The following is a 144,179-nucleotide window of genomic DNA, read 5'->3' on the forward strand; positions in this document are numbered from 1 at the left end:
TGGATCCCGGGACACTGGCAGTGGCGGGCTGCACAGGCTCCCCGGAAGGGGGGTGTGGATAGTGTCCTGTGCTCGCACGCAGGCTTCTTGGTGGCGGCAGCAGCAGCCTTAGCGTCTCGTGCCCGTCTCTGGGGTCCGCGCTTTTAGCCGCGGCTCGCGCCCGTCTGTGGAGTTCCTTTAAGCAGCGCTCTTAATCCGCTCTCCTCGCGCACCAGAAAACAAAGAGGCAAGAAAATGTCTCTTGCCTCTTCGGCAGCTCCAGACTTTTCCCCGGACTCCCTCCTGGCTAGCCGTGGTACACTAACCCCCTTCAGGCTGTGTTCACGCCGCCAACCCCAGTCCTCTCCCTGCGCTCCAGCTGACGGAAGCCCGAGCCTCAGCTCCCAGCCCCAACCGCCCTGGCGGGTGAGCAGACAAGCCTCTCGGGCTGGTGAGTGCCGGTCAGCCCTGATCCTCTGTGCGGAATCTCTGCGCTTTGGCTTCCACACCCCTGTGGCTGTGCTCGCCTATGCGGCTCTGAAGCTTCCCTCCACCCACCCCCCGTCTCCGCCCGCAAAGGGGCTTCTAGTGTGTGGAAACCTTTCCTCCTTCACGGCTCCCTCCCACTGGTGCAGGTCCCGTCCCTATTCTTTGGCTCTGTTTATTCTTTTCTCTTTTGCCCCACCCAGCTACGTGGGGAGTTTCTTGCCTTTTGGGAGGTCTGAGGTCTTCTGCCAGCGTTCAGTAGGTGTTCTGTAGGAGTTGTTCCACATGTAGATATATTTCTGATGTATCTGTGGGGAGGAAGGTGATCTCCGTGTCTTACTCTTCTGCCATCTTGAAGCTCCTCGCCAATGTTTCGTAAGATTATAAAACTACACATGGTGCACACACACAGAGGTTGAAACCAAGAAGGACCCACGGGGCCTTCCCTGGGACAAACCCCTGTGTCCCCTGCCTCTTGTCTGTTGAAAAGCTTTAGCCTCCTAAAGCTTTTCTTCCCTGATTTCTAAAAGTATGTTATCAGAGAAGTAAGAAAATGCGGAAACAAAGGAAAATAAGCAGGACAAAATAATAATAGTTTAGCCATAAAAAAAAAGTCAAGGGCTTCCCTGGTGGTGCAGTGGTTGAGGGTCCGCCTGCCGATGCAGGGGACACAGGTTCGTGCCCCGGTCCGGGAAGATCCCACATGCCATGGAGCGGCTGGGCCCGTGAGCCGTGGCCGCTGAGCCTGCGCGTCCGGAGCCTGTGCTCCACAACGGGAGAGGCCACAACAGCGAGAGGCCCGCGTATCGCAAAAAAAAAAAAAAAAAAAAAAAAAGTCAAGGACTTTTAGTTCCTCCTCAAGGACTATAGATAATATTCTGAGCCATGTTCTTTGAGCTGTTTGGCAGATACTGAAGCCCCCACCAGCTGGAAGAAGTTAACTGTATAGTGCCCACAAGCATGTAGACCCCAGACTGGTTTGAGCCAGAAAACTGATAATTGAGATTTGCTAAACATCACCCTGTTACCTCATACCAATCAATCAGAGGAATGTCCACAAGCTGATCAGGTGCCCTGTGACCCTCTCCCTCACACTGTGTTGAAAACTCTTCCCTGAAAGCCATCAGAGAGTTCTGCTCCTTTGAGCATAAGCTGCCCGTTCTCCTTTTGGCCCCAGTTTGGACGCCTTGCAATAAATGCTGTACTTTCCTTCATCCCAACCTGGTATCAGTAGATTGGCTTTATTGTGCATGGGCAAGTGGACCCAAGTTTGACTCGACAACAGGAAGATGCAAAATAATGTGGGGCAACATTTCCCAAAATGCACTGCAGAGAACAGTAGCTCCTGCAGAATTTTAATAAATTTTACTTGAAAAAACATTTTAATGTCAAATATATTTTGGAAATTCTGGGTTGTTTACAAGGTACGGGAATATATTTATAGACCATGATTCTGTTGTGCAAAGAAAAAAAGGTATCTCGTTCCTATAACTGAATTATTTTGCCTTTGAGCGTCTACTTCCACCAACAGGGAAAAACTAACTTGCCAATGAAAGTCCCTCAGTCTTATCAATGGTAAAAAGTCTCCTTTGGGTAAATATTTAGTTAACTCGAAGCTCAAACTCCCTATCAGAGAGTCTCTCCTCTTGAAGAGGCTCACCATCTCTCACATCCCAAATGGTTTATGGGCACATGGAAGTGCCCTTATCCTCACCACAGAGGAAGGGCAGGGAGGGCATGCTGCCCTGTGCTGGCCTCTGGGGTCCTCTCTGGCCTTTGCTGAGATGGACCCAGCTGTCCACCAGAATCAACTGGAGAGATTGTTAGAAATGCACATTCCCAGGTCCTTTCTCTGGAAGTTTTGGTTCACGGAGACTGGAGTGAAACTAAGAACCCACATTTTGAGCAAGTCTCCCAGAGGGTTCTGATGTTTTCTGACCCTTGGAAAACACTAGCATAGCCCTGTTTCCTGCCAAGTTTTGAACTTCCTGCTGTCCTGTAAAATAGGAAGGTCTCATAACCTACTGCCTCACACTAAGGTGGATGCAAATGGTTTAGTATTGTCATCATCTCTGCTATCGTGAGGCATTTTGGAGCAGAGGATATAAGGCATCCATGGTGAATCTTGGCACTGGTGGCTAATAGACTGATATTGCAATTTAAATATGGTAATCATAGAATTTTTAAAATAGAATTGAGGAAACAAAAGGAGAAAAAGAGCCTCTGGTATGAATTCCAGTTATTTCAATATCATTAAGAAGGAGGAGGTTCTAAGAAAAGCCACACAAAATCTCTGAGGAGAAAGAAGAACAGTAGCTTAAAAAAAGACAGAATTATATGAAATCTACTTTTACTAAAACCTACATTGAAACCTCTGATGATTATATCTTATTTTAAAACAGCTAGAAATAGAAATCAGCTATTTTTTGTCTATAACTGTGTAGCTTAAACATTAGATAAAATGTTTGCTCCTTCTCTGATATTTTATATAATAAAGAAGTTTAGGGGGACCTCCCTGGTGGCGCAGTGGTTAAGAATCCTTCCGCCAATGCGGGGGACACGGGTTCGAGCCCTGGTCCGGGAAGATCCCACATGCTGCGGAGCAACTAAGCCAGTGTCCCACAACTACTGAGCCCACGCTCTAGAGCCTGTGACCCACAACTACTGAGTCCACATGCCACAACTACTGAAGCCTGCACACCTAGAGCCCATGCTCTGCAACAAGAAAAGCCACCTCACTGAGAAGCCTGTGCACTGCAACAAAGAGTAGCCCTCGCTCGCTGCAACTAGAGAAAGCCCATGCGCAGCAACAAGGACCCAGCGCAGCCAAAAATAAATAAATTAGTTAATTAAAAAAAAAAAAAGTTTGGGGACTTCCCTGGTGGTCCAGTGGTAAAGAATCGCCTTCCAATGTAGGGCACGTGGGTTCGATCCCTGGTCGGGGAACTAAGATCCCACATGCTGCGGGGCAACTAAGCCCCTGCTCCACAACTATCCAGCTCATGTGCCTCAACGAGACAGCCTACACGTGCCGCAAAATACAGAGCCCACGCGCTCTGAAGCCCGTGTGCCATAACAAAAGATTCTGCATGCCTCAAAGAAGATCCCGTGTGCCTCAACTAAGACCCAACACAGCCAAAAAAATAAGGAAAATAAATAAATAAAAACTAAACAATGAAGTTTATAGCATCACTTTTGAAGCATTTTAAAATTAAATATTGTATTTTAATGAATAAATAGGACTGGTTCATACCACTTAATGTTGATATCAACAAAGTCTTCCACCCAAAGCAAGTTTAGATTTCAAACCCCATAGAGTGATGTTTAACCTTTTAAAATCTGATGCAAAATCTTATGTCAGCCTATTTTTTCAGGAAGAGCCTTTACCTGATGTAACAGTCAGAACATACTAGGTTGGACTACAGTTACAAACCACTCCGAGATTTCAGCAGCTTGACTCACCACGAGTGAACTGGAGAGTTCTGCTGATCCCAGTCTTTCAGGGGCCGGGTTGACAAGGTTCCATCTCAACATGTGCTTCCAAGTTCTCCACAGCACAGGGAAGGAAACATGGCAACTTGTGACACAATTCTGCCCACATTCCATTGGTCAAAGCAAATCAGTGATCATCCTAACTTCAAAGGGGGTGGGGAATATCATCTTACCGCCCACCTCCTAGGAGACTGGAGCGTTTGTCACCAGCCCGACTGACTATCACATCTGCTTTTGCCTTTTGCCTCCTTTGGACCTTTGTGCCACATAACAACCCACCCTATCTATCCCCCTGTTTGGGACCCATATTATCAATCCAACAAATTTATATTGTCAATCCAATGACAGCAAAGCATTTCATTCTTTTAGAACCACTGTATTCAAGCAAGGTCTCTGTCGTTTCTTGAAACCACCATCCTTAGTACAGCTCATTTTGTCAGGGCAAGGGTGCTGTGTGTAAGTTTAAAGAAAGAGAAGCTGGTAGCCCCACTGTGGCAGAGGTGACTTGTTCACCAAATACTGATGACCCTCCCTCCACCACATAGGATAGAGTTGCTGAGTTGCAACAGGGCCTGTATTTCTCAGACCCTTGCAATAGGTGGGGTTACATGACTGAGTGCTGACCAATGAAATGGAGATGGAAATGCCATTTACCACTTTCAGGTCCAACCCATAAACATGCACCATCCACTGCTCTCATCTTCTGGCTGGATGTTGATGCTTGAGGCAACCTAGAAAGCCCCATGTTGGAGATGGCAGAGCCTTCAGTCTGGTCTTCAAATGACTACACGACCCAGACCTTCCACCAATCACCCACCCTGTTGATGATACATATAAACTTTTTATTAAAAATAGTTTTCTTTTTCAAGTTTATGAAAATGAACTTTTACTATGAGAAGTAAACTCTAATAGTGATGGGGTAGTAGGATAAATGGACAAAACACTACTCCAAAAATGTGAATTTTTTGGTTGGCCTTGACAATGACAAAGTCAGCTAATATAATTCCTTAGTTTTCTACTAATCTCTCCCCAGTCACCTCTGTGTATCCTCTGGATTACTGCCCTGTCTGATTAGAAGAGAATTTCCCAGCGAGTGAAGAAGGAACTGAATTATTATAGAGGAATTTGGAGACAGCAAGAGAGAGAACTTCCAGTTTCTGGTTCCGTAAAAGCCTTTAGTTATCACTAACCACTCAACATAGAAACAAGATATAATCACAACATCAATGACTGCCTAAGGCTGATGGGTCATATCCTAAGTGTCTCATGATAGAAATAATTCATAATGCATGAAATTAGATATACGATAGCGCTTAAATTTTATCATGCTCATCAAAGCCCTGTCATCTCTAATATATTGTGGCAAACATAGTGCTATGGCTTGGCCAAACCTACTTTCTTTCCCCCCGGGGCACACGGATAGGCTGTATGTCCCAGCCACCCTTCGTGTTAGGTGGGTCACATGACAGAGTGCTGGCCCATGGAACGTGGGCACAAGAGATGCGGGCCATTCTCAGACCCAGTGGAGGACTCAAGACCCAAGGCGAGAGCACAGCCATGAGCTGGAAGGAGCTGGGTCCTGAACGAATGCTTAGAATAGCACCTGCCCCACCCAGCCAGCTTGGGGCTATGATGTGAGAAAGAAAGAAACCACTGAGATTTTCTTATAGCAACTAGCACAGTTATCATACCCACATGGATACATCAGGACCGCTGCATTTGCATCAGAGAACCATGGGAAAGGTTAAAACTGAACGTGATGCTGTGTAATCAAGTAATCCTCAATAAAGCTGTTAATCGAAAGAAGAAAGACCAGGGGCCCCTAAAGATGTACTCTAACCCTGCCCCTCCCCCGACCCTGTTAAATATGACTCTTCCCAATTGTTTTAACACCTCCTCCAGAATGTTTCTTGCCAGGGCCAGGGCAAGAATACCATGACTTGGCCACAGCTCACCCTCTCTTGGCCTCTTCTCCCATTCTGGACTACTTGAGGAAATTTCATTCTTCTGAGCTTTGACCGCCATATATTATTCCTTCTGCTGGACTGCTCTCACCCCCGACCTCTGCCTGTCAGCTCTACCCGTTCTGCCTACCACCCCGAATGAGGCCTTCCCTTTGGAAGACTTGGTTGGAAAAGACAGGCTCCTGCTGCCAACTGCTATTACCCTTTTCCTGTGCAGCTCTGAGGGTCCAGCTCATGTTCCCCGCTGCATGATGATGACAGGTGGACATCCTGTCTGCCTGCTAGGTTGCAAGCTCCTTGCAGACAGAAATCCATGTGCCAGCAATTGGTTGACATTCGATAATAAATGTTGAATGAACGCATGAACAAATGGCAATGAACGCACAAGTCAATGAATAATTAAGTGGAATTCCACACAGCAGCTTGGATCAGAGACCCCTTTCCCTCCAAATGAGTCCACGTGGGACCATGTTTCCTTTATGACATTCTGCCCCGCCCGAGGGCCCTCCACTATATAAAAAGATGGAGTGTTTGGGCAGAGGTCACTGCTTTGAGAGGCAGACACGATGGTCCAGCACCGGCCTCCAGCTGAAATATCAAGATTCAGATAGAGAGGAGTCTGCAAGAATGTGGAGAAAAAAGAAGGAAATAAACCCCCAGTAATTAAGAAAATAGGGGAAGTCACTTAAACTTTATACATTTTTAAGTAAAAATAATTTTAGGTAAGTACTAATTTTTGAACTTTTACTGATGTAAAACACACATACAGAGAAGTGACCAGCTTGGGGACAGTTCACAAATTGGTCACACCATGCATCCAGCACCTCATCAAGAAACAGACCATTATCAGCAGCGCAGAAGCCCCTCCCCCTCGAGTCAGTAAATACTATTTTAAAAGAAAAGGAAGGAAGGAAGGAGAGAGAGGAGGGGTGGCCAGGCATCCACTTTAAAAGAAAAGGAGAAATGCTGTGGCAGGCGGGCGGGGAGCCTAGGCGACGCTCCGGGGGAAACTCACTGAGATACACCTATCAGGGATTCTCCCGATCTGCTGAAAACTGTCGTGGCATTAAACAGACCCACAACATGGGTAACTGCAGCAAAAGCTGGCTGAGCTTTGGAAGGAAGAGGATTCCTCCCAGGTACAGAGCAAGGGAACGCGTGCCACTATGTCCCCAGCCAGGAAGAAGCTGGCTCGGGATCCACGCCCCCAAACCCTTCCCACCACCAGTCCGTGCCCCTGCACCCTTTCTCTAAACCTGGAGAGGCAGGGCACCGTCTGTGCTTCCTTCCAGCGGGATGTGACTCCTGCCAGACTCTATGCCAGGATCCAGGGCTTTGGAAGGAACAACATCCTGTATAATGGCCAGAGAAGCAGCTTCTATTGATAGTTTGTCACCTCTCGAGCCTCAGGACCAGGGCTTTGAGAGCAGGCTCCATCCAAGCCAGTCTACTAAGTCTTCCCCTCTCCTAGGACTCTCTGCTCTGCCCTTGAACAGGAAAAATCCCAGGAATGAAGGAACCGTCCCTGGCTTAGAAACTTCACTCCCTGTTTATTGCAAACAGCTTTGTCTCTGTCAGGATCATGGGACGTGTCTAAGAGGTAGATAGAGAAGAGGTAGGTGATTGGACAGGTGTGTAGGCAGACAGATTAAAATTATAGACAGTCTGCTGGTAATTCAGAAGGCAGGGTCCCAGGGATGGGTCTGGGTATCCATTATATGGGAGGATTTCTTGCTCACAAGGATGTGGTACAGGCAGTTTTCAGTCTTATATTTCTGTCACAATTAATAAGGGAACAACAAAGAGAACTAATAAACTGGATCAGGCAAAGGGGCTATAAAGGGAATATTTCTCAAGCATTGTATTGAACAGTTCCTTATAATTAACATTAGTCAAACTGGGGTCCTTCCCAAGTTCCATACTCTACACACCATTATCCTTGCAAGTTTTCCGTGCTGAGGTTTTAAGAGCAGGTAGATTACAGGGCTTTGGGTTAGGAGTTTCCATGGGAGGGTGGGGATGCCTGGGTTTCCAATGATCTGGGAGGCTTCAGGGGTATCATCCAATATCCCTGTTGCTTCCTGTAAATTCAAGGGAATCCACTGACTTTCCAAGAAGAGATATTCCGTGCAGATCATCTAATCCACAAATAGTTACTGAGGCCGTCACTTTGTATGTGCCAAGCACTGTGTTAGGCCTGGGGAATTCCGTGGTGAACAGAGCGCTCACAGCCCCCAAGAACTCACAGTCTCGTGGAGGAGGCAGCCTGGTAAAGAGCTGTCACCCGGAGAAGCGCTATGACAATGACCTCTTAGCAGCTGTGGGACCTGGGCCAAGCCACTGAACTCCCCTGTGCCTTACTTTCAACATCTGCCCATGCGCGTCATAGTAATGCCCTTTTCCTTGGAACGCTGTGAGAATTAAATGAACTAATATTAAAGTGCTTAGAATAATGTAAGACACGTGGAAAGAGCTACGGAAGAGTTTGCTCTTGGTAGTGTTGATGTTACTGTTACTTCTGTGGTGATCACAAATGGAGGAAAGCTTTCCTAACCCTAATCTAGAAAGCCCTCCCAGGGGAGGTTATGCAAACTGCATACAGTGGTCTGTCGGTATCCTCAGGGCACTGGTTCCAGGACCCCAGCAGGTACCACACTCCAGGGATGCTCAAGTCCCTTAGAGAAAATGGCGTGGAACAGTCGATAGACTCTAAGGGATAGATCATAACGGGTCTGATGTATCATGCCAAGGAATTTGGACTTCTAAAAATCAATTTACAGAAAAATCTTTTCTGGAAATTTGTCAAGGGCTTACTAAACTTTATCAGCCAAGTTGAGCTGAACAAGGAAACCTAGAAAAGTGTCCTCGGTGGTCAATTTCTGATAATAAGAATGGAATGTCCCCACAGGCACCGGGATCTGACTGTAGATCCTTCGGGTTGTACTGACTGTGACTGATTTCCTGTGGCTTCTTTTCTCTAAACTTTTACTATGATTTTTAATCACAGTCTCAATTTCAGTGCTTGTGATTGGTCTGTTCATATTTTCTCTTTCTTCCTGGCTCAGTCTCAGGAGGTTGTGCTTTTCTAAGAATTTGTCCATTTCTTCCAGGTTGTCCATTTTATTGGCATACAGTTGCTTGTAGTAATCTCTCAGTATCCTTTGTATTTCTGCAGTGTCAGTTGTTACTACTCCTTTTTCATTTCTAATTCTGTTGATTTGTCTTCTCCCTTTTTTTCTTGATGAGTCTGGCTAATGGTTTATCAGTTTTGTTTATCTTCTCAAAGAATCATCTTTTAGTTTTATTGATCTTTGCTATCATTTCCTTCATTTCAAACATCTGAGGCTGAACTAAAAAATATGAAAAGATGGATTCCAATGCTTTGTCAAGCTGCGAGATACCCACATGTCTGAGTCAGATAGCTACTCTACCCAGGAACAATAACCAATAACAGCTTCCCAACCAGTGTGCCTCAAAGGCACCCCAGGCCCTTGGAGATACAGGCACTGTCTCATGCTTTGAGGAACCTCTTCACTTTATCCCAGTGTCACAGTCAGTTCTGGCTGCTATAACAAAGTCCCATAGACTGAGTGGCTATAAACAACAAATTTATTTCTCACAGTTCTGAAGGCTAAGAATCTGAGATGAGGGCACCAACATGGCTGGGTTCTAGTGAGGGTCCTCTGCTGGGTTGCAGACTGCTATATTCTCCTTGTGTCCTCACAGGGCAGAAACACAGCAAGAGAGCTCTTTGGGGACCCTTTTATAAGGGCACAACCCTCATGACCTAATCACCTCCCAAAGGCCCCCCCTCCTAATAGCACCACATTGGGGGGTTAGGATTTCAGCATACAAATTGGGAGTTGGGGGGACACAAACATTTAATCCATTGCACCCAGTGTACGACACAACTGTTGTTACTATTTACATGTGCCAAGACATGAAATAAGTTTGAGAACACAGGCCTGTCTTCCTATGTCTTTCCCATATCTCCCAATGCTGTCTTTCACAAACACTCCAGTTCAGGGAACTGATCAGTTCACTGTCCCTCAAATACTTTTTGGCTTGAAGACATTCCCCACTGACTCCTCTTGCCTTAAATCCTGGACCTCCCCTTGCATATTTAAAATGCTTGAAATCCCACCCCAAGTGACCTCCTCCAGTAAACTGTTGTATTATGTAAGGACCGTTACATAATACACTTTTAAAACCACTAGGCCTATACATACTATCACATTGTACATTATTGTTTTCACCTGCATATCTTGTCTCTCTAACTAGACCACAAATACTTTCTCTGAAGGCTGTCACAAAGCAGCCTTCCTCACAGCAAATAACTCATCCTTCATCTGTTTCTAGACTGTTGTCACCTCTTACTCTGTTCTTATTTTCTGATCTGTTTGATCTCGTTGTTCCCATGATGGTTGGATGTGATAAAGATGGTCAGGCTGTTTGATTGCATTATTTTCAGTCAAAATGTTGTGTATGTCTACTACATAGAAAACATGCTGCTGGATGTATGGAGATTCCCAGAAGAGAAAAAAAGAAGAAAAGAGAAAAACATAGTAATAAAACAAGATAGTGATAAGGCTGAGGGGTTTTCTAACCTGAAAAATCTGGGGATACAAGAGGCCCCAACTAGTAAAGAATTCTTCTGCGTGGAAGAAACATCCACATACAGGAATGAGAATCTGGCCATTATTTCTCCCCTGAAACATTTACTACATATAGTCAAATTTTAGTGGCTATATTAGGATTTGGGGAAGAGCAGGGTACTTAATCTCAAACCACCAAAAAAGCATGAAGTATCTGCAAGCTTAGTCACAGAACGGACAATCTTTGCATAATTGGACTTAGCTAAGTAGTTCCTACAGATGCAAGGAGACCCAAGAGCTGGAGTCTAGCATTTCTGAAATAATTAGTGTGTGTGTGTATGTGGTGTCTGGTTGGGACTTGGCCTCCTGGGTGTGACAGAGCCAGGGCAGGGAAGGAATCTGTTGAATGATCTGTGGAACAGAGCTGGCCAAGCTCATGGTCCTGTGGTCAGCCCTACCAGCCCCAAACTCCCACCCAGCCCACCTATCCCTCCCATTCTGGGTGAAGTACAGCTTGGCAAACTTCTAAGGTGTGGCTCCCTAGTCCCTCCCTTGAATCAACCAAGAATGCCAACTTTGAGGCTTCTAAAGCCGCCAGTTTCCCAAGGGTGTATTCCTACATACTTTGGGAAACTGGTAAGATCCCTCTAAATATTGGGGAGGGAGGCAGCCTTTGAGTTAAATAGTTTGCCTGCTGATGTCAACTATTACAGCACTGTTTGTAGAAGGCTAAAATCCAAGAGGACTACTGTGAAAGGAAATAGATCAGATGAGACAATCATTTATCTTGATGTCAGAATAACTGAGAGGAGCTCTTAATTATCCATCTCCAAGAAACCAGTGAGGCCAAGGCCATTCTCCCTGTTGTCCCTGGGCCTCAGCTGGAGTTCATAAGAGCCTAGGTTGGAGGATGAACTCTAGTATAGGAAATCCTGGGATGGAGAAGAGGGGGTACTGGTTCAGGATCCAGAAGGAACAGAGGTCACCTGGGAGATACAGAGCTGCTGTAAAAGTGATGGAGGATGGCTTTTCTATGGATTCTCTACTCGCCTGGGAATCAGGATCCCATCTCCCAGTGACCCCTCTGGCTGACAGTGGGGCAGTGCTCAGCCCCCAATCACCGGGACACCAAGAAACCTCCTTCTATTTTGTCTGCAGTCAATCATTGCTCTCAGTAAGTCTCCACCCCTGGCAGACACACAAACACATGCACACTGTACTTTCAGTCTGAGCCAGTGATATTTTGGAGACCAAATGCTTTGAAAAAATAGAGAACTGTCTCACCAGCCTAAGGAAGTGAACTTCCAGACTTTGTATTTGAAAACGTTCAGCTTCATAACTCAATCCCCCGGATCACTAGGTTTCTCTTCCCTTATCCCTCCGTTACAGGGATGAATAAGGAGTCACGTGCACTCCCATGAGAGAAAATTAATTGATGGGCTTTGCAGGACTAATGGGTTTAATTTGGTTCTTTAAAAATCTTCCCACACCCTCCCCATAAGGATAACAGCTGATCTTTCAGCAAAAACTCTGCAAGCCAGAAGGGAGTGGCATGACATATTTAAACTGATGAAAGGAAAAAACCTACAACCAAGATTACCGTACCCAGCAAGGATCTCATTCAGATTCAATGGAGAAATTAAAACCTTTACAGACAAGCAAAAGTGAAGAGAATTCAGCACCACCAAACCAGTTTTACAACAAATGCTAAAGGAACTTCTCTAGGCAGGAAACACAAGAGAAGGAAAAGACCTACAAAAACAAACCTCAAACAATTAAGAGAATGGTAATAGGAACGATATATCAATAACTACCTTAAATGTAAATGGATTAAATGCTCCAACCAAAAGACATAGACTGGCTCAATGGATACAAACCAAGACCCATATATATTCTGTCTACAAGAGACCCACTTCAGACGTAGGGACACAGACTGAAAGTGAGGGGGTGGAAAAAGATAGTCCATGAAAATGGAAATCACAAGAAAGCTGGAGTAGCAATTCTCATATCAGACAAAATAGACTTTAAAACAAAGACTGTTACAAGAGACAAAGAAGGACACTACATAATGATCAAGGGATCAATCCAAGAAGAAGATATAACAATGGTAAATATTTATGCACCCAACATACGAGCACCTCAATATATAAGGCAAATGCTAACAGCCATAAAAGGGCAAATCGACAGTAACACAATAATAGTAGGGGACTTTAACACCCCACTTTCACCAATGGACAGATCATACAAAATGAAAATAAATAAGGAAACACAAGCTTTAAATGACAAATTAAACAAGATGGACTTAACTGATATTTATAGGACATTCCATCCAAAAACAACAGAATACACTTTCTTCTCAAGTGCTCAAGGAACATTCTCCAGGACAGATCATATCTTGGGTCACAAATCAAGCCTCAGTAAACTTAAGAAAACTGAAGTCGTATCAAGTATCTTTTCCAACCACAACTCTATGAGACTAGATACCAATTACAGGAAAAAAAAAACTGTAAAAAATACAAACACATGGAGGCTAAACAACACACTACTTAATAACCAAGAGATCACAGAAGAAATCAAAGAGGAAATTAAAAAATACCTAGAAACAAATGACAAAGAAAACACAATGACCCAAAACCTATGGGATGCAGCAAAAACGGTTCTAAGAGGGAAGTTTACAGCAATACAATCCTACCTCAAGAAACAAGAAAACTCTCAAGCAACCTAACCTTACCCCTAAAGCAATTAGAGAAAGAACCAAAAAAAAAAAAACCGCAATGTTAGCAGAAGGAAAGAAATCATAAAGATGAGATCAGAAATAAATGAAAACAAAATGAAGGAAACAAGAGCAAAGATCAATAAAAATAAAAGCCGATTCTCTGAGAAGATAAACAAAATTGATTTTCTTGACTCATCAAGAAAAAAAGGGAGAAGACTCAAATCACCAGAATTAGAAATGAAAAAGGAGAAGTAACAACTGACACTGCAGAAATACAAGACATCATGAGAGATTACTACAAGCAACTGTATGCCAATAAAATGGACAACCTGGAAGAAACGGACAAATTCTTAGAAAAGCACAACCTTCCAAGACTGAACGGGGAAGAAAGAGAAAATAGGAACAGACCAATCACAAGCACTGACGTTGAGACTGTGATTAAAAATCTTCCAACAAACAAAAGCCAAGGACCAGATGGCTTCACAGGTGAACTCTATCAAACATTTAGAGAAGAGCTAACGCCTATCCTTCTCAAACTCTTCCAAAATACAGCAGAAGGAGGAACACTTCCAAACTTATTCTAAGAGGTCACCATCACCCTGATACCAACACCAGACAAAGATGTCACAAAGAAAGAGAACTACAGGCCAATATCACTGATGAACATAGATGCAAAAATCCTCAACAAAACAGTAGCAAACAGAATCTAAGAGCACATTAAAAGGATCATACACCATGATCAAGTGGGGTTTATCCCAGGAATGCAAGGATTCTTCAATATACGCAAATCAATCAATGTGATAAACCATATTAACAAGCTGAAGGAGCAAAAGCATATGATCATCTCAATAGATGCAGAAAAAGCTTTTGACAAAATTCAACACCCATTTATGATAAAATCCCTCCAGAAAGTAGGCATAGAGGGAACTTTCCTCAACATAATAAAGGCCATATATGACAAACCTACAGCCAACATCGTTCTCAATGGTGAAAAACTGAAACCATTTCCTCTAAGATCAGGAACAAGACAAGGTTCTCCACTCTCAGAACTATTATTCAACATAGTTTTGGAAGTTTTAGCCACCGCAATCAGAGAAGAAAAGGAAATAAAAGGAATCCAAATCGGAAAAGAAGAAGTAAAACTGTCACTGTTTGCAGATGACATGATACTATACACAGAGAAGCCTAAAGAGGCTACCAGAAAACTACTAGAGCTAATCAATGAATTTGGTAAAGTAGCAGGATACAAAACTAATTCACAGAAATCTCTTGCATTCCTAAACACTAATGATGAAAAATCTGAAAGAGAAATTAAGGAAACACTCCCATTTACCACTGCAACTAAACGAATAAAACACCTAGGAATAAACCTACCTAAGGAGACAAACGATCTGTATGCAGAAAACTATAAGAACTGATGAAAGAAATTAAAGATGATACAAACAGATGGAGAGATATACCATGTTCTTGGATTGGAAGAATCAACATTATGAAAATGACTATACTCCCCAAAGCAATCTACAGATTCAATGCAATCCCTATCAAACTACCAATTGCATTTTTCACAGAACTAGAACAAAAAATTTCACAATTTTTATAGAAACACAAAAGACCCCAAATAGCCAAAGCAATCTTGAGAAAGAAAAACGGAGCTGGAGGAATCAGGCTCCCTGACTTCAGACTATACTACAAAGCTACAGTAATCAAGACAGTATGGTACTGGCACAAAAACAGAAATACAGTCAATGGAACAAGATAGAAAGCCAAGAGATAAACCCACGCACATGCGGTCACCTTTTTTTTTTTTTAACAAAACAAAACATTTTTATCTGGTCCATTGGAGCCTGGGTCTGGAAACACCCATGGAGAATCATCCTACAGGGATGGTACTGACAATTGATAAAATAGCCTCTGTGTCAGAAGAGCTCCCGTATGTACAGGGTTAAAAATACCCACAGCTCAGAGTAGAAGGAGGAATATAAAGGAGGCCCAAAGTGGAGTCTAGTGCTCTTGGGTGCTTCTCCAGGTGTAAACCCACCCCTCTGCAAGCCCCATGGGAAGCAAGAGGCCATAGACTTGGCCACCTGCTGCCTAGGGGCTGCAGGGCAGTGAGGCCAGGTGGCCCAGGAAGCCGGCCTCAGTCATCCTGGGGCAGACACAGAACTCAGGGCTGAGCAGCCACAGTGAGGACGCTGGGCTTCTGAGGTGGGGCGGGGCTGGGAGGGGCTACACCCTGCATGTGCCTGGACAGGGCTGGCCAAGGAGTTCTCCTGGACTCTGTTCCTCCCAGCAGAGGTCAGGTGATGCTGAGGACAAGCCCCCTCACCAAGCACAGGGCTGGGCCCGGGCTCAGGTCCACCTGACCCACTGCCACAACCCCAGCATGGGGCATGGCTTCGATCCTGGCTGGCACTCCAGGAATAGCATAGTGTCCCTCCCCACCCCTGCTTGAGCCCATGGTCACCAGGCACCTGCCTCCTGGGACACTGCTGGGCCTCCAGGAACCCCTGCTTGCCTCATGAGGGCTTGGGGGGAGATGGGACCTAGGGGCAAACTGGGGAGAAAAGGCTCCTGACCTCGTGCCCCACAAAGGGGGTGGTCCCTGTTCTCACCTGGAGTTCTGGCCTCTGACCTTCCCAAGAGGGTTGTCCTTGCTCTCATCCTGGGGTCCTGGCCTCTGACCCCCCAAAAAAGGGATTTTTTTCTCACCTGGGGTCCTGGCCTGACCCCACAAGGTGCAGGGGTGGTCCCTGCTCACCCCAGGGTCCTGGCCTCTGACCCCCCAGATTTGGTTTTGTGAATGGAGCTCTTGGCTGCCTCACCCAGGCAGGAGGCCCCAGGCCATGGGAAGGGGCAGCCTTACCTTGGCCCTGACACTCTGAGCCAGACCTCAAGGTGGGCTGGTCAGAGGAGCTGGCACACAGCTCCCTCGAGCTAGAGGCCGCTTCGAGGTATTCTGCTTGGTGGCTATGAGGCCCTGGGTAGGAGGGAGGGGCAGGAAGGAAGGCCCAGGAGAAGTTGCGCCATGCCGCTGGCACTCCCGGGGTGGGGATCCTGAGATTCTGGTTCAAGCATCCTGAGTTGGGGTCTCCTTCGTAAAGTACGTATGGGGGCAGGCAGGGTGGTCACAGCGGCCAGGGCCCATGCAGGCCAGCGACCTCGGGCGTGAATGGGGGGCTGTGGCTGCCCTTGGAGGCCGTCCAGTCACTGAGGGAGGCCTGGGCCGCCTTGCAGTGCACCAGGCGGTGGGTGATGGAGAAGCCGGCACACTGTCCTGGGTGCACAGGCTGCCACGCGTGGACACCACGTTGAAGCTGTCTGAGCAGTAGCGTTGCACGTGCAGGTAAGGCTTGGGGTGCTGGTTCTCCACCACCATGATGAGCCCCACCCAGCCATGCATCAGGTCACCTTATCTTTGATAAAGGAGGCAAGAATATACAATGGAGAAAAGACAGCCTTTTCAATAAGTGGTGTTGGGAAAACTGGACAGCTACACGTACAAGAATGAAATTAGAACACTCCCTACCACCGTACACAAAAATAAACTCAAAATGGATTAAAGACCTAAATGTAAGGCCAGACACTATAAAACTCTTAGAGGAAAACATAGGCAGAACACTCCATGACATAAATCACAGCAAGATCCTTTTTGACCCACCTCCTAGAGAAATGGAAATAAAAACAAACAAATGGGACCTAATGAAATGTAAAAGCTTTTGCACAGCAAAGGAAACCATAAAGAAGACGTAAAGACAACCCTCAAAATGGGAGAAAATAGTTGCAGACGAAGCAACTGACAAAGGATTCATCTCCAAAATATACAAGCAGCTCGTGCAGCTCAACATCAAACAAACAAACAAACAAACAAACCAATACAAATTTGGGCAGAAGACCTAAATAGACATTTCTCCAATAAGATATACAGGCTGCCAACAAACACATGAAAGGATGCTCAACATCACTAATCGTTAGAGAAATGCAAATCAAAACTACCATGAGGTATCACCTCACACCAGTCAGAATGGCCATCATTAAAAAATCTAGAAACAATAAATGCTGGAGAGGGTGTGGGGAAAAGGGAACCCTCTTGCACTGTTGGTGGGAAGGTAAATTGACACAGCCACTACGGAGAACAGTATGGAGGGTCCTTAAAAGACTAAAAATAAGACCCAGCAATCCCACTACTGGGCATATATCCTGAGAAAACCATAATTCAAAAAGAGTCATGTACCACAATGTTCATTGCAGCTCTATTTACAATAGCCAGGACATGGAAGCAACCTAAGTGTCCATCGACAGATGAATGGCTAAAGAAGATGTGGCACATATATACAATGGAATATTACTCAGCCATAAAAAGAAACGAAATTGAGTTATTTGTGGTGAGGTGGATGGACCTAGAGTCTGTCATACAGAGTGAAGTAAGTCAGAAAGAGAAAAAGAAATACCGTACACTAACACATATATGGAATGTGAAAAAAAAAAAAAAAGGTTTTGATGAACCTGGGGCAGGACAGGAATAAAGACGCAGACGTAGAGAATGGACTTGAGGTCATGGGGTGGGGAAGGGTAAGCTGGGATGAAGTGAGAGAGTGTCATGGACATATACACACTACCAAATGTAAAATAGATAGCTAGTGGGAAGCAGCTGCATCACATGGGGAATCAGCTCGGTGCTTTGTGAGCGCCTAGAGGCGTGGATTAGGGAGGGTGGGGAAGGAGATGCAAGAGGGAGGGGATATGGGGATATACGTATGCATACAGCTGATTGACTTTGTTATACAGCAGAGACTAACACAACATTGTAAAGCAACTATACTCCAATAAAGATGCTTTAAAAAAATAAAAATATAAGTAAAAATCTTCCCACCGGGCTGTTTCTCTAATATTGTGGCTATGAGGCCTTTCCTTCTACTGTGAACCAGCCAGAAAGACATTTTGTGTGTTTGAGTCTCATGAATGTATTTTTGATTTAGCTCTACATCATTTTAATTCATTTCCACTCTCACACTTTTTACAAAATTAGTTCGAAGAGTAAAAAATATATAGTCAACTTAGCTCACGTTCGTGCTGGGCTGTGTGTGCTTTAACAGGAAATGCATTTCTGACACTTTTTAAATGAGCAATCACACGTATAATCAACTTGGTTAAAACTTCCTTCCTGGTAACTGCAACACTTCCTCTGCATCTGGATATGAAGGGAGACCCAGAAAAGCGGAAGAGTTTAGAAGCACACTGGGTAGGTTTGAATTTGTTTTGTTTTCAGAAATTAAACAAATGATCCTTCAACATCATCACCTCCGCTGCTTTATCAGGTATTGCTTCCTTCTATTTTTTGCCCTTTGTTGGGTCTGACTCGGCATAGTGACACTTCCTTCTCAGCCAGAAGATTTGTATCTGGAACTGTTGTCGTTCATCTGATGATACTGCCACTGAATGTCTGTTTCATTGTCTAGTCCAACCCTTGTGTGTGGATATCCACAAGGTTCCGGCAATAGCTTTGCAGGTGCATCGGTCCTTTTTTGTTTTTGTTTGGGAGGAAGAGGGAGGGCACGGGGAGCTGTGTCAGCAGCCTTCACGTTCTTACAAGTGCACTCTTCGCGATTAGTGTACTGAACAGTGTTTCTAACATCTTCTCGTAAAAGGAGAAAGCTTCACAGCCTCAACCATGAAGGAAAGCAGTGAGTATTGAGTCAGCCAGTTTTCTTCTGCACCTCGTATCTTGTAAGTCTATTTGATGTCATGGAGGCAGAAGTGATTGCTGTGTATTTGCATGTTGCCTAAATTTGGACCTATTTTATTTCAAGTTAGTGCCAATATTCACATAACTTACAGTTCTCTTCTTTGTTATTCTGTAAAGTAGCAAAAGAGCAAATAGTGAAGGTCTTAAGCTGTAAGAGCCAGTCCTTTGGGACAGTTGATTTCATGTATTTACTAAGTGTAACTTCATAATATTTTAAGAGAGGGACTACTGACTTTAAAAGTAAGTTTAAGCCGAGTACAGAAGTTTGGATCTAATGAAACCTGCCTTTCTTACCCTTTAATCAAACTCTCCTTTCTGGTATGTGTCAAATGCTCCACTATTTCTTAAGGAAATAAGTACTTAAGAGTGTCACTAACTTTAGTCCTTTAAGAAGTAAATAATATTTTCTGAAACATTAATTTTTGTTTCACTAGTTGATTCTTATTTAGAACATCTTACAAAATATTAAAGGATACTAAATAGTGAAGTCAAAATACCTTATCCATATCTCAATTTTAAGATGTTTAGCATTTCAATCATTATTTGAAGAGTTTCTTACTGCAATAAGTCACATTTATACTTAAATGCTTTGTGAAGGTACAGTGGATAAATGGTTGAGAATAAATTGGTGAATTCTCGTTATAGAGATGAAAATGTTAGAGCAAAAAGAAGTTAAATAATCGATTGGGGCCCAAAAGCAGGTCCTTCCTTCCATCCTGTGGCTTCTCCAGAGGCAGATGGGATGAACTGGTACAAAGTTAAAATTACCTGAATGTTCATATTTGGAGAGTACAGCCCTGGGGACTCCCCTAAGATACTGCCCTAACGGAGCAGTGACAGCCACGATGCTTACACATTTCATGATTCACAGTTTTAAATACCTGCAAATGTTCTTGAGTGCAGCTTCACCAATTCTGATCTTTCTGAGTTTTATCAATGAAATGACTACCTCTCCTAACAAGAAAGAAAAAAATGAAAAGAAAACAAAAACAGGAAGTTGACTAGGGAGCAGATACCTGATCAGAAAGTTTGAAAAGGGACTGTGAGGCCAGTTGGGTAAGGTGTCTGGGTCCCCTAGGAGACAAATGAGACTAAACGAAGAGGAAATAAGTCAAAGGCCTCTTTTCAGAGGGGGGTTTTCAGCACCTCACATTGCACCTTATAAACCAGGACATGATCCTTCAACTGGATAATCTGACTCATCCATGCAATTCAGTATGCTTAACAACAATTACCACTTAGAGCTATTACAGTAGGTCAGACACAGTGCTAGATCAGTGCTTTACCTCTCTCTTTTAAAATTCAAGTTTCAAACGAAATGAAAGCAGAGAGAATGATTAATGAATCCCCATCTACCCATGGCCCATACTCAACAAGTATATTACCTTATTTAACTGTCACCTTACTTACCCCTCTGAGGTACTGCTAACCCCATTTGACAGATAGGAAACAGGCTCAGAGATTATTTAAAGGGCTCATCCCCCAGATTCTAAGCGTTGGGGGCCAGGATTCCTGGGCCCCGACTCCAAAGCCCCGGTATCCTCGTGCGCACATCCTTGTCATTCGTCTACACCTTCTCCTTCTGCCAGCTCGCAGGAAACCATAAAGGGCAAGTGCCTGCCCTGTGACCGAGCCCTCTGTTTCTCTGCTCCCAGGTCGCAGAGGGCATGGAGCTGGAGAACCATGAACAGCACGTGGTGCTGAGAGAGGACAACCGCCGCAGGCGCCGGAGGATGAAGCCGCGCAGCGCGGCGGCCAGCCTGTCCTCCATGGAGCTCATCCCCATTGAGTTTGTGCTGCCCACCAGCCAGCGCAACACCAAGACCCCCGAAACGGCGCTGCTGCACGTGGCTGGCCACGGCAACGTGGAGCAGATGAAGGCCCAGGTGTGGCTGCACGCGCTGGAGACCAGCGTGGCCGCCGACTTCTACCACCGGCTCAGCCCCGACCACTTCCTCCTGCTCTACCAGAAGAAGGGGCAGTGGTACGAGATCTACGACAAGTACCAGGTGGTGCAGACCCTGGACTGCCTGCGCTACTGGAAGGTGCTGCACCGGAGCCCCGGGCAGATCCACGTGGTGCAGAGGCTCGCGCCCTCGGAGGAGACGCTGGCCTTCCAGCGCCAGCTCACGGCCCTCATTGGCTACGACGTCACCGACGTCAGCAACGTGCACGACGACGAGCTGGAGTTCACGCGCCGCCGCCTGGTGACCCCGCGCATGGCCGAGGTGGCCGGCCGCGACACCAAGCTCTACGCCATGCACCCCTGGGTGACGTCCAAGCCCCTCCCCGAGTACCTGCTGAAGAAGATCACCAACAACTACATCTTCATTGTCATTCATCGCAGCACCACCAGCCAGACCATCAAGGTCTCAGCCGATGACACCCCGGGCACCATCCTCCAGAGCTTCTTTACCAAGATGGCCAAGAAGAAGTCCCTGATGGATATCCCTGAAAGCCAGAACGAACAGGACTTTGTGCTGCGCGTCTGTGGCCGGGATGAGTACCTGGTGGGTGAGACGCCCATCAGAAACTTCCAGTGGGTGAGGCAGTGCCTCAAGAACGGGGAAGAGATTCACCTGGTGCTTGACACTCCGCCGGACCCAGCCTTGGACGAGGTGAGGAAGGAAGAGTGGCCGCTGGTGGACGACTGCACGGGAGTCACCGGCTACCACGAGCAGCTGACCATCCATGGGAAGGACCACGAGAGCGTGTTCACCGTGTCCCTGTGGGACTGTGACCGCAAGTTCAGGGTAAAAATCAGAGGCATCGATATCCCTGTCCTGCCCCGGAACGCGGACCTCACGGTTTTTGTGGAGGCAAACATCCAGTATGGGCAGCAAGTCCTCTGCCAAAGGAGAACCAGCCCCAAACCCTTCACGGAGGAGGTGCTGTGGAATGTGTGGCTTGAGTTCAGTATCAAGATCAAAGACTTACCCAAAGGGGCTCTGCTGAACCTCCAGATCTACTGCGGCAAAGCTCCAGCTCTGTCTGGTAAGGCCTCTGCGGAGACTCCCAGTCCCGAGTCCAGGGGCAAAGCTCAGCTTCTGTATTACGTGAACCTGCTGCTCATAGACCACCGGTTCCTCCTGCGCCACGGGGAGTACGTGCTCCACATGTGGCAGTTATCCGGGAAGGCGGAAGACCATGGCAGCATCAATGCTGACAAGCTCACGTCTGCCACCAACCCGGACAAGGAGAACTCAATGTCCATCTCCATTCTTCTGGACAATTACTGTCACCCCATAGCCTTGCCTAAGCATCGGCCCACCCCTGACCCGGAAGGGGACCGGGTTCGAGCAGAAATGCCCAATCAGCTTCGGAAGCAACTAGAGGCGATCATAGCCACCGATCCACTTAACCCTCTCACAGCCGAAGACAAAGAGTTGCTCTGGCATTTCAGATATGAAAGTCTGAAGGATCCCAAAGCGTATCCTAAGCTCTTTAGCTCAGTGAAATGGGGACAGCAAGAAATTGTGGCCAAAACATATCAACTGTTAGCCAGAAGGGAGGTCTGGGATCAAAGTGCTTTGGATGTTGGATTAACAATGCAACTCCTGGACTGCAGCTTTTCGGATGAAAACGTAAGAGCCATTGCCGTTCAGAAACTGGAGAGCTTGGAAGACGATGACGTGCTACATTACCTGCTGCAGCTGGTCCAGGTAGGGGGATGCACTCATCTCAAGGGATTTATCTGCATATGCACAGGTGCCCCATTCAGCTGTCTTCCAATGCCCCTTGTCCAGAGAGTCACGATCAGTCAAAGGAGATCTAATGAAACTACCTCAAAAAGTAGTAAGCTGTTCCACTTACTTTTTTACTGTCTTTGAGGGCTTGTTGACAAGCATTTTGATGACATTAATATTTCTGCTTTTTAGGAGAACCGCTCCTGTGGGAATACTTTGTTCTCATTTACTGTATCAATGATAGACTTGACTTATCGAATGCTCCCTTGTGCCAAGGCTGCAGGTGATCTACATGCTTTTCGTGTATTATCACATTTAACACTCCCAACAACGACAATAGAGGTCAAGTTAATATTTGCATTTTATATATCAGGAAACTGAGGCAAAGAGAGGCTAAGTAATGTGCCCAAGGTCACATACTTTGAAAGTCAAATTCAAACCCAGGAGGTCTGACTCCTGGCCCTGCCCTTTTCACTGCGCCCCAATATCTGGCATCAACCCAGCAGTGTCAGGATAGTGTGTCCTAGAGGAAAAACGTCATACTCTCTGATTGTATTTGTCACAATTCATAGAGTAACATCTCATATCCGCATGGGACCTTGAAAGCCCCTCTCTTTAGATAGGTCTGGTACTGTGTGTCCACTGCTCTCCACATGCCTTTCCCTGGGGTCCAGAGAGGCTAAATCATTTGCTAAACCCTCGACTAAATCAAGGGTTTCCTTAGGACGTTAAAGAAAGGAGGAAGAGTTCTCTTGCTCACGATAGCCATTCTCAAATTATATTGTGCTGCTTGACAAGGAAGAGGAAGGAAAGGACTTGGAAGGGAATTCAATTTGAGAGAGCAGAAGTGTTCATTCATTAATTAATTCAACAGCACAGACTGAATGCTTCCTCACTTCTGGTTGCTGGATATAGAGCAGTGATCAAAGCAGGGCTGGACTCTGCCCTAGTGTAGCCTGTGGTGCACGAAGACTGGCACCAAATGAGTACCCATACAGGCAGATATTAAGCAACATGTTGTGACAGACACTTTGGGGAAAAGCTGCAGAGTGTTATGAGAAAAGAGTCAGGGGTTCTGGGGACACTTGCTTGAGACTGAGGAAGCCAGGGACAGTTCTGAGTAGGTGATGTTTGATCTGAGATGGTTTGGATTAGCCAGGCTGACTGGTGGACACCAAACTGTCTAATCATTATCTATATTTATAGGAAGTTTCTGAAGTTTTCTGATGCGAATTTTGGATACTCTCAACTTTGAATCTTCACCTTCCCATTAGGCAGATACTTGAAACATTATATTTGGCCTTTGCTTTCATCTATCAAATATAATCGATATTTTTATCTTCCATGAGTTCAGAGGCTGGCATAAACGCTACTGAAAATTTTAGAAAAATCAAAGTCTCCTCAGTTTTCTAGCTCTCCATGACAAAAAGAACATAAAACAAATTTGCATGAGATCTGTTCCAAGTCCCAAGGCGATCGTGAATTATTTTCCATTGTCATTTTCACAAGTAAACTTTGCAGAGTTGGAAAATGAATAGTGTTCTTCTTGGAAATGTTTAAATGAAAGAGGTCAATAAGTAATATTAACATTGAATCTGTGGTCCTAAATTTGAAGAAGTAGTCATTTGTAAAACTATTTGAGACACTGCAGATATGGCCAAATGACTCATTCAGTCCTAATTAAAATGGTCTCCTGGTTGAGATCTTCATCATCTTTACAGAAGTGAAACACAAAGAATGTCAGAAAGACTCACGTTTGGGTTAGAAACTTAACATTTCTGAAGTGACTGCTGGTGGCTAAATAGCCACAGTCTCAGAATTAAGATCTTAGCTGCAGCTACCGTGGCACCAATAAGAGCACACCTCACCTTTGAAAGCGTGGGGATAACTGAAATATTATCCAGTTAGTATTGCTCTGCTCATTTCCAAACTGAAAAACCAGAGTAAGGATTGGAGATCATACCCAAAAGCCCCCAGGCCCTAAAACATAAAGTGGAATGGGAATATCTCTTATTTCTTAGGAAAAAAGGATAGACCGTATCTATTTATAAAGGAGATACTCTGAGATATTTAATTTTAAACCTCTCTTTATGCTTATACATGACATCTACTCTATAATTTTATATGTGCATGTCTAATAATCAATTTTTGTTAGTCTTACTGCTTTTAAAATGATGAACTATTGCAGACTTGCAGAAAAGTAGAGAATGGGGTAACAAATATCCATGCACCCACCAGAATTTAATTATTTTTTATGTTTTATTTTTAATTGGCTAGGCTGCAGCGGGCAGGGGCAGGGGGTGGGGGGTGAGCTTGGGGTAGCCACCCACCTGGGCCCTGTTTTCGGTCCAGCCCCTATTTTTCACTCGTCATTGGTTCTTTTTCCTCAGTCACAGAGCTGCCACCTATGTGAATATCTCTGTTATTAGCCAAGTGATGTGAAAACTACTAAACACTGCTGAACCTGAGGAACCAGATAAAACAAGAGATTTTCAGACAAATAGCCCTGTATGCACTGCATCATGGCAGGGAGTAATGACCAGTTGCAGTAAGAACCTGGGAGGCAGCACAGTGACTTGCCAGTGAGAGGCCAACCACACAACTTGAGCAGAAGAGAAGCTATAGGAGTTTTAGGATCTCCACATCTAACAAACATTTCTCTCCCTGCACGTACAATATCCCCACTGTCTATTTTCTTTCCAACAACCTTTCTTCCCTTCCACCTTTATAGATGTGTTATAGCCATCTCCATCTTTCCCTTCTATCTTTCCAACAAATCAGGTAAGCCTTCATGGGAACAAAAGCCCTCACCTCTTCATCTCTGAAGTCATCAAAAGCACGTGATTGTGAGTCAGGAGTTCTGGCTTCTAATCCTGGTCCTTCCGCAAGTGGTTCACCCTGGCCCAAACTGTCCTTGAAAAGAAAGGATTGAACTTAAGTGACTGCTCAGATTCTCATCGCCCTATCCATACACACCCACTAAGGCAGAGCACCAGTTTTTCTCCCTTTCCTGTTTCCCGATTAATCAATGGAGGATGCAATCCCACAAATGCCAATGTGTTCTTCCTTTAGGCTGTGAAATTTGAACCATACCATGACAGTGCCCTTGCCAGATTTCTGCTGAAGCGTGGTTTAAGAGTAAGTACTTCCATTTTGATAAGAGCGTGACATTTAAAAAGTTACAGAGAATTGGCTGATAGATCTAGAGCGTTAGTCATAATAATGGCAACCTTCTTGTTTTCACCCTCAGAACAAAAGAATTGGTCACTTCTTATTTTGGTTCTTGAGAAGTGAGATCGCCCAGTCCAGACACTATCAGCAGAGGTTTGCAGTGATCCTGGAAGCCTACCTGAGGGGCTGTGGCACGGCCATGCTACACGACTTCACCCAGCAAGTCCAAGTAATTGACATGTTACAAAAGGTGACCATGGATATCAAATCGCTCTCTGCAGAAAAGTATGACGTCAGTTCCCAAGGTACGGTGGCTCTGTTCTCTTGATTCTCTTTCCAAATGCCTTTGTCTCCAAATGCCATCGTTCCTGTGATCCTTCTTCCTGCTGGAACGCAAGTCGCACCTTCCTCAAGGTAGCCAAGAATACATTTTTTAATCTTCTGTCTTCACGGAGTAAGCAAATTTAAAGTTCCCCCTTTACAAGTTAATATTTTTTAAAACTACATATATATTTTAATGATGAATGTATGATAATAGATGTTAAACTCTTTGAAAACTTAAAACAGCATTATGCAGATGTAAGATGTAGTTTTTAAGAGCAACTATGCACACACACAAAAAAGATTAGTTATTTCCAAATATCCTTTCTTCCCCATCTTTCAATACATGCATCTAATTTTCAAGTCCTCAGTCTTTTAAAGTAATGAATTATTGAGAAGTTATTTTAAATTTCTTGTGTATATGTATGCATATACATCATATATAGCTATATGTACATATATATATTTTTATATATGTACTTCCTATAAAAACATATATATCACCTCCTCTGTGTTCCACTGTTGTCTTCTTATCCCTAAGAAATCGTGTCCCTCAGCCCCTGCTTTAGGAAAGTTAATCACTCTTTTTCTGTATTCCCATAGGTTTTGGTTGTTACTACATTAAATTAAAGCCATTAATACATCTTTCTGGTCTATTAAACTGTATGAGCCTTGAAGCTAGGAATTATCTCTTATTCACGTTTGTATATCTCGATCCACCACTATGGCTCATAATGGACACTCACAAACATACTCAGCGAGTATTTTAAACTTCTGAATATTTTGACTTGCCATTTTTGCCTTTGAATCTTTTCCAATAAACCAATAATGGTCTCTTCTAAAAATAATAATGGTAATAATGATCTTGCTTTTATTTTTATTGTAAGAAAGAAAGAGCAACATTTGTACCAGCCTCCAGTCTGTCTGGTACCCAGGCAGTAATTTTTTTTTTAACAACTTTATTGGGAATAGGCAGTAATTTCTAATTTATGTATTTTGCCTTCACAGTTTTGAGACTATCATATTGCCTCCACACAACCTAACTTCCTCTTCTGAAAAGAATTTCCCAAACCCTAACCGAATTCCATTTAATATGGTCTTCCAATACCTGTTTCCCAAATCAGATGGCAGTTTAAAGCTTCACACGTTGGAAGGAAAACTACAGTAATTCCTTACCATTATCCATAAAGCATCCTCCTCCCTCTGAATGTCTGGGTATCCCATATATATTCAGATATTTCTGTCCCCTGTTGTAATGTGTGTACGTGGCTATGTTGCTCCCAGGAAGCCTGACTTATCCTGCCACCCTCAATGGTTAGTTCCTCAAAGACAGAAACCTACCCCCTCTTCTTCTGTTCCTCACCCTACCAAATATATAGAATGTTGTCAATACCTGAGGCCTCAGGAAATGTTAGAGATGATATTGGTGACTTCTTGAGCTCATGTAACTCTTGTGTGCGTTTGACAATTACAGTTATTTCCCAACTTAAGCAAAAGCTTGAAATCCTACAGAATTTGAATCTCCCCCAAAGCTTCAGAGTTCCGTATGACCCTGGACTGAAAGCAGGAGCCCTGGTGGTAGGTATCACGTTGATGTCTCTCCCTGGTCTTTATGTCTTGATGATGGCTCTGCCTGCTTTACTGGGCCTAGTGGATAAAAGCTGACGTTTATAGAGAGACAGGGAAGGTGGAAAGTCCCCAGATGGGCTTCCATCAAGCCCTTCCCTAATCGCTAGATACTAAAAACCTCAACACCAGGCAATCTTCCATCCATTTTGTTTTAAATCAACTTTCTTGAGAAACCATTTGTATACAATAAAATGTATTCATTGCAAGTGTACAGTTCAAGGAGTTTTGCCAAACGTATACAACCATATAACCATCACCACAATCAAGATATAGAATATTTCCATAGAAATTTATAGAAAAAATTCTTTCATATCCCTTTGCAGTTAGTCCTTTCCTCCTTCCATCCTCCATCCCGGATGACAGATCTGTCTTCTATCGTGTAATTTTGCCCTTTCTAGAATGTCATGAAGTGGAATCATACAGTATGTAGTTTTTGTATATGGATACTTTTACTTAGCATAATGCTCTGAAGATCCATCCATGTTGCTGTGTGTCTCGGTGATCTGTCCCTTTTTATGACTGAGTAATATTCCCTTATATGGTTATACCACAATTTGTTTTCCATTCACCTTTTGAGTAAATATTTAACAGTGAGATAGTTGGGTCAGATGGGACGTGTGTGTTTATAAGATACTGCCAAACTGGTTTTCCATTTTATAATGGCAACCGTGCCATTTTATATTCCCACCACCATGTGTGCAAGTTCTGATTGATCCACATCCTAGAGAACACTTGTTATCATCAGTCTTCTTAATTTTAGCCATTCAAATGGGTATGAAGTGGTACTTCACTGTTGTTTTTATTTGCGTTTCCCTAGTGATGCTGAGCATCTTTTCATGTGCTTTTGATAAGTTTCCATCTTCTTTTGAGAAGTTTCTATTCATATCTTCCATTCACTTTTAATTTAGGTTACCACCTTCTTCTTATTTATGAGTTATTTATATATTCTGGATACAAATCCTTTATCAGGTATATAGTTTACAAATATTTTCTCCCAGTCTGTGGCAGAAGGTTTTAATTCTGATTAAGTCCAATTTATCACTTTTTCTTTTATACTTCATGAATTTCGTGGCCTAAGAAATATTTGCTTCATCCAGTAACCAGGGGTGAACCTCCACCTCCTCCACCAAGGGGTATTTGGTAACGTCCAGAGACATTTTTTGTTTTTGTTTTTGTTTTTTGTGGTACGCGGGCCTCTCACCGTTGCGGCCTCTCCCGTTGCGGAGCACAGGCTCCGGACGCGCAGGCTCAGCGGCCATGGCTCACGGGCCCAGCCGCTCCGCGGCATGTGGGATCCTCCCGGACCGGGGCACGAACCTGTGTCCCCTGCATCGGCAGGCGGCCTCTCAACCACTGCGCCAACAGGGAAGCCCGAGAGATATTTTTGATTGTTACAACTAGGAGAATGCTACTAGCATCCAGTGGGTAGAGACCAGGGATGCTGCTAAATATCCTACGATACACAGGACAGTCCCCGCTGCAACAAAAAATTATCCAGCCCCAAATGTCAGCAGTGCCAAAGTTGAGAAACACTGCCTAATCCAATGTAGCAAATATTTTTTCCTAGAAGTTTTAATCTCACATTTAAGTCTCTGATCCATGTTTAATTTTATATACAATTAGCAGTAAACTCGCTCTCTAGCAAAAGCACACACTATCCACTGTCCTTTTGAAGTTAGAAATTGGTAGGAATAATGATATATTAATACAGCTTCAAATTGTGTTTGCTTTATTTTTTAAAGACCACGTCACATTTTTGATCCTTGGTGAATTCACTTTTGGCTAAAACTCCTAAGATTTTCTCTTTTTGAATGAGTGGCTGCTAAACCACCTTTCTCCCACCTTGAATTTATTTCGACGTATGGGGGTTTGGGGGAGGGGACAGGCATTGTGCCGGAGTGCTAGAGTCTCCTCTATTGCTGTTAAATTTCATCTTGTTACATTTGGCCTGGAGTTAGACTGCATCTGATTTTTGACAACCATTTTTAGACACTATGGTAGCAATAGAACTCTTTTTTTTTCAAACTAATTCTTAGAGGGAGGCCAGATATGTATAGACAAATAACAGCACAATTGCTCTTTGTTAGAGGGGACGAGAGTCCTACGGGAGGGGGGTATACAGAGGATGGGCTATGCCACACCTCTTAGGCACCTCCACAGGTGCTTAGCGTTCCTTGCAACACACTTTGAGAACCACTGGTTTCAGTGTTGTAACTTGCTCTCACTAGCATTTTTGGATTTGGTGAAAATGCCTTCTGCATTTTTACCCAAATCATTGAAAATCCTTGTCCAACTGGGACTTTGTCCTAGATGTTTACAGAGATGCTTTGCAAGAGGGTGTGCATCTCCACAATGTGTCTTCAGTTGTGTGTGGGAAACATGTGGCTGTCTTCTTACAGATTGAAAAATGTAAAGTGATGGCCTCCAAGAAAAAGCCCCTGTGGCTTGAGTTTAAATGTGCCGACCCTACAGCTCTGTCAAATGAAACAATTGGAATTATCTTTAAACACGGCGACGATCTGCGCCAGGACATGCTGATTTTACAGGTGTGCTGCTGTTAAGGAATTTTTTTTTCAGCTATCTGAAACAAGAATTCTGTACTAAATCTAAAGAAATGCCTTCTACTGACCCTGTTCCATTCTCCTATTTTGTATGATGAACAGTGATCAAAGGTGACATAATAGAGTTTTCACTAGGGGAATATAGCCGTGGACCATTAGGTATGAAATCTAGTGAGCCTCACAGTTCTGTCCATTCCTGAGGAGATGCATACCCAGCATTCCCAAATAGCCAGATACACTTCCCTCCCCTAACCTCTTTCTTATACAATGCATTCCTAGTGTGGCAACATGGAATAGAAACCTGTTTTACCCCCAAGTATCCACTTTATTCATATCCACAGACATAGCCACACACTCTCAGATGCTCTCCTTAGATACATCACCTTTGGTACACATCCACATACACAAACTGAAGTGAATGATGTGATAGGAAGGAGGGAGAAGGCGAACAGGTAGGTGCCTGGAGAATTCATGCAGTTACGTAACAAGAGTGAACAGGTTACTAGAACAGAAGATGGATGGTGAAGGTATCAGTGCTGATCATTTTCATATTATCTAACATAAACTTTAGCTTTGCAGATTTGTAAAGTAATATTCTCTATACCCTAGTTTAATACTGTAGAAGTAACACCATTTCTAATATTTCATGTGATTTATTTAAAATAGGCAAACCATGGAATCTAAAATATGATACAAATGAACTTATTTACAAAACAGAAATAGACTCACAGACATAGAGAACAAACTTACGGTTACCAAAGGGGGGATAAATGAGGAGTTTGGGATTAACAGATACACACTGCTATATATAAAATAGATTAACAACAAGGACCTACTGTACAGCACAGGGAATTCTACTCAATATCTTGTAATAACCTATAATGGAAAAGAATCTGAAAAAGAATGGGAAAAGTAATCATACCCACACTAGAGGGTTAATAAAAAGGATCAACATAAAACAGTCCTCGGTGAATGTCAGCTATCATTATCATCGCCGTTACTGTTGCCTTGGTTGTAGCCCAAGAGTGCCTTATGGATAAAAATGTGTAAAGATGTTAGAGTGGAACTTTTTCTATTGTGGTAAAATACACATAACTAGGAACATTTGAATAATAGATAAATCATGGCTAAAACCTACCCCCAGAGAAATCCAACTATTCTCTTCCCCAAGGTGCCTCTCAGGGACCGAAATTAACAGGCTCCCGAGGAAGGGAAACATTAGAGTGCCAGGTTGATAAATAAAAGTACACTTGTTACTTACATATTTTATGTTCACTTCAATATTTTGTGTTACCAGAGAAGACTGTTGTTGTTTTTAACAGAGAAGAATAATACATATTTATAATGGAAACGTTTTTGTGTTTTGATGCCCAGATTCTACGAATCATGGAGTCCATTTGGGAGACTGAATCTTTGGATCTGTGCCTCCTGCCATATGGTTGCATTTCAACTGGCGACAAAATAGGTACGTGGGGACCTCAGAAGATGAATATACTGCTCATCTCATTTTAAAAGACCGCCATCCCGTGGGACTTCCCTGGCAGTCCAGTGGTTAAGACTCTGCACTTCCACTGCAGGGGCCACAGGTTCGATCCCTGGTTGAGGAACTAAGATCCCGCATGCCAAGCGGCCATCATCCCTTCAGTGTAGGCATTTAATAACAGAAAATTTACAATCATTATCCATATTAAAAGGAAGGAGATGTTCCAAGGCTGGTGCATGTGACTCAGTTTAATACGGACATGTTGAAAATATATGAATGCATGATTCAACTCCTTGTGACTGACTGTACATGGAGGTGATTTTAGTGAGAACTTGTTCCTTCCTCTTTACTTCTCCACCGCTAAATTTTCACTCGTTTCATTGCACAGTAAACTTCTCTCTCACAAATAACATTTAAAAGTAGATGGAAAGATCTGTCACTTGTTTCACCATCCCAGACTTTACATTATCAAAGCTATTACATACTCTCCTCTTAGGTGCTTTTACAGACATTTCACATTTTAATTTCAGTCAAACAGATTTTTAGTCAAGTTTCAATTTGAGAAGTAGAGAACATCATTCCCATTTGACCCTGAAATTTAAAAACGGAAAAGGCAAAGGTTGCCAAGGGAAGAAGGATGTGTTCGGCACATTAATGCTTTTGCTTATTCAAAACCAACCTTTTCCTCTTTTCATTCAGGGATAGTGAAAGCAGGTCCCACACAACTTCCCTATCCGCCTCCTTTTCTTTCTCTTCCTCCTAAGAAAACCACCAGCGCGAACGTGGAAAATAACCCTGTGGTTAAGAAAGCTCTCTGCCCTCCACTCAACAAAGACACAGCCATTCCTCCTCTGGGTCAGGCACTCAGCCCCAGTTCACATGAGACTCTGTGCATCTTCCCGCAGGAATGATCGAGATCGTGAAAGACGCCACGACGATCGCCAAAATTCAGCAAAGCACAGTGGGCAACACGGGCGCCTTTAAAGATGAAGTGCTGAATCACTGGCTCAAAGAGAAATGCCCTATTGAAGAAAAGGTGGGCTTCTGCTTCTCCCCACTCTGAAGGCTCCTGACAAGTTATCATGATACAGCAGAATAATGACATGTTTTTAAGGGGTCTACCAGTGCCATGCCTCCTGACTCACTGGTGAAGCACCTTCCTCCTGAGCTCCTTGGGGTTTAAGCAATTTCCCCTGGTGACACAGCAGATCTGTGCAAAACAGAGGTGCTCACTCAGACCTCGCTGAGCATTTGCTTCTCCTTTGATTATCAGGCCTGCTTTGCATAAAATTTGGTTCTGTGAAATAACTTGTTAGCATTTTTTATGACCATCTATTTCTGTCGTTCAGCAGAAAAATTTAGTTACCACAGATAAACTCTTTACTACCTGGAAACACTACAGACCCTAAAAAGTAATTTGTAATTTACCACTGCACCCTAATTTAAATGGTAAATTATGGATGCTCAAAATGTCACTTCCATTCCTCGGAAGTACATCCGCTGAGTCCTTCACAAGCTGTTCAGCTGCTGGTTAAAATTCTGTTGTAGAGGATTAGCACTTCTCGTTTGCGTGGGTAGCAGTCTTTCGGGGAGGAAATATAATTAGTAGCATTTATTAGTCTGTTAAAATGTGGATTTGTGAACCCATGCGTACTTTTAAGTGGTCACAAGCAAAACATATGTTCACCAACGAAGGAGGAATCATTACAGGTTCTGTATTGGCGTTGGCAAACGATGCATGGAAAGGCAGTGAACCCTTTGATTAAAGTACTGTTGTCCTTTGACTGTCGTTTCCTCCTCATGCTACTGTGATTCATTGTATCTTCACCTAAAATGTAAGTAGAGCAATGAGAAAGTTGGCTCCTAATAGATAGAACATTAATGATATCAGGTACCACTAACTTGCTCTCTGAAAATGATTCCCAGAACAGTGTCTTTTTGGGAGTTCTTTGTAATAGATTCACGCTGCTCTTTGTAGCTGGGACACAACTAATATTTGGTCGCATTTTAACTAGTTTCAGGCAGCGGTGGAGAGATTCGTTTATTCCTGTGCTGGCTACTGTGTGGCAACCTTTGTTCTTGGAATAGGTGACAGACACAATGACAATATTATGATCTCAGAGACAGGTGAGTTTATTTTTTATAGAGTAATGTTTTTTGATTGTGGTAAAATATGCATAACATAAAATTTACCATTTTAACCAGTTTTAAGTGTGTACTCTAGTGGCATTAACTGCACTCACATTGTTGTACAACCATCACCACCATCCATCTTCAGAACTTTTTCATCTTCCCCAATGGGACCTCTGTACCCATTAAACACTAACCCCCCATCCCTGCCTTCCCCAGCACAGAGTAATTTTTAAATGGAGCTCAAGGTTGGAGCAAAGATCTAGAGGTCATTATTGTATAGGGACACAGAGGCTGTGACCACCCTACGGAGGACCCAGGAGTGAGTAACAGAAGAAGATGCAGCAAAGGAGAATTAAGAAGGACAAGCCCGACAGGAGCTAGAAAGCTAGGAAGGTGGGCGTGATCAACAGTGTCAGATGGTGCAGAGAAGCAACAAACAGAGTCACCTTTTCTTGATACCCTTCAATCTGAAATGCCGTGCCTTCCACACCTACTGCTCCTCGCTGGGTCACTGTCCATTCTGACAGTGGTCAGTATTGGCTGCATACCATGACATTTTCCTCTAAGAAATCTGGACCAATTTAAGAGTAGAGTCTGGAAAAAACACCATATCGGGGTAAATCGCTAACTCCCTGTGAGAATCAAGAGATAATGCATTTATGGATCATTCATATGATAGAGAGCTCTGTAAATGAGAAGAGAAGAAGGGAATTGTGGTGGTGATGGTGACAGTGGTAGAAATTGACCCAAAGGAGATTCAAAATGATTTATTTCTAGCCTGCTACTCAAAAATAAAAGGTGACTGCCCCTCCCCCAAACAGAGCGAAACATCAGTCTCTCCTGAGTTACAGAAAGAGCCTAAGAGAGTCTTGGGCATAATGATGACATATAAGCCAGAGAGTTTTGGTTTATATTTGTAAGAATAATTCTGAGACAAGAATTCTTTTAATGGTGTTTGGCTGTCATTGAAAGAACACCAGAAGGATATCAAAACTACGCTTGTTTCGAAGAGTGCTTTGTGGCTACTACTACACACACCTGCTAAGACAAAATACATCACAAGCAAAGAGTAAAAATAGCTCTCTCACCCAAGATAGCTCATTTTCAGGCAACTTCAAAATATTTCAAGAAATGAACAAACCAGGGTGTTGTTTGCAAGTGCTGAAGCCAGTATAATGACGTCAGACATTTTCTTCTCTTAAGGAAATCTGTTTCATATCGACTTTGGGCACATTCTTGGGAATTACAAAAGTTTCCTGGGCATTAATAAAGAGAGAGTGCCATTTGTGCTAACTCCAGACTTCCTGTTTGTGATGGGGACTTCTGGAAAGAAGACGAGTCGACACTTCCAGAAATTTCAGGTAATTGGCCTCCCTCTCGACCACCTACTGGGAACATCAACCAGATGGTGCCTGCAGCCCTCACCTCTGCCCACCTGCTTCGGGTGTGACCCACCCCCTCCCCCCAGTCACCTCTGTTCCTTCCCCAAGTGCAAAATGATGCTTCTCAGTAAGCCCCTCTCCTAAAACCAGACAGCAAATAGAAGAATTCCATAATCAGTGAGACTGGCAAATATAGAACAGCAGGATGACACAGCCCTGAAGGACAGGGCTTTAAGGAAGAGCTCCTGGCAGGCAGGTTTAGCCTTTGAATATTTACCTAATCAAGACGTTGCCTAGAAGATGCAAATTTTACATATATTTTTCAGGACTCGCCAATGATGGTGAGCTTCTCTTGATTTTTGCTCCAGGTGTGTATTTATCAATTACTAACACAGGAAATGCTTGCTTGTCTCTTTTTGTAGAGGAGGGTCCCTTCTCTCATTTGAAACCTTGTCGGCTCAACTACAGGCTGTCCTGAGAGTCCTGGCTTGTCCCACCTCACCTGTCCACCAGCTCCTCCACGGGTCTCCCAGCTCCCTGGGTGGGGGGCGTCCACATTCGGCTTTCTCTTTCTATTCCTTCCTGGTCTGCGTTCACTTTTGACTATCAAATGGTATTTCAAATACCCAAGGAGTAAAATGTTCACTGTTGCAAATTTAATAACTGTGAATGAACGTAACTCAGAAAAGTCGTCATTGCTACTGCAATATACCTATTTTAGAGCCATATGAACACAAAACAGATCAGTAGAGGCAACAAGTGATTACTTTATGTGCACATTTGTCTCAGGCTCCCTTTAAATAGCCCCCTCCCTTAGCGCCTCTGAAACATGGTTTGATTTGTACCAGCATTTCAGGACTGACTCTTCCTCCTGCGTGTCTACTTGAGGACCACGTTAACCTTGAGAGATGACATGCGCCTTGACCTTCAGTGGAACAGGAACTGGGATGTATTGTTTTGAAACCTGTCTGTGCTTGTTTGTTCTCCTGGCTGATTTTCGATGTGGCGGTTACCAGACTTCCCCTCTCACAGCTCCAGGGGTGGTTGTCAGAGAAACTGAGATCTCTGTGGCCAGATGGTCTTAGGATTTATAGTGTGTTTTTCTGCGTAAACTCAACTGGGTTTCAGACTATTTCCAGGGATTTGACACATTTCAGTCCTGTGTTTCTTTAAGGCTAAAAGTCACACATTGTGACAATTTCCTGGAAGAGAAAAATGGTTACATACACACACACACACACACACACACACACACACACAAACCTGGAAGAGTTTTACCATTTAAAGGGGAGGTGGGAAATACTAAATTCTCCTCTCATGGAGGTGGGGTTCATCTCCTTTGAACAAACACAGCAGCAATAGTGCCATTTAAACATTCAGGCAGACACGAGGTCTTTTTGGCCAGTGGTTTTCTCCAGAACGACTGCCCATCTGTCCTGTTGTTGACAACATTCCCATAGACCCTATAGTACCCACGTCACTCCTAAAATCCCAGCAGTACTTCTCCTGTAGTCTTTTTTGTTGTCATTTTAAGTTTCAAAATATTCTTTAATGAAAAGATTGGGGTTTGGGGAGGCCCCCCAGAGGTTGCCTCCCCATCTGGGCAGCTTCCGCCCAAAGCAACAACTCTTTGCAGGGAGTCTGTCCTCTCCGTCTGGGAGCATTTCTCCATCCTTTTTGTGACCAAAGCTTGTTTCTTTAGCATTTATAACCTCTTTCACTAAAGCAACATCTAGGCAGCATGTGTACTGCCAAAAACCTTGGTAAATTTTATTGTACTTATATATGTCTATGTTTTGCAGTGTTGGCATACTCTTTGACTGAATGTACGGACTTTAGCCTGAAACACAGATCAGCCCGGCACTGTAGTTGAAAGGATGGGCTTCAGAGCAGATCAGCTTGAGCTTGAATCCTGGCTCTGCTGCTTAATCGCTATGGATGTGATGCAAATTGCTTATCCTTTCAGAACCTTGGTTTCCTCATCTGTGCAGTGGGAATTCTAAGGCCCACCGCATGTGGGGTTTTTTTTAGGGATTTTTTATGTGAAATATGTAGAAAGCTTGGCCTAGTGCCTAGTCCACAGCAGGAACTCTATCAACAGAGCTGCCATTGTCATATCCATCAGAGGGGGTCCTCAAACTTTGAAAATCTTTAGGTTGAGAAGCCCTCTATGAAATGAGACCTCTAGCAAATCTGTAATACATAAAACACAGCGAAGTAGCATTGTTCCCGTTGAAGAGCAAGTGAGGGGTTCAGGCTCTTTCTCCCCCACCTGCCCCCTTACCTGCTGGTCTCCCAGCCTTTCCCACCCTCCTCAGTCACATCAGGAAAAAGGCTGAACACATATACATATATGTGTACAATGCTACATCTGCAGAATTTCTAAAGTTTCTAGCTTGACAAGGATGAGCAGCGAGTTTTTTCACCTTTTGACTCAGATCTGCTGACAGTTTTTTGTTTTTTGTGTTTTTTTTACATACTACTAAGCCTTCCAGAAGATATTCTGTTTCTTCGTCTTGTGCTCTCTTTTTGAGATGAAGTCCTTCAAGGTCAGGGAGCACGTCTCTCAACTCTCTAAATAGCATCCCAGGATCTTGTATAACAAAGCTGCCATTTCTAGGTAGGCTGGAAGATGTTGCTTGAATGAAAGGTATCCTCGTTTCCAGCAAATCGCTAATTTTGCATTGATAAGGTTCATGAATGCACGCAGCACATTTGAATCACCTGTTGGGAAGGGTGGAGAAGAGATGGCCCACTTTTTGTTGAGCATGAGGGGAGCCTTCTCCACAAAGACTTAAAAACCTACCCAGCTCATGGTAAGAGGACAGCGTCAGGGGAACTGAAACAGGAAAGTGTGACTCTGTCCTGCCTCCCTCTTCTTTCCAAGGTAGCTCGTTTAGCCTAGGACAAGATTCATGAGCTATTTCTAAAGAGGGCAGAGTTCACAAACAAGCCATAATAAGACAACAAGACATAAAAGCAAAGCCTACTATTTGAACCCAAGATTATCTGTTTGCCTTTGGAGCAGCATCCTGCACACAGGGTGCTAAACAGACATATCGCCATGATGATGGTTTTGATAAATCAATTCTCTATAGAAAAAAATCTCTCCCTTACTAAAGAGAGAAAAAAATTAAACAATGGTTTTCCCACTGGTAACGTATTTTAGAACCACTTTATTTGAAATGTCCCTGAACAATTATAGAACACACTCACATGCAAATACATTGATATCATTGGCAAATGAAATTTGGCTTCTCATTTACTTTTACGTAAGAATGTGGGGTTTTTTTCCTCAATTTTAAAAGTAGCAAATGCTTCCTTAAAAAAAAAAAAGCCAGCAAAGTATTAAAAACATCAGCATATAAAATACCCACTATCCCAACTTCCAAAAATAACACTGTCAACATTTTAGTGGTTTTCCTTCATTCTGTAAATATCTGGTCTTTTACCTAAATAAGCTCTTTCATCAGTGGTATCACTGTAGCTTTAAATGTTTCAAACTCTGTACTTCTCACTTGTTGTTTTGATTAGGAAAGGAATGTAGAGGGGACATCATAATTGGAAAAACTCTGAATTTGAGTTTGAATCTGACTTCTAATCCCATTTCAACCACTATCACCTTAAAGACCAAATTAATCAGAATTTGGTTAAAAACTGAACTTAAACAGCAGACACAATGTTACTCCCTTACTTTAAACCATTTACTGGCTTCTTATCTCGTTTTGAATCATATCTGAACATCTAAGCTCACCCTACAAGCCCCTGCCCCCTCTATCCTCTCCCCCTGGCACCAGCCTTCCTTCTCTCACTTGGTCAGGGCGGCCTTCCTCTGCACCTGCCCCCAGTCCGGGCCTCCTCCCTGGAACGCCCTTCACTGCCCTCTGCCCAAATGTCATCCCTCAGAGCCCTCTTCTAGATGAGGCCCCTCATGTTGTCCTGGCCACAGCGCGCCGCGTGTTGCCTTCGGAGCATCCATCACAGCAGGTAGTTCTCGGCACCATCTGCTGCTTGTCTCTCCCTTCCCAGAGGCAGCTCTGGGCAGCAGGGCCATGTCTGACCTGCATCCCGCACGTGGGTCCTGAGACCTAGGATGCCCTCAGTAGGCACTAGTCGGTAGAGGAGCAATTCCTGCCCCGGGGAGGAGATGAATGAGACTAGAGAGCCCCTCTGGTTTCTTCCTTCCCCACAATACATCGTATTCTGTGAGTTTATGAAGTGGTAACTCACGCACAGATTGACAAGCTGCCATTGCATGGCTGTTAGTTAATAAGCCTTCAAGATGCAGTTAAATACCACACATCCAGAGAGGAAGTAAGTCTAATTATGAAATCTAATGTTTTGGTAAATAATACAGACCTGTAAGTGTCACCTGGTGCCTAGTCATATTTGTGTGGCTATTTCCTTAGTGACATAAACATTACTTTTTTTCCCCAGTCAGAGCAGTAGTCATGCCGATGGGACACTCAGGATAAACCTATAGTGTACATTCAACATAGGACAGTTTGCAAGGAGTGTGAAACTTGGCCTTGTAGAAGCAAGCAAGCATTTTGAAGATGTTCTTTGCACACAGTAGGAACTAAGCAAATGTGTGTTGTCGGATGGAGCTGAAGAAATCAGGGGAGTCAAGTAACCTCTTCGCATGCACAGCTCTGCACAGTAGGCGGCGATGAGCGTATTTAAAAGGCACTTGCCCCTAGATGTCACTCTTTTTTTTTTTTTTTGGTAGTCTTTCAGTTTTTTGGGTTTTTTTAATTTTTTTTTTTTTACATCTTTATTGGAGTATAATTGCTTTACAATGGTGTGTTAGTTTCTGCTTCACAACAAAGTGAATCAGTTATACATATACATGTTCCCATATCTCTTCCTGCTTGCATCTCCCTCCCTCCCACCCTCCCTATCCCACCCCTCCAGGCGGTCACAAAGCAATGAGCTGATCTCCCTGTGCTATGCAGCTGCTTCCCACTAGCTATCTACCTTACGTTTGGTACTGTATATATTTCCATGCCTCTCTCTCACTTTGCCACAGCTTACCTTTCCACCTCCGCATATCCTCAAGTCCATTCTCTAGTAGGTCTGTGTCTTTATTCCTGTCTTACACCAAGGTTCTTCATGACATTTTTTTTCTTAAATTCCATATATATGTGTTAGCATATGGTATTTGTCTTTCTCCTTCTGACTTACTTCACTCTGTATGACAGACTCTAGGTCTATCCACCTCATTAAAAATAGCTCAATTTCGTTTCTTTTTATGGCTGAGTAATATTCCATTGTATATATGTGCCACATCTTCTTTATCCATTTATCCGATGATGGACACTTAGGTTGCTTCCATCTCCTGGCTATTGTAAATAGAGCTGCAATGAACATTTTGGTACATGACGCTTTTTGAATTATGGTTTTCTCAGGGTATATGCCCAGTAGTGGGATTGCTGGGTCATATGGTAGTTCTATTTGTAGTTTTTTAAGGAACCTCCATACTGTTCTCCATAGTGGCTGTACCAATTCACATTCCCACCAGCAGTGCAAGAGGGTTCCCTTTTCTCCACACCCTCTCCAGCATTTATTGTTTCTAGATTTTTTGATGATGGCCATTCTGACTGGTGTGAGATGATATCTCATTGTAGTTTTGATTTGCATTTCTCTAATGATTAATGATGTTGAGCATTTTTTCATGTGTTTGTTGGCAGTCTGTATATCTTCTTTGGAGAAATGTCTATTTAGGTTTTCTGCCCATTTTTGGATTGGGTTATTTGTTTTTTTGTTATTGAGCTGCATGAGCTGCTTGTAAATTTTGGAGATTAATCCTTTGTCAGTTGCTTCATTTGCAAATATTTTCTCCCATTCTGAGGGCTGTCTTTTGGCCTTTTGGTTTCCTTTGCTGTGCAAAAGCTTTGAAGTTTCATTATGTCCCATTTGTTTACTTTTGTTTTTATTTCCATTTCTCTAGGAGGTGGGTCAAAAAGGATCTTGCTGTGATTTATGTCATAGAGTGTTCTGCCTATGTTCTCCTCTAATAGTTTGATAGTTTCTGGCCTTACATTTAGGTCTTTAATCCATTTTGAACTTATTTTTGTGTATGGTGTTAGGGAGTGAGCTAATCTCATACTTTTAAATGTAGCTGTCCAGTTTTCCCAGCACCACTTATTGAAGAGGCTGTCCTTTCTCCACTGTACATTCCTGCCTCCTTTATCAAAGATAAGGTGGCCATATGTGCGTGGGTTTATCTCTGGGCTTTCTATCCTGTTCCATTGATCTATCTTTCTGTTTTTGTGCCAGCACCATACTGTCTTGATTACTGTAGATTTGTAGCATAGTCTGAAGTCAGGGAGCCTGATTCCTCCAGCTCCGTTTTTCGTTCTCAAGATTGCTTTGGCTATTCGGGGTCTTTTGTGTTTCCATACAAATTGTGAAATTTTTTTGTTCTACTTCTGTGAAAAATGCCAGTGGTAATTTGATAGGGATTGCATTGAATCTGTAGATTGCTTTGGGTAGTAGAGTCATTTTCACAATGTTGAGTCTTCCAATCCAAGAACATGGTATATCTCTCCATCTATTTGTATCATCTTTAATTTCTTTCATCAGTGTCTTATAATTTTCTGCATACAGGTCTTTTGTCTCATTAGGTAGGTTTATTCCTAGATATTTTATACTTTTCGTTGCAATGGTAAATGGGAGTGTTTTCTTGATTTCACTTTCAGATTTTTCATCATTAGTGTATAGGAATGCCAAGGATTTCTGTGCATTAATTTTGTATCCTGCTACTTTACCAAATTCATTGATTAGCTCTAGTAGTTTTCTGGTAGCATCTTTAGGATTCTCTATGTATAGTATCATGTCATCTGCAAACAGTGACAGCTTTACTTCTTCTTTTCCAATTTGGATTCCTTTTATTTCCTTTTCTTCTCTGATGGCTGTGGTTAAAACTTCCAAAACTATGTTGAATAAGAGTGGTGAGAGTGGGCAACCTTGTCTTGTTCCTGATCTTAGTGGAAATGCTTTCAGTTTTTCACCATTGAGGACAATGTTGGCTGTGGGTTTGTCATATATGGCCTTTATTATGTTGAGGAAAGTTCCCTCTATGCCTACTTTTGCAGGGTTTTTATCATAAATGGGTGTTGAATTTTGTCAAAAGCTTTCTCTGCATCTATTGAGATGATCACATGGTTTTTCTCCTTCAATTTGTTAATATGGTTTATCACACTGATTGATTTGCGTATATTGAAGAATCCTTGCATTCCTGGAATGAACCCCACTTGATCATGGTACATGATCCTTTCAATGTGCTATTGGATTCTGTTTGCTAGTATTTTGTTGAGGATTTTTGCATCTATGTTCATCAATGATGTCACTCTTAAGAAGGGTTTGATAGAAGTCTGGAGCCCCTACACGGTGTTGCTTTAATCTAGGAGGCCAGTTTCATCAGCCGCAGCCGGGTCACCACCATGGGCAGGGTTGTCCCCAAGCCAGGACGTCTCCAGGCCCCTCATCCAGCAGGCTTAGCCCTGCCCCCAGTCTCTACACAGAGTCCTGGCTCGGGTTCCGACGAACCTACCCTCAGAGTCCATCTCTGCAGTGGTCTCGCTCTCACCTCAGATGCCAGGCTGTTGTAACTACTTCTGCCTCAGTTCCTCCTATTAACCCATTAACCCTGCCTGTTAACCTGCCCCTAGGCCTGAGGCACTGCTGCCTCCTGCCGTTCGCCTTGCTGGAGACTCCCGTGCTCTCCCTAACCCAGACACAGGGATCGGGGGGCCACGGAGACTTTACCTCTGACACTCTTCTGTGGTACTCCCCAGTCCTAGGCTCTGACTGCCCTTACTCGCCTGCACATGTACATACCTCCAACTGCCTGTACCTGGCGCCTGCCTGGCTGGGCTTTCTCAGCCTCCTGCCCCATCCTGTTTGAGTCACCAGGCCCTGTTTGTCCCTATCCAACACGGCACACCCAATTCAACACACGACTACCTCAGAGGTAGTCGACATGAGCCCAGGGAAGGCTCATGTCTTTACAGTTGAATTCCCTTCAGATATGACTGTTCCCTAATTCACCCTGATTTTTTTTTTTTTTTCTTGAGGCACGCGGGCCTCTCACTGCTGTGGCCTCTGCTGCTGCGAAGCACAGGCTCCGGATGCACAGGCTCCGGACGCGCAGGCTCAGCGGCCATGGCTCACGCGCCCAGCCGCTCCGCGGCATGTGGGATCCTCCCAGACCGGGGCACAAACCCGTGTCCCCTGCATCGGCAGGCGGACTCCCAACCACTGCACCACCAGGGAAGCCCTTCACCCTGATTTTAAAGCAATGAATCTTGCCCCACATTGACCTTGACTTCGGCACATGAAGCATTCATTCGTCGTGCATTTGCGGATTACCTACGGTGTGGCAGACACACTGCTGGGCCCAGGTGACGCGAGCAGGGGCGTGGCCCCAGAGCTCAGCCGAAGGGATGCGCACATAGCTCTGTAGTGCGGATTTCACCAACGGTTTGCGGAGGGAGCAGTGATTCCTGTCCTGGAAGGTAGCAGAGGGCCGTGGAGCGAAGGGAATGTTTTTATCGGGGGCCTTAAGGTCCGAGTTCATCTTCATTTTTCCTGGCAGATGCAGGAAGTCAGAAAGAAGAACATGAGCGAGGGCATGACGTTAGGATTTAGTATCAGTATTTTAGGAACAAAGAGTACAGTCGTCCAGAATGGATGGAACCTAGGTATACGTGGGCGTGTGGAGTGGAATTTGAGGCGAGAAGGGAAATTTGGATCCAATTTGAAGCAGTGCATGGGCTGCATTAGGGGGTAGAGAGCCAAGCAAAAAAGTCACTTGGAGCTCAAATGATTAATCACAAATTAATGTAATAAAGGCCTATTATAAGTCAACAGGGAGATGAGTTTGTTGAATTGTCCCTAATATATTGAGTTGTTAAAGGATTTGCATCCTCTTGGGATTTACATCCTGGCCCACTAACGAGGTCGAGCTCAGCCTCCTGTATTCCAGTACTGAAGACTCCAGTACTTCCTCCTCTCTCCACACTCTCCATCAGAAGATGCCTTCAGAGAAGTGCCCGCATCAGCCATGGGTAGAAGCTTGCATATGTCGGCGTGATTTCTCTGCCAGATGCAGACTTGCGTGGGCTTGTAGAATTGTTAGGACTTAGATAAGCTTGCCAAATTTTATCACTTTTCTGGAAAAGCTATGAGCACAAGACTGGAAACGTGGCCTTGGACTGGATTTGTGCATTAATCCACCAGCATGCGGTGTCACTCGCTTCCTAAGATTAGACCCCTGTTACTTTTAAACATTTATCGAGATTAACCTTCTAACTGGCATCCTTCTCACAGTGTTTAGTTTCTCTTAGAGAATTGTTTTGTCTTGTAACAGAATATTATCGAGGACATTATTCACCACGTTACAAAGTGTACTTTTTATAAAGATCCTCTTGCAAAAGTTCTATCAGGTCTTAGAAAAGTTGTGTTTCTCCTAAACAAATAGATTTTTTAAATCTTCTGAACATTGGATGAAGTAACTGATTCGATTTCCCTTTTGGTTGAAGATACATTTGAAGGCCACCCTTAGCAAGAATATAGGATTTGTGATGTATAGCTTTAGTCTCTTTTCCAAACCCGTTGTGGATCCCTTTGCTTTTTCTACCCACTTCTGATTAATGTTACTGTGACTGTTTTTTTTTTTTTTTTGCGGTACGCGGGCCTCTCACTGTTGCGGCCCCTCCTGTTGCGGAGCACAGGCTCCAGACGCGCAGGCTCAGCGGCCATGGCTCACGGGCCGAGCCGCTCCGCGGCATGTGGGATCCTCGCGGACCGGGGCACGAACGCTCGTCCCCCGCATCGGCAGGCGGACTCTCAACCACTGCGCCACCAGGGAAGCCCTGTTACTGTGACTTTTGTGTATCCAAATATTGCACCTTCAACCCTTTCTGGAACAAGGCACAAATAAACACACACACATACATACAGTCTGTTTAGAATAGTTGACTAAAGTAGAACCGTTTAATTGTACCCTTAGGTTTCTAATGAGCTTCTAGCTAAATACTTGAGAAGATGGCAGTACAGCCCTTCCCCCTGGTAGACAGAGCTAGTCTGGGAATCATTTCTAAGTCCTTAAAGATGGCAATCCTAAGTCAAACTCCACAAATGCACGTCCAAGTGTCGGACACACTCTTCTTTCAGATTTACCAGATTCCAGCATTACTAGGTCCTAATCATTGACCTTCTCTGTTTTGCCAAAATAACTTCTAAAGGCATTGCTTAGCCAACTCATTGATTTTTATTAAAAAAATGAAATTCTCTTTGATAAACCTTATTTTTTTCTCCCCTGTCTCTGAGGAAGGAGACAGGGGAGAAAAACTAATAGTAATAGTAATGTGGCAGACAGAGGCTGCATTATTATTTAGGAAAAGTAGGTGGGTGAGGACATTTCTTCTCATTGATGAGTATATGTGAGTGTTGTCTCTCCCTCCTCTCAGCCTGGATTCTTTTTCTGGAGTTTCTGTTTTATGGCCCTGAGGTTACTTCCTCATTTTTGTAGCTGTGTACAGTAATATTTCACTTCCACTTTGTTTCTAGATGAGAATGGAGGCGTTTGGTTTTAAGAAAAAGTAGGACTATTCCACATGACCTTGGACTGTCTAAAGCAGCCACAGTTCATTGGTGGTTAAAAAATTAATAGACTATGCATAGAAAGGACTTTGTTTTCAGTATAGTAAACTGATAAGTTGGGACAGTGAACGAATCAAGTCAAAGTGTTGACCCTGAAATGGTAATAGTTTCCTTTGTTCTTAAGACTTAAGAGAGGGGTAGCTCTGTAAAAAAGCAACCTTTCCTTTGGTACTGGTTGCTGTAATTAAGGCATTTGAATCAACTCTGAAATAAAGAGCAGATTGCCTACTATATAGGCTCAATCTACTTATTAGCTACTAATGGGTAGTGGTCCAGCCAATGACAGTAACAATGTTACACTGTTCCCCACATTCACACTAGCTAACAAGTATCTTAAACCAAGTCCTGGACATCAGGTTCTTCCTTTCCCCCTTCTTCTCTGCGCCATAGTACAGAGCCTCAACCGGCAGCTGAGAAGGACAGGATGAGGTTGCATGTGGTCAGTGGCCGGCAGCCCCGGCAGAAGGGAAAATTCTGTTGCTACAGCCAGTAACTTCTGTGTCCTGTGCTTCCCCCCGAGCTCCCCAAGCCATACCCCAGAGCCCCTCAAACCACAGGCCTCTGCCGAGGCAGCACAGTCAGGAAGCTCAGACAGACCCTATGGCTGAGTCCAAGGGCAGAAATGAAACCCCTGGGGCTTGAGCAGGCAGAGCAAGGGCCCACCTGGGCCCCTCCTAGAAAGAGAACCATCTGCTATGTAGCCAGTGTGCTATATGCTTCCACCATCCCCCTCACCTCCTGGGGCCAGCATCAAGACACCCCCTCCATTGACTCTGGTGGGAGTGAGGCTCATCTCCGTCCTGCCCTGGCCCAGCCCACCCCTAGGTCTCTGCTGTCTGAGGGGACTTTTTGGACAGGTGGTCTAGATGGCAAGGTGACCTCCTCAGTGATGAGAAGTGTGTGACTTCTTACACTGTCAATAATAATAGCCAACCCTTTACATAGCACTTGAATCTCACCACAATCCCGTGACACGGGTACTGCTGTTATTATTATTCAGATTCTAAGATGAGGAAACCAAGGTCCAGAGAGGTTAAATAACTTCTCTGATGACAAACAGCTTGTCGATAATAAAGCCACGAGTTGAGTCCAGGCAGTGAGGTGTGACTGTGTGCTTTTAACCCCTGCTCCACACACCTTTAAGCAAAAGATAATTAAGTCTGTACCACGTCTCTAAGTCTGCACCGCCGAACAGAATTTACACAGTGTGTCTGACCAGTATGGAGTGTGTGGTTAAATTTGGAGGTGAAATTTCGTTCTCATAGAAGTGACCCTTGGGTGTGAAAATTAGAATTAACCGAATAAATTCAAGCCAGCAGAAATTCTTTATATAGGAGAGGTGGCCTTGGAGAACAACAGGACAGTTTCTTCCCCTTCATATGTCTCTCTGTGGCTACAGCGATTGGTGAATCGGTGCATTGCCACTTAAATATTTACTGAGCACCCATGGATTGGTGTTATAATGACTTGACCCCAGATTAATTTTCCTCCTCAAAATGTTCTTGTTAAAGAGTTTGACCACACAGTGGGCTCAGACAGCAGGGGATCTGCCCGGAGCCCCCAGTGTACAGAAGGCTAGAAAATAATTAAAAATCAGAATGTCCTCTAATTCAAAATCAAAAGGCATCCCCATATCTGCCCTTGTGAAAATTGTGCGAGTTGGCCAATTAATGAGACTGTTGCCTGGGGTGAAGTCTGCCCCTAGCCTGTGTAATTGCCAAGAAATGAGAGAGACCTCAGTGGGTCCTAGGGATGAGCAAAAGAAAATGATTTCCGGACGTAAGTGGAATCATTAAGAATGCAAGAGCGCTAATGCACCGCAGCCGCTTCCAGGGCGCAAGAGTTGCCTGGACCAAGGCAGGAACAGCCCAAATAGTGCTGAGTCTCCTGCTCTGTGGTAAGTAAGCAGGGAGGAGATGCAGAGTTCATCTCCCCTCCAGGTAGGGAAGGGAGAGGACTAACATTTACTGAATGCTCCTTATGTACCACCCTCTATGTTGAGCATTTTATATATATTGTCTGACTTAAAAAATGCCAGAATAGTCCATGGGTTTTTGTACCTGGACAGGGTGATGCGTACACAATCCAGTCTTGACATACAGAATGACACAGGCCTGACCCCCACTATCATTGGGGTTACCCTGCCACGTGCAGGTGACACAGACAAGATCATCTAAAAGCAAAATCACTATTAAAAATTTGACCGGTAAACTTATATTCTTTATTCCTAGGTAAGTATTTTGTGTCCATTTACCAAAATGGGATTGTACTGCATGTGGTGTTTCATACCTGCTTTTTAAAACTCGCTTTTACATGCTTACTAAATACTCTTCTACAGGATAATTCTAGTAGTTACAGAGCTATGTAGATACTTTCTTAAACCCTTTTTATCGATCTCCGAGTGTAGGATATTTAAGTTGCTTTCAAGTTTCCACAATGTTAAACAATGTTCTAATGAACATTCTTGTAGATAAATCACTGCAAAATTATCTAAATTTTTTAAAGGTAAATTCCTAGCCTGGAAATTGCTGGGTAAAAGGATTCTGACATTTTTTAAGTCAAGTTTATTGAAGCATAATTCAGAGAGAACGGAATTCAGCCTTTTCAGGTGTACAGTGCTTTGAATTTTGACAAAGTTATGTAACCACCACCACAATTAAGTTATATAACATTTATAAGTATTTTAAAGCTTTTGATGCATGTTGTCAGTCGTCTGCTAGGAAAAGTATACCATCTACCATCTAGTCCCATCTACCATCAGGCTATGAAAGGTGAACATTAGAGATTATCCTTAAACATTTAAAAAAAAAAAAAGATTTTCCAATTTGGTATGTGAATGTTTCCATCTCATGTTCAGTTACATTTATTTGATTACTAATGAGGTTGCATATTTTTTCATATGTTTGTTATCTGGTTTTATGTCTTATAGTATGATATACTATATCTTTGGCCTACATTTCTAGCCCACTGTTTATCTCTTTCTTATTGCTTTGTAAGAGCTATCGAGGGCTAGGGATGAAGAAGTGATCTGTCATGTTGCAAATATGTTTTCTGTTGTCATTTGCCTCTTTTAATATTGTTTATAGCTTTTTTTCTCAAAAATTGGAAGTTTCCGTAATCTCTCTATCTTTTCCTTATGGATTCCACCTTGGAAATCAGCTTCAGAAAGTCCTTCCTTTCTCATTCTATGATTATTTAAATATTTTCCCTTCTTCCATTTAAATGTTTAATTCTTTTGGAATTTATTTTGGTATATCACATGGGAGAAACTTTATTTTCCCCCCAAATTATGAGCCAGTTGTACCACCCCTGTTGATCAAATAATCTTTTCCCCCACTAATCTGAGTCACCTTTATTATATATTTAATATGTACTTAGATATGTCTCTGAACTTTCCATTGTGTTTCACAAAATTTCTTATCTTTTCTGGAGAAGAATAGGTACTATATCACGCAGTTTTAAATATTGTAGTTTTATAATGTGCTTTAATATCTAGGATGGCAAGCACTGTTTTTCGTTACTATACTTTTTCAGAATGTTCTCTCAGGCCCTAATTATCCCAGATGAACTTAAAAACACATCTGGGTTTAAATATCCAATAGGAATTTTTATTCAATTTCATTATATTTATAGATTAATCTGAGAAAAATTTTTATCTTTATAATAGTTTTATCACTGAGGAACATGCCATGTCACTCAACATGTTCAAGTTTTCTTTTACTTACTTCAGTAAATGTTTACAGTTTTTAAAAAATGGGTTCTGCATGTTTTGTGTATCTCAGGAATTTATGTATCTCAGGTGTTTATCTCAGGAATCATGGGGGTTTTGTTACCGTTATTCACAGCATCCTTCTTTTTACTTTCTAACTGGTGGCTCCTACTTATAGCATTCTATTTATTAATTTTATAAAAAGCTAGTTTAATAAAAACTAGTTACAATAGTATTTTAATTTTCTTCCCCTTCAGTGCTCCTAGAAGACAATGGTTATTTGTAAATACTAATGATTTTACCTTCACTTTTCTGATCTTATACATTTCTTTTTCCCAGACTCATTATTCAGAATGATTGTGACTGGTAATTTCAGATCATTCTTCACATCATTTCATTTTTGTCACATGTTAAACTACGTGTTACTTTTATAAAAATCAAAAGTGTGTTTTTATCCAGTACCTTATGATGAACTACTCTTGCAAGTTTCTGATAAACCCTAGTTGCCTATGGAGTGTTATTCTCTTAACATTTTACTCAGTATTTTATTTGAAATATTTAAACCTGTAATCATTCATTTCAGTTTTCTTTAATATGCCATCTTCGCCAAATTATGATATTAAGGTTGGACTATTCTGATTTTGTAAAATTGGGAACCTTGCAACTTTTTCTTCATCTTGGAACAATTTAACTGGCATGAGCATGCCTGTTGCTTCAGAAGTGGGCTTAACTCACCTGTCACCTACTCCAAGGCTTTTAGAGAAGGCACCAGCCATAGCATTGTTGAAAGCCCTCTCTCACTCAGTATTCAGAATTTATTTTAAATTTCCAAAGGTCATTCAACAATTTTGAGAGTCAGACAATGAAAAACTAATTCATCTGTTTTCTTAGTATAGGACACTTTGGAAAATAAAGATGAAAACTACCTAAATCTCAAACACCACATTTCCATCCCTTCTTTGGATTCCGTTAGCTCTTGGCAAACATTATTTACGCTTACATAAAGTTATGTGATGCCTGGCTGGTGTTCAAAAACTGACTCATTCCTCTTCAGGGACTACAGAAATTTCCACCCTCATTTGCCTAGAAAAGAGATGGAAGTAAAAAGAGTAAGAAATAAGATGAAACTTACTGTATCAGTTAGTTTTCCTTGAGCACACCCTGGGTGTGTGCAACCAAACTACATTTCTTCAGAGATTATAAAAACAGTCTGTGTTCTCAAGTTTTTCATCTGAGGCAGGGGACCTGCCTTGCTTGTGATGATTTCCTCGCAGGGACAGGATAATGTCATGTAAATTGCAAAACAGCCTGCTGGTCTTCAGCCTACTTCGATGCCATAACAACAGTTAACAGCGTTTCCTTTCCCTTTATCCAGGATGTCTGCGTCAAGGCTTACCTAGCCCTTCGTCATCACACAAACCTACTCATCATCCTCTTCTCCATGATGCTGATGACAGGAATGCCCCAGTTAACCAGCAAAGAAGATATCGAATACATTCGGGACGCCCTGACAGTGGGGAAGAGCGAGGAGGATGCTAAAAAGTATTTTCTAGATCAGATTGAAGTTTGCAGAGACAAAGGATGGACTGTGCAGTTCAACTGGTTCCTACATCTTGTTCTTGGCATCAAACAAGGGGAGAAACATTCTGCCTAATACTTTGGGCTAGAATTTAAAAGCTTTAGATCTGTACGGCGGTCATCAAACTTGATTTAAAATGTCCTAGGACATTATGAAAGCTGCCACTTGAGAAATATAGCTCTTTCTCTAGCTGAACTCTTCACTGGAGAAAAATATTGGCACGTCTGATTGTTTAGGTGATGTTCAATTTCAGCCTTATTTGCAGGTTTGTTTTTTTCTCATTTGTCTCCATGATGTTGGAGAACATTCTAAGTTTAAACAGCCTAATTCCTCCCTCATTGTGGCTGATGTTTTGACTATCATACTATTGAGTACTTCTGGAAATTCTTTAGAGTAATTGGTAACATCTCTTTTCATCTGGGCTTCTTCTCAATTTGGGTTATCCTTGTGTTTCTCAAACACTTTTCAGAAGAAAAAAAATATGGTCATTGTAACCTTTGTCTCATTCCGTAAACGACACTTCCGAACAGCCCCTCCCTGGCTGCAAATGTTAGTGATGTGCTAAAAGTAAGCAAAGCGAGCTAGTCTTTTCAGGGTCTTTTGTAGTTAGGTTCTCTTACCACTGAGACTCACAAACACAAAATGGAACATCTGAACCTTTGTGCCCTGGCCCTTCTCCGCTGGTCTGGTTCCAGGGTTAAGAAGAGCAAAATTTGTCTCAACTCTGCCCACAGAGCAAACTCTCAAGTGCAATTATGATAGCCTTCTCAGCATAGGAACAGGAAATAACTAAAGGGACTCATTTGGGGCCTTTATATTTCCCCCCCACACTGCCTCTCTTCTTCTTCACTTTCCACATTCTCACAGCTCTTTATGCAGAGTTGTGAAACCTTCAAGAATACCTTTACCCTAGAACTCAAAATTAGTTGAAAAGAATTTCTCCTCTAGGGATACTAGAATTTTAGGTACTTATTTGTAAAGATGTTTGCTGGAGTTTTTAAAAAGTACATTATTAAAGGAGACATTCCTGAAATTATGGATGTTTCCAAATGCCTTCATTTCAAATTTTGGTCTCAGCAGTTTTTTCTTTCTTTTTTAATGGAAGAAGATATTTAATACCTAAAACAGTTCTCCAAGTTAGGAAGAACACTACTTGCCCTATGCATCTTGCAGTTTAAAGGACTTTTACACTCCAACACATTCTTCACATTTTCTAAAAATAATTCAAATGTCTTCTTTAAAAACTATTTTCATCTCTGAAATATCTTCTATTTATTGGAAGTGTTAACAGAGAAAGATCATTAAATTATTTATAAAATATCTTAAAATGACCTATAGTTAATACTTGACATAGAAATAACTCTGTTAATGGTGTCTATGTTTTAAGTTTAATGAGATATAAATATATATTTAATTTTTAAGTTTTCTAAATAGATACCTGTTGGACTTTGGTGTAGCCCAAACCTTTCCTTTTGAGTATGCAAAAGCCCAGTGGTTCTTAACTCTGGCTGCAAATCAGAATCACCAGGGTTACTTTAAAAATGTACTCTGCCTGAGCACCCACCTCGGCTTGTAATCAATTAGTTTGGGATGAGGCCCAGACATCAGTGTTTGCCTAAGTACTCCAGGTGATTCTAATATGCAAGCAGGGTTCAAAAGCCCTGCACGACCCTTGAAGGTGCAGGTGACACTGCTTCCTTTTCTACTGATCCTTTTCCCAGCTCCTAAGGTATCCAGAAAAAGCTCCTCTTCCTTGACAACTCATCCTTTTAAAATTACACTTATCACTCTGTACAGAGGACCATGCCTGTAATGAAATATTTATTCCTCTGTGTTAATGGAGAATAGACGTTTTGTAGCATTTTTAAACCAACTATTCCCCACCATTCTTTTTTTTTTTTTTTTTTTTTTTTTTTTGCGGTACGCGGGCCTCTCACTGTTGTGGCCTCTCCCGTTGCGGAGCACAGGCTCCGGACGCGCAGGCTCAGCGGCCATGGCTCACGGGCCCAGCCGCTCTGCGACAGGTGGGGTCTTCCCGGACCGGGGCACGAACCCGTGTCTCCTGCATCGGCAGGCGGACTCCCAACCACTGTGCCACCAGGGAAGCCCCCCACCATTCTTTTGAAGAACAAAAAGAATGATGCTTTCTCATTCAGAAGAGGATGTTTCTTTGTTCTTATATAGCACAGTCAAGCTCAGACCTTGCACAAATTCCACTTTTTATTTGAATTGCTCAAGAAATCATCTTAATGATAGAAGAATGAAAGAGGATTGTATTTATATTTAACCTATTGGTGCATGTGTGTACAAATTTGCTCTTCCAAAGAACAAGTTCTTTTGTTACGCTGTTTTGTATATATATGTGTCACATTGGGGTTGATTCTTCCATATTCCAGTGAAGGTACAATTTTAACTCTGTAGACATACAAATAAACAAAAATCACCTTTGTGTGCTTCCTTCATCATCCCCAATGACCCACAACTTCTGTATCTTTGAAAATGTGCTAGAACCTGGGTCATCTTGCTATTGGGAGGAGATGTTGGGGAACTACGCCTACTCTATCTTCAGTGCCAGATGAAAACAGAGATCACAAGTCAGATGGTTCAGGTCAAAGCAGCTTATATGTGTATCCAGGATGGGTTACATAATTTGCAAACCCAGGGCAAAATGAAAACACAGAGGCCGTGGTTCACAAATCATTACAAAATTCAAGACAGCAACAGCAGAGCACTAAACCTTCTGAGCGTGCGTCACTACCCAGCTCGCAAGCCCATGGAGCTGACACTGGGCACGTGTGAACGATGGCTTTGGTGCTCAGCTTACATTTAGACCACGCCTGTGTGAGTGCAGGTTAACATTCCAGATCAAAATGTTGCTTCTGCTCTAATTGAAATACCGCATCTCTACGGCTGTACGTGAAGTCCTAAAACACAGGCCCATGGCTTTGGAACTGGAACTATGGCCACTAAAGGAAAGCAAAGGGGATACTGTAGCCCTAGTCCCACATGACTGCCTTTGACTGGCTTTGGTGATTCTTTGGTGAGAGTAGGGGAAGTGGAAACTGCAATAAAATATATCAACTCCTAGAGCAAACTCTTAATTTTAAAAAATTAACTTTGTTAAATATATTGTTTACAAGAGTCGAATTATTTTTTAAAGAAAGGTTAGATGTCGGAACTCTGCATAATTTGGAGGCTGTTAGCGCTATATAAATGGAAATTAGTTATTTTTGGAAATGAGTCTGAAATATAATTTAGAAAGTAAGTTTCTGCAGCAAATCCTGGCCTTTATGTGGTAAGTGAGGCTCTCTTTGACTTGTGAAATAAATTGTCAATTATATTTTACTATGTAAAGAAAAAAGAAATTTGGATTTTTAAAGTTTCTGTTGTATTATTTTCTGTTTAATCCAACCGAATAATTCCGGTCATGAAATCTGGTTCTAGCCTGGGTGCTTGTCTGCATTTGCCAAAAACTCATCTTCAGGACAGATGCTGGGGAACTAAAGCACACACCTTAGCTTAAGTGAGCCCAGAGAGCTAGCCACTCCCTCTTCCGGACAGTCTCATCCTCCCCACTTGCATTTATATTTTCATTGCAAATTGTTAAATGTAAATTTAAATAAAAGAAGGGATCTGATATTGTGTATTCTCTGCATACGTTTTTCAATGTCTGAAGGTTCAGATATTCCTAAAATTCAAATTTTCTTTCAAGGAATCTTTACCGAGTGCCCACTACTTACTAGACACTGTGTGATGTATTGGATATGACCAACGATATCCAATACTAGACCAACCCAGTCCCAGTCCTTAAAAAGTTTATAATTTGCTGGCGAGAGTAGACACTTCATGATGGGGGTTGCTGTGGGTTACATTGTGTCCCCCCAAAACACATGTTGAAGTCCTAACCCCTGGCATCTGTGAATGTGACCTTGTTTGGAAATAAGGTCTACAGATGTAATCAAATTAAGATGAGGTGGGCCTTATATATACCTGGACAAAACTGTAATTCAAAAAGATACATGAACTCCTATGTCCATATCAGCACTATTTACAATAGCCAAAACATGGAAACAACCTAAATGTCCATCGACAGATGAATGGATAAAAAAGATATGGTACATGTATACAGTGGAATACTACTCAGCCACAAAAAAGAATGAAATAAGGCCATTTGCAGCAACATGGCTGCAACTAGAGATTCTCATACTAAGCGAAGTAAGTCAGACAGAGAAAGACAAATACCATATTATATCACTTATATGTGGGACCTAAAACATGACACAAATGAACTTACCTATGAAAAAGACTCACAGACATAGAGAACAGACTTGTGGTTGCCAAGGGGGAGGGGGGCAGGGGAGGGGTGGACTGGAAATTTGGGATTAGCAGATGCAAACTATTATATATAGAATGGATAAACAACAAGGTCCTACTGTACAGCACAGGGAACTATATTCAGTATCCTGTGATAAACCATAATGGAAAAGAATATAAAGAAAAGAATGTAAAAATTTTTTAAATAAAAATAAAAAAGATGAGGTGGGGGCTTCCCTGGTGGCGCAGTGGTTGAGAGTCCGCCTGCCGAGGCAGGGGACACAGGTTCCTGCGCCAGTCTGGGAAGATTCCACCTGTCGCAGAGCGGCTGGGCCCGTGAGCCATGGCCGCTGAGCCTGAGCGTCCGGAGCCTGTGCTCCGCAACGGGAGAGGCCACAGCAGTGAGAGGCCCGCGTACTGCAAAGAAAATAAAAAAAAGATGAGGTGGGCCCTAATCCATTATGAGTGGTATACTTAACAGAAGGGAAGGAAGAATGCCTTGTGACGGAGGTAGAGATTATAATCATGTGTCTACAAGCCCCAGGATCTCCTGGGGCTACCAGAAGGTAGAATAGGAAAGGAAGCCTCCTCCCCTAGAAGCTTCCAAGGGAGCATGGCCCTGCCAATGCCTTGGTTTCAAACTTTCTAGCCTCCAGAACTGTGAGAGAATACATATCTATTGTTTTAAGCCACTCAGTTGGTGATTCTTTGTTACGGTATCCCTAGAAAACTAATACAGTGTCAATAATGAAAATCTTTGTGGGGGTTTTTTGGGGGTTAGGGGATCACACAGTTTAGGTAAGTAAAACTGTTTGATATTTTCTGCTGTTACCAACAAGATTGAATTGTGAGCAAAATACATAACAGAGTGCTAATCTTCTTAATATATTAAAAATTTATAATAATTCAGTAAGTAAAAGATAAATACCTCATTGGAAAATATTCAATTCACACACAGAAAATGCACTGTGGCCATTAAGCATATGACAGCAGACCCCAAATCACTGCTGATTAAACAAATGCAAATTAAAACCTAAGTTCCTCTTCCCCATTAGATAAGCAAATATTGGTAATGCCCAGAGTTCGTGATACTTTGAAAGAGCAGTCTATCACACTGTTGAAAGCAGAGTATGTTGGTAAATTCATGCCTGGTATTTTGTCAAAATTTAGAAAATGAAGAAGGTATCTATTCTCTGAGCCAGCAAGTCCACATCCAAGAATTTATCCTTCAGAAATTCTTGGACAAGTACGCAAAGACTTATGGATAAAAACAGTTGCCTGCACTCTTTGTAATAACCAAAAATTGGAAACAACTGAAAAGCCCCTCCTCAATAGCACACTGATTAAATCACATCCATATGCTGGACTGCAGTGAAGCCCCTGAAAAGACAGATCAAAATCTATTGACATCCAGGTACATCTATGACCTGCTGAGGAGTGAAACAAGGTGCTTACAGGACAGTGTTACATCAAAGTTACGTTCAAGCTAACATGTAGGTTTGCACATGCATTAAAGGCTGGGGGATATACTCACACCAAACGGTTAGTAGTGATTTTTTTTTACCTTGCATTCATTTTTTTTCTCTTGGATTTTGGGGAATTTGAGTTTCTATTAGTTGAATTTCTTAACAAGGGATAAAAAATTAAGTCTTTCAGTTTTGGGAAAAAATGCAGTCTGCATGATAATCTTACCCTTTAGCTTACATGGAGCCTCATTAAAAGCTCAGAAAATTTTGTTTCTCAGAGGGAAAATAATCACGTAAAGTCAATAATTATCAAGCACTGACATCAAAACTGCTGTTGGAACTTCTTGGCATCAAGACGACAATGGCGAAGCCTCCTGTCTTACAGGACCCTGCCTGATTGTGATCTGTTTACGCTAAGGCTGGCCCCATCCATCCCCTAAAGTGCCAGTGCTTTTGGAGGGGGGCCTCCAGGGCTGCTCTCTTCAATCATTAAGCGATGCCTTGCTCGGCTCAGTTCTTCTCAGCTCTTCAAACCTGTGCAGCCCGTGTGGCCATGCTGAGCTCTCTAGCTCATGGTTAAGGCTCCCCTTGGAGGTGCAAACTGCCTCATTTTCACTTCTCATGAATGTCAGATTTTCTTTTTCCTACACGTTCGCTTATTAGTGTGGCTTAAATCTCACTACCTGCTGCTTTGGTAAGAATTTTCTCTTCTGGGAGCTGGGCTCTGAGTCTGAGTTCACCATGCACGGGTCGACCTAACTTGGAGGATATAATGGGGATGGGGACCTACCAAGGAACATAAAATCCCTTTGCAGCACCTCAGAAGCACTCCTCTGTGTTTCACAGCAGATGGCCAGTCATCGGAGAAGTTTTATACTCAGAGAATGAAACTCAGAATTCTTTTGATTACACTGAAGAGGTAAAATAAGTCCCTACTGTCTGCAGAGATGCACCCACCATTACCTCCACCGTTTCCAGCCACGTGCAAGGTCTGTGGCTGAACAGCACCTCCCATCGCCAGATGTATAACACCAGCTGTTAGGGACCAGTCGGGCCTCCCACCCAGCAGCTTGCCTTTGCATCATCACCAAGCACCTGTGCTACAAAACAACCGGCCTGTGGCTACTGAGGGCTTCCACTGGGGAAATCCCATGTCCACAAACCACTGCCAAACCCCCGACCTCTCTCCAACTCATGGTTCTGGAAACCAGAGAAGATAATTATTGGAAGCACCTCCTTGCTTAGACAATCTTTTTTTTTTTTTTTTTGCGATACGCAGGCCTCTCACCGTTGTGGCCTCTCCCGTTGCGGAGCACAGGCTCCGGACGCGCAGGCTCAGCGGCCATGGCCCACGGGCCCAGCCGCTCCGCGGCATGTATCCTCTTGGACCGGGGCACGAACCCGTGTCCCCTGCACCGGCAGGCGGACTCCCAACCACTGCGCCACCAGGGAAGCCCTAGGCAATCATTCTTCACGGTGACAGAGAATATTCTGCAGGTTTCATTGGGTAGGTGGTTTTGACTCCTTTAATCTATGGAGACTGAAAGGAGTCTGAGCTTTGAGAGCTCCTAGTGGAAATGCTGGACCATTAGCCAATACCTTGGCGGTAATCCATTCGAGAGTCTGTGCCAGATGTTGCAGGAGAAGTCTGGAGTAGGTGTGGCAGTAAAGAGAGTAGTTAAGTGGCTTTGGCATTAGACCATTCCAAATTAAAGCACTGATTGTCACTTGAAAAAACTGTCTAATCTCTCTAAATGTCAGCCCTCTCCTCTGTAAACAGGGAGGACAGCGGTACCTCATTTGCAGGATTACTGTGCAGATGAAATGAAATAATGAAAGTGAAGCATTAAGCAGAGTGTCTGGCTCTACATTACTGTTATTGCTCAATAAATGAAAGCCGCCATTTCTCTGCTCCTTTTCAGGGAAGGCTGAAGAATCTTGAGAAATCGAAATGAAAAGTTCAATGGCGTTATCCTTGCAGTGTGACTCAGGAGTATTTACAATGATGGAAATCTTAACAACTTTCTAAGTATGGTGTCTTCCGAGTAGGACTTCAAAGAAGAAATAATTTCTATTCTATGCCAACATCAGATACCAAGGAAATCTAACTAGCATCTTTCTCTGATGAGTTATTCTAATCAGTGGAAATTAGTCCCTGGGTTCTTCTGAGCCTAAAGCAAGTCAGACCAACTGGAATCAATTGGCAAGGCTACTAATTCCTATTTACCTTTTTCCACCAGCTTTATTGAAGATTAATTTACATAAAATAAAATTTACCACGTTAAATGTGCAATTTGATGAGTTTTGACAAATGTATATACCCATGTATCTACCACCACAATCAAAATACAGAACCGTTCCATCATTCAAATGTTCTCTCATGCTTCTTCGTAGTCAATACCCTCCCATCTCTCCACTGAAATGTTTCTATCACTAGTTTTGTCTTTTCTAGAATTTCATATAAATGGAAACATACAGTATGTGGTCTTCGGTGCCTGGCTTCTTCCACATAGCATAATGCTTTTGAGATTCATCTATATTGCCTAATAAAATATAATTTAGGAAGGCTCACTTTCTGGACAGATTTTGAAGTTCACTCTAGAGCCAAAAAAACCCACAAAACTCTCTCTCCCTGCAAACCAGCTTTCCTCTGGTTGGTTGAGCAGTAACTAAGCAGGGCTGCCTCTCAGCTCTCCTCTGGTTTGATGGTCTAGTTTAAACCTCCAGCATCTTTGAGGTCCAATTAAATTGCATTAAAGGTTACGACTGGGGCTTCCGTGGTGGTGCAGTGGTTGAGAGTCCGCCTGCCGATGCAAGGGACACGGGTTCGTGCCCCGGTCCGGAAGGATCCCACATGCCGCGGAGCGGCTGGGCCTGTGACCCATGGCCGCTGGGCCTGCACATCTGGAACCTGTGCTCCGCAACGGGAGAGGCCACAACAGTGAGAGTCCCGCATACCGCAACAAACAAAAACAAAAACAAAAACGTTACGACTGGCTCAGCTTTGGTCAGGTGTCCACCTCAGGGCCAATCAGTTATGATTAGGGATGTGGGGGTCACATGGTGAAAACGTGGCTGCCAAGATTTATCCCTACTACACTGGAAACAAGGGCAGGGTAACAGGCTAAGTTTCTGAAAGTCTTTGGCCATGAATGGAGATATGTAGGTATAGAAACATTTTGGTCAAGTTTTCTCATTTTCTTGCTTGAATATATCTTTGCATATTAAAAAACATACATAAAGACATTCTATTGTATTCACATTTTCTACATAGCCTAATATAGGATCTAACTGGTAGGACACAACTGCTGAATGCAAACATCACTATCATTAGTTAGTAGCCATCACAATAACAGGGAAGAAAGGCAATTCAACCAAGTCAAGTTAATCTTCTCTATCTTTCACCGCACAAATGAACCCAGGTCATTTACTTCTCTCCAGCTAAGTATGCAGCTGACATTTAGTGAAGGAAGCATAAAGAACGATTTCTGACTATGTGGGTGTGTTTCATGCAAACACTCTTCTTCGGCAGCTTCTGACTTCAAACGAGAACTCCAAGCACCAGCAGGCACGTTTAGTGCTCAGTGTATTTAAGAAAAAAAGAATGGAAGTTATATTGTTTCCCTGGAAACCTTTTCTAAAGAAACTTGCACATGCACCTTCTCAAGAAGCAGGTGCTGCAGCCCGGGAATTCTCCCCCTGGCCCCTTGCCCACGCCATCTATTAAAGGATCAAGTCCAGGGCTTCTCAGCTGCAGCTCTAGGAGCAGTGACTGGGCTTATTTGCTTAAGGTTATGTAGTATCAAGTCTTTCTTTACCGGCTGGTTCTATGAGAAAGATTCTCCCAGGTAGCTTTTGGCATCTTTTGAAGCATTTGCCAGTTCTGGCTCACCAAAGGGAAGTGGAAGAAGTCCTATAGTGTATATCAGAATGGGCAGTGGGGATTCCTCAGGCAACAGGAGGAGATAGCTTACTGATTATCATTAGTTATTTGAATCCGAATTCCCAATGCTCTCATGTTCAGATTAGATAAAAATGGCCTGGAAAAGAGCCATGCATATTTGGTGTCAGTTCCAGGACCTTTTTCAATAGCTATGATCTTATAGAGCTCTTGGGTAGGGTTACAAAGACAAACAAACCCAACCTATCATATCTTGCATAATTTTAGGAAATTATTGATACCTTGATTCCCAAAGTGCCACAGGAGCAAGGTTGAGGACGATTCCTACTTGGCTCGAAGGGATATAATGTGAACCAGGAGACTAACTCCTCCCACTGCAGCACTTCACCGTCCTCTTCCTGTTTCCTCCCCTTCCCACCTTCATAACAACCAGGGCTGTTATCTGGAAGAAATCAGCCTGCCTCTTTAACCTTTTCCTCTAATTTAGGGATGCTTATCTTGGGAGGTCCATGTTATTTCTTCTTTGGGAACTCTTGACATCTTAAGGCATCAGCTCAGTATCTTGGTTTCAGGGTCCTCCCCCATGTCCAACATCAACAGAACAAATGAAAAGCAAGCAAATCACACAGGGAAAGAGGGTATCATTCTAAGATATGGAAGAGACTGCATGACTCTAATAGGTCAGGAGTACAACTATAACAGTGACTAGTCATGGAGAGACAAGAGAAAGAATTATTAGCCAGAACAGCACTTACTCCAGACCCCTTATTAAGCAAGGCCTCCAAAACAATATCCCCATTTCCACCTGAAGTCATCCTCACCACTTAGGATGCCATGAGGTCAAGGCTGAATGTATCCAATTGACTTTCACGATAACGTGATTTCTCTTTCAACGTGATTACCAAACACGTATGTGCCAGGATCCATGGAAAATCTTCGGAATTCAGAATTAATAACAGACAATTCCTTCAGAGACAGAGTAATTAAGTCTCCTGCCTGTATCTTTTCCTGGCTCACATTTAGGAAAAAAATCACATCGCCTAATTAATCTGGATAAAGTAGTATTTAGGAAAAACTTTCTTGCAGCAACTTGGCTTTTCAAATATTCTAAAACACAAGAGCTCAAGTTCTTCAAATGTTTATCACTGATGAATGATTGTCACCCTTCCTAGCCTTTGCTCTTCTTAGAAGGAAAATAGAGCCAGCAACCCAAATTAACATAGGATTTGTGTAAGCAAGAGCCACCATCAGCTCACCTGCAAAATTCAATAAAGGCTCATCATTTCCTTAGCAGCCGTGCCCTCTAAGTTCAATCCTCTGTTTCTGCGAATCACAAGTGAAATATGCTATTGATTCATAACTAAAAGCTGCATTCCCTTTTTCTCAGATTTCCTGGAACTCTCTTAAAATTTTATATTTATCTCAGTGAAATATGTAGGGCATATTTTGAATTTTTGGAATATTTTGCCTTTACCAAGTATGTCAATTGACTCGAGAATACTTTGAATTTACACAGTTTTGGATAGAAAAACTGCAGAACAGAATCAAAGATTTCAGAATGTCTAATTAATTGGACTAAATAATCAAATGGCTGATATTGTGACAACTAGAATTACTAGGATCTAAATGTATTCAGATTTTTAAAAATTATCTCATGAACTTTCATTAGACAACCACAAAATACACCACGGACACCAGCAGATCTAACATCCGTGAGTTTAATTACTGATGGGCAACTCTAAAGATCCATGGTATGTATTAACTGATTTTTTTTTTTTTTTGTAGGAAAGCAACTTTGAACCCAAGCTGTGAGGCTCATATAAGGAGGTGAGGCATTCAGCTAATGAGCGAGTCTTTCTGACCCATCACATCCACATCTCTACAATCCTTTTGGGTGTCCATCAAAAGCGTATACAAGTGTGATGTAGCGTCACTTGTTTGTTGCTTTGTATGTTTAGTAGTTGTCTATGTTATGCTTTTATAGTCCATTTACAGTTGTCTATGTTATGCTTTTAAAGTCCATTTATTCACTTGTGCAACAAAAATTAGTATGAGTTAGTCATTGGGGATTCTGCAGTGAACACATACAGTGCAAGTCCCTGTTCTCATGGACCTGCATCGTATGGTAGAGATAAAAAGTAAACAAATGAGGTAATTACAGATTGTAATGTGTCATTAAGGAAATAAACAAGGTGATTTGTTACCAGGTAAATGCAGCAGGACAACCATATATAGATGGGTCAGGAAGGGCCTTGTGGGGAATTAACATCAGAGTCAAGACTTGAAGTAAGAGAATTAGGACGCCAGCCCTTAGTTAATTATCAGCTGTTGCTGGAGAAAATTTAATACCTGTAGAAATAGATGATGCTATTCACCTATTCCAGGGGTACTTGAGCGTCAGAAACCATCTATGGGATGAATACGATATGTTTAAATGACTCTGCATTGTGCATCTGCTTTTTGATGACATATTTCAGTCGTTAGGATAAAACAAAGACACTGCTTGGGCTATAATGTGTTATTTCATTAGCACAATCTACTTAGAACAAAAAATAAATCTTGCAGCTATTTTGTGCTACCAGCGTAAGTTTACCTTAGAGCAAAAGTAAATTAAATGTACAAAATTCAAATGTATTTCTATACATTTGCAATAAACAACCTGAAAAAGAAATAAAGAAAAAATTTGATTTATAATAACATCCAAAGGAATAAAGCACTTAGGAATAAATTTAACAAGTAGTGCAAAACTTATACTCTGAAAACTATAAAAACATTATTAAAAGAAATTAAAGAATACCTAAATAAATGGAGACGCATCCATGCTCGTGGATCAGAAGATAACATTGTTAAGGTGGCAATACTCCCCAAACTGTTCTACAGAATCAAGACAATGTTCAGGAAAATCCCAGCTGGCTCTGTTGTAGAAATTGACAAGCTGATTGTAATTATGGAAATGCAAGGGATTCAGAATAGCTAAAACAATTCCAAAAAAGAAAAACAAGGCTGGAGGACTTAACATTTCTCAATTTCAAAACTTAACTACAGAGGTAGGGTAATCAATACCATGTGATACTGACATAGAATAGTCACATAGATCAAAGGACTAGAATTAAGAGTCCAATTTAAGAATGAGCAAAGGATATGAATAGATAGTTCTCTAAAGAAAATATGAAATAGTCAATAAGCACATGAAAAGATGCTCAACATCATTAGCCATCAGGGAAATGTAAATCAAACACTCAATGAAGTACCATTTCCTACCCACTAGGACAGTTAATCAAAAAGAGAATAATGAGGGCTTCCCTGGTGGCGCAGTGGTTGAGAGTCCGCCTGCCGATGCAGGGGACACGGTTCGTGCCCCGGTCCGGGAAGATCCCACATGCCGCGGGGCGGCGGGGCCCGTGAGCCATGGCCGCTGAGCCTGCGCGTCCGGAGCCTGTGCTCCGCAACGGGAGAGGCCACAACAGTGAGAGGCCCGCGTACGGCAAAAAAAAAAAAAAAAAAAAGAGAGAATAATGAGTGTTGCTGAGGATGTGGAGGAATTGAAACCCTCGTACATTACTGGTGGGAATGTAAAATAGCACAGCTGCTTTGCAAAACAGTCTGATGGTTCCTCAAAAGATTAAACATCAAGTTCCTATATGACCCAGCAATTCCACTCTTAGTTATATATCAAGAGAAATGAAAACTATGTCCACATAAAAACTAGTACAAAATGTTCATAACAGCCTTATTAATAACAGGCAAAAATTAGAAACACAGAATTCACCACTTGATGAATGGATTAAAACGTGGTGTACAACTGAATACTATTCAGCAATGAAAACAATAAAGTACTCTTATGCTACAGCATGGATGAACCTTGAAAACATCATACCAAGTTTATGTGAAACAAGCCAGTCACAAAAGGCACATATTGTATGATTTCATTTATGCTAAATGTCCAGATTTGGCAAATCTATAGAGACAGAAAGTAGGTTGTTGCTTACCCAGGCCTGGGGCAGGGCGTGGTAGGGGAGTGACTATTCGTGGTTATGGGGTTTCTTTTTGAGGCAATGAAAATGTACTAAAATTGGTTGCAATGATGGTTACACAACTCTGTTGCTATACTTTAAATGGGTGAATTGTATGGCATGTGAATTATATCTCAATAAAACTTTTATATTTAAAAACGGTACATCAAAGAGAATGTTTGTATGTGTATAACTGAGACACTTTGCTGTACAGCAGAGACCGGCACAACATTGGAAATCAACTATACTTCAATAAAAATAAATAGATAGATAGATAGATAAATGCAAATTGGAGATAATACCAGGAAAATCAATGCTCCTATCACTGAAACTTAAGATCAGAAGAGTCAACAATTTACTGAGTCAGCTTACCTATCTTGTTTTCAGGTGTGACCTCTGTGTAATGACACTAGATGAAAATCTGTTCTGTTTACTGGCCCTTAAGAAGAAAAGCACACACGAGGTGCCTCAATAAACCACTCCAGTTCTGACAGCAACTCCAGGAACCAACAGTCTTCCCTAAGGCCAGCCTCACATTAGATTTTAGACTAACATTAATCTCTTTGTATTCTAGAACTACGACTCTGGTACTAACATATTATGCTTCTGTTCTATTGGTCTCATCTTGGGCTTGGTTCTTTACTGCAAATGCTGAGCAAAAGTCTCACATCTTATTGATAATTTAGGACAAGAGTGATGCTGTACAAACGAGTTACTTGCTCTCTGCTTTCACTTCTCCCTGTTGTTATTTCTAAAACGAGATGATCTGACCCTATCAATTTCAAGGGATACTGTGGCAAATGAACTGCAAACAAAAGGAAAATTATTACCTACTAGAAACAGCGTCATCTTAAAAAATGATATATTGATTACTATTTTACAGCTTTGCCAAACTCAAAAGGTCCTTTTCTTCTTTCCATGGGTGCTTTTAAGTGCCTTAATTTAATATTATTAACTTCTCTTTGCCAGATGCCTTTAGTATCAGCAGATTTTAAGACACCACAGTCTTCCGAAAATCTGAAACCAGTGACTGGCGAGTGTGAGGAAAGGGGCTGAAAAGATAACTTTTCCTGCGGGAGGGGAGTTCTCTAAGAATTTAGAAAAGAGAAAGAGAAGAGTGGTGGGTAAACACCAATATGAGGCTTTTAATTTGGGGTTCTATCAGTTTTCCTTCTACCCAGCATATTTAGATGGTAGCCTGCCCTCAGGTTATACTTTATATTCATTTTCTCCAAAGCTGTCCTGGAGTGTTTTGGCTGAGGCATTCCTCATCTAGAAAAGTTTGATCATGGAATAACTATAATTCATTTTAATGCAGTAAGAGCTTGCCACACTAAGAGAGCCCTTTCTCAGGCTTCCCTGGTGGCGCAGTGGTTGAGAGTTTGCCTGCTGATGCAGGGGACGCGGGTTCGTGCCCTGTTCCGGGAAGATCCCACATGAAAAAAAGATAGCCCTTTCTCCAGATAATGTTGTCCTTAATTTGTGCTTTTTTTCAGATGCTTATGCTCATGGAATCCTAGTTTCCTTAAAATTGTGAAACTTTTGTCTTTAAATGAAATTCCATTTCGGCACAGTGATTATTGAATACATTATGTCGCTGGGGGGGTTAGGAAGATGACTTAGATACAACTCTCGAGGATCTTTTTAGAGTCTAATGAGGGGATAAAGGGCACAAATAACTTGGACACAAGGCAGAGCGTGACAAGTGTCAGCCATCAGCATGGGTATTCAGTTGATGATTTTCCTACAGCTTTCCTTCCGTGTTTAATTCCCAGGAGCTGCTAAGAATTTGAATAAAATGCAAATATTAAACAATCATCCCAATATGAGATCTTCTACACACTATTATTCATCATTTTCTCCAGTTTGCTGTCCTGGTTAAAAACAACACTCAAGCCCTCTGATACTCCAGCACTTTGATCTCTTTTCATGGGGAGATTTGCATCCTCTAAAAGAACAAACCACGATAAGTCAGAAGAGCAGAGGAAGCTTTCAAAAGTAAGCCAGAGACTCTAGTAGAAAACTGTTTAACTCTCTGTGAGCTTAAAAGATCCAGGTGTTTTTAGATTCCCTCAGCAGTTGGATCGTTCTTTAGATAGCTTCCGTAAAAACACAGGTAATACTAACACCTTAATATCCACCAATGTCATGCATAAATATTTGAGACTTTCACAAACGCAAAGCTCCAACTCCCTTTATGCACCACAGAATTAATGGAATGTTCTCTCAAAGCAAACAGTGAGGTTTCTCTCTGGCAGAATTATAGAAAAACCTTTTCTTTTAGACGATGGTTATAAAGGTTCTTAATACTCTGGGTGTGAATGCCATCTATTTGTAGCATGTGTCATATCCATTATATTTTCTCATTTTCCTCTAATGCTTCAACTACTAATGCTGCAACCTTATATCATATCCACTATTAAACCTGAGGGTTTAGTCTTGGATAGGCCAACCAGATAAAGCTCGCTAATAAGTTTGACTACCCAGCAGTTCTAGTGAACCTGTTAAATAGTTGTGCCATGGCAAAACACCCTGATCCCATATGAATTCACCTATGTCTCCTATAAGGCAGGTTGATTCTGCCCCCAAAAAGTTTTATTGAAGTTCATTTGCTCATATTCAAAATCCCCAAGTAGACATGGATTTCTTTTCCAAGAGCAGACAATAAAATACAAATAAAATCAAAACAAGCAAACAAACAAAAGGAGAAAGCACTCCCCAAATGCTGTAATTCAGAGGATGTACCAAATATATCAGCCATGATGCCTGTCCCACCACAGTCCAAGCTCAGGAGCTCTGCTTTGCTCCAAGAGACTGTGACCTCACCCGAAGACGGTTGAATATGAGCCAGTCCATAGCTTGGCTAATGACACATGAGGCATCCTGGCACGGAAAGTTGATGAAGATGAATCCTTGTCTTGAAATTTTTAAACTAAGAAATACTGAGGAGGGCATAAGGGCCTCACCCTCTCGGTTTCTCATGTCCATAATGGAAATGATAATAATATTAGTATTCACAACATAGCAGAGATTAATCAATAATAGTAAAGCACTTGGAACAAGATCTGGTACTTAATAAGCATGCAATAAATGTACTGCCATCATCATGATCATCATTATGAGTGGCTGTCTTCTATTCAGAAAACCTTGCATGAGAACGCATATGTAACAATACGTGTGTAATAAGCTGAAAAATGAAAGGAATGAGGGATGACTAGCCCTACCAGATACGAAAATTTACAAAAGATAAAGCTACTTTAAGTAAAATGATACGGGATTCATGTAGAAAGAGGCAGAGAAAAATTTTTCCTGAAATTGACCCAAATATATATGGAAATTTAGTGTATGATAAAGGTGGCATTTCAAATTAGTTAGGAAAAAATGTTATTATTAATAAATTATTAATAACTATTTTTAGAACAATTCAGCAGCTATGTGGAAAAAGTACAATAAAATCTGTAACTCACCCCTTATATCAAAATAAATTCTAGATAGGTCAGTGATTTAAATATAAAAAATGAAAGTAATAGAAAGAAATATAGATGAATATTTTTACAGTACTGGGAGATGCTTTTCTAGGATGAAAAAAACTTCTGAAGGCATTAAAAAACTACTGACTATAATTAAAAGCAAATGTTTGGGGGGAAAGTTAGAAGCAAATGTTTGGTGGAAAAATCATGAAGTCAACAGACAAATAGAAATATTTGCAACACAAGTGAAAGTCTAAGGCCTAATTTCTATAAAATACAAAGAGCTCTTAAAAATCAGTAAGAAAGCAGTTGACCTTTCAATAGAAAAACGCACTAAGGGCATACAAATGACTAATAAATATAGGGAAAATATTTAATTTCTTTATAATTCAATAAATATAAATTTTAAACAAAATTAAATATCAACATAAGTTATCAGATCAGCTAAGACTTCATTTATAACAATCAGCATTGAGAAGGTGGGAGAAACTCTTTGATTCACTGCTAGTGGGGGTAATTTGATCATATATTTTCAATTCAAAATGTACCTTCCCCTTTATCCAGCAATTGTATTTCTACAGACTTGGAGAAAAATACAAGAGTATGTATAAAGATGTTCATTGCAACATTGTTCTTAAGAACAAAATACTGGAAACAGTCTAAATGCCTGTTAATAAGGCACTGGTTAAATAAATTCCATGCTGTAGAATACTATACAGTCATTAATAAAACCAAGGGTAGATGTATATATTGCCTTTACTGACACAGAAAATGCCCAAGATGTATTTTTAGTGGAAAAAACAAAATGACAGAAGAGAATGTTGAATATGAGTCCATTTAAGCATTTCAATATCAATATAAACATGCATTAAAATATTGCATATAAATATGCTCCATTTATGTATTCATATGTACATAAAATACATACATATTAAAATACATGAATGAGGCATATTATGCCTATATCTATAAGTAGCAGTAGTACTAGTAGTAGTGGTGTGTGTGTGGCGGTAGTATTTGTATACACTTCAAGAGTGTCTGTGTAGTATCCCCAACTCCTAACCTCTGGGGAGTGGGGTGGGGGGGGAAGCAAGGCACTCAGAAAGGAAATCAAGAACCTTTATTTTTTACTCTTATATTACACATTCCTGTCCTGTTAGAATATTTTTATAATGAATGTATATTATTTTTATAATTTTAAAAACTCAAAGAAATTCATTTTTTTAATCCTGCTGTGGCTCCTTTTGGAGAAAAAAATAAAGCCCGAACTCCTTAGCCCACCAAAGGCTGCCATGATTTGTTTCTTACCCGCCCCTCCCTTTCAGCCTATAATCTCCTATAATCAGAACTGCCTTGCCCTTCCTTTTTTGCTCCCTTCACCGCCTTGAGGATAATTTGCCTGTCTGCTCTCAGATCCACTCCCTGCCCTTCTCCCTTTGCTCTGTCACAGGAAACTACATTTCCCAAGCTCCCTTGCCCTTCAGCTTCCGGTTGAGTTGGCCAGCAGGAGTCCTGGCAGGAGCTGGGAAGAAGCCAGGGTATCTCTCCCTCTCTCTCGGCTCACATCATCATCTGACTGTATCACCAGCTGCCGTGGGACATGGTCTTCCATGGACCTAGCGTCTGTAGGCAGGTGTACTCTGGTTGCTGCTCCCACAAGATGATCCCAGATCCCAGGCTCTGATAACATCACTCTTTGTCCCTCCAGCCCGATTGGAGGTAGCAGCTTCCTGCTGTTGATAAACTTAGAGCTGTCTCACCACCTCTGTTGGACTTCTTAGCTCTTCCATTGGCCGTGTAACCAATTTTGTGCATTAAATTTTCTCCTTTTGAGATACCTCAGGTGCTGTGTGTTTTCCGGACTGAGAACGATGCCTTATTCCCTCTTCCCACGGTAATAAAAAAACTAACACAGTCTGTTGTACCTAACTGCAATAAGCACAGTAAGTACTCCAGTACCTCTGGGCTTTTGTTCAAGTCTTTCCCTCAGCCTGGAATGTCATTCTTTCCCTTGTCCTTCTGTCAAAACCTTACTCATTCCCTAAAGCTCAGCTCAAAGCCCGTCTTCTCCAAGAATCCTCCTCTACGTCTCACACATATTCACCCCCTGCCTGCTTTCCAGCCACATGTAGAGAGCAAATGGATTATCCCAATGCACTTTGTGTCAAGTATTGAATAAAATACTCTAGTGACAGGTGACATCTTAGGCCAATCAAGTAACACCTTACTGGCCATTGGGTTATCATTTTTTTCTGTTTTGAAAAGCTGAGACGTAGTGACCTCATCATAGAGCCTTCCCTAACCACCCTATAAATTAATACATCCTTTTCTGGGGAATCATAATTGCCAGTAAATTCCAGAGTCCTTTGGTTTTATTTTTTCAATGAGCTCACTTTTGCATTTAGGTGCCTTTTAATACCTGTTTTCTCTTCAGTTTGGTAATAAATGGCTCCACATTCTTGCTCCAGTTCAATGAACGTTCTTTTTAAAGGCAGTGCCAGCCAAAGTGTAGTCACGTGTATACTGTCCCAGCGTGTAGATGCATTTGCAGAAGCCGACCCCCAGGGGTCAGAATGAACAAACTAGATGTGGACTCAGGGGTTTGATCATTAGCTCAAGAACCCTCAGCTCTGTTTCCCTGGTGAGTAATCACTTATCTGTTGTGAGAGAATTGGGGCTTTCCCCAAATAATTTCTGACTCATCATCACCTGGTGATATAGGAGTAGGTCTGAATGACAGAGAGAAGACAATGTCAAAATCATGGTGAGTAAGCTAATGAATGTTTTGTATATTGGAGAAAAACATTCCTGGTCAGCGACTTCCCTGATGGCACAGTGGTTGAGAGTCCGCTAACCAATGCGCGGGATGTGGGTTCGAGCCCCGGTCCGGGAGGGCCCTGCATGCTGCAGAGTGAGTGGGCCCATGGGCCGTGGCTCCTGGGCCTGTGCGTCCAGGAGCCTGTGCTCCACGGCAGGAGACGCCATGGCAGTGAGGGGCCCGTGTATCGCAAAAAAAGCAAAACAAAAACAAAAAACATTCCTGATCTGACAATTTTGATGACTATTTTAAGTCTTCCCTAATCCTTTAGCAAAGAAGAATGTTCCTTTCTGCTTTGCCAACTTAGACCAAATAGGCCCTCTATTCACACCGACAGAATTCTTCCTCCTTGTTACAAAACCACAATATGTATATTTTCAGGGGAAAAGTTTCACTATATAAATTTAAATTATAATTGATAAACACTCTTCAGAAAACCATTTTCACAGATGCACATTTTTATCTGACCTCAGTTTATAGAGTGTAGCAAAGGCAAACAGTTGAGAAATGCTTAATGTTTAAAGTATTTATGGCATTAAAATTTCAGATTAACACTTAATCCCTCAGTGGATATTCCTATCAGGAGAGTTGCTTCTTTAGATTAGAGTGGAAAATTACTCCCTTAGGAGGAAACAAAAGTCCCAGAGTTCCCTGTGTCCCCGTCGACTTCACTTTTGCCCACAGAAGGACAAAGAAGAGCAAAGGGCCCTATGCATGGAGAACAGCCAGGCTCGCGGCACCAACGTTAACCCAACTTGCATCCGAGTTCCAGCAACCCCACTACCATCCTTGGACATTATCAACGTTGCAAAACCCTCTAATCATCTATCCCTTTCCCCACTCTGCTCCTCAAGCCCAAGTTCCCACTATTTGCCTCCTTCTTAAGACCTACTGTCAGCTGTCATTCCTTGTTTGATGGTAAACAAACACTTTTATTATTCAAAGATGTTCCCCCACACTCTAGGTCCTCTGCTATCCTTGCAGAGAAGGAAACTCCACTCTCCACTCTCGCAGAGGCTCCCACTTTGCTGCAGTCATCTGGGGAAGAAACTGTGCTGTATTTTCAAGGTCCGCTTGTGTGCAGAATCCTACCACTTCCACTTCCAAATTTTAATACTGCCTTTAGTCTGTCATTGGCATTCTTGACTCTGACCTCACTACACATTCACCTCAAACTCAGTCACTTGTGTCACCACTTCTTTCTGGAGCACTTTGCAGAAGGCCATTCATAAACCACCTTAGTCTCCTAATACCTTGAGCTCTCAAGACCACACCTTGAGTTTAATTATTCCCTAGAATTTCTGTTGTTTAAGCCACCCAGTCTGTGCTATTTTGTTATGGTAGCCCAAGCAGACTGAGACAACACCCAGTATTAACCTGGGCTCTATATTTGAACTTTTATACTCTACTCTGAAACAATGGGTTTTCTTATGCAAAATTCAGATACATAGGTTTAAGGCCAAAACATGAAGTCAGATGACACTTGACTCTGTTATCCTCTGTCTCCTCCTCTGTAAAACAGGTATGATAGCTCCTTCTCTGCCAGCTTCAGATCATTGCTGTGGCAATCACGCGAACACACTCGGCAAACCTGGACACACCAGGAAATGCAAGCATCACGCAGTCCGGCCCCTGGCAACCTCTTGAGCTCAGAAGGGAGCTGCACGTTATGAATGTTAGCTCCTAGTTTCCTTTTTTACCCAGAACAAGCAGTTATTATAATTCTTAGTTTAAATAATTAAATGGGAAAGTGTCCAGAGGCAGCAGGAAAACTTCAGGCAGTCTATACCAGGGAAGTCTCAAGACAGTCCAGGAGGGAACCTTGGAAAACCTGAGCCAGAGAAAGGAAGAGTAAAACAAATTTCAGGTTAAAGAAGAAAAAGAGTCAAGAAGCTAAGAGAACTCTGGCTTCTTTTCCCAAGGCAACAGTCTGTCGCACAAGCAAAGGCCCTTCCAAGGGGAAGAGGGAGAGCATCTTCTCTGGCTGTCGGGGTTGGTGAGGGTGTAATCAGGAAGAACAAATCTGACTCCATACTGGATCTGTTTCTTTTTCTTTAACCTTTGTGTTCTATTGCTTTTGCTGCAAGTTATTCACTAAAGGGATGGTGCCTATAGCTTCAAGTATACACAGTGGCGCATCTCCAGGAAACCCAACTCCCATGCCTGCGTGTTAAGCTAAAATACCTTTGTTTAGCCCGGGGGAAACATCCTGACCAGGCCCACCTGTGAAAGGCTGCAGGAAAGAAAAAATTAACACAGCCCCTACAGAGTCTGGCCGGAACCCAAAAATATTTACGACCATTTATTGCCTTTTTACTTTACTTCCTCACCTCCTCCTCTTTGTTCTAGAAAAGAAACTAGCGTCCAAACTTGGGAAAAATGGTTTTTTGGGACACTAGTCCACCATCTTCTCAGTGTGCTGGCTTTCCAAATAAAGTCGCTATTCCTTGCCTCAGCAGCTCATCTCTCGATTTATCGGCCTGTCATGAGGTCAGCGCTCAATCTTGGACTCGGTAACAAAGGGAGGGAAGCGTGTACTTGAGGCCTAAGAGAAGACAAATCACTGGCCCGGAGCGTGAGTAAAAATGAAAGCAACAATGAGAGGAAGAAAGCGAACGGTCTGAACTTGGACTAAAGTAAATTCGGTCAAACATGATTAAATACACACAATGCCTAGAGCAAAAGCAGGAGCTCAAGTTCACACATCAGCCAAACCACAGTCTCTCACCAGAGCAGCCAAGACACAAAAGTGGTCGGGCGGAGCACCTGCCCAGCAGGGCAGGATGAAGGGATGCCGCACCAGAGGGCCTGGCAGCATCACACACTCGGTAAGGCCACCTCCAAATCACTGCAGATGCAAAACCAAAAAGTGCACAAGACAAACAACTCCAGGTCAGCACACGCGTGCTGCACTCCCAGCTCTACCACTTCCAAATCCGGACTCGGCGATAATTTACTACACATTTCAGGACCCCGTTTTTCTCCTCTATAAAGTGGGTTGATAAAAGTGGCTTCACTGGCCTTCCAGGATTGTTGTGAGAATCAGAAAGTTATAAGAGGAAGCATTTCATAAATGGGAAGGAATCACACACGAGTGGGGTTGGATATAGGTATTTCCGCAGAGCCGCATCCCTGGGACTTGCGCACACGCAAGCTTACGTACAAGCTCTCTGGGGGCCTCAGCAATGTTCATTCTGAGGAGTGCCACTTGCTTTCGGGCAAGCTGGAGCTGTGGCACAGCAGCAGCCGTGGAGGCTGCAGTAATGCTGCCCGGGGCTCTCTTTTCTCTCCCTCCACTCTTTCCTCAGAGCCCTGCCCAGCAACAGCAAACTACAAGCCCTCCAGACTCCCGCACTCCCCACCCACTTCCCCGTGCTTGGATTCCTCATCTCCCCACTTCCCCATCAAGGGCATTACTCACGAGGACCAGGACTGCTGCCAGGTCCACTGCACCCTCCACTTGCCTCTACCTTTGATGCAACAAATGATGCCCCTTTCTCCTGCCAGTGTGGGAATCGTGTTTGCCTTGGCCAGGAGGGTGCAGGGAGAGCAGTGGGGATTTCCTGTGATGGGCTACACCGGCACCCCAGTCCCAAAGGGAATGTTGGGGGCCCTCTTGGAGCTCCCTTAGGGGCACTGAGGCAGCTGGGGGGTCATGGAGGGTCTCAGAGGAGGCTGTGGTCCTGGCTTCATTCCCTCTCCATGCACTCAGGCTGCAGCCCTCCGGCACCACACTGCCACCCGGCCCAGCCCTGGAAGGGCCCTCCCCAGGCCCTTGCCTCCATGGGCCCCAATGCACTGGCCCATCCCCCCTGCTGTCTCCACCTTTTCCTGGTTTCCTGCTCTCCCATCTTTTTAACCCAAATTGGAACTGAGGACTCTGACAAATTCAGTCACACAGAGCTCGCTGTGTTTTCTTTCCTTTTCCCCTTTGTCAGAAAAACAACAACAAAACCTCTGTGCCCACCATCCAGTTTGGCGGTATCTTGTTTACCAAGGTTTACTCACCAACAGGTTTGCTCCCAACTCCTTGTTGTTTGAGCCCCCAACTCCAGGGACAGAGATGAGTTTCGATCCATTGGCGAGATGTTGAAGCACTTGAGAGGGGAAGGAGGCTTGGAGGTCCGTGATAATAGAATGAACATTTTTTTACTGTACTTCACAATTTACAATGTCCTTTCGTGACTACATTATTTTGTTGGAGCCTCACAACAGCTACATAAGGGAGGTTGTTCAGATTAGAAATGTGGACCTCACAAAGGTCACATAACTTGCCCATCAAACATCTGAGCTGATTAGAGATGGTCCTGGAGCCTAAGTCCTCTGCTTCTGACTACCTGCCCTCCACGAGTACTGGAACCGAGGATGGCTCTGGGGTAAAGGCTCTCCTGCCCCAGGAGAGGCTGCCCGTAGCCGCAGAGCCGGGTGAGCAGTAACAGGGACCGAAGGAGTGAGAATGGAGTCCCACGAACGCCCCCGATGAAGGCCTGCTTGGTCAGCGGTCCCTTCTGCTCCTGGAGCTGGCTTTCTCCCAAATGTACAGGAGACTGCATCTTGCTGCCTGTTGAATGGCAGCCTGTAGGAGGCTTCCTTGGACATGAGTGAGGAGAAACTCCAACTCCGTGCCCCTCAACGTGGGCCTCACTAGAACCACCTGGAAGCCTTATTAGACCTACTGATTGTCTGGTCCCCAGGTGATTTAAATCTCCCCAGGTCATTCTGCTGCACAGGGATGATGTAGAATCACTGCTCCAGGTGATAAGAATGAGTGAGGCTGATAAGTGGGATGATGAGAAGGGTGGCTCACAGAAGAGGGGTACCCCAAAATTGAACCAGTGTGCTGTCACCTCTCCACTCTTTCCCCAAACCATTCCCTTTTAACTTGAATTTCTGAGTCCTGCAGTGCTGGTTTGTTCAAGGCTCTAACTTTCTGCCGAATCCCAATGCCCAGCCAGGAGTCTCAGTGCCCAAGAAGCGTCCCCCATCTATTCTAAAGACAATCCCAAAGTGTCACTCCCTGATGGAAAGGAGTGCCAAGGAGAAGGGTGACTGGCTGGCCAAGGACCCGCAGCATAAGACGATGAACTGTCTGCACAGAGATACCAGCTACCACTCAGCACTTTCAGTGGAGACTGAGGGGCCTCACAGAGTCACTTACGCTCACTAGCTTGCCTTTCAGGCATTTATCGAACAAACTGTCTGAACCAAGCTTCTCCCAGACACCCACTGCTTACTGCCTCCCTGGAGCTAAAGCAAGTAGCACTATATATATATATATATATACCCAGCACCAGAGTCAGAAGCACCCCCAGAACCTAGGACGCAGCTTAATCATAAGTCCCACCACCTCAGAGAGCCCCGTGCCCAGACCAGGTCACAGGAGCAGGGAGGCTAGATGTGGTCTTATTTAATGTGGGAACAGAGAGTTCTCTATGCGGCATAGGCAGTACAAAGGGAGAGGGTAGATGCTCCTATCACCTGTTTCAATTATCCTAACAATAACCTGTGAGATAATAACTATGATCTCTGTTTTACATCTCGACAGAAGCCCAAGAAAGACACATCTCTAGAACCTAGGAGTCACTAAAAGCAGAAGCATTCGTACACAGGCCTCAGGTTCAGGGGAAGGTGGGTATTGACTGCTTGTCAATAGCAAATCTGTGCAGAGAAGTAGGCGCTATAGAAATTCGCCAAAGCCTGGTGCTAACTCAACCCAAGGGAGAATATTATTCCATAAAAAGAATGAAGTACTGAGTCATGTTACAACATGATGACCCTTGTAAACATTATGCTAAGGGAAAAAAGCCAGTCCGAAAGGACCACATATTGTAGGATGCCATTTATATGAAATGTCTGCAATAGGCAAGTCTGTGGAGACAGAAGGTAGATTCCTGGGGGCTATGGCTGGGGCCAGGGGTGGGGTGGGGAGGAATGCTGTGTGAACGCTAATAAATACGGGGCTCTTTTTTGGGGTGAGAAAAATGTTCTGGAATTAGATAGTGGTGATGGTTGCACAACCTAGTACATTTATTTTATTTTTTTATTTTTTTTTTTGCCGTACGCTGGCCTCTCACTGTTGTGGCCTCTCCCGTTGCGGAGCACAGGCTCCGGACGCGCAGGCTCAGCGGCCGTGGCTCACGGGCCCAGCTGCTCCGCGGCATGTGGGATCTTCCCGGACCGGGGCACGAACCTGTGTCCCCTGCAATGGCAGGCAGACTCTCAACCACTGCGCCACCAGGGAAGGCCCCTAGTACATTTATTAAGAGCCACTGAATTGTACACTTTTCATGGTATGTGAATTATATCTCAAAAAACAAACTTTTCATGGTATGTGAATTATATCTCAAAAAACAAAAAAAGAATCCAAGGGTGATGGGCTTCAAAATCTGAAAGGTACCTAGGGTTCCCTGAGGCTTTCAGGGGAGCCTGAGAATCCCCTGTACAAGGTCTCTCAGCTAACAAGTGGCAAAGGCAAAGCGTAAGGCAAAGTTTGTCTGCCTGCTTTTCTTCCGTCCAAGGTCAAGTTCAGTCAGTCCCCTAACTCAGCAGCAATGCTCCTTAGCTCAGGCTGGCTGCTCTCCTCCTAACATCTCACACAGGCCCTCTGCCCCGAGGAGTCGGTGTCCGGGTTAGGACGCCACAGGAGTAAAAGAGGATGGGCACCGTGGGCCTGAGCCACCCTTTGGGAGGTTGGGGGAGCCCTGTGGTGCTGCTATGGACCAGGGTTCAGGGGAGCTCAGAGCCACAGAGGGAACAAGGTCTTTGCATGATCCCAATACCTTTCCTTTGAAGCTCTGGTTACAACATGAATTATTATTATTAATTTTTTTTTTTTTTTTTTTTTTTTGCAGTATGCAGGCCTCTCACTGTTGTGGCCTCTCCCGTTGCGGAGCACAGGCTCCGGACACACAGGCTCAGCGGCCGTGTCTCACGGGCCCAGCTGCTCGGCGGCATGTGGGATCTTCCCGGACCGGGGCACGAACCCGCGTCCCCTGCATCGGCAGGCAGACTCTCAACCACTGCACCACCAGCGAAGCCCTGAATTATTATTTTTAACTAAAACATGTTAATGGAATATTTTAGTCTTATAATAATTTTAAAATTACCCCATATTCTCTACATTTTACAATTAATATATATATTAATTTAAATAGACATTCATCTTTTGTTGCAATAATTCTTTTCTTTAGTAATAGCTGTAATATTCTCACGTTTAGCATTTTTCTGCAATAATATAAACATTAGCAATGAGAGAAAATACTTCATCCTTGCCGCTGCTGAATAGTGTAGCAACTGATGTTGACAATCACACGATGATTCCACTTGTCCACTTAAAAGGTTAAAATTACACTTGCAGGGCTTGCCTGGTGGCGCGGTGGTTGAGAGTCCGCCTGCCGATGCGGGGGACACGGGTTCGTGCCCCGGTCCGGGAAGATCCCACATGCCGCGGAGCGGCTGGGCCCGTGAGCCACGGCCGCTGAGCCTGCGCGTCCGGAGCCTGTGCTCTGCAACGGGAGAGGCCACAGCAGTGAGAGGCCCGCGTACCGCAAAAAAAATTACAGTTACATCTGTATCTTTAATGATTGCCTATGCTAAATAATGTATATCTGTTATTGGATGATATAACTTTCCTTTTCTGCTATGATACATATTTTAAGCTTTTTTCAAATGTTGAGAGTGTATTAAATCTTTGATATTCGTTTGTGTAGCTCAGAGTCTTAGAGATGGTAATTTACATGGTAATTAGAGAAATAAAAATAGATTATCTATAAAGGAAATGATAACATTCTATTTTAAAATAGCCCATATTTATTCTGTAGTCCAGAAAGTATGAGGAGCAATTCTAGAGCCAGAAGGTAATTGTATGTTTCATGGGACTATTTTCAACAACATGAAATTATTTATTTGTCCTTTACCTGTTTGTGATCGTTCTCCCTCTAGATTGTAAGCTCCACAAGGATGGGGACTGTACCTGTCTTCCTCACCACCGTGTTGCACTGAGCATGCAGGACAGCACTCAAGCAACCTGAGGCAGAGGGAGAGAGATGAAGAGCTGAAGCATCAAGGAGAGCTGGATTTGTCCTTGTCTACTCAAAACTCACCACCTCATTCAGCTGCACAGGAGGAAACGGCTCCACGGAGGCATAGCGTCCCCTCTTTCTACCTTAGACGCAGTGAGCAGACCTTGAAAAGAAATAGGACTTTTGGATATTAAAGGGGTGAGGCACAAGATCTGCTAAAGAGAATCTGATAATGGAAGTTGGGTGTGGATAAAAGGGGAGTCCTGGGCCACCGGAAACAGGAATGATTAGAGCCAAGTCCAAGGCTATTGGCATGCTCTCTTCTATTTGCTTGATTAAGGGATTCATGGTGGCTAATTGCAGGCCCCATCCCACAGACAGAGATGGCAACCAGAGAGCTAACTCTTCCAGTCTAAGTGGTGATAGCTCTGTCTCCCTGATCTTCCAAATACATTCAAGCATTCCATGAAGTGATATCAAATGAACACATTTGATTCTCCACATTCAGGATAGCAAACTTGGCAAAGTGCCCACCCTCTGCTAGAGATTTAACATGCATCCCCTTGTCTGCCTCTCACCATAATCACAGGATGTAGCTCTCACGATTCCCAGTTTACAGACAAGGAGTCTGTTGAGTATGTGGGGAGTATGGATTAGTACTCAGGCAGCCTGGTGTCAAAGCTTTGCAGGCTTAACCACCACATCTTACAGCTTCCTGCTACCGTCGCCTTCTTAGTAGAACTCCACGGAGTTCCCTTGACAAGGATAATAGCCCAGCACCCCTGTGCTCTGACCTCAACTGTGACTTGTTTACAAAGCTGGCCCTGCACTTATCAGCAAGGGAGGTTCCAGTTCACAAAAGTTAGTAGATTAAAAAATAAAGCAGTTGTCAACAACTGCCTACGTGACATTTTATTTTGAATTTTCATCACATTGGAAACCAGTCCTGTTGTTCCCATTTTGTGAAAACAAGAAAAGCCACAAAGTGTCAGTGACAAAGCAGTCGCCAGGTCCTCTCTGTGATTTGGGCTCCTCCTGCTGTAAGAAAAGTTAAGTCATTGAGGATAAAGCCCTAGGAAAGAGTTATCACATTCCAAATATCTATCAGTGCATCAATGCATCTATCATTGCATCACTTACTTCTCCTTTCCCAAAACAGGACTTTTATTCACATCTACTTTGTTCTCCTTCAAAGAGAAACTGTATTTGAATAAAAGCATCAGTACCACCTGCAGCGCTTCGGCACGTGTACATGAAGTTATTTCTGAAACTGAGGACTGCGGGCTTGGGGCAAGGGAAGCATCTCCCGGCAAAGTTTCACCTGGGATGTTCTGAATTTCAACCTGAGCCCCTGCCTGTGACTCCTGTCTACCTTCAGTGCCGGCTCTGCAGAAAGGCTGCCCAGCCATGCCAGACTTTTCTGAGGCTGTCCCTGGAGGCAGGTGCCTGTGAAGATCCTTTATCTATTTAACAAACAGAATATGGTTCAAAGAAGGATGTAGGGCAACCTAGATACTGAAAGAAAGCAATGGGGAGAGACTGTCTTAGCACATCTAAAGCCTAGAGGCTAGAAAACTAGAAGGATAAAGGAAGAGGTTGCTACAGGAAGACTTCTCCAAGGTGTGGGGACCTAGCATCAGCAAGGACGGGAAATCAAAGGGACACTTTCTCCCTTCGTAAAGCTGTGAAGCTGTGGCCTTCCTAAAGATGAAGCCCACACTGACTGTTATAAGGAGGGCGGAATGCGATTAGAACTTCATCTCTTTGCCTTGAACTTGCAAATAACAGTTCCCCCTGCCTGTTCTCTGAAGCTGGCTGGCCAGGTGCTGCAGAAAAGTGTTCCTTGTCTCTTCTCTGGATGGAAACAGCAGGCATAGGGTACCCTCTGAGGGAGCCCTGCCACCGAGCTGTAATGAACCAAGCCCCCAAGGCAAATGGTGTAAAGCCCAGGACTACCCTAAAGCCACTTTGCTGCCTGACTAAAGCCACGTGGCCTGAATACATTCAAAATAGATTCCTTGTGGAGAAAACCCCCTGAGATTCAACTCATGATTTTCCATGAAGGGAACGGTATCCTCGGATATCCGAAATAGGGCTTCTTAGAAGTGGAGTCGGGACCATCTGTATCTGAATCAGCTAGGGAACCTATTAAGAATTCAGAGTCCTGGGCCCCATCTCAGACTTACTAAATCAGATTTTCTGGGCGGTGGCACCTGGGAATTTGCATTTTGCAGATTTAGGGGATTCTGAGAAATGGTGGGGTTTGGGAATCATTGGACTTGAGAATTAAAGACAAACTCTTAGAAAAATTTGGCCCAGGTGAGACTACAAACATTTTCAGAACAGTATTTTTTTAAGCCCCCTCCTGTTACTATGTGAACAGGAGCTGCAGATTCAGTAGAGGACAAAGGATCTGTACACAGAAAGGTGGCATCCAATTCACTTAAATGTCTGTCTTGCTAACAGTGCAGTCTGCTGCTAAACGGTAGTTTGCCCTGAACAAAAGGAGCAGAGATGACGGTGTTGCAGGTGAATCTGGCTTGTGCTTGCAATTGCCATGGAAACGGCAGCCATTATCGCTAGCTAGGATGCCCTCCCAGGCAATCCCGCTGTTCTATTTTAAAAGCTACTGCTTCTGCTTGCTTCAGATTGGAAATCCTTCCTTCTTGGGGCATGGTGCTGAGGGTTTATAAATGTGTATCCAAAAAAGAAGTAAATAGGGAATTGTGCTTTCCTGTCTCTCTGTTTTCTTCTCTTACGCGTCTTCCAAAAGCATCTCAGCATAATCCAAACAGGATGGAAATTCTTCTCATCTCTTGGCCCAAATCTCATCTTGTCTCTGGCTTGTAGGGGAATAGGAGAGGGTGAGTTTAGGGTTGAACTAATTCATTTGCCTTTCTCCTTTCCCTTCTTAATCGGTAGGCCTAATTATACATGCATCTGCACCAGGATTTTAATTAAGTTGAAATTTTAAAACATTGTTTATTTTACACTGAGTGAAGGGGAAATTTTAAAAGGATGAATATGAGGGGAAACAATGCCACACTTTTGTTCTAGAAACCAGATGTTAATGTTGGGCATGCCATGCACAGTCAGCGGTGTATCTTACATTATGAATTGAACATTTTATCTTTGCCTAAAAATGGTAAAATGACAGCAGCTACAAGCATATGGGTTTATCATATGCTATCACACGGGAAACAAGGCTCCAGTGGCTGTGTCCTCACCAAGGGAACTCTCCTCATTCCAGAATCAGGCCTTCCCCCTTCCAGGCTCTGAAACCCAAATGCTCCCGGAGTACATTCATCTCCTCAGGGGCAGACTCACATCCATGAATCCCCCCAAACGGAATGTCAGATCGTTCACTGACAATGAGAAGTACCTCTCACAGGGACGGGAACACATATATTGTATAACCAGTCCTTTCTTCCCCGGTTGGTCAACACAGGGGAAGCCAAATAATATAGTGGTCAAAATGCTGTTTTGTTCATTTACAATCACAAAAAATAAATAACGTTATAAGGAATAGGATACTAAAATCCCTCATAACAGCCTCATTTCTGTAAGCAGAACCAGAGAGGAAGTCAGATAATAATCAGAGATCGCCTAGAGAGCAGGAAATCAGAACAAAGAGTTCTTCAGTGCTTAAAAGCATTAGGCTGACATAGCCTGATGCTTCCACCTACAAGATGTGATTGGTCTGGCCAGTGGGAGGGGATTATTCCCTCTGCCCTGGACAATGTTTTGGAGGCCCTTGCTAACTGTTCCTGGTCACTCAATTTCCTATGCTCCCAAGCTGATCACCATGTTCCTGATTTTCATATTATTTCTTTGATTCAGCTTAACATCAGTCAGGTTACTGTCTCTGTGGACTGGGACTGGGGGTGGGGGAGGCATTGTCTTTTAAAAGGCTCTGCATATTCTAGGTTCTGTATTCTGTGCTAAGCTGTGTTGATCTTATAGTTTAACTGTGTGCCAGCTACCTTATTTCAATTTCTTAAGAGTAACCTCTCTGACACTCCCAATAGGTGGGCAACATATCTGAGTACACTTACATTTCTTCAGATTTTCAAGCTATCCCAGCTTGTATTTGAGAAGACAGTAATAAATTCACAACACATCTCTTCCTTAGCGTGGTTCTGATAGTGAGCTGGGCTGAGCCACTTTCAAACGTCATTACAGGGGTATCGTCGGTTGCTTTAGAGTTGCCACCCTCCTTCTTGTCCTTGTCTGTCTTCTCCCCTGGTTACCATGTGTCCATCACCAGTCACCCATTAGGTGAATGCTTGTATCCTAGACTGAGAGGAAGGGCTAGGGGCAGCTGGGGGGTTAGGAGGGTAAAGCAGAGGCTGAGCAAGGACATGCAGATGGAGACATAGGTCCACCGGGCCACTCTTTGGAGGCACAGCACAGAGACCAGTTAGAGAATTTACTTCAATTTGTTCTATTAAAATGTTTATATTTGTTGAACTGAACATCTATTGCATGAAGGTACATGATTTTGCACCTAACTTACTGGTATTTGGGTAAATTCTAGTAAACGGCAGGAAAGAGGGAACAAGCACTTAATATAACCCCTAGAGGCCGGTTGCCCTCTTTAGGTTACTAGGGTAAAGGAGCTGGGGACTCGAGTTCTGAAACCTTTAGCCTGGAATGAAACTACCATCCGGAAAGGAAGGATCAGGGCAGGGCAACAAAACAGAATGTAAAAAAAACCCCAAAAAACAAAAAAACAGATAAACAGGACCACGCAGCCTGTTACCGACCCTCCCTAACCTGTCCCCTACAAGGGTCCTGCTGCTGCCCTCTGCCATTCCAGCCAGTAGAAGACCCAGCTCCGTTTGGGACAGGCCGTGGGCGGGGCTGCTTTATAGGATCTCATTTTGGGGGGTGGGGAGGGGGCGGAGTTCTCCTGGGTTTAGAGCATGCGTGTTGCTCACAGGCTCCAGACGGAAGTACGCCGTGCAGGTCTCTGCGCAGGGCCCGCCGCCCGTGTTGCATAGCAGTGTCCTGGGCAGCGCTTTTCCACACGGCCCGCGGGAGTCGAGGTGTCAGGCGCTGCGGTTCTGCGTTGGGAACTCTAATCCCTGTTAGATGCAAGGCCTCTGCACGCGGCCCCCTAAGGCAAGTGAAACTACACGAAGCCCAAAAGAGGAAGTTAGGCCTTCTCACCTAGGTTCCATTTTATTTTTCCCAGGGACTCCAGTGGGCTTTGCCGGTGACAAATGTGTAGATTCCGTAAGAGATGTGTGCGGTGAGGGCATCAAGGGGTGGGAGCCTCTTTGAGAGGTCCAGACATCACCTTCCCCTGCCCTTGGACCCTTAACTCTACTTCGAGCTTGTGGGTCTCCTGGGCTGAAGCAGAGGCCGCTAGCTCTTGGCTACCGGGGCACCGTTAGGGTTTCTGCATGGAAAGTGTGAGCTCAGCATTCAGCCTCCACCCTGGAGAGACAGCAGACTCCCGGAGTGGCCTTCGTGGGGCATTTGTGGGGCTCTGCAGCAATCTGAAGGCATGCAGAATCCCAGCCTGGGCTTCTGCCATCTCCAGAAAACTGGGGATCTCACCTGAACGAGGAGAGTCTTAAGATTCTGCTGGAAGAGTCTGAGGTTGTTTAACTTCACTCGCTGTATTGAGAGTCGTGCTGGTCCAGGCTGATCCCGAAGGAGACAACAACAGGTTACTCTATGGAGCTAGTGGGGGCTACTCTTCAGGTTCCAGAGTAACCCCGGGAAGGAAAAGATGAGATATGCCCCGGGATCTACCCAAAGTTAAAACCTAGGACTTAAGTTGAGGCAACCCAGATAAGCAAAAGGACAGTTTACCAATTTTAGGCCACAAAGATCCTAGCGCCTTAAATTTTGCAATGTAGAAACAAGATAATGTTGGATAGGATTCAGGATTCCTGTAATGGATGTTAAAAAGAGTTGATTGAATAGACATTTTCTGAACCGTTATTAAACTTCTATGTAGGAAGGAAGGAGGAGGAAAGGAAAAGTGGAGAGACTGGGAAATGTTTTCTCATTTGGAGGTACCAGAGTTTTATTTCTCTTTTAAGCAGAACCATTGGAACTACCCAAGTCTACATTGACTAATTGGTGATAGTATATATATACACACATATAAATGCGTGTGTGTGTATATATATATATATATAGTATAAATATATATATAATGTTTTAACTTGGAGATATAAAAAAGCTAGGCATATACCATGAAACAACATCCAAATAAAAGTGAAAGGGGGTAAGAACTCCAGAATTTGAGTTTAATTACTAAGAAAATGTCTACTTGAAAAGCTGTAGTAGCCCAATACACAGGTGAGTCCTTCTGTAAAGAAATCAGTTATGGCATTAAAACCATTCATACATCTACACACTCTAGTTCTGCAATATTTCCTATTGCAAGTAAATTCATATTCAAAATTTTAAAACTGTCTTCAGTCCAATTAAAAAAATAAAAATGGTTTAAAACTCACTAATTTAAAACAAAGCAGCTACACTGGAAAATTCCATTGCTTTACAAAGACAGTCCCCAATTGAGGATTTTTTTTACTTTACAATGGCGTGAAAGCAATACACATTCAGTAGGAACCATACTTCGAATTTTGAATTGTGAACTTTTCCTGGGCTAGCAATATGCAGTGCAATACTCTCTCATGATGCTGGTGAGGGCAGGAACACAGCTCCCAGTCATGAAGGTAAACAACTGATACAACCACTCTATCCAGACAATTGTTCAGTTTTTCGATTTCAGTACAGTATTCAATAAATGACAAGACATGTTCAACACTTTATTATAAAACAGGCTTTGTGTTAGATGATTTTGTGCAACTGTAGGCTAATGTAAGTGCTTTGAGCATGTTCAGGCTACGCTAAGCTATGATGTTTAGTCGGTTAGGGGTATTAAATGCATTTTTGACTTCTGATAGTTTCAACTTACTATGGGTTTATCAGGATGTAACCCCCTCATAAGTCCAGGAAGATCTGTCTGTATTTTCAAACTTGAACCATTTGAGCTATCTAGCTCCACATGAACTAAATGACAGAAGCGAAGGTTTCTAGAGTGGATGATGGTGTCTGTGGGTGAAACCCTTTTCATTCAGCTGCTTGGGAGGATCCATAGCCTGATGGGCAGCCCCTACCCTGCTCACCTGAGAGCAAAGACTATGAGCCACAGCCCTGCCTGCTCAGTGTCACCCCATGCAGAGTGTCACCTTGAAGGGTCCTTCTTACATTACAGCAGAAGAAAGCCACACTAGCTACTCAGTCTCTCCTTCTTCTGTATGAACAGACAGCTTAGGATTACCAGGCATAAGAAGAAAACCAGCAACAAGAAAGTGAGACCAAGATAAGTAATTGGAAAAACAGAAATAATTCAGGAAACAAAGCAATTTTAATGAAAATCCTCAGAGAGATTAGCTGTCCTTAAACCAAGGTGAAGATACTATAAATAAGGAGCAATCAAAAAACAGAATGAACCATTAGAAATGATTAATTACTAATATTTTTAAAAATGTAATAGAAGAATGGAAAAGTCAAGGACATTGCTCAAACCTTAGAACAAAAAGACAGAAATTTTAAAATGAGATAAAAGTTGAGACAACTTTATGTTTTGTATATTTTACCACAATAAAAAATAAAAAAAAGTTGAGACGACTAATTCAGCAAGTCTATCATTCAACAAATCAACTTTCAAGAGAGCACAGAGACCATGAAGAAGACGAAATTAGCAAAGAAATAATGGAAATCTTTTAAAGCTATGTGGTCACAAATCTTCCAGTTGAAAAGATCTATTAAATACCTAATTCAAGAATTTAAAAATACTTATTCCTAAACATGTTACTATGAAATTTCAGAACACCAAGCATAAAGAGAACATCTTCAAATCTTCCAGAAAGTAAAAACAAGTCAGCCACAAAAGAACAAGCCAAACTAGCATCTGATTTCTTATTAGTAACAGTGGGTGCTGGAAAGCAATGGAGCTATGCTCTCAAAGGTCTAAGAGCAAATAATTTCCAATCTGTTGTGGACTGTCTTGGACTATGAATCTGTATATTTCCTGTGTGTTTCTTTAACCTCTTTACCTACTCATGTGAACCCCTAGGATCCATTTTCTTCCACTCAGTTCTACTCAGATAGGCATGAGTCACCCACTTTGGAAGCAGCAACAAAGACTATAAAATTAAAAGGAAAAAGCCTTTGGACAGAGGACCAGACGGAAAGATACATCTGCATGCTTGAAGGGCTAGTTTTTCCACTCTAAAGCCTAGATAAAATATGGACCAGGAAAGGGAAGAAAAAGGCAAAGGGACCACTTCAGAAAGGAATGAAGAAAACTCTAAGAGAGGAATTGGCAGGATGGGGAAAGCTTTTATGACAGATGTCACTTGGTTGCCTGGAAACTGATTTGGTGCTGGGCTGTCCACACTGGCTGCAGTCTCTAGTGAGAAACTCCCCCCTTTTTGTCAATAGCTGGTCATCATCCATTGAGTGTCCAGTTTGATGGGGCACTCATTCGTATGGGTGGATTATCCACTCTCTGATGGTGTACCTAAGATATTTTGTGGGATGTTGGTAACATGAATATATCAAGACAGGGTTGGACAAAACCAGTTGAAAATTGCACTGTTCTGCTTATACTTGAATACTATACCCAGGCAAACTATCAAATGTGTTAACAAAACTGAGATACTTTGAGACATGCATATCTCAAATGTTTTATACTATTTTTAAGAAGTTTCTTGATCTCTTTTTGCAAAATGAGGGAGAGAACCAAGAAACAAGAAGTTATGGGATTCAGGAAACAGTAGATGCAATACAAAAGAGCAGTTAAGGAAAGTCCTGGTATTTCCAGAATGATAGCTGTAGTGCAGGTCTAGGTAAAAAGCAATTCCTGTAGAAGTAGGAGGATGGAGTTCTCTGGACAAAAGGGAGGTCTTTGAGAGGGTGACCTTGATGGAAAAGATGGTGTGTGGACAGAATGTTTGTGGCCTCCAAAATTCATATGTTGAAATCCTACCCCTCAGCATGATGGTATTAAGAGTTGGAGTCTTGGGGAGGTTATTAGGATTAGATAAGGTCATGAGGGTAGAGAATGGGATTAGTGCCCTTATAAGAGTCATGAGAGCTTGCTTCCTCTCTCTGTGCTCTCTCCCATTAAGGATACAATAAGAAGTTGCAATCTGCGGCCTGGAAGAGGGCCCTCAACAGAACCCAATGGCACTGGCACCCTGATCTTGGACTTCCAGCCTCCAGAACTGTGAGAAATAAGTTTTTGTTGTTTAAGCCACCCAGTGTGTGATATGCTGTTATAACAACCTGGTCTAAGACAGATGGTATGATGGAATAGAATTTGTCAAAGCCAGTGCTTTAAGAAAAAGAGAGAGAGAGAGAGAGAGAGGCATTTAGAAACTTAAAAATAAAACTCCACAAGAAAAATATATCTAAATATGTGGCAAACTCAAGTACATAATGGTTTTAAAAAATTTCTATATTATAAGAAAAGAGAACTCCATTTGACTTTCTTACAAATTTCTAAACTGTAAGAAAAGAAATCCTCCTACCGGTGCTGAGTTTATATCATTTGGCTCAGTAAAGAAGTGAAAATATTTCAAGCACATAACTTGGGCGAGCATTTGCACACGCCTAATAACACAAAAGTTGCTTTTTTGGCTTGCAAGGAAGACTTGACTGTGGTAGCAGAACAGAATACAAATTGGTAATCTTGATAATGTAAAAGGTAAAAATGACAAAAGGAGGGCCATGGCAGGAGGAGGAAAGCTAGAGAAAAGGATGGAGAACGATTTTCTTTTTATAAAGCTGGGAGTCAATAGATAATGCTGAAAGTTGATGACACAAGAAACAGGTTGAAGTAAATTATTTACAGTCACAAAGATAACCAATAGAAGAACGGGGGGGGCGGGGAAACAAGATAGACATCTAGCATTGGAAGGAGTGGAGAATAGTGTCAAATATGAGAACTAATACAAATATTTTTTAATATTGACTGTCTTAGTTCAGGCTGTTATGACAGAATATCATACAATGGCATTGGGAGGTTTAAACAACAGAAATTATTTCTCACATTTCTGGAGGTTGGGAAATCCAAGAACAAGATACCAGCAGATCTAGTATCCGGTGAGAGTACTCTTTGTGGTCTATTGGGGACTGTATCCTCATGGGAGAGGGGGAGGGGAAAGGGAGGGGGCAGCAGGGGGAGAGAGGGAGAGGAAGGGGGAGAGGGAGAGAAAGTTCTTTCCTCCTGTGTCTCTTCTTATAAGGGCACTAAGCCCATCTTAACAGCCCCACCCTCATGACCTAATTAGTCCCCAAGTGCTCTACCTCCAAATACCATCACACTGGGGATTATGGTTTCAATATATGAATTTTGAGGGGACACAAACATTCATTCCATAGCATCAACTATGGAAAGTGAACCTGAGGCTGGAGAGAGGTGGAGAGACTATTGTTTATTGTTGTATACTCCTCTATGCTCTTTGATTTATTTTGAGCAAATACTTGTTTGATTAAAACATTTTAGATGCATTTCAGGAATCACCTCCTCTGTGAAGCCTTCTCTGACCTCCCTCTACTAGCAGAGCTGGGCATTCCTTATGCTCTGGTTGTACTTATACCAGATGTTATGGCCTAAATTGTACCCCCTCAAAATGGATATGGGGCGCTCTAGCCCCCATGTGACTATATTTGGAACTAGGGCCTTTAAGGAAGTAATGAAGATTAAATGAAAAACAACAAGGTCCTACTGTATAGCACAGGGAACTATATTCAATATCCTGTAATAAACCATAATGGAAAAGTATATGAAAAAGAATATGTATGTGTGTATATATATATATATATATATATATATATATATATATGACAGTCACTTTGCTGTACAGCAGAAATTAACACATTGTAAATCAACTATACTTCAATAAAATAAATTTTTTTAAAAAAGGTTAAATGAAGTCTTAAGGGTGGAGTCCTGATCCAATAAAAACCGGTGTCCTAGTAAGAAAAGGAAGAGACACCAGAGCTTTCTGCCAAGTGAGGACACAGCAAAAAGGCAGCTGTCCCAAAGCCAGGAAGAGAACTCTCACCAGAACTTGACCATCTGACCATGTTGGTACCCTGATCTCAACTTCCAGCCTCCAGAACTGTGAGAAAACAAATTTCTGTTGTTTAAGCCACCCAGTCTATGATATTTTGTTGTAACAGCCTGAGCTAATACACCAGATTCTACTGCCATGATTTGATACATCTGTCTCCTCTTCTGGATTATAGACTTCTGAGAGCAAAGCCCCATATTAATATAACTGCCATATATTGAGGACTTACTATGTGCCAATCACTGTATGAGGTACTCACACCTTACAACTTCATAACATCAAAACTATTATCCTCATTTTACAGATAAAGAAACTAAGACTTGAAGAAATTATGTGGTTTGTCTAAATTCGTTAGAATCCATTTATACCTGGCTCACACCACCATACTGCCTTCTGTCTTCCGTTTCCTTGCCTCCTAGCAGTTCCTCACACATAGCTGGTTTTGCGAGGTTGTTTGTTAATTTCTTGGATAAATGTATTCCAGTGTCATCAAGGGAAAAGCACTTGTCTCTCCTTACAATAATATATTCCTGAACTTAATGTTCTTGAACACTCCCATCTCCCATAATAATAAAATTAAATAAAATTTAAAATCCCCTCCTCCAGACAGATCCATCTATGTAACTTGCAGAGCTCAGTGCAAAATGAAATTACAGGGCCTCTTGTTGAAAAATTATTAAGAATTTCAAGAGCTTCCAGGTTGGTGAACACATGGAGACTTGGGGAGAGTGGTGCATCATGGAAGCGCCACGCTCCTTCCCACATACATTGCCTTATGCTTCTCTTCCACCTGGCTGTTCCTCAGCTAAATCCTTTTATGATAAACTGATAAACATTGCCCATTCTGGACACCCACTTTGCTTTATTCACAGAACAGCTCACCCCAGCGATCTCTCCGCAGCAATATGTTGAGATCCTCCTTGTTCATTTTTCAGCCTCAGAGTCCTCCACCGGGTGCCTTGTCCACCCAGTCCCTGCTGATGGACATTTTCCCTGTTTCTAGTCTTCTGCTATTACAATGAATTAAAGAAAAAAAGAAAGAAAGAAGTTCACAATGGCAACAGCAGAGCATTAAGTGAAGTGCAGGGCCCTTCTACGCACAGGGCCTTGTGTGAATGTACAGTCACATGCCCATGAAGCCAGTCAGCCCCACCTGCAACATTTTCCTCTATCTTTCTTTTGAAATCAGTCATAAGTCTAAGTTTCTAGCCATCACATATGCAATTGTTAGTCACACAAGAGCATAGGTTCAGGTAGGTTGAGGGTAATTGTGCATCACAGACCCTTTTCTCCTTTGTTTCTCTGTTTCCTGGAAATGGTTCATTTGTCTATCAAGAACCAGCACTTAACACTAATTCAAAAAGATACATGCACCCCAATGTTCATAGCAGCATTATTTACAACAGCCAAGATATGGAAGCAATCTAAGTGTCCATCAATAGACAAATGGATAAAGAAGATGTGGCATGTATATATACACATACACACACATATACATACATACACAATGGAATATTACTCAGTCATAAAAAAAGAATGAAATTTTGCCATTTGTAACAACATAGATGGACCAGGAGGGTATTATGCTTAGTGAAATAAGTCAAACAGAGAAAGACAAATATTGTATGTTTTCACTTACATGTGGAATCTAAAAAATAAACAAAATGAATATAACAAAACAGAAACAAACTCGCAGATACAAACCAGTGGTTACCAGTGGGGAGAGGGGTGGGAGGGCAAGATAGGGGTAGGGGATTAAGAGGTACAAACTGTTGGGTTGGCCAAAAGGTTTGTTCATTTTTGTCCATAATATGGCTCTAGTAGCACTCAGTTGTCTTTAACTTCATTCGAAACAGTTTTGTTAGATTGTACGTGACAGCTGTCATCAGCGTGCATTTAAAAAAAGACATCAAAATTGGTAGATTTTTGTGTAGCCATTTTAATGAAGATGGAAGAAAAAAGCAACATTTTCAACATATCGTGCTTTACTATTTCAAGAAAGGTAAAAATACAACTGAAACGCAAAAAAAAATATTTATGCACCTTTATGGAGAATGTGCTGTGACTGATCAAAAATGTGTCAAAAGTGGTTTGCGAAGTTTCGTGCTAGAGATTTCTCGCTGGACGATGCTCCATGGTCAGGTAGACCAGTTGAAGTTGGTAGTGATCAAATTGAGACATTAACTGAGAAAAATCGACGTTATACCACAAGGGAGATAGCCGACATACTCAAAATATCCAAATTAAGAACTGAAAATCATATGTACCAGCTTGGTTATGTTAATCACTTTGATGTATGGGTTCCACATAAGTTAAGTGAAAAAAACCTTCTTGAGTGTATTTCCACACGCGATTCTCTACTTAAACGTAATGAAAACCTTCCATTTTAAAAACAAATTGTGAGGGGTGATGAAAAGTGGATACTGTACAATAATGTGGAGTGGAAGAGATCGTGGGACAAATGAAATGAACCACCACTAACCACACCAAAGGCCGGTCTTCATCCAAAGAAGGTGATGTGTATATGGTGGGATTAGAAAGGAGTCCTCTGTTATGAGCTCCTTCCGGAAAACCAAACAATTAATTCCAACAAGTACTGCTCTCAGACCAACTGAATGCAGCACTCGATGAAAAGCGTCCAGAATTAGTCAACAGAGAATGAATAATCATCCATCAGGATGACGCAAGACCGCATATTTCTTTGATGACCAGGCAAAAACTGTTACAGTTTGGCTGGGAAGTTCTGATTCATCCACTATATTCACCAGACATTGCACCTTTGGATTTCCATTACTTAGGTCTTTACAAAATTCTCTTAATGGAAAAAATTTCAATTCCCTGGAAGACTGTAAAAGGCACCTGGAACAGTTCTTTGCTCAAAAAGATAAAAAGTTTTGGGAAGATGGAATCATGAAGCTGCCTGGAAAATGGCAGAAGACAGTGGAACAAAAGAGCGAATACGTTGTTCAATAAAGCTCTTGGTGAAAATGAAAAATGTGTCTGTTATTTTTATCTAAAAACCAAAGGCACTTTTTTGCCAACCCAACACTATGTATAAAATAAGCTACAAGGATATATTGTACAGCACAGGGACTATAGCCAATATTTTATAATAACTATAGATGGAGTATAATCTATAAAAATTTGATTCACTATATCGTATACCTGAAACTAATATAATATTGTAAATAAACTATACCACAATAAAAATAAAAAAATAAATAAGATACAAGGATGTAATGTACAGCACAGGGAATAAAGCCAATATTTTATAATAACTTTATATGGAGTATAATCTATAAAAATATTGAATCATTATGTTGTACACCTGAAACTAATATTGTAAATCGACTATTCTTCAATTTAAAAAAAAGAACCAGCGCTTGAGACAGAGAATTCTCAATAGACATGCAGAGCTGCATTAGTCAACAACAAAAAGCAGTAGTGGAATGTGATAAATTAGCAATGGGAGTTGAATGCCTATGATCCAGATTTTACTCCAGAAAGGGGAAATACATAAAACTCCATATAAATATATTACAAAATTGGAAGATATATTAATTACAGGAGATGAAAACATTTGGCCCATTGCCTCACAATCTAATTCATCTTTGAATACATTCAGTTGTTAACATCAAAGCTGCCAGCCCTGGCAGAATTATTCCATATGAGGTGCTCCATTCTCAGTCAGTGGTTTGGAGTTTTTAAACAAGGAATTGCCAATCCAGTGCTTCTAGGAGCCAGACAGGTACTTGGATAAGTGAGGTCAGCCAACTGAGGACTTGGGAAACTGGAGACCACTTCGGGGCCTCTACTGCAGCTGTTCCCCTGGTCCAGTTGACTCTTAGCAGTGTGGACTGATATGGTCTGAGCTTCTGAATTTTCAAGCAAACCCAGAAATGAGTTTTTCCCAAATTGTAAATGTGTAAATGTTAGCAACTAATTTTAATAATTAAAAGAAAAATATGGTCAAATAAGAATTGTCTGGGGGCTGGAAATGGTCATGAGCCCTTAGCTTGAGCCCTCCATGACAAAAGATTCATTTTATCATACAGAGTTCTGAGACAACTAAGTTTGGACTAGCGTCCCATATACAAATCCATCACTCACAGGAACGCTTGAGTGGCTAGGTTGTTTGAGTTAGGAAGAGCAAAGAGCCTAAGCCAGTGGTTTGCAAACTCCACCACTCCAGAGGACATTTGGCACTGTCTGGAGACATTTTTGATCGTCTCAATAGGTGGGGATGCTACTGGCATCTATCTGGTGGGTAGAGGCTAGGGATGCTGCTAAATATCCTATAATGCAGAGAACAGCTCCACAACAAATATTCATCCAACCAAAATGGCAATAGTGCTGAGGCTGAGAAATCAGCTCTCAGGCAGTGATTCACCCCCAGAATGTGGCTCTCAGGCCAAAGCTTAAAATGCAGATCCCTGGGCCCCGACCCAGGCTACTCAGTCTAATGCCCTGTAACACCCAGATATGTGCATTTTAGAAATCTTCCCAGGTGATGTTAATGCATGCCATAATGTAAGAGCCATTGAACTGAAATAACCAATCTAAAGACTCATTTATATCTAGAGAGTTACCATGGCATGTTTAGCAAGGATGCATGTTTAATGATAACAGAGAAAACTTTTAAGCTGCAAAATACTGCACAGACAAAGCAATAGTATCAGAATAATCCACCCACAATCACAGCCTGTTCCAAAAAGATAGGAGTTATAAAGAAGAAAAACTGTCATCACATCTTTACCCTCCAAGTACAGATCATTTCCGAGAGCGCTGAAGATATTTTTTAAGTTTATCAACATGAAAAACAAAACAGCTATAAAAATCACAATTTTAAAAGCAATCTGTATTCCTCAAGCATTGCAAATTGAAGCATTTGAAATTAGGATATGGGAAATTAAAGAGAATATATTATAGATGTCCTTACTGCCACCTTCAATACATGTCATAGCAATGGGAAAACTAGTTTAAACTTTATAAAGCAACTTATATGTAAGTTTGTTTTGTCATTTTCCGTTAACACTAAAAATGTAAATTTTAAAAGAAACACTGCCTGGAGCCCTCGCTCACTTGTGGGGTGTATTAGAAGCATCCCCATTCCAGAAAGGTCAATAGATACTCTTCCCTTCTTCTCTGTCCAGTTAAGTCCCTACTAGAGTGAGCTGCTGTTATTCACAGAACTGCATCCCACCCCTGGAAGGTCAGGCATGTGTAGTGGTCATCATCCGTAGTGGACATAAATGGAAAATTCAGCCCAGAAGCATAAGCACAGTTAAGGAGAGATTTGTCCCTGGGCTGACGCAATAAGAATTTCAAGGCTGTAAACCCAGATGAAAGGACTGGGAGAAGTAGCTTCCTGGGTAGTAAAATCATTGCCTTGTATGCTAGTGTAAGTTTTTTCTGACTTGGGGCTTATATAAAAGGCATCTTTGCAGGCTGACAAGACCACTGAATTCTAAAAAGGCATCTAGAAGGTAAAGCCTTATATGGAGAGCCTTCCCACACTCTGGCAAACTTACCTTGTTTATAACCTTTGTGCTGTCCTTTTTCACTGCTTTTGGGGGAAACCAAAATAAAATTGGCCATACCTAAGCCAAATTGCCTATCCTCAAACCCAGATGAGCTTCTGTGGTCTGGACTAACTCAGAGTGAGGAAAAAGGTTGAGAGACATGGCTTACCCTGGGGAGTAGAGGTATAGGGGCTCACTCCCGGAAGCAGCACTACTACTTCATGTCCACAGAGGAAGGAGAGCCATCAAAATCCTTAGGACATTACATAAAGAAAACACTCTTGAGTTTACACTTAAAAAAAACAAAATCCTTAGGATAGAAAAGACAACCCTCCGGGGCCTCCCTCCCCTCCCAGCATCACCCTAATGACATCCTTGATAATCACACAAGGCCACCCAGCCCCTTATTCGTCCTTGGGACTCTCATACCGCCTCTCAATGCCTGTCCGTCATTCTGTTCAAGGCTCTCTACCTCCCTCCCCAAAAGATAGATACTCAGGGTTCATTCTGCAGAGTTCTTTCAAGTTGAGATGAATGTGATAAAACTCACTAATGTGTGAAGAAAGCAATTTGTTACCTCTGTAGGGGTTCAGAATATATCACCCCCAAATATGCCACTTTGGCATCCTGATTATTTTGAATTAAGGTACTTGAGAGACAGCTGGTGCAAGAAGAACACTTTGACCCACCTACGTCTCCCTGAAAGAGAAGAAATGTCCCATGTGAAAGGTACCCTGTACCAGGAGGGCAGAAGGCATCCCTGGTAAGTCACCAGAGGCAGGGCATTTAGGGCCAACAAGGGCAAACAAGGCAAACTTGTTACTTCATCGTTTTACTATTTTGTCTTGTCAATTCCTCACAAATTGTTTCCTTGTCTAAAAGGTATAAAAGTTTCCTATTTTGGTCACTTCTTTGAATTTCATGTCTTTATGTGGCTCCAGCACATATGTCCACATGTAATTAAATTTGTTTTTCTCCTGTTAATCTGCCTTTTATTACTAGGGATTCTCAGTCAAGCACCTAGAAGGGTACAGGGAAAATTATATATCCTCTCCTATACCTCCTCCCAGAGAATATTTATATCTTAGAAGCTGTTAATAACAGAAAAGTGATACTTAATCCAACATAACTGATCTGTAAAGTAAATTTTCAAGGACCAAATCTCCCCAGTGGAGATCTTACACCCCTCAAATCATCTTGGGTAGTCAGAATGTGAGCCATGGAAAGATGGACCTTGTAAAGACAAGTCAGTTGGTGAGTTCTCCATCATTCAAATCCATCAAGAAATGGAGATGCCCTTTCCCAAAATTATGTTTGAAAACAGAAAAGTTAGATAGCATTCTACCTGGAGCATACGGTACAAATTCCTTTATCTTCAAAAACAAACCCAGCAAATTCCCAAAGAGAGTGCACTTCAAACTGAAAAAGCACCCAGTCATTTTCCATTGCAGGGAATGAGGGGAAATAAGAAAGACTGTCTCTCCCTCGGCCTCATTCTGAATCAGCTTGCCCATCTATGAAGCTGAACTTCTCCTATGCAGATAGCACAGATATCCGTTGTCTCATTATCTAATGTCCCTCTGCTAAGACTAACGATGGTTTTAAAGCAGTCTGTTACATAAGGAAGAGTTTTCTATTGTTATAATAAATATTAAGTTACAGATCTGAGAATGTGGCAAAGTATTTTCAAAACCACAAAGAGACATCAATGAAAAAGAGCTGCAGCTCGATAGAAAACGCTAGAGCATTGAGTCTCTGTCCTGCTCTAAGCGCCAATTCCTGCCCTTCAGGTTGTGTGGTCCCCGCTGAGGCAGGGAAAGGTAGGCTAAACAGCCTTTAATAGTTTACAGCTGAGGACCATTTAGATCTCAAGCTTTCTCTCAAAAGAGAAGAGCCCAGGTGGCTTGGGGTAGTGGGTCAAAGATGAATTTTAATCTTGAGTCAGAAGACTCATAAGAAAGTTTAGCTATAAAGTATGGAATGAGTGCTATGCCTGTCATTAAGGAAAAAGGTAGCGTGAAACGAAGGAAAGAGAGATGTAGCATTTCAGTCCCAGTTCTGTCACTAAGTTGTCATCATTCACTGGAATGTAAGCTATATGTGGGCAGGGACTTTCTGTTTTACTCACTGCTATATTCCCAGCACCGAAGAACAGTGAGTGGCACATATTAGGCGCTGAATAAATATTTACCAAACGAATCAATACATTATTGCTGTCTTGAAGAAGTCAAACAGACAGCCCTTAGGGACTATTTCTTCACTGATTCTTTCTCTATTTGCCGCACAGCACTACTGCCCTTGTCAAAAGAGCATGAGGCATGAGCAGCGTGTGTGAAAAGAAGCTGATGAGGTGATGCCGGTGATGCCCTGGAGGAAAGTTGCAAGGCCTGAAGGTACAGTTGGGGAACTTGGGTGGCAGGTCGACTGGTCAGAAGGGAAGGGCAGCCTGAGCTACCTGTGAACGCAGAGATGCCGAGGTTGGAGGAGGAAAGGAGAGCTGCCAGGGCGGCAGCAGGAGCTGACCAGAGGGACTTTGTTGAAGCAGAGCAGGAAAGCTGTTGAAGCAGCCAGTTTTCTGCTGGCTTTGGCCAAGGGGCTAGTGGAGATGAGCCATAGCTGCAAATGGAGCCAGTGGAGGAGAGGGAGAGCAGAGGGAAGTTGAAGAATTAAGGCAGACTGGTCAAAACGGAAGGCAGGCGGATATTGGACTAGCCATTTTTGCCTTCCGTAAAAAAGAGAAGGCGGGCGTCCCTGGTGGCGCAGTGGTTGAGAGTCCGCCTGCCAACAAAGGGGAAGCAGGTTCGTGACGCGGTCCGGGAGGATCCCAGGTGCCGCGGAACGGCTGGGCCCGTGAGCCATGGCAGCTGAGCCTGCGCGTCTGGAGCCCGTGCTCTGCAACCGGAGAGGCTACAACAGTGAGAGGCCCGCGTACCGCAAAAAAAAAAAAAAAAAAAAAAGCATTTGTCTTTAAATTTGGTTTTTTTAGGAAACAAATGGTAAAATATATACACTGTGGATTCTGAATTTCCCCATCACAGAGTGTGAATGTGATGGTTCGGTTTCGAAGCTCCTGAATATATTCTTTGGGGTGGGTGACACTGTCCTTGTTATCTCACGTGGAGGTGGGAGGCCTTCCACCAACTTCGCAAATAATGGCAACAAACCTCCATGATCCCAAAGCCACCTCCATGGTGGTATCGGATGTGTTTCAGGTACTGGCCTCTCCCTGAAGTGGACTCAGCTGTATATATTCAGCTGGATCTGAATTCCACATGGTGGGATCTGAATTCCACATGGTGGGATCTGAATTCCACATGGTGGTCTCTCACTGCCATATCTTGTGCTTCTAAGAGAACCTCCTCCATTATTTGGGCCCCTTTTTCGTCACTAAATTCCAGTTGAGCTAAATCCTGGTCAGTGGACATTCCTCGAATCAGTTTAGCCAAATACCACATCTTGTCTTTGCTGTACTTTGTCTTCGACAAATGTAGATTTCAGCTGGCCTCTGAGGAGGTCCTTCAGGTAGTTGTGGAGGATAAACAATTTTTTTCTCCCATTTTCGAGAAATTTCAAGAGAAACACTGGTGTGGATATGTGATTAGGGTAAAATGTTATGAGATGAAAGGAACCCCAAGACCAGCTTCCCCCTCAGATTCTGCATCCATAACACATCCAAACGTTCCAGTCTTGCCACTACCATCTTTCCTGGAACCCGTAAGTTGTTTATTTGGGAATGTGATTCTGGGGGCTATAGGGCAGGACAGGAGAGGGGAACAGGGAAGGAGGGAGAAACAATACAAGGATATGAAACTGAACTGGCCATTGCTAAGGACATGTGGTGCTCCATCCTGACCAGACCTTCTGAAGAGCTGATGGAAAGCACCTCTGAACTGTCAACAGAGGAGAGGACATGGGGAACGGTTGTTAATTCCCCCACGCTTCTGGGCTGTGCACAGGTCGGTTCCCACAGGCGTCCCTTGCCTCAGCATCATCAAAACCCCAAGGCCAGAACTGAGAGGTTCACTGCACAGGCTCAAGTGCATCCGCACGAGGTCCATCAAAGACCACAGGAAACTGGTCATCACAGCAGTGGCCGGATAGGAGGTGGGGCTGGGAGGTTTGGACGTGGGGCGCAGTCACACCTGGCTTCTCTCTGATCTGCTGGTGCCCTGCCTCTAAGTCCAGTTCACAGAGTTATGATCAAGGTGGTGGCTAGTTGCAATCCTTGCAAGGACTTGACATAAAGGGACTAGTGGGACAAGCTGCAGCTAGCTTACAGGCCATTGTTCATATTTAAGACTTCCCTCCTTTGCCATAAACTGACATCAGTGGTTCTCAAATTTTTCACAATAGAAACATCTGAGCAGCTTTTATAAAGTCCTTAGCCTAGGCTGTAACCCAGATAATAAACCAGTGTAGTTATCTAATTAGAAAATTAACATCGATAACAGCATTACCTAATTTACAGACATTGCTCAAATTTCCCCGCTTGTCCTCTCCTGTCCTTTTTTTGTCCATGATCCAATCCGGGATCAAATGCTTTCAGTTCTCCCGACTGCTTCGTGTCCTCCTACCTGCAAGAGTTTCTCAGTCTTTCCTTATCATGACCTTGACACTTTTGAAGAGGACAGGTCAGTTATTTTACAGAATGTGCCTCAGTTTGGGTTTGCCTGGTGATGTTTCATGATTCGACTGAGGTTGTACATTTTTGGCAAGAACATCTCAGAAGGAATATTGTGCACTTCTCAATGCATTATATTATGGTTATATGATGTTGATGTGTCTTACTAGTGGTGATGTTCATCTTGATCACCTGGTTAAGGTGATGTCTTCTAAGTTTCTCTAGTGTAAAGTTATAATTTTCCCCTTTGTAACCAATATATATCTTGTGGGGAGATTCTTTGAGACTATGCAAATACCCTGTTTCTCCTTATACTTTGCTCACTAACTATAGCATCCATCAGTGGTTCTTACCTACCACACTTACCACTAGGTATGTGCCTAATGTTGACTTTCTATATTCTTAATTCCTTCTACATTTATCAGTTGGAATTGTAATCTAAGTAAGAGCTAAACTTGCCTTTAAATAACTCAGAGAGTTTAACAGCCCTAGATAAAGGGGTTGGTTTGGGGCTTGACTGGAGGAATAAGTGAGAAACAAAACTATTGGCGTGAGTAGAGTGAAATTAGATACATGCTGGTGGTTTTCATTTAGGGCCTGATAATTTCACTGGATACGGGGAGCAGCCAGAGATGAGGAATGCATAGTTGGGAAGTGTTTCAGGTATGAAACATAACACAGCAGTGTCTTCTAGAGTAAAAAAAATGTTGGCAGGGTGGGTGCAAGAGGGTTACTATGTGATATCTGTATCGAAAAGGAACACATTTATGCAAATATCCCAAGATTAATATCAGAAGAAAAGAAGGGCATGAAGGTACCAGCTGCAAAGATGCAGAACAAAAGCGACAGAGGAAAAGCTCACAGGAAGACAGAGAAGTTGTCTGAGGTGACGAAAAAGGTCGGGGGATAGGGGGGTGGGCAGTGAGGGGAGACTTAAGAAGAAATGAGGAAATAAGGACACAGCTGGTGATCCCAGCAAAGGAAACTAGGAAAATTAGCTAGAGGTGGAAAACTCCTGAACCAAGAAAAGAAGAGAAGTAGGTCTTGCAGGGTAGGAGTCTGGCAGTCCCATTTCAGAACAAGGGCCTTGTCACTCAGAGGTCTGGGAAGAAAGGAATGGAAGGAAGGGAAGGAAGGGGAGAAGGACAAATTGAGTGTAAAGGGCATCCTAGCCATGAGTTTTTTAGGTACAATGACAACAAGTCAGCTCAAACCACCTTAAGCGAAAAGCGACTCTCTGGGCTCCCAGATCTGGGAAAGTCAGGATAGGAGCTGACAGAGGGTTGCCAGCCCCCAAAACTCAAAGTTATAGGCCCTTGTCTCTCCCTCTCCTCCCTCCCCGACCCCACCATCCCTCAGTTCTTTTCTCTTGTGGGTATTGCCCTTACTGCTTCCCATCTCAGATGGGCTTCCTCTATGCAGACAGGGAAGATGGCTGCCCGTATCTCAAAGCTTTCATTGTCTCAGCTCAGCGGCCCTGGAGCAAAGACAGACTACTGTATCCCAGCATCTGCCTGTCAGTGCCAAAGAAGAACTCTGATTGGCTCTCCTTGGATCCCAGGCCCACACTTTGAACCAGTCACTGCTGCTAGAGGAATGAAGTACTGTATGATTGGCCAGGCCTGGGTTAAATGCCCATACAGTGCTTTGGAATCTGGGCCGGACGAAGATTAATAGAATCACTCAGAATGGCAGTTACTCAAAGTAAAGAGATGTATTCTTACCAGAACAAGGGAGGGCAGACTTGCTAGGAACATTAAGAGATGCTTTCTACTGAAGACTCCCAGAAAGGACTTCTGGAAATAATAATAGTCAATTTTATTATAATAGCAAATATTCCTTGAGTGCTTACTATGTGATAGGCACTGCCCTAAGCCCTTTATGTGTATTGAAAGCTCATACCATGCCTAGATACTATTATTATCACCATTATACAGAGGAGGAAACAGACACAGGTAGGTTGAGTCACTCGTCCAAGGGCCAACTGAAAATAATCACTAGAGCAAGGACTTCATCCAGGCAGTCTAAAAGAAGAGCCTGTGCTCTTAACCACTGACATAGGATCTGAGCAAGGTAGACATTTGAGAAATAAAAATAAAGTCAAATAAGAAAAAAGACAGAGATTGAAGGAAGCCATGAAGGAGGGTTGATTAAATCCCCACAAAGAGGTTATAAACCTATCACAGCCAGTGATATTATAGCACTTACAGACAGTTAGAACTTAGACACTTAGAACTAGACTATAAAAACACTGCTTGGAGAAGTGTGAAGGTAGGTACTAGAAGAGAAAGAAGAATGCGGAAGACCAGTCCACGGTATCCATGGGGAACTCAGATGAGGCTACTGATATTTTTTTCCAAATCTTTTCTGTTTTGGTAAAATATACATAATACAAAATTTACCATCTTAATCATTTTTAAGTGTACAATTCAATGGTATTAAGTACATTAACATTGTTGTACAACCATCACCACCATCCATCTCCAGATGTCTTACCATCTTACAAAAACTGAAACTCGGGCTTCCCTGGTGGCGCAGTGCTTGGGAGTCCACCTGCCAGGGGACACGGGTTTGTGCCCCGGTCCAGGAAGATCCCACATGCCGCGGAGCGGCTGGGCCCGTGAGCCATGGCCGCTGAGCCTGCGCGTCCGGAGCCTGGGCTCCGCGGCGGGAGAGGCTGCAGCAGTGAGAGGCCCGCGTACCGCAAAAAAACAAACAAACAAACTGAAACTCTATACCAGTTAAACACTAACTCCCTATTCCCCTCCTCTCCCTGGGCCCTGGCCACCACCATTCTACTTTCTGTCTCTGTGAATGTGACTATAGTATCTCATATAAGTGGAATTATATTTGTCTTTTTATGACAGGCTTATCTCACTAAGGAAAATGCCTTCAAGGTTCATTAACGTTGTACCATATGTCAGAATTTCCCTCCTTTTTAAGACTGAATAATATTCCATTGTATGTATATGACACATTTTTGCTTATCTATTCATCCATCAGTGGACAAGACTATTGATTTGTTGTTGTTGTTCAGTGGTGGAATAGGGAAGAATTTAGAACATGTTATTGTACTAGGGAAAGTAATAAATAGGCTGTGAGCCATCTTCTTCTGAAAAATACTCCTTGGACTTGCCTCAAATTAATGGCAGTAGACCAGGAGTAGAAGAAACCCCCATGTTCATTGCAGCATTGTTTACAATAGCCAAGATATGGAAACAACCTAAGTGTCCATCGACATATGAATGGATAAAGAAAATGTGGTATATATACACAATGGAAGATCATTCAGCCATAAAAAAGAATTTCATCATTTTTAACAACATGGATGGCACTTGGGGCCGTTATGCTAAGTGAAGTGTCAGAAAGAAAGACTAGTACCATATGATCGCACTTATATGTGGAATCTAAAACAGAAAACCAACCTCATAGATACAGAGAACAGATCGGTGGTTGCCAGAGGAGGAGGTTAGGGGTGGGCAACATGGGCGAAGAGAGACAAAAGGTACAAACTTCTAACTATAAAATAAATAAGTCATGAGGATGTAATGTACAGCATGGTAACTATAGTTAATAATACTGTATTGCATATTTGAAATTTGCTAGGAGAGTAAATCTTAAAAGTTCTTACACACAAGAAATTATGTATGTGTGGTGATGGATGTGAATGTCTTATCGTGGTGATCATCTCCCAATATATACAAATATAGGATCATCACGTTGTACACCTGAAACTAATGTTGTATGTCAATTATACCTCAGTTTTTTTAAAATATGAAAGTACATGTGAAGCACTAAGTCAATAAACAAATACTGGTTACTATTAATACTATATTAGAAGTGTTAGTATTGGTCCAGGAACCTCTATTTTTATTAGTGTTTTTCAATAAATTTATATAATGTGAAAAAAAAATAGAAGGCATCAGAAACACTAATACTAAACCAAAGCTCCCTGTGACACACATAGGTTGCTTGGGTAACATGTATATCTTTATAATAAACCTGAAAGCATGAGGAAAGAGAATGCCTATAAAAAGTTTTTGGGACATGTACGGTGTTGGAGATGAGCCAGGCATTACTGCTCTCCTAGGAAATTAGTTGCTTGAAGACTGCTTCAGAAAGTGCGGTTCAGAAAAGTCAGCCCAGGAGCCTGTCGGCGGGGCGGCAGTGATCCTGGGAGGTTCTGACCGAGGCGTCATTCTCTGGGCACTGCCCTTGCTGCCAGTGGCTTAGAGCCCCGTTACTCTTTGCCCCAAGGAGCATGTTGCAAGATAACTCAGACGTTCAAGTGCCCTCTAACTCTCCATGCTATTTCCACAGCTTTGAACTTGCACCCAATTTGCCCTTGTATTTCTCATCTGTGAATTTCTGCCAGTATTTTCTCTATTTCCTCTAGCCCTAAGGCCTCTCTGACCTCCTTAGGGGCCACTGCATTTTCTACAAAGACCCAGAGGAGCATTTGGATTGACCCGCTACATTCCGCCAAGCATCCAACTCTGGCTATAGCAATCTGCCCCAAGAAAGACGTTTAAACTTTCATTCAGTCCTGTCTTTTAACCTTTGTCATTTCTGAATATAAACATTAAGGCTGAGACTGAGCATAAACTGTCCCTTTTCTCAACCCATTTCATTACATACGAAGCACTGTCCCATTTTAAGACATTTGGAGGCATTTCTCACATTCTAGAGTAACTGTGTTCAGCAACCCTCACAGAAAATTCTATTATATTCTTGTCTAATATTATTTGCTAAAGTTTCAACCTGCTATTTGTTGAGGGAGAGATTGCTTCAATATTGATTGTCCTCCGGTATCTTTTCTTCCCTTCTGTTACGGTGATGGAACCCTTGATTGGTAGACATTTACATAGATATTCAGTAAAAAGATTGCATTGTTCAACCTCCTGTACCATTAAGTGTGGTCATGTTACTGAGAGCTGGCCAGTTGCATGTGATGGGAAATATGTTCAACTCTGGGATGTGTCTTAATAGAGGGGCATGCCCATCATTCCTCCATTTTTGCAATATGGGTGTGGATGTAATGGTGTGTCATAATGGACTGTGTGGGTAAGGGCAATATCCTAAGTATCATAGACCAATAAGGTGGAAAAAACTTGGATCCCTGAATGACCTCATGGAGCAAAACCTCCATCCCATGCCTGGGACCATCTACTTCCTGACTGTAACATGAGAGTAGATAAATTTCTACCCTGTGTAAGTCACAGTTACTTTGGGTCTCTGAGCATGCAGCAGAACCTATGTAATAAATACACTTGTAGATACACTTAATAGAGATGATCCTCAGTATACCAGATGTAGTGGAAATGTGTAGAGAATTTCAAGAAGCCCTTTCCTATGTTTGGGGGAATTCCCTATTATGTAAGTCTCAGTGGAAGATCCTGAAAACTCTAAATTACCGTGGCTTGGACCAAGATATAAATTTGTTTCTCCCTCAATTAACATAGAGTCCAGAGGCAGCTGCTCAAGGGCAGTATCATCAAGACTCAGGCTTCTTCTCTGTTACTATTCTGCCACTTTAGCATGTTGCCTCATGTTCCAAAATTGCTACTGAGTGCCAGCAATCACGTCTGCATGACACCCAGAAGAGATAAAAGAACTCTTTCTTTAAGGACACTGTCGGAAAGTTACACAATACTCCTTATATCTCATTGGACAAAATACGGTTAAAGATAACTGTAAAGCAGACTGTGGAATATGGCCTTTTAGTGCGGTGATTTGCTATTCCAAATAAATTTGGGAAGAGGGAGAGAATGAATGTTGGGTAGTACTGTTTTACTTTTCTGATAGATTCTGTGTTGCTTTCTGAGTAATGGATTCAAGTAAAGTTAGGTGGAATAAAGAATATATAGTAATTAAGAGCCCAGCCATTGGAATCAGACTAGCCTAGTTGCAAACTCACTAGGTTTGTAACTTTGTACAAAATACTTAACTTCTTTGAGGTTCTGTCTCTTCATCAGTAAAATGGAGACAGTGATGCCTACTTCATAGTGTTACTACACAGATTAAATGAGATTTTATATATATGGCAGATTAAAGATGGCCACAATCTCTTTGATATCCCTCCCATTGAGAGGTGAGGTCAGTGTCCATTCCCCCTTGAATCCAGGTGAGCCCTATGACTATTTTGACCACTAGACTATGGCAGAAGTGACGCTACGGCCCCCATTCAACATCACCTGATGCTGGAGTTGACCTAGTCACCACTGGCTGTGTGACCTTCTGAGGGTATAATACTAGCTGGAATTATTTTCCCTCTCTCATAATTTCACAGACTAGATCAAGTTAGAAAAGTATCCATATTTATAGTCCCAGCTTCTACTTCTATCTCTTGGAATACTTGTTCTTGGAACCCAGCTGCCACCTAGGAAGTATGACCACCCAGAGACCACCATGCCATGAGAAGCCTAAGCCATGCAGAGATGGGGGCCGAGGGGCACTGGGGTGCCAAACATGTGAATGCAGATGCCATCTTGGAAGATACCTACTGGAAACCCCAGCTGCCCTAGGGGATGCCATGTAGATCCTAGACAGATTGCCCAGCAAAATAAAAATGTTTTAAGCCACCAAGTTTTAGGGGTAGTTTGTACACAGCAGTAGATAACTAGAACAATGTACATAAGCACATGGTAAGTGCTTGACTGGGGTGCTGACGCTGATTCAGGTTTAGCAGTGAGTACCCAGTGACTCTTTGGAAGTCCTCCTGCACAATGATGCCCTGGGTGAAAAATATTGCACATTGATAAAGAAGCACATATATTACTTTATCACACTGTTGTATTTTTACTATTTTGATAACAGTATTTTGATTTAGTTGGTTTCCTTTGTAATACTGTGCATTTTCTTTTACACAGTTAAATACTTTATGCTGAGATAAAGTCCATAAATTTTCAATTAACTTCCAAAAGAATACATGACAAAAAAAATGGAATAAGAAAAAAAAAGAAATTAAGAATCCCTGTTGGATTGCCAATCATTAGAGAAATGCAAATCAAAACTACAATGAGGTACCACCTCACACCGGTCAGAATGGCCATCATCAAAAATCTACAAAAAATAAATGCTGGAGAGGGTGTGGAGAGAAGGGAACCCTCCTGTACTGTTGGTGGGAATGTAAATTGGTCACTGCCAATTTACAGTATGGAGGTTCCTTAAAAAACTAAAAATAGGCTTACCATATGATCCAGCAATCCCACTCCTGGGCATATATTGGGACAAAACTATAATTCAAAAAGATACATGCACCCCCGTGTTCATAGCAGCACTATTCACAATAGCCAAGACATGGAAACAACCTAAACGTCCATCGACAGATGAACAGATAAAGAAGATAAACACACACACACACACACACACACACACACACACACACACAATGGAATATTACTCAGCCATAAAAAAGAATGAAATAATGCCATTTGCAGTTACATGCATGGGCCTAGAGATTATCATACTAAGTGAAGTAAGTCAGAAAGAGAAAGACAAATACCATGTGATATCACTTATATGTGGAATCTAAAATATGACACAAATGAACTTATCTACAAAACAGAAATAGACTCACAGATATAGAGAACAGACTTGTGGCTGCCGAGGGGGAGGGGGGCAGGGAGGGTTGGACTGGGAATTTGGGATTAACAAATGCAAACTGTTATATATAGAATGGATAAACATCGAGGTCCTATTGTATAGCACAGGGATCTGTATTCAATATCCTGTGATAAACCATAATGGAAAGCAGAGTCCCCTTCCTCCCCACCTCCACAGCTATACAGTGGACTGTATTTATTTTAAGCTATACAGCTTAAAATAAACTTTTATTGTGTTAAGCCACTGAGATCTTAGAGTTACGTTATTTAGCCTACACTTCCTAGCAGAGTGTCTAATTATAGAAGAATACATTTATACCCATCAAAGAAAGCCTACCAGGAGAGACTATGATGAGGACAGAAAAGTTTAGCCAGGCTAATATAAAAAGATGGGAGTGACTCTGAAGACTGTAGGCTGTCTCATAGACAACCTCGGCATGGCCCTTCCTGCCCTAGAGTCCCTTTTTGCCCAGGATCCACCATCTCCCCCATGCAGACTCTTGGGCTCCTGGTCTTTTCCTTGAGGCCGACCCTTTGCCTCCTCTAGGTTTCTTCCAGGTTCACTGAGAGCTGGCTGTCGCTCAGTGTTGACCTCTGCTTCCTTTGAGCACTGGCCTCTGCCTCTCCTTGGCTCAGGTTGGTCTCCTTGGCTTCACCCCATGCCTCATTCTCAGCCTTGGCTTTAGGTCTCCTGGCTTGAATCCCACCTAGGACCCAGAGGGTCCCCTGCCCAATATTGCCTGATGCTAGAGTTAACCCAGTCACCCTTGGTTGAGTGAACTTCTGAGGGTTAGTCCAACACTAGTTTGGATTATTTTTCCTTTCGCGTAATTTCTTTGAGCTGAATAAGTTCGAAGAATGTCTATATTTATACTCTCAGCTGTTCATGTTATCAATCATATATTACATGAAAGAAAAAAAAAACCCTGTTTATCAAGCACCTTACTGTGTGTCAACCAATGTGTGAAACACTTCTGCATTTCATTTAATCATTGCCAAAATGCTCCTTTGAGGGAGGTATTTTAGCTGCACATTTCCAGAAGGAAAAAAAAATGAAGCACTGCAAGATTAAGTTATTGCCTAAGATCGTACAGCTAGAAGTGAAGCAGGGAATCTGAACTAGATTCATCTCTTCCCACAGCCCATTCTCTTTCACTCCACAGTGTTGACTCCGACCACGCCATTCTGGTATGATTATTCAAACAAGGCATATAAAGTTCTAGGGGGGCCTGGGGGAAATAGAAAGAAAAAATGTACAGGACCTGTCCTGAGCATCAGAATATTTCATATTTCTCTCGATAACTTGAGTCATGGAACAGACATAAGACCATCATTTGTCAGTGACATTAAGGTGATTAGTTGAGCAGCAGTAAAACATAATCATGGTAGAATTTAATAAACACGAAACTTCAGAAGGAAAAATGCAAATGCACACTTCAGAGGATCAATTGCTGCAAAAGTTTACTTAAAAATATTCTCAGGTTCATAGTGACTCAGCAGGACAACCCTAATGATACATTTTGATGTTGGTGATAATGCCGCATATTGTGGTGTTGTTTTTTCAAGTATGACTCCAAGAGTTGTTAGCAAAAGCATGACGTGCAGAGACCATGATGTAATTTTTCCACCCTGTTCAACCTTGGTCAGGACTTCATTGGATTATGTGGCCATTTCAGAGCCATTCAGTTGCGAGGGATATGTGAAGATCTTGGGCATGTTCCAGAGGCCAGGCAATAATAATTATTAGCTTGGGGTAAAGAGCCTTATTAACAAAGCCCAGGGGACCAGGGTTATTGAGAAGGAGAAGAGATCAGTGATTAGGATGAAAAATCAGGAATTTCAGTCACTGTAGTAGTGTTTTTCTAAGTGTGCCCCGGAGCCATACCCATCAGCATCACCTGAGATGCATGTAAGAAATGCAAATCTTGGGAAAACCCCAAACCTACTAAACCGAATTTCTGTTGAGGGAGGAGAAAACCCCACAAGGATTATGCACACTGGAGTTGAGAATCTTCGTGCCAGTGGTTCTCAGCCTTAGCTGCACGTTGGAATTACCTGGAGACCCACCTCAGAAATTCTGATAATTGGTCTGGGATGACTCCAAGACATCAGACTTAAAAGCTCCCCAGGTGATTGTAATGTACACCCAAGGTTGACAATCTCTGCTTTGTGCTAAAACGTAACGTACAAATGCCCGCAAGCAACTGTCCAACTTCCATTGAATCTAGTTGAACACTTTAACTAGACAATTCCTTAAAATTTGTGTCATCTTTCCAACATAAATGCATTTTCTTTGTATAAGTGATTTGTCTGTTCTCTTAATCAGGACCTGAGACTCAAAGTCATTGTGAACAAAGTTATTATTTTCTCAGTTCTGGAGACTTCAGTGACTGTGAAGTATGACAAAGAAAAATATGATAGAGTGCTTTTAAACAATGGTGTATGTCAGAGCCCCTTGGTCCTCACTGTGGTCTTGCTATCCTCGGTGGTCCTGCACCGTCTTCAACTCCAAGTAGAAAATCTGCTCGTTAGAATTAAAGACGATGAGCGCAAGTTTATTTGAAGACATATTTGATCAGAACCCAGAGAACAAGGTGCTTTCCCAGTTAGGGGAGTGTCCTGGTGGTTATCAGGTACAGCAGACAACTCTTCCATATCATAAGAGGAACAATTACTGCTGCCGATATTAGCCATTTGAGCCTTAGATTAAAGTGGAGTCCTTTACCAGGGAGCTTTGCATTCTGGACCTTATCTGATTATGTGATGACATTAATTGGCCCCTGAAGGTACTTGACTGGATTTTTGGTAGAGGCTCTTCCCTTACACTCCCGAAATTACACTTTAGAGAACTCTTTTTTCTGTATAGATGTGTAATTTTGCACATTATCTTTGTTTAAATTGTGGTAAAATACACTTAACATAAAATGCACTATCGTAGCCATTTTTCTGTGTACAGATCAATAGTGTTAAGTACATTCACATTGTGCAACCAACCTCCAGAATTCTTTGCATCTTGCAAAATGGAAACTCTACCCATTAAACAACTTCCCATTCTACCCTCCCCAGAGCTGCACATACCTTTTGAACAGGAGAGTCATCAGTTTAATCTTCTTTTTAAAAAGTGCCCTAAAATTCATTGGTCTACTTAGTTTTAGCCACATTTGCCAGTCCAATATTATGAAATCAAAATATTTTCTTTCTCCTTCACGGGGCCACATATCACTGAGGTAAGACATCACATACTCCAAAAGCAAAAACATTCTGGTTTTTCTTTAAATAAAATGTCCACTTAAGTTAAATGTCCATTTAAAAAAGAATAAAAGTGGAATACTATAAATTGAATTTCTCTTGAGAGAAAACCTAAAATTTTGATAATACCTGTGCTAGAGAAATAATAACTCTCAAATATTGGTGGGAGAGAAAACTAATTCAACAGATTAGACAATCTATGTCAAAATTTCAGATGTAGGTATCTTTTCACCAGCTATTCAACTGCCAAGTCTTTACAGATATATTCACAAAAAATAAAAACAACTTAAATGTTAATAGGAGACTGGTTACATACTTTCTGTATACAATATAATGAACTATTATACAACTGTTAAAAATAGTGGGATAGGGCTTCGCTGGTGGCGCAGTGGTTGGGAGTCCGCCTGCCGATGCAGGGGACAAGGGTTCGTGCCCCGGTCCGGGAGGATCCCACATGCCGCGGAGCGGCTGGGCCCGTGAGCCACTGCTGCTGGGCCTGCACGTCCGGAGCCTGTGCTCTGCAACGGGAGAGGCCACAATAGTGAGAGGCCCGCGCACCGCAAAAAAAAAAAAAAAAAAAAAAAAAAAAAAATAGTGGGATAGCTCTGTGTGTGCTAATATGGGAAGATCTGCAAATATATATTTAAAACAATGAAATGAGTGAAAATTTTTAATTATATACATACACACACACACACACACACACACACACACACACATATATATATACAGGTGTCTGGGGATACATGCCCTTTTCTTGAAGGATGTACAAGCAATTATTAACAATTGGCCCTTTGGAGGACTTCCCTGGTGGCGCAGTGGTTAAGAATCCACCTGCCAATGCAGGGGACACCAGTTCGAGCCCTGGTCCGGGAAGATCCCACATGCCGCGGAGCAACTAAGCCCATGCGCCACAACTACTGAGCCTGCACTCTAGAGCCTGCGAGCCACAACTACTGAGCCTACGTGCCTAGAGCCTGTGCTCCACAAGAGAAGCCACCACAATGAGAAGCCCACGCACTGCAATGAATAGTAGCCCCCACTCACCGCAACTAGAGAAAGCCCGCGTGCAGCAACGAAGACCCAATACAACCCAAAATAAATAACTAAGTAAATAAATAAGTTTGTAAAAAAAAAAATATTGATCCTTTGGGAAAAGAGGCTGGTGATTGGGGAGGGGTGTCGGTGGGAAGGAGCACGTCTATTTTTCATTTACACCTCTCAGCACTATTTGAATTTTTTAAAACATGGGCTTGTATTACTTTAAAAAGGTTTTAAATGTCAACATAGTTATCTAGTCAGTGAGATTATGGAACATTTAAACTTTACTCTTTATCATTTTCTCTATATAAAGAAGTTGTGGCCTCTCCCGTTGAGGAGCACAGGCTCCGGACGTGCAGGCTTAGCGGCCATGGCTCATGGGCCCAGCCGCTCTGCGGCGTGTGGGATCTTCCCGGACCAGGGCACGAACCCGTGTCCCCTGCATCGGCAGGCGGACTCTCAACCACTGCGCCACCAGGGAAGCCCGAGAAGTACATTTTTAAAAAACTGTTCACTTGAAAAGCAAATCAAAATACAATAAAACATGAAATTTTATTTCATAACTTAGGTATTTGGGCAAATAATTACTTTCATGACCAGTTTAAGTTATATAGTCTTCCATGTTTTATGTCTCTACAATAAAAAACCAAATCAAACTAAATCAACCAAACAAACAAACCCTGTTTTATTTTCTTTTTTGACAAGAGAATAAATGGCATTTACTAAAAATCCCCTCAGTTTCCTTCTTAATGTTCTGCAAAATGTCTTTGTAGAAGCTTTGTAATTTTATTATTTATTTAAGCTTTAGTACAGGATTCATCATTTTCTATAGATTTTGCTTAGACAGTTTTGCTCAAAGATTCTGTTGTCCCACTGAATAGAATATAACATCTATGGATCTCTTAGGGTATGAGACACTTGAAGATTGCCCTTGCAATAACGTTGTCTTGTATTAAGATTGCCCCTTTTCCTTCTTCCACTCTGGGAGTTAAAAAACTTTGTTGCAAGTGAAAATATTCTGCTTTTCTCAGGTCAAAAAGACATAGTCTTAATATCCATACTCTTAACACTCAGTGCAGTAGAACAAAAGGTCTTCCTACCTCTGGAAAGAAGCTCAGGATTTCCATATATAAGAAAAGATTTCCTTTTTCTGTTGTGAATGGGACATGTGATATCAATTATCTGGTTATTATAGTTAACATGTTTGTCTCCGGGCATGAATAAACACATTGAAGAGCTATACAAATCAAAGCTGTCCTGTAAATCAACAAATAAGCCACACTGTTGTAACAGATCAGTTCTTAATGACTTTATAAAAGAAGATATTTTTGTTTAAAACAGATCACTTTGAAAGACAATAAACAAAACTCAAGCTCACTCTTAGTTACCAGAATATTAGGGTTATAAAGAAGTCCAAGCTACTTTATATAATTTTAAATGGTGTTCCTAATTGAACTCATCCTACTGCGTCCCAGCATAAAAATGCAGAATGTACTTATTTAGAATTGAGTAATACTCATTGGAAAATAAATTTCTGGCAAGTGTACAAACTATGTGTGGTTCCCATAGAATTAAACAAAAATAGATCTTGTTCAAAATAACAATAAAAATCCCATGGGACTGACTAATAAAAGATGGCTGGCACAATTTGAATTCCATTACAAAGGCTAAGGAAGAACTTTAAAAAGTGGTAACAGTAGAATCATCATTCTTTGTAGCTGTGGCAGCCATCTTGGAACTACCCTGGTGACCATGACTTCAGAGAATTCAGGCTACTAACCACACTGGAAAAAACAAAGCTTGTTTCTCTGTATTTTGGGATTTTAACAAACCAATAGTGGACTGTACAGACACAGCAGACTTTAGGCGTTGTGCTGATTATGGAAGAATCATACCTTAATTACAACTTCTTGTTTATGTGTGCTAAAGTTTCTAAAATTTTATTCCATTGATCAGAGGTTTTTCTTGCTCTCAGATTCTAAAAGAAGAATAATGTGATCAGAATATATTGTTCTTTAAGTTTTTTTACCTAAGGGTGATGATTATCACATCAGATTTTCAATTCACTTTGCTTACTATAAATATAGCATAGTCCCAAACCCCTTCCACTGTCATATAATTTTTACTGTATTCAATAATAGCAATTGATTTATAACCATAGCTAAATGGTTATGTAATTTGTATATAGTTATAAGAATTTTCTTATAATAAGCTCAGTAATCAGGAAAAAATCCTTTATTCTGAATATGTGTCTTGGAAAATACAGTCATTTAAAATATAGTAATGATTCCAATGTGCCTACTTTCTTCTCTGGGAAGAGTCTCCTAAGAGATATTAGGAGGAAAAGGTTCCAGTAAGGAACGCATAAAATGCAAACAATTTGTGTATACGTATAAGTGTCAGCGGGTTTGCCCTTGAAAATGTCTGGATGGGGTTATTCCCCATTCCCCCATCCTTTCTAAGGAGAAGAAAAACATTTCTGCTGGCTGCTGTTGGTAGGACAAATGACCAGGTCCATACAAGCCCCAGCAGACTAGAGAGGAGTTCTCCACGTGACCTCAACCCTGCTGGTGCACAGGGGTCCTGTCTTCCCATCTCAGTGGTCTTTGAGTGGCCATGAGGTACCATGGAGTCATAGCTAGTATCAGGGAAATTGTCTCTCAAAACTGATTGGACATACTACAATATGTGTTTAAAATGGTGTTATTACTGAGATGTATGGTGGCAGAGTGGAAAGAACATGGATTTTGATGTTAGACCCAAAGTTAATATCTTGGTTCTACCTTTTCCACCTGTGTCATCTTGTACAAGTCATTTATCTAAGCCTTAGTTTCTGCATCTATAAAACAGGGATAATAATTATTTCATAGATTTTTGGAGAGGAGTGAATGTGATTACATTTTTAGTGTGTCTTACATATAAAAATATAAAAGTATAACTGCTGTAGAGTCACATTAGATCCAGTCCTTGAGGCAGTGCCAGACAAGACATGAGGAAATGCTTTCTCCACGCGGCCATTTTCCCTGACACACAACGTAGACAAGTATAATTTCTGAGGGGCTGTAAGGGGTATGTCCACCGTGCTGGTGGGAACCCATTGAGGTTTGCCTTGCGAATGGCAGAGAGAAAACTAGTTAGAATAGACAACGTTCTCCTTGCAGCCCCAAATTCCTACCGCTGGGCTAGCTGATGCTTGAAATTCTACAAGTAGAGTTTCATTCCTTAGTTCCCTAATTAGAATACCCCTGAGAAAGAAAACATATCAGACCTTTCTACGTTATTTTCTTTTTCTGCCTCTTGGGAGAAAGGACTTGACCAGATCCTTTCTTGAGAGCAGTGTTACAGAGAATACGAGCCATTGGGTAAGGAGAAAACAGAGGAGGGAAAAAATCACTAGTCAGCTTCTCTTGGGTCATGTGAAATAGTTAGCTCCCTCTGTCCTGGGAACATTCTCACCATTAACCAGTAAAGAATCCTAGAACTAGTGCTTTAAAGGAATTGTTGTGTTAGCTAGACTTGGAGATGAAATGTCATTTTCTGCAATTCCTCCATAACTAAGTTGTCTTTTACTCAAGGTTCTGATATAATGACTCACATCCTAGAGGCTTTGGAAAGATATCCCTGTGAGATAGTCTACATTCTTAGTGCGGACATTATATGTAAAACAGGAGTGCAAGTCTTTTCGCTAGAAACACTGGAGAACAGAAACCAGTTCATCTTCCATAACACTGTTCAACTGTTCTGAACAAACTGCTGATAACTTCTTTAGTGCTTCTACTTTCCTCTCTTACTGGTAGATCAAGTTCTTCAAGGCCCAGGACTCAGGCTGGCTTACTTCCTCCTGTCTTTATCAGGGCAACTGCAGCAGGAGCTACAGTGGCAGCAGCTTTGATAGCCCTCCCTATCTCTGTCCCTCTTTTCCTAATTGCAGCTTGGATGTGGTCACCCTTTTCCTTTCAGACACACCTACAGGAACATGACAGCTTAGGCTATTTTGCTGTAATGCAAAACTACATTTTAAACATTGCAGTAATTCCACAGTATTTGAAATTACCGTATTTATACCTCACACATAATATCTCACATGTTATGGATAAGTTAGAAAGGTCCCCAAAATGAAAGTGATACCTGCTTTAAACAAAAAAAATCCCTGGATAGTGTCTATAGTTAACAATACTGTATTGTATACTTGAAAGTTGCTAAAGAGTAGATATTAAATGTTCACACACACAAAAAAAAGTTGGGGAGTAAGGGGAGGGGGAATTGGGTGGAGGTAGTCATAAGGTACAAACTTCCAGGTATAAGATAAATAAGTCCTGGGGATGTAACATATAGCAGGATGACTAAAGTTAACTCTGCTGTATGGTATATAGGAAAGTTGCTAAAAGAGCTGACCCTAAATCTTCTTAACACAAGGAAAAAACTTTTTTTTTTTTGGTAACTATATGAGGAGATAGACATCAACTTGTGGTAATCACTTCACAATGCATGTATGTCAAGTCATCATGCTGTACCTTTAAACTTATATAATGTATGTCAGTTGTATCTTAATAAAGCTGGAAAAAATACCTATTTATTTATTGTCAGGAGTAAAAAAATAGTAATAATAATTCAGTTGATGCTTGAATAGTAGTCTATGTGAGATGTTCTGGGATATACGTTATTTTGGCTAAAATATTTTTGGCTAAAATATTTTTTGGCTTTGGCTAAAATATTTTTATCATTTTGTCCAATATTTGGATATAAACTTAGTTGACCTGGTTCTCAGGATAACTGGAGCCTTTTGTTTAGGGCTCAGCCCTAGACCTCCATTCTCCATGGAACCGAAGAACAATATGGATGCTACGTAGCCTAAGAGCTTCACATTGCCATGGGAAACATGGCAGCCAGCCGAAGAAACCCATGCAACTCCTGTGCATTTTGCTCAGAGCTCCTTCTTTCAAGCTCCTCTGCCTTGACTCCTACTGAGCCTTCTCCCTCGGTCACCCAGTTTGTTCTACCTTGGCTCTCTAGAAAATAAGTCACTTTAATTTATGACCCAGCTATCTCTAGAAACTCGAAGTGCTTTAGAGACATTTTCTCATTCAACCTGCAATAGACCCAGAGGAAACACAGTTCCATTATTGAAACAATGAAAATTAGGTGCACATAGTCTAAAATATTTGCACATAGCAAGCTGATAAAGCTTCTGAGACAGGAATCAAAGCCTAATCCACTAAAACGTGATTGCCTCATTTCTTTAGAACCCAAGATTTTTGGGGTGTGCCATCACTGCAAAAGTATATGAGGCAATGCTAATCAAAATGAGCTTACCAAAAGTGAGGATAAATGCTACTTAATAAATGGAAAGAACTTCCTTTCTGATAGAATTCAACAAGCATGAGATTGTTAGAATCAGTTATCTTTTCCAAATTTAGGTGACCTTTTCTAAGTGGAGCAAGAAGTCTAATTAAACACAAAGAAGCTACAATTTCACTCAAGAATCAATTTATAAATCCAAAAATTATTTCAGTGCCAAGGCTCTGCTACTTTTACCTGAAAAATAATTAATAGAGAGTTTTTTAAATGTTGGATGTACACACTGAAGTATCTGATATATTCTCATAAAGAGTATATGCAGGGGTTTTATTAGCTACTTTTAGGTGTCAAAGAAGAATAAAAGACTTGAAGAATAAAGTCATTGATAACGAACGCTGCAATCAATTTTGCACGGCAGAACTAGTCACCTGATGAGATAGGGAGATAAAAATGTTCATTACCAGACTGTACCTTTCATTTGTGACAGAGGGGATGGGTGGAGGATCAACAACAGGCTTTTTAGCCAAGATCAACTTAACTTCAGGAACTCTACAGAGAGGATTAGCATAATGAGAAGAACTGATCCAGGATCCAGCATGTTCTTTTCTCTGACCTGATAGAAGCAAGTGAAAGATTCTCCTCAGGCCTGGTGTGCCCCTATTCACCACCATTCCTCACACTAAGGAAGGTTTAGGCATTTAAAAGCAATAGCAGTTCTTACACTTATATGGGACTTAAAGTGTCTTCAAAACACTATCATATCCTTTCTTGTTTTGGCCTCATCCAGCCCATTATCTCCTTTTACCAAAAGCAGACACATTCAGTCTCTCTGAAATCCAGGCTGCAGCCCCTCTTCAGCACCATGTTGAGATACAACCCAGAGTTGGGGGCAGATAGGAGGAAAACGTCTGTGCCCCAGCCCCTCAAAGGCTGAGAGCAGAGTTACAGCCTGACACAAGGTCAGATTCTTACAGGGGCAGACAATCTACTGGACCTCTGGAGGGCATTAAGGACAGGGGCTTCTGTGCCCTCCTGCCCCCAAACCCGTCCTTTGTAGGCCGAGTCACTGTGTCATATTAAGCAGAATGTGTGCTGTTGTGAAATAGGCCCTGTAAGGTATCCCAGCCTTCCAGCCCACAGAGTGTGTGCAGACAAGCCCACTGCAGAGTATGTATAGGGCAATCAGTGCAGCTCAGACTGGAGCGGTGGCAGCACACAGAACCCATCATGAGGTCCACCATGAAAAGCTGTACCTTCTGACTCCAAATGTACATAGACAGTAGTTCCTCCCCTGTCCTAAATTAAAACAAAACACATTCAACATTTTCCAAGAAACAAAGCATGAATCCATTTTATAGATCAAAGAATACCAAGATAACTACTGGCAGTGGGTCTCAGAGAGATATACCTTCATTTTGAAATTGAACCAAAATTCACATCTTACCCTCCTGAAAATAGGGTGGTTTTTTTTCTTTCTTCAGAAAATCCCTAGGTTTTGGTTGCAGTGGTAGAGTGTGACACCTATTGGAAAGACCACCTTGCTTTGGCACCCACGTTACTTTGGATAGTGATGCCAAAAACTCAGCCTCTGTGCACCGGTGCCGAATCAAGTCTCGGAGACCGAGTTTTGGGTGAAGTAGGAAAGAATAGCTTTATTGCTTTGCCAGGCAAAGGGGAACACAGTGGGCTCTTGCCCTTGAAACTGTGTGTCCCAATCCGGGAGGATGTGGTGAGGAGTTTTATAGCAATGGTTCAAAGGTGGGGTTGCTGATAAGATTAGGGTGTGTGCAGGGCCTGCACTCCTTTCATCTGGTCTCAGGTGATCTCTTGAAGACTTCTCTGGTTCCTTTAATCTGGCCTCAGGTGGTCTTCTCTGGAATGAAGAACGCTGACATCCTCCATTTGTTGGGGGTTTTAGTTCTGTAAAGAGCTCAGAGATATTGTTCTGTGTATCCCTTGAAGCAGAACCAGGACCCTGCCACAAGGCTGCATTATTGTTTCTTGGCTGCCCCTTCCTTGTCTGCATTCCCTCCCTTCCCTGATTAGCAACGGTTTGAATCTGCCCTTTGGAACTCAGGGAAGGGCCAGGAGCCAATAGGGTCCTGCTTGATTTCAATAGCATCATGTCTCCCAAATGCCCCATAAGAAGTCGTTTCCTGTTTTATGTACAGGTAGAGATTTCTGCCTGTCACTGTAACATTTTTCATTTTATAATTTCAAAATACTTTGAAATACTGTTATTATCACCATATTTTTACGAACAGGAAGCTGAAACCTGAAAAGACTGTCCAGCAGTTAGAGTTAGTTTAGAGCAGTGGTTGTCAAAGTGTGGGGAGAGGATCCCTGGAAGTCCCTGAGACCCTTCGGTGGGTCTTCGAGTGCTTCCTTTCCAACCACATATCTGTGTGAGGTGGGATTTTCTTCAGATACTTCAACCAAAACTATATATGGCAATGGTGTCAATGTAGAAGCAGATTGGAGAATCCAGTTGCCTTTTGTTAGCCTAGACATTAAAGAAATTAGCAAAATATAAAACAATGCCATTCTTCTCACTGAATTTTTGTCTCTGCAAAATATAGTTATGTGTCATCAAATATGTTATGTTAATATGTAATAGGCTCCTTATTGTCACTTTAAAATGAAACACTAAGTATTTTTTAATTGCTCAGTTTTAATTTCTAATATGATAAATAACAATAGCTATAGCTGACATAAACAAAAGCTCTTTGGGGTCCTCAATAAATTTTTAAAGGAGTCTTGATACTAAAACATTTAAGATCTGCTGGGTGAGGGAATAAAACCCCGATAAAAGAGAAAGTCAAATCCCATTATCAAAAGAGAATTAGAAGGATGGATTTGAAATTTAAATGAAGAGATCAATGTTGTAGTTAAAGGAAGAAAGAATTCTGAAAGAAAAAAGGTATTTTCAGTAAGATTAAGAAAAAGATAATGTTTTAAGCAAAAGATCCATATGCAAGGACCAAAGAACATGGAAAAACAAAATTCAAGCAATGACCCTCTCCTTCTGACACTTTCCTGGGAATTTGCTTTTGAAGGGGAATTTGGGTGTATTGTGCTAGCAGGCTGATAGCAAAATCACCGGGAAGAAAGGGAGTGTTGTTAGTGATGGAAGCGTTGTGAATGGATCAAGATATTTATAAGTCTAAGATCTGTTAGCTAAGTTAACATGAGATCTCAAGTTGACAAATGAATTGATTTTAATTAAACGACAAGTGAGGATACAACTTAAATGTTTAACAACTGTAAATTGGTTAAATAAATGAATACATCCTTACGATGGCATATTCAGCCAATTACGTTCTGAAAAAATATTTAATGACTTAGAAAAATATTCACAAATCAAAAAGCAGGTTACAAAACAATATTTGGAAAAATGTAAGGATAGAAAAAAGATAGGAAGGCTGTAAACCAAAAATGTTAATACAATCTCTAAATGATGATACTATGGGTGATTATTATTACATTTTCCATGTTTTACTGTGTATTTTAAATTTCCCAAAACAGTGATAACAACAATAATAATAGTACAAAATTTTTGTGTTGGTAGAGCTGCCTAACATTCTTGTTTAGCCCCAATTTGGAGCTATCTCTACCCAGATAAACCGCACCCATTGACTCCCCCCTCTTTTTAAGAAATAGCCCCAGGAAGTCAGTCTCTGCCTTCCACTTACAAGGGCCGAGGAGCACTGGTTTTGAATTCAGCAGCTCCAGCAATGTGCTAATTGATTTTATTCTGCAAATTTAGAATTAGATGGTTTGGAGCAGAATAATGAACTCTCCCCGAAGTAATGAGTGCAAATTAATGAAGTATATCCCCAGGATTTCCTGTAAGAATCTTTCATTACAGTGATAGTTAGGAGTTTTTACAAGTACTTATCATAAATAATTTATTGCCTCCAGTGGCATGCTAAATACCTTAACTGACTGTTACTATGGGAACATCAGTGTCCATATACAGTTTAATTCTATTCCCGGAAGCTGAAATAAAAGTCGGCATTATCTTAACATTACAAATGTGAGGATTTAGGCATTCAAAAGCTAAGTAGCTGGCTAAAATCCAACAACAAGTCAGAGAAAGAGCTGAAACTACCCTGCTGACACCTAAGTGGGGACACTTGTGCTAGAACTGGGAGCCTCCTCAAAGGGTGTGCATGGTCTGCGAGCTCGGTTTGGCACAGACTCTTCAATACTAGGTTGATACCAGGACAGCCTATCACAAGCTCAGTGCGGGTGCTGATAGTCTTGTTACCTAGAAGCAGTTTGCAAGAGGAAGAAGAGGGTGGGACTCCAAGCCTCTGCATTACCATTAAGGGTGAAGCTAGCAAACCAAGGCACTGAGAAAGTATTCACCAGCCAGTGACCCTTGCTTTGCCCAAGGAGGAGAAGCCACGGAAAGCAGGAAGGGAAGGAAATGTATGCATGCATGAAAGAGAAAGCGCTGAGAAACAGACAAATAAAAGTAGGGCTGTTTCATTTTAAATAAATGTGGCACAGGGAAGAAATGCAGAGTTTTGGGGTTTTTTTGTTTTTAATTTAATTTATTTTTTTATACAGCAGGTTCTTATTAGTCATCCATTTTATGCACATCAGTGTATACATGTCAATCCCAATCTCCCAATTCATCACACCACCACCACCACCCTGCCGCGGCTTTCCCCCCTTGGTGTCATACGTTTGTTCTCTACCTCTGTGTCTCAATTTCTGCCCTGCAAACCGGTTCATCTGTACCACTTTCTAGGTTCCACCTATATGCGTTAATGTACGATATTTGTTTTTCTCTTTCTGACTTACTTCACTCTGTATGACAGACTCTAGATCCAACCACGTCTCTACAAATGACCCAACTTCATTCCTTTTTATGGCTGAGTAATATTCCATTGTATATATGTACCACATCTTCTTTATCCATTCGTCTGTCAATGGGCATTTACGTTGCTTCCATGACCTGGCTATTGTAATAGTGCTGCAATGAACATTGAGGTGCATGTGTCTTTTTGAATTATGGTATTCTCAGGGTATACGCCCAGTAGTGGGATTGAAGGGTCATATGATCATTCTATTTTTAGTTTTTTAAGGAACCTCCATACTGTTCTCCATAGTGGCTGTATCAATTTACATCTCCACCAACAGTGCAAGTGGGTTCCCTTTTCTCCACACCCTCTCCAGCATTTATTGTTTGTAGATTTTCTGATGATGCCCATTCTAACTGGTGTGAGGTGATACCTCATTGTAGTTTTGATTTGCATTTCTCTAAGAATTAGTGATGTTAAGCAGCTTTTCACGTGCCTCTTGGCCATCTGTATGTCTTCTTTGGAGAAATGTCTATTTAGGTCTTCTGCCCACTTTTGCATTGGGTTGTTTGTTTTTTTAATACTGAGCTGCATGAGCTGTTTATATATTTTGGAGATTAATCCTTTGTCCATTGATTCATTTGCAAATATTTTCTCCCATTTTGAGGGTTGTCTTCTCATCTTGTTTATGGTTTCCTTTACTGTGCAAAAGCTTTTCAGTTTCATTAGGTCCCATTCGTTTATTTTTGTTTTTATTTCCATTACTCTAGGAGGTGGATCCAAAAAGATCTTGCTGTGATTTATGTCAAAGAGGGTTCTTCCTAAGTTTTCCTCTAAGAGTTTTATAGTGTCCGGTCTTACATTTAGGTCTCTAATCCATTTTGAATTTATTTTTGTGTATGGTGTTAGGAGTGTTCTAATTTCATTCTTTTATATGTAGCTGTCCAGTTTTCCCAGCACCACTTATTGAAGAGGCTGTCCTTTCTCTACTGTATATCCTTGCCTCCTTTGTCATAGATTAGTTGACCATATGTGCGTGGGTTTATCTCTGGGCTTTCTATCTTGTTCCATTGATCTATACTTCTGTTTTTGTGCCAGTACCATATTGTCTTGATTACTGTAGCTTTGTAGTATAGTCTGAAGTCAGGAAGTCTGACTCCTCCAGCTCCATTTTTTTCCCTAAAGACTGCTTTGGCTATTCGGGGTCTTTTGTGTCTCCATACAAATTTTAAGGATTTTTGTTCTAGTTCCGTAAATAATGCCATTGGTAATTTGACAGGGATTGAATTGAATCTGTAGATTGCTTTGGATAGTATAGTCATTTTCACAGTATTGATTCTTCCAATCCAAGAACATGGTATACCTCACCATCTGTTGGTATCAACTTTCATTTCTTTCATCAGTGTCTTATAGTTTTCTGCATACAGGTCTTTTGTCTCCCTAGGTAAGTTTATTCCTAGGTATTTTATTCTTTCTGTTGCAGTGGTAAATGAGAGTGTTTCCTTAATTTCTCTTTCAGATTTTTCATCATTCATGTATAGGAATGCAAGAGATTTCTGTGCATTAATTTTGTATCCTGCAACTACCAAATTCATTGACTAGCGCTACTAGTTTTCTGGTGGCATCTTTAGGATTCTCTATGTATAGTATCATGTCATCTGCAAACAGTGACAGTTTTACTTCTTCTTTTCCAATTTGTATTCCTTTTATTTCTTTTTCTTCTCTGATTGCTATGGATAGGACTTCCAATACTATGTTGAATAAGAGTGGTGAGAGTGGACATCCTTGTCTTGTTCCTGATCTTAGTGGAAATCGTTTCAGTTTTTCACCATTGAGAATGATGTTTGCTGTGGGTTTGTCATATATGGTCTTTATTATGTTGAGGTAGGTTCCCTCTATGCCCACTTTCTGGAGAGTTTTTATCATAAATGGATGTTGAATTTTATCAAAAGCTTTTTCTGCATCTATTGAGATGATCGTATGGTTTTTCTTCTTCAATTTGTTAATATAGTGTATCACATTGATTGATTTGAGTATATTGAGGAATCCTTGCACCCCTGGGATAAATCCCACTTGATCGTGGTATATGATCCTTTTAATGCGTTGTTGGATTCTGTTTGCTAGTATTTTGTTGAGGATTTTTGCATCTATATTCATCACTGATATTGGTCTGTAATTTTTTTTTTTTGTATTATCTTTGTCTGGTTTTGGTATCAGGGTGATGGTGGCCTCATAGAATGAGTTTGGGAGTGTTTCTTCCTCTGCAATTTTTTGGAAGAGTTTGAGGTTGGGTGTTAGTGCTTCTCTAAATGTTTGATAGAATTCACCTGTGAAGCCATCTGGTCCCGGACTTTTTGTTTGTTGGAAGATTTTTTTCTTTTCTTTTTTTTTTTTTGCGGTACGCGGGCATCTCACTGTTGTGGCCTCTCCTGTTGCGGAGCACAGGCTCCATCTCATTGTTGTGGCCTCTCCTGTTGCGGAGTGCAGGCTCAGCGGCCATGTCTCACGGGCCCAGCCGCTCTGCGGCATGTGGGATCTTCCTGGACCGGGGCACGAACCTGTGTCCCCTGCATCAGCAGGTGGACTCTCAACCACTGCGCCACCAGGGAAGCCCTGTTGGATGATTTTTAATCACAGTTTCAATTTCATTACTTGTGATTGGTCTGTTCATATTTTCTGTTTCTTCCTGGTTCAGTCTTGGAAGGTTATACCTTTCTAAGAATTTGTCCATTTCTTCCAGGTTGTCCAGTTTATCGATATGGAGTTGCTTGAAGTAGTCTCTTGGGATGCTTTGTATTTCTGCAGTGTCTGTTGTAACTTCTCCTTTTTCATTTCTAATTTTATTGATTTGAGTTCTCTCCCTCTTTTCTTGATGAGTCTGGCTAGTGGTTTATCAATTTTGCTTATCTTCTCAAAGAACCAGCTTTTAGTTTTATTGATCTTAGCTATTGTTTTCTTTGTTTCTATTTCATTTATTTCTGCTCTGATCTTTATGATTTCCTTCCTTCTGCTAACTTTTGTTTTGTTTGTTCTTCTTTCTCTAGTTCCTTTAGGTGTAAGGTTAGATTGTTTATTTGAGATTTTTCTTGTTTCTTGAGGTAGGCTTGTATAGCTATAAACTTCCCTCTTAGAACTGCTTTTGCCGCATCCCATAGGTTTTGGATTGTCGTGTTTTTATTGTCATTTGTCTCTAGGTATTTTTTGATTTCCTCTTTGATTTCTTCAGTGATCTCTTGGTTATTTAGTAACGTATTGTTTAACCTCTATGTGTTTGTGTTTTTTACGGTTTTTTCCCTGTAATTGATTTCTAATCTCATAGCATTGTGGTCAGAAAAGATGTTTGATATCATTTCAATTTTTTAAAATTTACTGGGGCTTGATTTGTGACCCAAGATGTGATCTATCCTGGAGAATGTTCTGTGCGCACTTGAGAAGAAAGTGTAATCTGCTGTTTTTGGATGGAATGTCCTGTAAATATCAGTTAAATCTATCTAGTCTATTGTGTCATTAATTAATTAATTTTTGCTGTGTTGGGTCTTCGTTTCTGTGCGAGGGCTTTCTCTAGTTGTGGTAAGCGGGTGCCACTCTTCATTGCAGTGCGCGGGCCTCTAACTATCACGGCCTTTCTTGTTTCGGAGCACAGGCTCCAGACATGCAGGCTCAGTAGTTCTGGCTCATGGGCCCAGCTGCTCTGTGGCATGTGGAATCCTCCCAGACCAGGGCTCGAACCCGTGTCCCCTGCATCAGCAGGCAGATTCTCAACCACTGCGCCACCAGAGAAGCCCATATTGTGTCATTTAAAGCTTCTGTTTCCTTATTTACTTTCTGTCTGGTTGATCTGTCCATTGGTGTAAGTGAGGTGTTAAACTCCCTCACTATTATTGTGTTACTGTTGATTTCCTCTTTTATAGCTGTTAGCAGTTCCCTTATGTATTGAGGTACTCCTATGTTGGGTGCATATATATTTATAATTGTTATATCTTCTTCTTGGATTTATTCCTTGATCATTATTTAGTGTCCTTCCTTGTCTCTTGTAACATTCTTTATTTTAAAGTCTATTTTATCTGGTATGAGTATAGCTACTTCAGCTTTCTCTTGATTTCCATTTGCATGGAATATCTTTTTCATCCCCTCACTTTCAGTCTGTAAGTGTCCCTAGGTCTGAAGTGGGTCTCTTGTAGACAGCATATATATGGGTCTTGTTTTTGTATCCATTCAGCAAGCCTGTGTCTTTTGGCTGGTGCATTTAATCCATTCACGTTTAAGGTAATTATTGACATGTATGTTCCTATTATCATTTTCTTAATTGTTTTGGGTTTGTTTTTGTAGGTCCTTTTCTTCTCTTGTGTTTCCCACTTAGAGGAGTTCCTTTAGCATTTGTTGTAGAGCTGGTTTGGTGGTGCTGAATTCTCTTAGCTTTTGCTTGTCTGTAAAACTTTTGACTTCTCCATCGAATGTGAATGAGATCCTTGCCGGATAATCTTGGTTGTAGGTTCTTCCCTTTCATCACATTAAGTATATTATGCCACTCCCTTCTGGCTTGTAGAGTTTCTGCTGAGAAATCAGCTGTTAACCTTATGGGAGTTCCCTTGTATGTTATTTGTCGTTTTTCCCTTGCTGCTTTCAATAATTTTTCTTTGTCTTTAATTTTTGCTAATTTGATTACCATGTGTCTCAGCATGTTTCTCCTTGGGTTTATCCTGTATGGGACTCTCTGCACTTCCTGAACTTGGGTGGCTATTTCCTTTCCCATGTTAAGGAAGTTTTCAACTATAGTCTCGTCAAATATTTTCTTGGGTCCTTTCTCTCTCTCTTCTCCTTCTGGGTCCCCTATAATGTGAATGTTGTTGCGTTTGATGTTGTCCCAGAGGTCTCTTAGGCTGTCTTCATTTCTTTTCATTCTTTTTTCTTTATTCTGTTCCACAGCAGTGAATTCCACCATTCTGTCTTTCAGGTCACTTACCCGTTCTTCTGCCTCAGTTATTCTGCTATTGATTCCTTCTAGTGTAGTTTTCATTTCAGTTATTGTATCGTTCATCTCTGTTTGTTTGTTCTTTAATTCTTCTAGATCTTTGTTGAACATTTCTTGCATCTTCTTGATCTTTGCCGCCATTGTTTTTCTGAGGTCCTGGATCATCTTCACTATCATTATTCTGAATTCCTTTTCTGGAAGGTTACCTATCTCCACTTCATTTAGTTGTTTTTCTGGGGTTTTATCTTGTTCCTTCATCTGGTACATAGCCCTCTGCCTTTTCATCTTGTCTGTCTTTCTGTGAATTTGGTTTTTGTTCCACAGCCTGCAGGATTGTAGTTCTTCTTGCTTCTGCTGTCTTGCAATGCAGATATTTAGATGGAAAGACTAAGAGATTTTTAAGTAGCAATTGTCAAAGGGCAGGAGTGAGAGCAGAGTAACTTCTGTCTTCCCCCCATCGTCATCGAGCATGATGGCCCTTCTCCAGGTCATCTTGTAATCCTCTGTTTTTGGTAGAGGGAAAAAAACAAATAAACAAACAGAAAAATCCCAGAAAAGCTAGATCGAGAAGGTCCACATTTTATGCGGAGGTTAGAGTCTAGGAAAACAACATTATAGTCAAATGACTTACAAAAGAAGATTATTTTCTTACAAAATTGATATAAAAAGCCTATCCTCCCACTACCCATTATTTTTTATATTCTTTAATACTGTTTAACAATCATAGTAAATAATATTTAATAATGCTTTATATAAATAAAAATTATTAATTTAAAAGACTAGTGTTTAACCATGCAACTGTTTACTCTGGTCTTGATAGAAGCTATAAGTTACTCTAAGCCAGGCTCAGCAAATATTTTCTGTAAAGGGTCAGATGATAAATATTTTAGGCTTTGCAGGCTACAGAGGATCCCTTTAAAAATGTAAACGTTATTCTTAGCTCAGCTGTACAAAACATAATTTGCTGCCCCTGCCCTAAACTACTGCAGCAAGCATAAGGTCCGTAAAGGACAGGAGGGCAGAATGGATGGATCATCTGTATCCACCTCCATCCCCTGCACAGATTTGGTCCATCTTGTTCACACTGTATCTCCAGCCCTTAGAACAATGCCTAGTGCACATTAGGCCTAAATCCATAATTGTTGATTCAGTAAATGATTGCTAGATTCAGATGGCTGAAGAGAAGTTGCAATTTGTGGAAAATCTTCAGATCCTCCTCGCTTCATCCTTCTTGTTCAAAACTAAAAAATAATTTGGTGTTGATTCTTTTCTACTATGAATCCTAGCGTTAAGAATCCCCAGTAATAGGCCTTTGCTCTCTTCTGGCCAACAAGAGTCTTATCAATAATGAGATGACTAAATATTATGACTTCTAGCAAAATATGTTATACATGGCCCAGCATCTAAATGGAAAACAGTATTTAGAGAGAGTTAAATATGTAACAGAGACCTGTTTTCCATGCTGATCATCCTGAAGAGAGGAATACAGGTATTTCCTGATGAGTGGAAGGAAACTAACAGTTCCTGAGCCAACTTTACACTAATGTGTTGTACACATTATTAAATATAATCCACATATGTCATGACAAGGTAGAGAATATTACATTTTACAGGTAGAAAACTGAGACTTGGGGAGTTTGAATAACGTGTTCAAGTTCCAAAAATTAGTAAAACACCATGATTCAAATCCAAGCCTGTCTGTTCCCAAACTTCAGGCTTTTTATATTATACCTGACTATAGTAGAGTATGTAGCTCCATCAACCACTTGCCTTGTGACCTGTGAGATGATCACTTTACCTCATTCATTACACACAAATATAAATAGCTACCCACCTGTCAGGGAGTTGAAAGAATTCATGAATGTTACAAAATACAGCACATAGCACTACCTTGTCCTCAATAAATATTTGCTGAATTTGAATTTTGCTGAATATCTGAATTGGCTGACAGTCATGAGAAAGGAGAGAAAAATATGTGGAGTAAATGCCTGATTTATCACCCCTGAGAGGGAGAAGAGAAAAAAGTACGAAATGCAATTAAATGATTGTGTAGTTGAGGGTATAAACTCAGCCAAAGTGGGCTGCAAAGCAGGATTCAGAAAATAGAAGACGTTGGGTTTCTAGGAGAACTAACATGAATGGTACGTTAACAATTTTCAAAGGATTTTTGTTTTTGCTTTTGTTAGCAACAGAGCCTTTCTTCAGAAACCTTATTTTAAAGCCCAGTATAGAAAAGAAATACAGACCTCTTCTTAGCCCTGGTTTCTGATTTCCATGGTGTCCCCTAAGAAACTTTTATGGAACCCCTCAGGCTAGCTCAGGGCATGGTTTGAAACTTTCTGCTCTTATATCTGCCTCTTTCCTCAACACCCAATCAACCACAGGATGTATATTTAATAAAGGGGGCAATCTCTTTCTTGTAATAACACTATAAATACCTACTCTATAGAGTGTTTTCCTATTGATGGTTAACACAGTCAGAGGTTGAGGCATCCTTATGCATGGTTTGATTCAGGCTCTAAACGATGGGGTCAAGAATATCTGTCTCTCCATTTTTCTACATTGCATTCTCTGTGAATACTCCATTCTCAAACAGGCTCTCTTTTTTTGTGGCAGAGATGGCCCTCAGCAATTTCAGGCTTAGATCATCCTCAGTCCCTACAATCTTGGGAAAGCGTGACCCTTGCTTAGCAGCACAAGTCCCCTTAAAAGATTTGATTGATTCATCATCAGTCATGTGCTCATCCCGATCCAATTACTATGGTTGGCGTAATTCAGAAAATGGTTGGCCAGGCCTGGTTCATGGTTTCACCCTTAGAGCTGGGGGGAAGCCAGTTCTACCAGAACACAAGGTTCGAGAAGGGTAGGTGTGAAAGATGATGCCCCAAAGTGATACCGAGCACAGAAAAACACATGTCCACTCTACTGCTCAGAGACATGATCACGATGAGCCCAGGACAGGGAGATCTGAAGACCACGTTAATTGAAGTGATGATGTAAGAAAAAGGCAGAAGTAGAATTCAGGAACAAAAAGTAAAGAAAAAAGATGGAAAAAGCGTCCTGTTGGCGGTGTGGACTTGTGCTTCCACAAGGAGAAGGAAAGGACTTTCAGTCTCTGGAGGAAAGGCAAATATATTGTGAAGTCATCTGAAGAACTATTTGTCATCAGGAGAAGATGAAAAGTAGTCAACAAGGGCCTGCAGGAGGATCTTGTGTGGGAATTCAGATTGTAAACTCACTGGGGAAGACTTCCAAGAGACATTTTTCACAAGGATTCAGTTGCCAAGGGTGAAAGAGCAGAGAGAGCAAGACTTGAGCCTTAGGAGTAAAGCAATTTCTTATTTATTTTGGACACAGTGTCTAAAGAGTTAGACCAGTTGGCTAGACACAAATAGCACTAAGCCAACCAAAGATAAAGACCACTTCTGTGTCAGTGTAGCATGGTGGTTAGATGCTCAAGCTCTGGAATCAAGTTGATATAGGTTTAAATACTGACTTCATTCATTCGTGATGTGACCTTGACAAGTGACTTGTTCTCCCTGGACCATGGCTTCCTCATCTGGAAAATGGGGATGATAATAGTTTCTAATTCATGGTCTTTCGTGATTTAGGATTAATAGAGATAACATTTGCAAAGGACTTCATACAGTGCCCAGCACATAATAAGGGTACATAAATGCTGGTGTTCATATTATTTAGAAACAAAATGGTTGATAGTTACCATGTAGATATTGTATGAATTATATCAAAACATGAAATCTAAATCAACTAAGTGAAAAACTGCATTGCCTCTGAGAAAAAAGTTGGAAAGAGACATAAATGAGAGTAGATCAGAATACCTGAATATTTTACTTGAAATAGAGGTGTCATTGCAGTATATTTTTTCATTCATTCATTCAAGAATTTTTTGTTAAAAGCCATTAAGTGCCAGGCACTGCATATAAGGTGCTAGGGATAGAAGGAAAAAGATAAAACTCTCAGCCTCAAATAACTCACAGTCTAGGAGAAACAGAGAAAGAAAAACATAAATGGTATCACAACAGCAGGATGAGAACTACCTAAGTAGAGTTTTGTTCAGAGTGTGTGATGGGAACAGAGCAGTGAGCGGCCGACTCTGCCTCGACATTCTATGGCTCCAGACAGCATTTGAATACAGTCCGTTTCATATTTGCAGGTTGGAGGTAAAGAGAAGTTCAGTAACATATAATCTTAAAAGGTCACATCTAGAAACAAAACTGGCAAATGTTAATAATTGTTGAAGCTACGTGATAGGGATTCTTTCTATTATTCTCCCTATTTTTATGTGTCTTTGAAAATTTGCATTTTAAAACTTTTAAAAAATGGCAACTGAAATCTAGTTTCTCAGAGCCAGAAAAGAGCAGTGAGGCAGAGAAGCACATGGCAGCAGCCATAACCAGGAACATACAGATGCTTAGGCAAAAGAAAAAAATTGTGCCTCACTTGATATGGACAGAGGAGTAAATAGAAGAAAGTAAGGGGTAGAGGCTTGAGAAGGACCACTTAAGGCAGTGAGAGCAAGGGGAAAGGAATAGAAATGGAAAGACAAGTGGGAGCAAAAAAGGGGAAAACTAACGATAACCAGAAATTCTGAACACCCACTTACCAAAAAAATAAAATAAAAAAGAAAGAAAAGGAAAAAACCGAGGAAGGAAAGAAAGAAAGAAAAATGAAAATGATCAAAGCAGACCTAGATGAAAGCATTATGGTGAAGCTGAATAACAAGGGTAAAGCACAAGCAAAAAATTATTCTCTGAGATGAAAAGAGATTAGGATTGTGCTCCAAATAAGTAATAGGGAAAGATAAAACAGAAAGTTGCTCCACGAAGAAACAAAGTACAGAGGGAGACTAAGAGTTCAGAGAAGCTACACAACACAATGTCAATTTAAGGTGCTACAGTGTAAAGAAAATTTTCAGAGTGAGGTTGGGTTACTTTTGGGAAGATCCACATATACACCTTGACAAGTTCTTTCCCTCCTTCCTTCCTTCCTTCCTTCCTTCCTTCCTTCCTTCCTTCCTTCCTTCCTTCCTTCCTTCCTCCCTCCCTCCCTCCCTCCCTTCCTTCCTTCCTTCCTGTAGTTTATTAATCTTGTTCTCTGGCAATAAACCAGAAAGTCAATCACAGAGCTTAGAGCCTAGCAACAGAGACAAACAACTAAACAAGCAATTATAATAAACTGTGGTGGAGCCCAGACAGGTAAGTACACATGGCAGGTACTCACAGAGCAGGCTTCATTTCCATGCAGGGAGTTCCCCCAGTCCAGGGGCTGGGCCTTGGGCTTTGCAGGTACAGAAAGCTGACCTGCTCCCATGCCAATATCCATCTCTTGGGGAAGGACACACTTTAGTCAAGCTCACAAAGACATAACCACCAGAAGGCCAATTTATTTATTTATAGTAAGAGAAACAAATATGAAAGATTTGGAGATTTTTATTTCCTGATGAGCACATTCTTTCATGATAGACAAATCTAAGTGGGCTAGGATTAATGAGACAGGAAGGAAGTGGGCAGCGCACAACTGTTAAAAGAATGAGAAGGGGGACACAGTCACTGAGAAAAACAGAATATAACAAAAGCTGGTTAAAACCAACTAGGGCCAAGATGGTGGAAGATTTGCCTTCCATTAGACATTGAGCCTCATTATACCTTCACTGTAATACATTAGCATGCTAAATGACACACCCACCAGCAACAGGAAAGTTCCAAGGGTGACCATAAAAAGCTAAAAAGTGGGAGGTGGTCCAATTTCTGGAAATCCCACCCCTTCCCCAAAATAGTTGGAGTAATCTTCCCACTCATTAGTGTATGAAATTACCCAGCCCATTAAAAACTAACAACTCCATACCCAGGGCCCTCTCCCCTTCTGAGACAGCCCATATTCTGTCAGTGGAGTGTGTATCTTCCTGTGTAGATCTGCTTTCACTCTACTCTCTACTAACTCTTGAATTCTTTGCTGTGCAAAGCCAAGGACCCTCACCTGGTGGCCCATGTCAGGGGCTCACTGGAGACCTGGGACGTGACCATTCATTCTCTCGTGCCCTCTTCTCCTTCATTACCATCAAAGGATTGCTAAAAAGAATGGGTCACAGCAAAGGGGTGAGAGATGGATGCTCTTCATGCCCAGTGTCACTGAGCAGTGATAGCCCAGTGCGTGCTATCAGTCATTATCTGCCTCACAGAAGATACTGGTGTTCATGGGTCAGGGCACCATCCCTCTAGCCACTGCTAGAGAAACTGTCACAGTCTTTCTTTCTCAACATCCTTCTGTTTATTTCTATTTACACATTCATTCTCTAGATACAATCCAATATAATTAACTAAATATGATTTTCTTAGATATAATCGCCATTCATTCTTGCCCCCCTAAGGTGATACACAGATGATCCAGATTATATTGGTGCTCAGTCTGTTGGGTCCTCTCAAGGTAGGTCTGGTTTTATCTATAATGTTTTAATTATTCCTATTTTCATGTTCAAAGTTTAATTTTAAACTCATTTTAGGGGGTGTGCTGCCTATTTTCCGTTTATTAGGTCTACTCTTTAGCCAGCTAAGGTTGTGTTTGGCCAATAAATGGGACATCAGAGATCAGAGAGAAGGAGGAAAATGAGGTTGGGACATTTCTCCCCCTTTTCCCCTTTTGGCGTTGGGGTGGTAACGGTTCCTGGTGTGGCTAGTCCCACTGTACCTTGTTGGTCTCCCTAATTCCTGTCCACACCATCGTAAAGTCTCTTTGTTAAACTCTCCTCCATTATCTACTTTGGACATGCCATCTCTTCCCTGTTGGAACCATGATATAAGTTGGTGTTAACTTTAAACCCATATATTACCAATGGGAGGTAAAGGTAAATAAGACTGGAGCACAAATATGTAGCCAACTAGTTATATAGTAATAAAACCCCAAAGAGCTAGGAATTTAATCTTTGGGACTGTGAAAGAACAAATGTTAGGTATTACTTTCCTGAAAAATAAATAAATGAAGTAAAGTAGAATTTGGGGTTTGGTGGGGTTTTTTTGTATTTTTAAATTTTTTTTAATTAAAAAATTTCTTTTAATAAATTTATTTATTTTATTTATTTATTTTTGGCTGCATTGGGTCTTCATTGCTGCATGAGGGCTTTCTCTAGCTGCGGCGAGCGGGGGCTACTCTTCGTTGCAGTGCGAGGGCTTCTCATTGCAGTGGCTTCTCTTGTTGCGGAGCATGGGCTTTAGGTGCACAGGCTTCAGTAGTTGTGGCACACAGACTCAGTAGTTGTGGCGCGCGGGCTTAGGTGCTCCACGGCATGTGGGATCTTCCCGGACCAGGGCTCAAGCCCGTGTACCCTGCATTGGCAGGCGGGTTCTTAACCACTGCACCACCAGGGAAGCCCTAAAATTTTTTTAAATTGAAGTATAGTTGATTTACAATGTTGTGTTAATTTCTGCTGTACAGCAAAGTGATTCAGTTATACATATATATATATATATATATATACATTCTTTTAAAATTCTCTTTCATTATGATTTATCACATTGAATACAGTTCCCTGTGCTATACAGTAGGACCTTGTTGTTTTATACGTAATAGCTTATATAGGCTAACCCCAACCTCTCACTCCACCCCTCCCCCCATCCCCCTCCCTGTTGGCAACCACAAGTCTGTTCTCTACGTCCATGAGTCTGTTTCATAGATAGTTTCATTTGTGTCACGTTTTAGATTCTACATATAAGTGATATCATATGGTGCTTGTCTTTCTGAGATACTTCACTTAGTATGACAATCTCTAGTTGCATCCATGTTGCTGTAAATGGCATTATTTCGTTCTTTTTTATGGCTGAGTAGTATTCCATTGTGTGTGTGTGTGTGTGTGTGTGTGTGTATGTGTATATATATATATATATATATATATATATATATATATATATACCACATCTTCTTTATCCATTCATCTGTTGATGGACATTTAGGTTGTTTCCATGTCTTGGCTATTGTGAATAGTGCTGCTATAAGCACAGGGGTTCACATAGTATCTTTTTGAATTACAGATTTGTCTGAATATATGCCCAGGAGTGGGATTGCTGGATCATATGGTAACTCTATTTTTAGCTTTTTAAGGAACCTTCATACTGTTCTCCATAGTGGCTATTACCAATTTACATTCCCACCAACAGTGTAGGAGGGTTGCCTTCTCTCCACACCCTCTCCAGCATTTGTTATTTGTAGATTTTCTAACGATGGCCATTCTGACCAGTGTGAGGCGGTACCTCATTGTAGTTTTGATTTGCATTTCTCTAATGATTAGTGATGTTGAGCATCTTTTTCTGTGCCTATTGCCCATCTGTAGTAAAATAGAATGTTTAATTTTAAAGGAAGCTTAGAGTGTCAAGTTTCTTAACAATGTAAAAAATTGAGGCAAGTAAGGTTAAGTGGCTCACCTAAGATAACAAAGTTTCTTAACTAGAGAACTGAGAGTAAATTGGCTTTCTGGTTCTTAGTCCTTTGCTACTCTGTTTCTTCCAGGGAACATTATTTTAGTTTCTAGAAGAAAGACAGCAACATGGGTGTTTTACAGTTTTCTTTCATCCAATAAGAATTCCAAAAAAGGGAGGGAGAAGGAGGTAGATGTTGTGGTTTTAAAATATGCCCACAATTTCTTTGGTAATGTAACCAAGCAGGACCCCATCTTCCTAGGACAGATCCTTCCCTCATATCCTCTGCTGTAGCTCCTCTCTGAAGTACCTAGATAGCAGTATCTGATGCACATTTCCTGAGTGGTTTTACAGATGCTAAAACCCTCGCTAAATGGAAGGCTTTAGCTACTTGAAGACCCAGAGCACGTAGCAGCCAGGCCTAAGGATTAATGATGTTAACCCCTGTGACACCACCCTGTTACCTCACCATCAACCAATCAGAGTATTTTGCATGAGCTGATCACAAACCCTGGAACTCCCCTCCCTTGCCTGTCCTTTAAAAATGCTTTGTTGAAACACATCTGGGAGTTCGGGCTTTTTGAGCACTAGCTGTCCTGGACTCCTCGTAGGGTACATTGGCTCTACTGCATGCGGGTGAGCAGACCCAAGTTTGGTTTGGTAATAATAATTCTCCCTTTAAGAGGTGGAGCTAGATTCCTCTCCTCTTTAGCGTAGGCTGGATTTACTGACTTGCTTCTAACGAACAGCATCTGGTAGAAAAGATTGTGTAGCACTTCCAAGACTAGCTCATGAAAGGAAATGTGACTTCCTCCTTGCTCTTTCTCTGGGACATTTGCTCTGGGGGAAGCCAGCTGCCATATTGTATGGACACTCAAGTAAACCTGTGGAGAGGAACTAGGACCAATTGCCAATAGCCCTTTGAGTGTGCCATCTTGGAAACCGACTCTCCAGCCCCAGCACAGCCTTCAGATGACTGCAGCCCTAAATTGCAGCTGACTTCCATCCAGAGCCAGAACCACCGCTCTAAGTTTCTCCTGAATTCCGAACCCACAGAAATTATGAGCTAATAAATATTTATTGTTTTAAACTGCTAAGTTTGAGGGTAATTTGTTACATAGCAATAGTTAATACAGTAGAGAAGAGGAAGGAAGGAAGAAAAAGAGAAAAAAGGGAGAAACAGTAATCAGGAAAAAATGCTGCTTATAAAACATTCTTGCACAGCACAGACAAAAATGTTCAGAGAATAACTAAAAACCACAGAAGCCCAATGAGTTAGGGAGGTGCCAAATCAACATATTTGGAACACAGAATGTCGAGGTTTCTGTAAGAATATATGAAAAAAATGTTTTATAATTTTAAAACGTGCAAAGTGCCACTCTGATCACATCGATCAGATCATGGTCTGTACAAGCCCAATATTCTATTTATGATTGTGGGAGAAGATTTTGTGGGAGAATATGATTACTCTTTATGGCAATAATCTCTGAAGTCAAGAGAATATGCTCATTATTTATAATTTCACTCATATATATAAAATATATATTTATATATACATACATATGTACACACGTATGTATATTTAGAGAGAGGCCAAAAAAATATTGAGTTATCATCTTTTTTTTTTTTCTTAAAACTGCCTCCAAGCTCCAAGAGTTGATCCTTCCATCTAAAATCCTTGTGACTGTCTTTGCAGGAAGATCTGGGAGCCTAGAGGCAAAGGAAGCTCTGCTAGTTGAGTGTTAATATTTGGGGAGGGGATGGCTATCAGGGACGTAAGCCCGCATAAAATAACCAAAGTGACAGTAATTACCCATCTCAACAAAAGATTTAATCTGAATGAAAATCAGTTGATCATATTGTCAGTTAATTCTCTGGTTTGGGTCTTCATGAAAGACACAAGTCCTTCTTGCTAAGTATAAATGCCTCACTATGAACCTCTCCTTTTGTGGATTTATGTTACATTTCATACAGGATGAGGGGGCCCGCTGAACTTTCTCCTGATTCTGATATTTGTGGATGTCATTCCTCCTAAGTGTGGATTATTTCTCGTCTAGTCTTTGATTCCTTTTCCATTCAGCTTTCATCTTCTCAGACTCAACTATGGACCAACATCAAGGAGGAAAGCAAAGCTAAAGACAAATAAATATAAAAACTAAAGTTGAGGGGCTTCCCTGGTGGTGCAGTGGTTGAGAATCTGCCTGCCAATGCAGGGGACACAGGTTCGAGCCCTGGTCTGGGAGGATCCCACATGCCGCGGAGCAACTAGGCCCGTGAGCCACAACTACTGAGCCTGCACATCTGGAGCCTGTGCTCCGCAACAAGAGAGGTCGCGACAGTGAGAGGCCCGTGCACCGCGATGAAGAGTGGACCCCGCTTGCCGCAACTAGAGAAAGCCCTCGCACAGAAATGAAGACCCAACACAGCAAAAATAAATAAATTAATTAATAAACTCCTACCCCCAACATCTAAAAAAAAAAAACCAAAGTTGAATTTTTTCGAACATGGTCGTATAAAACGTAATAACTTGCTCCCAAACAAGCAAGGACGTGTGATAAGAGAGTAGCTGCGCTTTGTGCTTGGAATCAGAAGAGTCATCAAGTAAAATGCCTAACCTAGCATGTGTGAGATTGGAGAGTGGGGTCAGGTTGCGAGACAGAGATGTTGAGGAGGAGGCCTGGAGTCGGCACGCCTAGCACCACGGAGGCAGCCGAAGGAGTGGGAGTCAATCAAGAAGAAGAAATCCCTGAAATTAAAGAAGAAATGAGTCTATCCTGTGATAAACCATAATGGAAAAGAATATAAAAACAGAATGCAGGGCTTCCCTGGTGGCGCAGTGGTTGAGAGTCCACCTGCCAGTGTAGGGGATGCGGGTTCGTGCCCCGGTCCGGGAAGATCTCACATGCCGCGGAGCAGCTGGGCCCGTGAGCCATGGCTGCTGAACCTGCGCGTCTGGAGCCTGTGCTCCGCAACGGGAGAGGCCACAACAGTGAGAGGCCCGTGTACCGCAAAAAAAACAAACAAACAAAAACAAAAAAAACCCCAAAACCCAGAATGCATATATGTGTATAACTGAGTCACTTTGCTGTACAGCAGAAATTAACACAACATTGTAAATCAACTATACTTCAATTAAAAAAAAAATGAGTCAACCTAGCTTGGGAAAGGTAAAAGAGGGCACTGACTCGAGTAAGTTTTACTGAGAGACAGACTAATATATACAAGTTGGATGGAGGAGAAATTGGTCCTTGGTTTGATAGCTAGCTGGATGAGTAAGAAAGTAGGAACTAAGTAAGTAAAGAAATATCAGTAAAAAGAGAAGATGAAAACAATAGGAGAGTTTACCTAATGTTGGGCTTTTTTTTCCCCAGAGAAAAGAGAAGTCTGCAATAACTTGTGAGTGACACCGAGACTGCTAGGGCGTGATTCATGCCCATGCAGTCCAGCTCTGAAAGGAGAGCCTCTTAGGATTATGCAAGTATTAGGGGATGAAACAAGACTCCTTCTAATGCTCTGGGATTGTACTGTTTATTTTCCTAATGGGAGACTGTATTTTCAGTGGCAGAGGAAAACGTCTGAGAGTTAGAAAGCATAATAAAGTTCAGGAGGAAGAAGAGAGTTCCTGGAACAGACTGACTTACCACTGCATTTGCAAATAATTCCCCTACTGTTAAAATAAGCCTTTGGCAGATAGATTCGGTTTGTTTCTGGAGAAAAGGGAAATAATAAAATCCATTACACCAGTGCTTTTGACTATTTCATTGAAGGAAGCTAACAAAAGAATAGCAGTAATTGGAGGTGCTCCACACTTTTTGATTCAGATTTTAAAGTTTTCATAATTTTATTGCAAAGACTAGTAGTAGCAAGTGACAGAATAATACCTCATGCCTAAAATTATGCTGCAAAAAGAAGACGACAGACTAGACTTTCCAGTATCTTAAAATCAATAACAGAATGACCAAAAAGAGCTTGAATGGTGCCTTTATCTGAAGAGACAGTCGTCAATACGAGACATAAATCTTTTAAAAATAGAGTCAGCATATGGGTTGCCTTCTGACTGTGTGAAATACATAAAAACGCTAGAAAAATGTGATTAGAATTCCAATACATTATGGATAAAGCTTGAAATAAGGCAAGAATATTCATGCAACCCTCTGCAATATGCATAACAATAGAAACTCTGAAAATATACTCCATGGTAAAATGCTAATGAAACATTAATAAGCAAAAATTTCTGTGCATAATCAGTGAAAGCAGAGAGCTATTAAAGATTGGAAATCTCTTATTTAGAGAAAAGTGCAGCTATATAAATAGAGGACAGAATTAGAAATGGTAGAAGCAATCTGTTCGGTGGATCAAGGAATCAGGAGAAAATAATACATAAAGTATGATCCCAAACTTGTTTTAAAAAATAACAGCTATTGTCTCTGGATATAGGGAATATGGGAAATTCTAATATTTTCTTAGTATTTTCTTGTTTTTCAAATAATATCATGTATTATTATTTAAAATATTATTTTTAAAAATTGTGCCACAGATTTAAGGCCAGTACACTGTATCAATAAGGGAAAGAGCATATGTAAGTTGTAATCTACAAAAATAATATTATTATAAGGATGACAAGAACAGATGGATTCTGTTTTCATTTTGGTGACAAATACGTAGGTCTAGATTCAGTGTAAGCAACTATAGAGTGATTGAGGCAAAGAAGAGGAAAAAATATTTTTAAAATGAGAAAAGAAAATTAAATTTTTATTAGAATCTTAAAAGTAAGATTTTTTAAAAGGTGAAAGGAGGCAAAACAAAATTGGAAGAGATATTAAAGAGAATGTTAAACAGAGTTGATTTCCTATAGAGTTTAAAATTATAACATCTATGTACATGGTATAGGATGTGAAGTATTTCTATTGAAACATACCTAGAATCATAGAACTCTAGATCTAAAAAGAACCTTAGAGATTACCTAGTATTTAATTCCTTCATTTTGTAGAAAAAACTGAGACCCAGAAAGGTAAAGTGCCCAAACCTAGTCGTCAGCATTCAGTGCTTGTTTTGTCTGGCTTTACTGTGGTTTATGGCATATGTGAGCATTGCAATCTTCCTCTTACAACTTCCAAAAAAGAGAAGGAACATTCATTAGGGCTGGGCCATGACATGATAGTGCATATTTTAAAGGGATGTGTTCAACTTTTCTAAAACTGAAGAGGATTGGATAACTGACGGGAAACTTACAGAAAAAAGGTAAGCTACTTGTAAATTGAGTGGAGAAAATTGAATGGTGGGATGGGCACAAGGGATGCCAGTGAACTCAGAACTCAGGAAGCATGAGTAAAAGAGATTAGCTAGTGGAGACTGACCTTGAATCAAGGGTAGAATGTGACAGCTCTCTATAGAACATTGATGGTCAATGAAAATGGTGACATTGTAGGTGTTCAGGGTCTAAATTTGTAAAAAGATGGATAGACTCAGAAATAACTTTTCGTGGAAAGCCAAGTAGCCAAGTTTTCCAGAAGTCGTAAATGGAGAACAAAGGGTTAATAGAGTTCTTCTGTTCAGAGAACTATGACAAATAAAAAATAGGAAGAAAAAAGAGGGTAGGTCAATCAGGAGATGTGTGACACAGAACATTGAACACAAGAACACAGAAATAAGTTAGCTTTTTAAGGAATTATTTGACATAAAATAGTGCATTCAAGCCTTAGGAAGAAAATTCTGGGTAAAAATAAAAATGCACAACAACCCCCAAAATATATAAAGAGTGGGTAGAGATATTTAAATTTAGGTTTCTGTTTTATTAACAATTATTAAATCTGAACTATAAAATGAATAGAATTTCATGAAAGAAACTCATCAGTGTATAAATAATGAAAGGAGAAAAGATTAGCTTTGGATAAATATTACAATTGTGAGTGTTTCAAGTTTTCTCTCTTTTTATATCACCCAGAAAAATTGTTTTAAATTAAAAATATTGGGACTTCCCTGGCAGTCCAGTGGTTAAGACTCCACTCTCCCAATGCAGGGGGCATGGGTTGGATCCCTGGTCAGGGAACCAAAATCCCGTATGCCACATGGCACAGCCGAAATTAATAAATTAATTAATAATTAATTTACAAAATGACCTGTTTGTCCCCCTACCCACTAGAATCAGAGGCTCCTGCAATTATACCATAAAGCCAGCTTGGTGGGGGACTCAACAGGGTCCCTGCACACTGTGGGGAGATGTATTTCAAGGGAGGTAGTTTTATGGAAGTTTTCGTAGTTTTGGTAGTATGGTAGTTTTATGGCTACATTTTGCCAACTGCTGTCTCGGGGGCTCTGGCTCTGAGCTGGGGATCTGCATAATGTTATCAGCTGCTCTGGCCCTGCCGCTAACATCCTCTGCCTCGATCTGATAGCAGAAGATGGCATGCTTATACCCAATACCAGCAGTCGACTAGGAGGACGCAATTCCACTCACCTCCAAATTCATTAGGTCTCCCAGTTTATACACTCTCAGACTCATCCTATATTTCTTCATGATTATGTAATTTGTTTTCTATTTATTTGTGTAATGTCAGTCTCCCTAACCAGAATGTAAGGACAGGAACCTTTTACTTCGATCCTAATTGTCCCTTTGTGTGAACAGAACTCCTAGCACAGTGCCTGGCACAGAGTAGGTGCTTTAAATAATGTTGACTTCATGGCAGAATTCTCTCAGAGAGCCACTACAGCTATTAAAGGAAATGTTCCTTAATCTATGTCAAACAGGTAACTTGCCACATTTTTTAATCCTGGAAGGTAGGTGCATTTCACATATCTTTCAAGGCTTATTCTTATTTATTTTGCTTACTGCAACTCTCAGCATTAGTATTTTTGATTCATTTGGGATGTACTCCAAAAATAGGAAATCAAATCTAAGTACATAAATTGGACCAGGAAGTAGCCTCCTGGACATATTATTATTCTTATGGATGATAAACTCTCTTCCCAATAGCTTCCCATCCTCCCTGGATTATTTCATACCAAAAAAGGCATGCTTCACAGAGCTCTTCGTCCTTTAAGTGGCAAGTTCTATTTAAATACATAGATAAGCCTTGTCATGCTGTGCTGTATTAAGAATGAAGTACTACTGTAAAGTAACATTGCAGTTAAAACAATAATTTTGGTAGCTTTCCATGCTTCTTCAATCCTTCCTCATCTTTTGGAGACCTTGTGAACTTCGGGCCTGCCTTAAAAGAAATTTTAAAAAATCAAGAACTAAGCAACAGCTGGAATTGCCATTATGATATTAACATTGTCATAGATGCAAGCATACACAAGCAGTAAATATATTTGATTTCCTAATTATTGCATGATCCTAGTATGACAGCGTCTCTGAGAAATCATGGGGAACACTATATGTTCAAATCTTTGCTCAATCCTTACGTTTTGTAGAGTTTTTTGTGATTTTTTAGCTTGTGTCCAGCCTTTTAAGACGATAGGCTTATTCTATTAGGATCCATGGAAAATAACACATTTCATGAGAAAACAAGATCTTGCCCAGTCTTGAAGTACCAAACAGTGCCTGCAAGAAATGATTTAACAAGATTTAACCTTAGGTGCCCTCACTTGAGTTATTATGATTCGTTTCAGATGTTATCTTCATTTTCCTGGTAGCACGGTAATATCTTAGAAAAGATGAGGTCACTAAGCTGCTCTACAAATACACCTTTCCAGTTGACGCAGTTTATATATATATCTTGCTGATTCTGTTTCTGCTACTAAATAGCTGGGAAACCTTGGGAATGTCATTTTTAATCTCCACCTGGCTTCATTTTCCTCGTTTACAAAGTAAAGGAGTTGCGTAAGATCAATGGTTTAAAATATTTGGCAACAAAACCCTTTCTTCAAATAAAATATTTTGTCAAAGCCTGAGGTATGGAATAGAATATGGCTCCAATTAACATAGCTTGAAAATCACTGATTCAAATACTATCTTATGTCGATTTGACTATGAAATATTATAATTCCCGTTAGTAGATTCATGGTTCATATTAACAAATATTCACTGAATGTCTGCAGGTATTAAGCCCTGCAAGGACCTGCTGTATCATATGCAAGCCAGGCCATGACCTCTTTCTCCTAGCAGATTATTTTCCAGAGGGAGACCACATAATTCCATAAATAAAATAAAAAGTTATAATACAAATACAAAAGGATACACAAAATAGGGAGTGGTTACTTCTGGCCAGGGGATCAAAGAAGT

General features: G+C 41.7%; 1 protein-coding gene and 1 pseudogene across 4 annotated transcripts; one reads left to right on the forward strand and one right to left on the reverse strand.

Annotated features, from left to right (window-relative positions):
* Positions 1-18,430: 18,430 nt before the first annotated feature.
* Positions 18,431-54,934, forward strand: PIK3CG (phosphatidylinositol-4,5-bisphosphate 3-kinase catalytic subunit gamma). Of its 4 annotated transcripts, none has more exons than XM_022554347.2 (11): positions 18,431-18,547; positions 20,631-22,637; positions 25,734-25,799; positions 25,912-26,137; positions 27,628-27,731; positions 30,182-30,328; positions 31,718-31,808; positions 32,732-32,862; positions 33,842-33,953; positions 35,163-35,320; positions 51,094-54,934. In XM_022554347.2, exons 2-11 carry the CDS (start codon positions 20,643-20,645, stop codon positions 51,370-51,372), a joined length of 3,309 nt encoding a protein of 1,102 aa, XP_022410055.1. In that variant the 5' UTR covers positions 18,431-18,547; positions 20,631-20,642; the 3' UTR covers positions 51,373-54,934. The 4 variants fall into 4 exon arrangements, with proteins under 4 accessions (XP_022410055.1, XP_022410057.1, XP_022410056.1 ...); XM_022554349.2 differs by lacking the exon at positions 18,431-18,547 and adding an exon at positions 18,576-18,738; XM_022554348.2 differs by lacking the exon at positions 18,431-18,547 and adding an exon at positions 18,773-18,913.
* A 43,605-nt stretch (positions 54,935-98,539) lies between these two features.
* On the reverse strand, positions 98,540-99,979 carry LOC111164642 (uncharacterized; annotated as a pseudogene).
* Positions 99,980-144,179: the final 44,200 nt, after the last annotated feature.

This window comes from Delphinapterus leucas, chromosome 9, assembly GCF_059928025.1.
Source record: "Delphinapterus leucas isolate spDelLeu-1000000601 "Yukka" chromosome 9, BTC_Dleu_Yukka2, whole genome shotgun sequence".
Classification (NCBI taxonomy): Eukaryota; Metazoa; Chordata; class Mammalia; order Artiodactyla; family Monodontidae; genus Delphinapterus; species Delphinapterus leucas.

What these genes read in the sequence shown, in the direction of transcription:
- PIK3CG (XM_022554347.2), top strand. Translation starts at nt 20,643, where the DNA reads ATGGAGCTGGAGAACCATGAACAGCACGTGGTGCTGAGAGAGGACAAC. An exon ending in ACCTGCTGCAGCTGGTCCAG is followed by an intron (nt 22,638 to 25,733) that starts GTAGGGGGATGC and finishes TTCTTCCTTTAG; the next exon opens with GCTGTGAAATTTGAACCATA. An exon ending in AATGCCCTATTGAAGAAAAG is followed by an intron (nt 32,863 to 33,841) that starts GTGGGCTTCTGC and finishes CATTTTAACTAG; the next exon opens with TTTCAGGCAGCGGTGGAGAG.